Here is a 143,361-nt window from a genome sequence, read left to right as displayed (position 1 = left end):
TCTGACACCCCACCTGGCAAAACAGAGGAAATGGTTTTAGTGTGTGTCCCGAGCACACATGCACATATACATACATACAAAATCGCCCAACACACAGCAAAGGCAATGTAATATGCACCTTGGGCTTCAGTGCTTAAATCAGCTGACCTGATCAGACAGACCAGAACTGAGGCTGAAGATCTGGAGTGAGACATCATTGAACACTAATCTAATACTAATGTTTTTTTTCTATATAAAAACAGTACGTTAGCAAATGGATTGACTAATATACTTTGCAAAAAATATTTTGATTTTCTGAGCAAAATCATGTCCTGATGTTCACGTATTCCATCCAGCCGTAATTTTTTATACTGTGATCTCCAGAATTGCTGGCATGTCCACAATAGTAGTCCTCAGACTCCTCTCAGGACACTCCAGTAGTTTGTGCAGGCCTTCTGTGGGCAGTTGGGGCCTGAATTTCATTAGCAAGTTGTGGTTCAGCGGTAATGCGTATATGGAGAGGGACCAGAGCATAAACATGGAGCTGCTCCAGGACCAGGACCAGGGCCCGGGCCAGTGTGTATTTACTGGCCAGACACCATGGGTCATAGAGGTAAACATCACCAGCAGCTCCCGGCAAAGCCACATAACAGAGAGAGGGTGATGTGGGGAGGAGGGAGTGAGGGCGGTACAGAGAGAGAGAGTGAAGAGTGTTTGTGGAAACATGTGAATGATGCTCCGTCTCAGTTTTACTGCGGAGAGAGGGAGCTGTTTGCCAATGTGTTTATAGTAGAAAAATGCTCTGTTGCAGCATCATGCATCATGGCAGCAGAGTAGCTTCTGCAAGTTGTTAGGGATTTGGTTGGAGTGACTTAAGCTCCTTAATTATCTTTAAGCTGACATACCACATTTATACCACACCTAAGATGTTGCTGGATTGTTGCTGAAGCCAGAAGACTTCTTTTTTTTAATCTAGATGATTTAATACTTTCAGTTGTCTCTGTTTTGTTTTGGCTCCATGAACCCTACGCTTGAAACCTCTCCCATGTCAGCTTCAAGACCCAACCTACTCATCAGAGACCCACTGAATTCTCAACTACAGCATATCTGTGTTTAACCATTAGGCCACATACCTCAGTTCCAGGGCCATTATCTCTTCTTCGCAGTTCCATTAACATCTTGGAAGAAACTCAAACCACTTTGGTCATATCTGCATATGAGCTTTAGCCAGATTTCAAACTTACTGGCCAAACGTCCCATTCCTGGTGTTATCTAATGTCTTCCCATGCATCTGCTGCCAAGTGTTTGGTCTTGTATCAAACCTTGCACTTTGTGCATCACATGGCTGTGTTTATTGCCTGTGGTTTAACATCGATAGAAAAAAATGGCCTCCTGTGAGCCAAACACGTGGCCACCTGGCTCCAGTGAGCCTGCCCGCAACATGGATGCAGACACATATGCGCTCACACACACTGACAGAAGCCTGTCCTATTAGACAGACTTAATTGCAGTGGTGACAGCAGCAGGGTAGGACAGGAGACAGCTAGGGCTCAGATTGGGGACGATCAGCTGAGATGAGTCTGGGATCCTGGCCAGCAGCTCTGCAGGAGAGTTATAGCTGGAGAGAAGGTGGGAAAGACTTTAAAGAAAATGGTGATTAAGAGTTATTTACTTAATATCCCTAATAAACATACCCCAGTGAGAATCTCTTTTAGATCTGTGAATGATTAAGAGTGAATTTTGGGGAGCTGGGATTTCAGAGCAAACAGAATACAGACAGGACAGCAAACTAGGAAATGCTGACAACAGATCAGACTCGAGTCTCCCTGCTCTGCTATTCTGGATGATTGTCCCATAACTCATCTTGAGCCTGGACGGGGAAAAGCAGAGGGCTGGAGGAAGTGGAATACGGTAGGAAAGAGAGGGATGGGAAAAAAGTACGCAGAGAAGACGGGAAGAGGAAGATTTACTGGTGTGTTAAAGAGATGCGAGAATAAAAACAGGGGAGGTGGGGATTTTTCTGAAGCCTTTTAAAGGCTCCCTGTGTCACAAAACAAATCCTGCGCCTTTCAGAATGAGCTATGGCATGATTCATGAGGGAGGACAACACACACCTGCATTGAGAGAGGGGGGGGGGGGGCTATAAAGACGTGACAAGAAAAACAAGAAAAGGTGACAATGAAGAGCTGAATGGAAAGTGGAATATCAAAAAGCAGAGGGAGAGTTTGGGTTTTTATCCATCAAGTAATCTTAAATCAAGATCCACTAACTAGCCTTTTTCGGAGCTTTCAATCACATCTCACTGTCTTTATTGACGGGTGGAGTTTGAAAAATGAGTTCACTTGGATACTCAGGGATCCAATAACCAAAACCCAAAATACCAACAATCTGCTGACACAAAGTAAACTCCACTGGCTGATGAAGACGTGTGGTTCCACAAAAAAAGTTCATAATTGCACCCTGAGTCAAGATTATGGATGGTATGAAGGAAGCTTCATGCTCACTGAAAACTGATTTCATCATGGTTTAAAGAGAAACGTGTCAGTCAGTAGCCTCATAAAAAGAATTATTTCCTTGACCACTTTTTACTTTCTGTGTCCATGTAAGATAAATGCACAGCTTTGACCATCCAAACATTCATTTTCGGAGAAAATCTATTGCACTTACTGCATAGGAAATAGATTTTAATACTATCTTTAGGAAATACCTCCTGGCATCATACATCATACCTGATTGGTTGAGGGCAAGGGAGGAGGCAGGTCGAGGTAGAATTTCACAGGGCACAGACAAAGGAGATGTTTCTATATTCTAACATTAAAGGGGAAAAAAATCAAAGCAGACAAAAGCAGTGTGTGTGAGTGTGTGTGTTAGAGAGAGAGTAAAGCCTGAATAATACATCAGAAGTCTCTGAATTATTCACGAGGTGGAGGGTGTTAGTGCAGGCGGTAGAGGGTTAAGAGAAACGAGGCAAAGAGACAGCACAGAAAATTGACAGAGAGCAGAAAAAGGACGGAAGGAAACAGGAATGACTCGAATACCCAGTGGAAAACAGCGAGTGATGAATGTTTTCATCCTCCTCAGAGCGCCATCTGAAAGGGCCAGTCTGCTCAGGGCTCCCCTCGTGCCCTTCCTCTCCATCCTGTAAGCATTCAGCGGGTTCCCCCCAGGGTGTGGGGCTACCAGGAGGGGTCTGCTTTCACCTCAAACCCCTCATACAAAGACACAAAACTGTGAAAGAAAAATAAGAGTAGGAAGAGAAAACGAGCAATGGCGAAAGGTTGTGTGTATTCGGGGGCGCAGCGGTATTCAAATCCTTTCTGCTGTGACAAGGTCTGCCAGAGTTCACGCTCTGAGTGCCACAGCCAAACACAACACACACACACTAAAAATGGAAGTCAGAGATCAGTCATCTGATGGGCAGGTGGGGGGGGAGTGAAAGCTATCTGATGGACTGCGAACTGGGAATAAAGACCAGGAAAGGAGCTTTACTGTGGTTTGTCTAAATTGTCCTTGAATCGAAATGACTCGTCCAACGTTTAGTTAATCTCTCAAGGATGATATAGAGCACAGGCGCAGACACTTTTATGAGCTCTGTGACAACAGCGAGACATGACAGCGGAGGTTATGTCTGTCTCTGTTGTGCTGCTGTGTCTGCGCTAATCACAGCGTGTGCTTGTTTCACCTCTGCGACTTTCGTTAGTTAGCCTGGGACATTTACTGGCCAGCTGTCACGTCCTTAAGCTGTACATGATCACACGGACACTGACAGACACACATGCCTGCTGACCAGACCTCAAAGGTCCACTGCCTTGTTTTTAGCTCCTGCCTTTAATCACTGCAGCAGATCACTATAACAGAACATATTGTTCACACACTCACGCACACACACTCTCTCCCCTGGTGTGTATGAAATTTCCAGGAGGGATTTTTAACTTTGTCCATCCCCACGTTTAGTACCCCCTCCCCACCTTCCCACCATCCATATGTCTGGGCACCAGAGCTCCAAACGTGCACGCTGACCACGCCGCGCACTCATACGCACGTCCTGGGAAAAGGTACACGTGCCTGCCTCACATTTGGGTCATGCGAGTCAGACATGTGAAGCCCCGCTGGTACCGCAGCAGAGAGGAGAATACGCAGCCTGGTCATGAACACACACACACACACACACACACACACACTCCTGGAGGTAGACACTGGAGGAAATCTCCAAGACGAAAAGGAAACCGATGTGTGTGGACAGGGAAGAGAATCTGCTCCAAACTTCTCATGCCTTCATATTTTGTTGAAGAGCACAATGATTCATCCGCTATCTGCTTTCACTTTTACACCTGAAAAGTGAGGGTTTGGACTCTGAATGTCACCACAACTGAAGCAAATGTTTGTAATTATACATTTGCCTTTGCAATCTGGAGTAAAAAAGAGGTCAAAGAGGTCTTCTTCTGTACCAACGTCTTTCCCCACATGTAAGCTGTGGACACGGGTAATTACCAAACAGCCCACTTTTTGACAAGCTATTCATTATAATTATGCATCTTGCCATACATCAAAGCGGCCTTCGAAAGAAACAGACTTCACTTCCATGGGTGAAAGACAGACAGCAGGCAGAGAAATCTGTACGGAAAAAGGCATGAGAAACGAAAAGCTGTAATCGAAACTTCTGCAAAAATATAGTATTTGGAGAAATGTAGTGACACAGGGCGATGCAACAGCGGCAGTTAGAATGGGCAGAAGGTCCGGGTGCTGGCAATCGTGTGCATCTTTCACTCCACTTTCCACTACGGTGCAAAAAAATCAGTCTGATTTATCCTTTTATCGCAGGTGCCTGGGGTCAATTAATAATTGAGTAATTCAATACACACATGATCAAACATGATTTGTTCAGTCGACAATAATTAATATTAAAAGCAGAGTCAGTGCTCGGTCAAGAAGTCACACGGACACACACACACACACACACACACACACACACACACAAACATCCATCCTCCTTGCTGCCGTGAGGGGGGAGGAGAGCGGCTGGGAAAGAAACAGAGGGGCCTGTGTTTACACTGGCAGGGTGAGCAGCCCGTGAGCCCCGTGGAAATGGCCAGCTCACATCTAACGGAGAGAAAGCTCCACCATGACTGACAGGACCTGCTTGTCTTTGAGGTCCTTCACAATCAGCGCGGTCCGTTTCCCAGCGTGCTTCGCTCCCCTGGGCGGCCTCACCAAACGAAACAAATAAGGGAGTTTAAAAAGGAAAATGGTTGCCATACCAGGAGGAGGCAGGCGGGAGAGCGTTCACTGGGGGTGAAGGGGTGCACAGAGAAGCCGGACACTTAATGAGTCGTCCGCTGACTTGCTGCACCCTGTAATTCCAGCACTAATGGAGGGGCTGAAATGCCAAAGACGTCCCTACAGTGTAATTTCTGGGACTTGTCTTCATTGACAATGTACAGTATTTCATCCCCAGAGAGGAAAACGAATCTACAAATAATTGGCGTACATTTCCTTCCATGTTGTGCTGATATGTTTCCACCATGTGTTCCAAGCCATTTTCTCCATCTAATTGCATTCAAAAGGAAAGTAACAACCAGCGCAGGGCCCCAGCGGCCTCAGAGTGGACCACAAATACTGAACTGATCTTCTTTTAAGATGTGCATAAATTTTCAAAGAGGGACTTTTCATCATAAAGCCGAGCATTAACATTCATTTCACAATACCATCTGTCTTCTGGGAAGAGAATGGATTTTTTTTTTTTTTTTTTTGTATTGGCATTTGGATCTCCATCAACAGGCCCAGACTCTATTGATTCACATAACTGCATTAGATGGCTTTAGTCCTTTTCACAGCAGCTTTGCGGTTATAGATGGGTTCACGGACACGGGACATGTCAAAGCAGAGACGTCCAGCTGGAGAGAAAAAAGGTTCAGGCAGGGCAGATGAGAAATTAACGAGTGAATGGATAGATGGATCAACCGGCTAAAGCAACGCCTGTCCCATCCATCACTGTCACAGCAGGGGGACACACATACACACAGCTAATAAATTGCATGTTATTATGTTATCCAGTTGCTGTCCGTGCACCCCCATGCCTATTCCTCCACCTGTTATTCCTCACAAATCAGCTTTGTTGAAATTAAGAGAAAGCTTATACAGATGACTTCCACAAAGACCGTCGTGTTGTGCACAGTACCCACGGCCAAGCAAACCTGGTTCTTCTCAGCTCTGAAAACCAGAGCCTTTCATTTCATGTGCATGGACATTTGGACATTTACAATGAGGATCCTTAGGAAGACGTACAAAGTTGTACATTAGCTTCACCAAAAGCCCATGAACGCCATCTAGTGGAGGAGAAAGAAACGACCTCTGACAGGTACTGACACATGTATTAACATTCAATAGACGGCATTGACAAGAAGCACTGCATGACTGTTTTATACCAAAAGAGTTGTTTTTATTACAGCGAAATTGGATGTAATAAATCATAGAAAAGTGAAAGGTTAAGAACATTTCTGAGGAAAACAGCTGAGGTCTTTATGTTTGACCAATTTACCATTACAAACGACTTTGTTATTTGCAAGGGGATTTATCAACATACAGCAATAGTTTTATTTTTAATATATGAGGTACAGACCCAACAATCACACCTTCCCTCAATGAAACCCGCCGTAATTCTTACAAAGTTAGGTGATATTAAGGTTACACTTAATAGCATACCCATTAACTAACTGACCAAAGTCTAAAATGCTAGGGGGTTGATTTTGGTAATAAGTGTGTGAAGCTGGGGTTCTAAAATTGTCAGCAACACAAGACAACCTGCTTGCTAAGATTAGACAAAACCACCACCAGAGGGCACTACTGACATTTAGTTTCTGCAGCTCTGCCTTGAATTAAAACAGGATTACTTGCAACATGTTTGCTTTCTTCATATCAAGCCGTGTACAAACTGCGTACTCACGTAAGAAGATGTTGCACGGCCCACATGGAACAGTGTTGGAGAACTACTGGTGTTACTGAATCTAAGAGTGTGTGGTCATTTAGAGGACTGCTGTGGCTGCAGTGGCTGTTTGCATTTCCTCAAGTGTTCTTCAGAACTTTCTGATCAAGGCTTCACTGCCAGATGTTTTCAGTCCTCCTCCCCACTTATGAAGTCCATTGAGTCCATAGTACAGTCTCAGTCCACTGTAACACCTTCAGGCAGCTCCACCACCACAGGCGCGCAGTCGTCCAAGTCTGCATCAAAATCCCAGGAGAACTTCTTGGTCAGGTGAGCTTTGAACCTCTCCGCTCTCTTGCGCAGCATGCCGTCGACACCCGGGCCGCTGGCAAACTGGAAAAAGTCCTGTGAGAAAATGCGTCAAAACAATGTAATGATTTGTAACTGAATATGTGAACATCCATGACAACGATAATAGTTCGATCCCCAGAGAAGCAGCGCCCGCCCGTCCCTCATCCTTCACCACCTCCCTGAAACTGTGTTTGTTCCAGGTGTGAAAATGAGAACCGTCTCAGCAAAGCTTCCCTGATTGGTTGTGGCTAACCGAGAAGCACAAAGTGGCCACCAACAGCAGAGAGAGGCGCAACAGTAGAGACTACAGTACCCATAATGCAATGTGAGTAATTTCCAGGTAACCATATCATTTGCTACCTCCTGGGAACTCCCAACTGGTTCCAGGTCTCTCAAATCCTGGTGAAAATAAGATTACCTTCCTAGGTAAAGAAAGCTAATCCCAAAAAGTCGCTTGATAAATAAGAGCCCCAATCTGTAAAATACTAGGTTGAGGTATGACAGTAAGTGCTAGAACATTATAAACTATCTAAAAAATGCTGTCCTATGCTTCCACTGACAGACACTACACAGCTTTTTTTTCCCTTTCATTCGTATGTACTTTGAGATCCCAGCATTGAAATGTATCTGAGGTCGTGCATCTACCTGCAGCGTGGAGGTGAGGAAGTTGTCCTGAGACACGATGTCGACAAAGAAGTCAGGCGGGATTTCTCCGAGCTGGTGGTACAGCACACCGATGAGCCCCAGGTAGAGCTCCTTACGTTTTCGCATCGTCTCCTCTGATCGACACAGCAGAGTTAGGAGACACTTCCAGTGCTCAAAGCCCTCATATACGTTTCCAATGAGGAAGCACACAAAGGCAAACTGCAGCTCACCTGAGAGGGGGGAGACGAAACTTAGGTAGTTGTTTCATACATATACGTAACTGTGTGCTATTTAAATGATCTAATGTAAGTATATCTGACACATACCTAGCAGGTTGAGAGGCTGCAGCTCGTGGTGCTTCTCCAGCACAGTCTCCAGGGCATAGCTCAGGTCCAGGCTGCACTGGGTGATCTCGGCCGGTGTAGCCCCGGGAGGGTAGGTCTTCTTGGGGATTACAGAGAAGCGCAACTCTGTCCCCTCCCTCAGCTTCATCTTGGGGAGCCTGTCGAGCCCCTCTTTCATGCTGTTACAGGCCGTGTCATTCCTCGGCTGATCTGCTCTGTCTTTGGTGTGTCTGAACTGAGTCTCGGGGATGACATCGCTGAAGGCACATATTCGACCCGAAAGAGGCTGCAAGTTAAAGGCCACCTCCTCGCTCAGGCGGTCTGTGAGGGACACCCATTTCCTCATCACCTCGTACGGATAGGGCCCCAGGAAGGGATCCAGGTCTTGCAAGTTTGCCCTGATCCGGCTGATCTCCTCTTCATTCTGGGAGGCTGAGAAGTCTAGATCTTCTATTTTGGGATCCCAATTGGCCAACAGGATCTCTCTGGGTTTGAGATTGAGGAAGAGGCCTGTCTTTGGGCCAATTTCTCCTCCACAGCTTGACGGGTTGGCTGAGCAGTAGTGGAGGAAGTGCAGGCCTGGGGGGATCATCTTCACACCCTTGAAGCGGGGACCAACCGTCCAGCTCTTGCAGTCGATGCCTAGCTCTGTGCCCCGAGGAACACCCAGCAGCACCAGGAAAGCCCCCTCCTCAAACAGCCTCCGAGCGACATCTGGATCCATGTCTACTGCACTTCTGCTGCTGGCCATGTCAGCTCTGTCAAGGGCTACTTGACTTGAACTTAGCGCTTCAAACACACCAGGCAACACGACAACTAAACTCCGCTTTCAGCTGTTAAAATGAGAGTTTTTCATGTTCAGAACATTCAGTGTGATTTACGCAGCACGGTAAACGTGGCCTCCGACAGTTAACACGGTGATATTGCTTTTTTCAACGTTTCGGATCGATACAATTAATTTGTTTCAGAAAAACGTGAGCGACAAAATATAACGGAAATAAAACACTGAAATAAGACGGTTTAAAACGTACATTTGTGCAAAGGTGCCAGTAATGACACGAATTTACCACAACGATACCTTGTGTAGCTGGTTGTTGATGTTTCCTAGCGTTAGGAAATCGTTTGGTCGACGCTGTGCAGCATATCATCTGCTCCGTATGGAAACAGTGCCGCTTTAGAAGTGTTCCGCTGCCACAGAAAGAAGGGCTTTACCGAGGACGTCCACCGAGAGCACAGAGCTGTTGTTTACTTTGAGTGCGGCTGGCATGTCGCTCCGAAGGATTAACTTAATTATTATACTGGATAAATGCAATATATCGTTGTCAAATTATCTTATTTCTTGAAAGCAGCAATCAGTAAAAAAAAAAAAAAAAAAAAAAAAAAAAGGTGAAGTGTGACATAATGTTCTATTAATTTGAACCAGTTCTTTGTCTTTTATTATTATTTTACTCTTTCTTTTCGATGTGCATTATGTTAATAAAGATACTTTTAAAGGGTCTATTGTAGTTGATACTACACCTATACCACCATCATCACCATCAATACTAATGATAATAATAGTAATAGTAATAATAATCACAGTACCAAGACTTCATGCAAGAAGAAATCATACATTTTAAAAAGGTTGTTTGATTATATTGCATACACTCCAAAACACAACTGACAGGAGGACATTTCATGTGTACGATGACATATGGTTTATGAAGACAAACATAGTTGTTGGAGAGACCTTGGAAAATGTACTTGAATGCATTGTGGATATTTTAGCTTATCTGTGGTTACCATAAAACTATTCCATAAAACAAGGAGCAATGCTGACATGTGAAGTCTGGTGCGGTTCCAGGACACAAAACACTGAGAACTTGACAGCAGTAAACATTCATGACAGTGCATTTGAAAAACAGTCTAAATATAGTCGGTCATTAGCCATGCAGCATCCTCTGTTTGATACAGTGAACTGTCTGGAAATTCACCTAATGTCTGTCTGAGAAAGTACAGGCTTACATGAACCAGGAAGACAAAACATTTTCTACTTTGAGAGCACATAGACACTCTGAAGTTTCTGCCAACAAGTGATCAGTGCCTTGATAACTTTGATTAACCTGATCCTCTTTCTCTTCTTTCCTCGCACTTTCTGGACAGCTGAACAAGAGCCTTTCCTCCCCTGAAAGCATACAACCACAAGTATTGTTATGCAGCAAAATGTTGGTTTTTATCTACTGATCTGCTTTAATGCTGTTCTTGTCAGGGTCTCATCATTAAGGATGTTTATTTATCCTTTGTATAGATCAGACTATCTGAAAACCATTTCCCCAACCCAACCTTTATTTGTTTCTTATTTTATGTATGAGATTTTGTTAGAGGTGGTGGAGCAATTTTGTGTTGCTGTTGGAAAATCACTAGATATATTCACTCAAAAATGGCAGAGCATAGCTCTCCGCAGTCCTTGTCCTCACCAGATAATCAGGGCTGCAGTTGTGAACAATGAGCTGCTCCATGCTCTCCAGTGGCTTTTCCAGGTCAGACTGCTGCTTGCCACTCCTCTGACACCGCACCTGGTGTGCCATACCATAGATGGAAACCAGGATGCGACGTGCCTGCCATGGGACAGGAGTGCAAAATGCGAAGAAAATGAATGTTGATGGCACTATACAACAAATTTAGGTACACTTCACGATTCCCTCAGGGGGATTCTTCCTTTGCATTTCCCGAATCTTTAATATAAGGCAGCCACACGGGCAGATTACATGACAGATTCTTGTGAAAATATAACAATATCAGGACAAATGAGGACAAACTGTCAGGAGTCAATATTACCCTGTCCATGGTGCTGAAAGTGCACATACTGTAGTGCCATTTACCTTTCCTGAGGGACAGGGGTCTCTCTCTTTGGGTGTATTAAATGGACCAGTCAAATTCTGCAAAACAATAACCAAATGTGAATTTATTAAAGGGAATTAAAATCGTCTAACGTTCAAAAGAGGAAAATAACCATGTGCTTTACTGGCGCAGTGTGTCAAACACTGGAGAACTGCAGCCTGTCACAGGACACTGAAGCTTTGCTCCCATATGTTTAATTAGAGCTGCAACTGGCTCGAATGAACGACGTTACATCGCGCCGGTTAATTGAGAGGATAAATCAATAAAAAGGAACGTGTCTCTATGATAAAGTCACACATAATCAATCAGGAACATCTTCAAAACGTTCTCATACCAGATTCTGCAGCTCGACGAAGATGACCTCTCTGTAGGAGCCCAGGATTTCCTTATAGTTGCATCTACGTTTACCACAGGAGCTGGCCAACAAGAGAACCACAAGGACACTACGGAGTAGAGCTCCGGGCAGACACTATGAAAGTCAGAGGATATGTGAAGAGCGCACTCCAAATCAACACCGACCGTGATCGTTGTTCAGTTGGTGCGGACGCACAGTGCGTTAAAGCATTAGTTAGTTTCCAGCTGTTCGCGCCACATGCCGTCATGACTAATGCGAGAACAGTTCTATTTAACACAGCCGCATGCACACACTTCAACTTTCACTCACTTTCTTTATCAGCTCATCTCTTGCGTAAATACGCACCAGATGCGAAAACCACACGTACCATTTATCATGTTCTGCTGCAGGATCCTCAGACGAGCAAAGCCATCTGTATCAGTGGCAGGGAGATCCACGGACCGACGTTCATCGCCTCCAAATGCTTTCCCCCCCCAGTACTGTCACACTTCCTCTGGCGGATAAGTTAACGCGATGGCGGGGAGACTTCCGATTTGGTGCTCCGTGGTTTCCAACATCAGCAAAGGCACTGCTGCTCCAGTTTCCTTCCCCGTCATGGATTGCTGACGATGATCTTAGGATTCCACCGAACTCTAGTCCGATCAAGTCGAGGAAAACTTCTGCAATCAATCACTCGCATTCATCCTTTCGGTTTTGTTGGGAAGACGAGACACGAAGGAGTGGTGTGAAGAGCGGGTGTCATTTGGTGAATGTTTATATTTCAAAGCGCCGTTTAGGTTTACATTTTCAGAGTGGGTGCCTTCAGTGGGGATGAAATGAGCAACAGAGACCCAGTGAATTAATGAAACGGTAGTTAATGGTTCTGATGTTGGGAAAATGTGCATAACACTGTAATCTAAACGGATTTGAGCAAAAGAAAACGGTACAAGGTTACATAGAAATCCCCTACAGAACAACCAATACGTTAAGCGTGCATGGGATCTGCATGGGAGGATTAGTGTGGATACAACTGTTGGACTGAACTGTCTGGGAAAACACATCTCATACAGAAACTGGCTCATGATTAGATCTGACATTCAATCCTCAACAAACCGTTTCATTACACGACGTGTTTACCAGGAAACTGCGAATGGTGCAATTTCATGTGTTCTTTGTTTATTGGATGCCTGCAAAGAATTTAAACACATTTTGAGCAAAACTAAGTAAAAAAGCGGCTCATTACTACAACATGAGAAATCATGTCATTGTTCCTGACAAGGAGTTTATATACACTGCTAAACAGACATAGTCGAATCTGGACCTCTTTCAAGATAGACAAAGAAAATTTCCCAAAAATAAGATGAAGATGTTTTGATTTTTCCTTTTTTACAATGATGATAATAACTGATCACACAACAGAGAGAGATCTGCCCAAACACGCTATGAAGGTGGACTCAGCATGTGTTTTGTACATTTCTTGGTTTCAGTGCTTGTTTTTAGTCGTCATTTTGCTTTTTTTAATATGACACACTGACATCATTACTACTGCAGCCAATTATAAGAATTCACATTATCTGTCAAATGGATACACAGAAGCACAAGCTGCTTACAGTGCTTATGCCTGAGTAGACAGCTTGTGCAGCAGTTTAACAAAACACTATGTGGGCCAACAGCAGAAACCTGTTAACACATGTATTCAACGTGGGTCATTATGGCTGGGTTTAAATAACAGAAGATGTCTGCCAATTTACAGATTCGTGATCTGAATTAAGCCAGCACTTAACTAGGATAGTTGTGTTTTGCTCTAGTTCTTCAGACTCAAACAGCTGTTGCCCAGTTGAGTCACCAGGTGCAGCTTCATGGCAGTGTTGCAAGGAGGGAAAAGTAGAAAGAAAAAAAAAAAAAAAAAAAAGCCTTCATCTAATGTCTGAGCGAGTGTTTGTCAGAGGGGAGACCAAAACACAGTGGAGGAAGGAAGGAAAATACAGTGAAATCCCAGAGGACAAACTGCAACAGAGTGCAAGCACACCTGGGAGAAAGTGTACCTCCCAGCAAGACAAAGACTTCAAAAATAAAGCCACAGCTACGCAGCAGGAATGGCTTAAAGACAACAATACAAATGTCCTGGAGTGGCCGAGTCGAAGTCCAGACCTCATTTAACAACTGCAGTCCACAGACATTCCCATTGCTACCTCACTGACATATGCACAAAAATCTCCTTCTGTTGCTACTACTTATTCACTTTAAGAGTGAAATCAGTGATTTTGAGTTTTGTATTGGTACTTATTGAAAATATCCTTGTGGAGATCTGTTTTTGCTTTGACATCAATGCATCATTTTCTGTTGATAAGAACTGTCACACACTCTCGTTCAATTTTGTAAAACATGACATTGTAGAGTATGAAAAAGGGTACGTGTGAACACTTTGTATCTGCCACAGATGAGCAAGTCCTGGTAGAGGACACGAGTTGAGCACGTCCACAGCTGTTTCCTGCAGTCTTCCAGGTGTATTCAGTCCAAATTTCCCCCCACCTCAGAATGTGTTCTTGATCTTCCTGGCTACCTCTGCTAGGATCTCTCCTGTCTTCTTCTGCCAGTTCAGGACGTGTTTGGACTCGGCACACCACAGCTCTCCATGGCGGGGCTCGGCGTTTTCACAACGCTTTCTCACCTCTTCCTGCTGTTCCTGATGGATGCAGAACAGTGAGGTGATACCCATAACACAATGCGTGCACTGAAGAAGACAGACTGGATAGAAAATTTGTTGCTTAAGGCTTATTTTTAGATGTACTCCTCTGCCTAAACGGCTTTGTCTTTTGTCCACAACGGCCCTTAATAATGTACCATTTGTTTAATGGTAAATGATACAATGAGAGCATTAGCTGTCCCCTACAGTCATTATACTTGACAGGACTTAGTCATCCCAATAAACCCCATTATAACCAGATAAGGACAGATAACACAATAAGATCCTTACCTCTGTGCCGTGCTGCTGCTCAAACTTGTAGAAGAGAGCCCAAGCATCTCCCAGGTCTGGCTCAATCTTTACTGTCCTTAAGAACCACTCTCTGGCTTTAGTGATCTTGCGCTCACTCCAGAACAACCTAAAATGTGTTGACAACATTGTATTTGAAATGAATAATAATTCAACTATCACTCCTAAAGGCAAAACTTCAGAGACAGAGAAAATTGCATTCAGTATGATTAAGGTTTGCATTGAGAGCAGAGCTTATAACTGAGATGGAGAGTAGAAAACAGTGGGAAAAAAATGCTGCCATACTTGGCTACAGCCAGCAAGACATGGGGATCATGTTCGCACTTCTTCAAAGCATCAACACTTTTAGTCTTCCTCTGGGGCCTGGCCTCCAAAAACACCGCCTCAGCCCACAGGATACCTTGTAGGAAGGAAATGTGAACAGGGTAAGACAGCAGTTGAGATTACAGACCCAACAATTTCCCCCAACAGCAGGAATACAGTATATTCTCACCTGAATTGGGGCACTCTTGCAGGGCTTTGGCCATCAGTGTGTTGGAGATGTTCTTCAGTCCAGCCCGGAACTCCAGCCTGACCGACTCCAACCTGGTTAATGTGATGGCAAACACACAAACACATAATTTTAAAAGGGACACGTTTCCATTTTTTTAATTAATGTGGTAAAACCACATTTAGGACTTGACTAGTTTTTAATGCAATGTCTATACAGATGACACACGGTCATTTAAAGCTCTTCCTCAGACAGCGTCTAATCACATTTTCTCTGATTATTGTTGTGCATTTTCTCACCATAGCTCAGGGCTCTGGGGGTTCTTGAGCCGCGCCTTCTCCAGGATTGCTCTGGCTCTGGTCAGCTGGCCCACTCTTTCTTCAAGGCGAGACATCAGCAACCACAGGGCCACGGAGTGGGGACACTTTTTCAACTACAGCAACAAACAAGTCATTGGCCACTTTTTAGAGTTACCAGGGAAACACACATTTTCATCAAAAACACATATGGCCAAGAAATGCAACTCCATTGGTCCCCTTGCCGCTGTGGTTAACGTCACACCCAAACAAAGCCTCACCCCTTGGCTGTAGGCTTCTCTGGCTTTATCCATGTTTTCACACTGCTCCTCTATCTGGCCTTTCATCATCCAGAGTTTTGGGAAGTCCTCGTAGTGTTTCAGGGCCTCTGTGCACAACTCCTGGGCAGCTTTTATGTTCCCCAGCACCCACTCTAACTTCACTGACTTCATAAATACCTGCAGAGATTACAAAAACACACACATTCACACTTTCAGCCAAAATATCTGTATGAACAGGAACCATGAACTCAAATTCCCCTGGGCTTGCCATATACTTGGCATATATTACTACTGTTGAAAAACAATTTGAAATACGTGTCTTTTACAGCACGCTTTACCTGCTTTCAAATATCTCAAATATCATGTTCCTAGGGCATAGCCTGAATGCTACACTGCTTCTTTAACGCCATATAGTTGTCTTATCTGACAGAACAATCAGCCAACATCTAAGCAGGCTATCTTACTCATATCTTCAGCAAATACAATACAGACAACTAAAGGGAGGGTAGCCAGATCACTTGATAGAGTGATAGATTAAGAGCACTCCTGACAGCATCTGTCAACCTACGTACTGCTGACTGTTTTGAGGTGTAGAAACCTGGCAAGCCTGAACCTGAGAAAGACAGAATTTTTGTAGAAGACACCTCAAGTACAATGCACTATTAACACACTATTAAAAACTAGCTTGAAATTGGACAAGAAAAAAAAGCAGATGATCAAGCCGCCCCTAAACCACAGGTCAGAGCTCTGTTTATACCAACATTTAACAATGACAAACAAGCTGTCTGTGCTGGTACACAGGGTCATGGAACGGCAGTTAGAAAGTAAAAGGACAGGACAGTTCAAATACTGAAGCGATCTTCAACTGCACAAATGAATAGCCAAAAAATGTGGGAAATGTGTGTTTATTCCATCAATCTTTGTGGTTAACATCTCTTTTCTGTCTCTACCAAAATCCACACAAACACACACGCACATGCATACACACTCACCCTGGCTGTAGGGGCACTGCTGCGGGCCTTGGCCAGCAGTCGACGGGCTCTTTCATATTCATTATTCTCAGACTCCAGCTTAACAGCAGCCAGCCAGATTTCTTCACTGTTTGGATTAGCCTAGAGAGGAAAATGAAAATGAAGAGGAACACGGATAGAGTGTAAGAGACAGGACAGGGGAGAACAGAGTTAGACACGGGGATACTACACGAACAAGTCAAAGTTTGCATAACCTCATCATCACCTGGAAGGCCAGAGCGAGGATACTTCTGGCTGCAGGCACATCCTCAGCCAGCCACTTGGACTTGGCCCCCATCAGCCAAAGGACCTCTGCCTTGGGACAGTGAGCCACAGCCCTTTGAAGCAGGGCCTCTAAAGACTCCCTGAGAGATGCAATGAGGCGTGGAAGAGCAGTGGAGGGGCAGAGCACAATGGCAGTTGATTAAGCAGGTGAGAGGTAAAGGAGAGAAAAACAGAATGTTTATGACAGCATTGACAAATAAAGACCTGAAGAGCTAAAGTCAGCATTTGACTACTGTTTAGAAACCAAATCTGGTCACCTGGTGCCATTATTTTTCTCAAAGTATGCAGCTCTAAGCCAGACGCTTTTTTTACTGGGGAACACCTGCAGAGCATGGGCATAGATGGCCCTGGCACACTCCAGCGCTCCGTGGGCCACACACTGAAACATAACAAGCAAACATCTCAATTAAATTAAACGCTGACAGCAAATAAGTATGTGAAAGACCTCTGTCAGGTTCTGGAGGAAAAAAAATAAATAACTACACACATGCATACATATATAGTACTCACACTATCTGCATCCTCCATCCAGGTGTGTTTGCGGTCCTCCTCCTCGATGCCGATCCCTATGACAGCCCTTATCACGGCCTGGCAGGTAGCCACACTGCCTGCTTTGTCACACTCCTCTGCATCCTACAGGGCAAGAACAAACATTTAAGGAGGAAAGAGATCGTGGGTGGTACACTGAAGGGGAATGCAAGAGAGTTAAGGCATGAACTACTGACCCCAATAGTATGGCAGTCAGTAAGTTCATTGGAATGATGGAGCGATTTAAACGGAAATGAACACACACCTGGAACATAATATCTTCTACCACTGAGACCACAAACCCCTAAAAGAAACTAGATTACTGATAGATGTCGAGTTTACACATAATTAGTAGTTTCTAAAAGGTCATGACAGATGATTTTTGTGGGCAGAACAAAAAGGATTCTGCCAAGTCCATCATTTTAAAGTTCATCTGTTGTCAGTGTTAGGTTGAGTACTGGCAAATGGCCTGGACAAACCTACCACAAGAACCACATACTCTGCCAGAGGTAGAAAAAGCTAGGCAGGGAAAAAAAAGGCGGATTGCAGCGACGGCTTATGATTGCAAAACAACTATGAACTGCACTAAACAAAATGTCAGTCACAGTGCTGGCTTGTATTCTGTTGCACCCAGATGAAATAGCAGAGACCAGCTTTGCCAAAGTATGCTGGCGTGATATCAAAGCTGCCAACCCCATGACGCAGTCTCTATTCCCTCAACACCAAGGTTTAAAGGCACAATTATTCCTTGTTGGACCTTATAAATTAAAGTTTTATTCAGATGTGTGGTGTTTATGATCTCGATGAGAGATTAGAAACACCTCTTAATATAATGCAATCTAATCAAAACATGTTGTTACCCATTAAACATATGGCCTCTGCTGTTTAAAATAATGTTTCTGTCCCCTTTTACCTTGAAGATTTCCTCCATATAATATCCTGAAATTATATTAATGGCTTACCACCTAAGGTAATACAATTATATATTCTGCAGAGGTAGTTTCCCTCTGCCATAACCAGCTACAGGAAATGCCGCTCCCTCTCTCACAAAGCTGCAGGAACACACCTGTATCCACTGCTCTCTGTTGATCTCCACACCGTTGGCGCGCAGAGAAGTAATGGCTCTGTCAATGATCTTATCCACCATCTGAGTGTTACCATTGGCCTCCTCCAGCTTGGCAGCGGTGATCCAGATGTGGCGATCGGTGGGAATGTTCTCTCGAGCTTTGTTCAGGACACGACGGGCATTCTCGTAAGTCTCTAACCGTGCTAATGCCAGCCACAGCTAGAGAACAGACAGAGATAGTAAGATATAGAGGAAATTTCAAAGGTTCATATGTTGTGGTGCAGTGTGTGACATCCCGTTCGTCCAAAATGAATGAAATGACCTAAGCATACCTCCACACTAGTGGGGCAACACTCCACAGCTCTGCTAAGCATGATCCTGGCATCCTCTGGCTCCTCCAGCTCAACGGCCGTCTTCCATAGCCGAACTGACTTGGACACATTCTCCAGGGCTACAGAAGGTAACAATTACAAGTGTTAAGACATTATATTGACAGCTTTCTTCTGTGTTGCTCAAGGCAAATAACTGTCAAAAAAAAAGGAAAATCCTTGGACCTTGCTGTTAATCAACTGACAATTCTGGCACAACAGAAAAAGCACAATACTGAAAATCCACCTAATTATATTTACACTGGCAACACATCATGTGCAGTGTCAAAAAAGGAAATGGAGACACTAGAGGTTTCGGTAAACGCACAATCAATAAAAACAAACACCCGACAGCATATCCTGCAATACCAGTGAAGTTCAACAGTGTGTGTATGGGAAGGCAGAGTGTTGTGTATGCAATTTAGAAAAGTAGAGCAGAGGCAACTGAACATGTAGAGGCAAAGAAAGCTCTTCCACAGAGGAAGCTCCCCATCCATCTCTGTCAATTGCGTATGTTGCTGGGAAATATTGGTGTGCGTGTATGTCTGTGTGTGTGTGTGTTAGGGCATTGACATGATGGTTCAAATAGGCCTTGACGAGAAGCCAGAACCACAGCTGCCAAATGTAACCCTCATGAAACCTTTTATGCAATCTTATGTGTGCAGGGAGTGAGCAGTTCTGTGCGGCTGCTTCTTTGAGACAATGGACAGATGGAGACTGGCTTTGAATTTCTGCCCAGTAGAAATTAGTGTCTTCCTTTTGGCAGGGAAATCGTGACGCACGTATGCACTGCTGAGAAGTCACATAAAACTCTCCTCATAACAACATAACAGCAACGTGTCTCAAGCTGCAACGACTAATGGATTAAATAGACCAATACAGTTTATGAAAATAGCTGTCAATAAATTTCATCATCGATTAGTTGGGTCTAGGTTATGACGCGTGGCAACTGTGCAGAATGCACAGCACTGTGAGAATATCTCCTAAGTTGGGGGGCATTATGCCAGTTAGTGCTGAGTATTGTGTAGCTCAGATGATGAATTATGGGAAATGACACCATCTCCTTTGTCAGGTTTTAATACATAAACATAACGGACAGAAATGCCTTCTGTCTGCTTTCTCTGTTTCGTGGTGGATCAATCTGACCGGGCCCCTACTAAAGCTATTTTAAAGTAAACACTTGCTCAAACTAATGCTCCTTATAAAGCTTGATCCATCACAAACAGGAGAGAGGAGGATATTTCTGTCAGTTAGTTTTGTTCACACAACACAAATCTGTTGGAGAGAACAGATTTACTGAGCACTAAGAGAGACGGTGAGAGAGACACTGGAGTATATTGTAAGTTTTTTGAATATTTCATGTTATATCAGAGATGGTCTAAAGTGAATAATTTCTTTCTTCACAATGGAAACTTGAGCAGTGCCTCATCAAATAGATATAAGTTACATTTCCTTTTTACTCTCAGTGCATGGCTGGATGCCAAATTTTCACTTATTCAATTTAATGTTTTTATGGCAGTGGCCTGGTCTGTACTTGCCTTGCAAAGTTGTTTGAAAAAGTTTCTCAAATAAACAACAAAATGTAGCTGTTTTCTTTTTTTTATCAAATTAATAATCAAGGTAATAATCATTGATCAATGACTGAAATAGCTGTTGCGTCATTCAATGCGGCTTGTCGAAGCATCAACTTTAGGTTTCAACCATACGATATGTTTACGCACGCAGGAAAACAAGATGAAAGCATTACGTCAAGATAAAGTTGTCGTTCTTTCCATTTAGTGTTACAGCTGATATTATCTGGGAGCCTTACCTTTCCTGAGGACTCGTTTCTTGGCCCTGACGTCTGTCTCCAGCTCAGCGGCTCGGATGTAGATGCGGACGGACTGTGGCAGGTGGCGGACAGCCTGGGCTACCACGGCTTTGGCTGTGTCACCGGGCTGGAGCCTGGCTGCCTCTAGCCACACATCCTCACTCTGTAAAGAGACATGCTTCTGTCAACTGAAGGGCAAACACCATTTTCCCCATTTCAATTTACGTAGACGACATCAACCAACAACAAATCAACAAACTTTACTCAAGCCGATAGTCTGGTTGAGCGAATAACACATCCTTGTGTCCCTCATCCTTTACCTTAACGCACATCTCGGTGCCTTTCATGATCAGGTTCCTGGCAACCTGCAGTTTGCCGGTCACCTCCTCCAGCCTGGCAGAGGCAATCCAGGCAGGTGGGTGATGAGGATTGGTCTCCCTCACTGATTTCAGTAGCAGACGAGCCTTTTTGATGTCACTGGACATGCAAAACCAAAGATGTATAAGACACCCTCATACAAGAAGATATTTAACATAAATAGCCAACAGGTACTAGTGTCTCTACCTGATATCTCCTCCATGTGTGGGGATCATGGAGTTAAGATCTGTCAGGTAACCCTTTGGATCCACAACTGTCTGTCCACTCACTGAGTCAGACACCTGAAGATAAACAGAACATCGACACAGGTAAGAGAAAACAATTAATCCTGTGTATCAGAACGAACACAGTGGAGTAAGAATGATAGAACAGGGTAAAGGATGATCATTACTTACCTGGCTGAGCCTCATATCCATGAGTGTGTTCCTGGCCTGACCGATTTTCCTCATGTCCAGCTCTCCTGTTCCTGGTGTCATCAGGCCAGGGGTCATGCTTCCTGGGTAAGGAGTATTCAGACCTCCCAGCTAAAAAGAAGCATTTGCAAACCGCATTAACTGTACAGTTGCTCTTTTCCAGTGAGATATCCTGACTCCTGCTGGTGCAGGCTGAAACTACATCATGTGTTTTTGGTGATGTATGTTTTGCTGTGGATGTCTGAGGTATGTGAATGTGTTTGTGTATATACCGACCCCTTGCAGAGGGTCAACAGTAGTGTGGTTCTCTCCAGTCTGCAGGTGTTTGGAAAAGAAGCTGTCGGGGACAGGGGTGAGTTTCTCATAGCGGGGATTTCTCTGGCGCTTGTTCCTGGCATCGCCCACTTCTGGGATGCTGAGCCACTCCTCCTCTGACACCTCTGCCAACTTCCTCTGTGAAGAGATGGAAAAGAGAGAATAAATAAGCATGCAAGAAAATTGTGAATCAACTTGGGGAGGCAGCACAAACTCATTTAAGTGCTAAGATGCCAAGATGTGTTGAAAGTGTAAATAAAACAGTGTTACTGTTGTCAGAGAGCAGCTTTCCCCTCCCTTTTTTGATTCAGCAAAGAGATCTGTGGTTTCTTTGTAACAGACTAATGGCAGCATACCGTTGTTGTCTTGTGAAAACCTCTAAAAACCAGTTACATTAAGTTGGGGAAATGTGGTTTTTCCACCAAATAGTGCCAAATATTTTATGTACAGGTGTAAGAAGAGGACAGTAGAAGATAAATCAATGTGATCACAGGTGGAAAAGAAAGGCAACAGTTTGGCACATCATGTGCAATTTTCTACCTTTAGATCTGAGAACTGCTGCTGGATTTTGGGCCGCTCCATACGGTATTTCTCGATTTCTTCCTTTTCTCTCAGCTCCCTGAAAATACCCAGGAGAGCATGCAAAATTACACTCACATGCAGTATCAAGTGCACAGGGTGTCAAACATGAATACACTGTGTAAAACTTCGGAGGATGTGCTTGTTCTGTAAAACTGAGGTGGAAAAAGAGACTTATTTTTACTAACCTTCTTTCTTTGCGTCTTTCATCCATCCTCTTATCCAATGCTGCATATATAGCATCTGCTTCTTCATCATCCTTCTCATAGGGCCCACTGGAGAATAAGCTACCGGCGTATCCATTAAACTACAAGAAAAAAAGCAGCATACGTGTTTAGAATAACCCAAGACATCTTATATCTTATAGGCAACGTTATCATGTCTGAACTTTAAATTTTGAATGGATGAATTAAGTTCTTGCAAACAAATAACCATCAAACAACAGCCAGACGCAGTCTAATCCTAGGTACCTCGTCATAGTTTGTGTCGTTCAGATCTTCATCATCATCATCTTGGTTCTTTTTCATTTGGTCCCCAACCGTCCTCTTCCCTGGGGGTGCATGTCGGTCATCTACTGGATCGTTGGCATCACGAGCAGGACCGATATCAGATCGGGTGGTAAAACCAGTTGCACTAAAGAGGAGCAAGTCATTCAAATGTCACACAATTAAACATATGTAGACTTGTGATGAGCATGAACTGGGATGCTCGATGTATAACCAGCAGATGATGGTGAGTTGACAAGCGAGTTTTGATCATTCTTGTTCTGTTGACTAACTAGTGGTAGTTCATGTTGCCTTGTCGGGCACTTAAACCAGTTTGCGAGCAAAACTGATTAGTAAGTTAGTTAAGTGACCACCTGAGGTTTTCACATAAAGCTCTATTTGTAGAAAATTGTCAGCATGCTCTAATAAGTCCGTTTGAGAGGTCAGAAATAAGTACAGTTAACAACTGGTATCCCTGCCACTCTTTTAGCTTAGCTTATTTGACATTATAGACTATACCGAGCTAATCTTTGTTCGCTTAACTAGCTAGTTAATACAGGGTGTTATGATGTCTTTTCTCTTGGGCTCACGGTATTACAGGTATTTGCTAAATCAACAACTCCCTCCACAAGGCATAGCTATCGTGCTAGCTAGAGAGCTAACGTTACTGGTAGTTAGCATGATAGCTCGGCGTGCTAGCTTACCCTCTGCCCAAACCAGGAACGTAGCCCAGCGGAGCGGGCATCCCCAGAAACGGCTTCTTCTTTTTCCCCATCAGCGGAGAGGCGAGGGGCATTATCGGGGGCCCACCGCCAGCCCCCGCCGCCCCAGTGCCTCCCGCATTTTGTTTAGAGACAATTTTCGGCGCTTGCTTTCCTCCACCGCTAGCCATCGTTGCAACGACGAGCAGACTCGCTACCGGATAAACAACAGTCGTATTTCCGTTACTAGCAAACAGCGACCCGGTCCACTGCGAGCCGTCGTTGGTGTTTGTAGCAGCGCCCCTAGAGGACAGGCGGATTTATGTTTTTTTTTTTAACTTCTCTTGAAATATGTTTAGTTCTAAAATGTTGATGTGAATCATATAACGTGGTCATGTTCCATCTCTGGCTCTGTGACTGTGTTGTTGGGGTGATTTCTTTACAATATTTGTCATGTTTCATATTGATGTATTATATTCATAGAAGCCACAGGAGGGCGCCACATCCTGAACAATAATAGGCCCATTGAAACGTTGCAATTAATCACATTTAAAGTAGGCCTGTAGGCTTTATAGATTACTATTCCTAAAAGGACTTAGTACTTTGCAGTGAGTTCATGTAATTCATATTTTTGAAGTGTAATGACTGAACTTCATCATATTTTTCACGATATGGGAGTAGCTTATTCCTAAAGAGTTCTCAAGTTGATCTTCATTATGTTTGTGGATTTCTTTCTGTAATATTTATGCATTATTCTATTCGACTGTAATGTTCCCTATCTTAAGGACATTAATGCAAACTTCAAAGGCATATAAATAGGCCTGGTGATTAAAATTTTGCATTTTATTTCATTGCCTTGAGTGTCATAAATGCTCCTGGTGACCCAAATCATGGCACGTATGACATAGCTGACATTTGTGTGAATAAACAATCGGACCCTGAAGGTAGCCCTATTCAAATTAATTCGTTCCCATTCTTCATAATCTCAGGGCTTAACAGGGCTCCTGCATTTATAAAGATCAGCAGATGCTTCACAGTAAAGTCACTTTTATGAGATCCAAACTGAAGAAAATTCTGGCGCTTGGTAAAAGCAGTTAATAAAATACTGTAAGTAGAATTCAGGGCATTTTCCTACACAGAATATTTAGATTCATAGAGCTGATTAAGCCATTCATTTCAAGTGATTTTAGAGTAATTCTGACAGACATGTTAATGTGTTACAAAGCGATAACTTATCTTAGGAGCAAAAAATATTCATGTTGGGGAGTCTATATTTGAACATGAGAAAGGAGGCTGCAATAAAGGTAATTACATGGTAACGTGACATTTCTGGGTTTCATCCCTTGAGATGAAGTGAAGCCATACATCAATTAGTTTCAATCAAGTTTAACTTAACCCACAGTCTGATCCTCGGCCCAGGCCTTTACATTTTTCTTCATTTACATCGCCTGGAGGGCAGACATTATTTCACCCCTGGGAGGAGAATATTATGATGAAAATGGACTGTCAGACACATTAGAAAATATATAGCTCTCACAGCTGAGGGCCAATTTAAACATGAAGCACAACGCAAGCCTTGATTTCATCTCTAACACACAGCCTCTTTTACTTTTACTCTGATTATTTCCATTATCGTTTCATTTTGGTTGAATGATTTTCGTGTTCATGTATAGAAACTGGCATAATGTGCAGCTTGAATTCACATCATACGCTTTGTTCAATAAGGGAAAGACAGTTAACATCGCCACAATCTGCATATCTGTGTGCTGATCATAGCACTGACCCATGGCTGAGTGATCCGAGTCAGTCTCATTACAGATAAATAAATCATTAGTAACACTGGCCGGTAGTAACAATGAGAGAATCCCTCAGAGCCTGGTCCAACCACACATGGGGCCCCCTGTTTAATTTGCACAGGAATGGGTCCATTTATCTCTGCTGTTACTAAAACATGAGCAGCAACTACAATCTAAAACAGGGCTCCACTTTTCAGTATATTGTATTTCAGTAGCAAACGTGTGTTTTGATAAGTATGGACACGTTCAGTGGGAATCCTCCACCACACAGATGCACACACATTAAAATGTATCACTGTGGCGGCAGGGGCAGCAGGAGATAGATGATGTCTGCTTGACGGTCGTGAAGTCTGACAGAGAAGCCTACTGTAACTGTGGTCTTGCCAGAGTTCGTACTATTATCATTTCCTTTGATGTGCTGCCATAAAACGTTTGGCAATGCTTCCTGTAAATGCAGCTGTGAGCTGGAAAGACAGTGTAGAATGATAGAATGATACTGTATGAAAACATTTCTCCTTGTTTACCTGCATTACAGACAATTTAGTACCGTGACATAGAGGACTGAAAGGGACTGTTGTCAATGTCGATGAGTTATGATGCGTCTGATTTCCACTGAAATTACACTTTTTAGATATTTTTTTTCAAAATAAATGCAGGAGATCTTATTTTCTATTATGCTAAAGTCAAAAATATCCAAAAAAAAAAAAAAATTCTTGGTGTTAGAGTAAGCCTTGAGTGCGGGTTGTCTGCGAGCACAGCTGAAAGACAATTATTTAACGGCTAAGCCTATTTCTTTTTTAACAAAGACTAATCACTTCATTTGGAGAATTACACTTTGGATTAGGGAGATTCACAAAATAATATGCCTCATTTTTATGAATAATACTTTAATTTGTGATGTGGTGATAAACTGATGTGTGGGAAAATGTGTAATTGGTGAATTTGAATGTTCTATAAACAAGGCAAATTACAGCTGGGTTACTGTGAGTGTGATAGTGTGTGTATTTCCATGCGAGCAAAGAGTGATCTGCATGTTTCTGCATGTTTATCCATTCATGTGTGTTCCAGTTTGCATGGATGCATGACTCCATGTAATCTGTTTATTCAGTGCATATGACATGAGATAGAGGACAGGACCACTGGACTATCTGTCCTATGTGTCACAGCAGATGTCCATAGTGTGATAATAAATGCAGACTGTGGTGAAGCTGTACGGATGCAGCAGAATATAGTAAGATACAGGAATTTAAAGCTGGAATATGGCAGCAAAGGTCCCATTTATGGCCCACTGAGCGAAAGCTGCTGTTTGCAAAAAAGAACCACAGGAGGGGATGCGTCAAGATGACAGGTTAATTGATATACTTTCATGCATCACACACCTACACACACAAAGAAACACAGACACATCATTCATATTGCCTGAGATGCATTTTGAGTTAATTTTAGCTAATTATATTCAACAATGCAATGTGGGCAAAGAAAAAAAAAAAAGCAAAATAGGACAGGGACATCATCATTTTTCACTATTACACACACATGCTAAACTCAATTACTCTGAGTTGAAAGCAGTCTACGTGCACAAAGCCTGACTTCCTACGTAGAAGAAAGTACTGAAAGGATTAATTTAATTTATTTAGAGCTGATTACTAACTGTGTGTTATTCTAAAACAAAAGGAAGTGTCCTTGGGAAAGGACAACAGTAAATTGCTATTAGGGCCTTCCTTTAGGAGTGGCCGACCAGAGTAGTTCTGGGCAACAGATGCTCAAATGGAATTTCATTGATCCGCTGAGCTTAGTCCGAAAACAATGCTTTGAATGAGGACAGTCCGGTAATAAGTCTTAGGCAGGATCTGAGACACTGTACAAAGGAGAAAAAGGGGACAATCCTGGCACAAGTGCACTGTGGGTCAATTGTATTGGAGATGATTCATCAGGATAATAGTCTTCAGATGCAGAGGGTTTAACTTGAGTCCGACGGAGAAGACTTGTACGGCAGAGACTTACAGACACACGTAACGACAACATTAAATGCACAGTGATGAGGAATGGTTGATGTGCTCTGCAGCTCCATAGCATGTACTTTACTTTTCACTCGATGTCACAGCATCCCCCTGCTGCCATGTTACATTTCCCCTTACAAGGTGTGAGAGAAGACAGGAGAGCAAGTGGATGGTTTAGTCAGAGGTTTTCATATTTTTCACATTAGCAGTCTGACAGCTAGACGTGATCCAAAGTGGAGCTGATTTGTTTCCCCGATGGCTGAGCAGATAAATGAGATTATTGACTGCAGCTGTTCTCCTGACCTGCTGTTTGAGTGAGCCTGGTATTTAGGTGGGTTATTTAGACACAGTGGATCAGACCAAGATGCATTCCCTGTTGTCTCTTTCCAGAGAGGAGAGTAGACTCTTACACTGCTCGAGTATGGGTAGGCATGGATGGCAAAACACAGATTCATAAAGAGACAGAGACAAGAGACGGATATAAAACAAAGTACTCAGAAGTGTGAAGCTGACATAAACCTGGATTCTCTCCAAACCGAATCTTCCCTGGAGACCCAACGCAAAGAGGTCTTTTATTTATTTATATGCAGATGAAGTGAATGTGGTAGTGCCTTCTTGTCTGCTGTTTAATGCCAGATAATCTGTCTTTGTGTTGTCTTGATTCAGCCAAGGCGCTCCGTATTGAGAGAATCTTTTTTTTGATGAACTGTTCTGAAATCAGCCATCATCAATGGCTGTAGATAACAGCTGAGATGTATTAAAACAAAAAGCTATGTTCCACCTCTGTTTTCTTTTTGTATATTTATTTTCTAAGCAGTAGTAGTAGTAGTAGTAGTAGTTGTGTTACATAAATGGATGATATTTCTGTTGCACTTAGTGTTTCAAAATTTTCTAACAAGATTTATTAAAATGATTACTTTTACTTTGAAAAAATGTAGTTTTACTGATTATTCTTGCGTTCTTAGTGTTTCAATCTGCTCCGTTAAAGGGATCAAAAAGGGTTCATTTGATATTATTGCAACAAAAGAAGAAACTGGGTGGCCAAGAAAAGAGTCCCATCTACATAAACCCAAACCTTATAAAGAGAATCCTTGGAAAGAGAAAGATAAATCACTCATAGTGAAGCAATCATGCTCAAAAGAAACCATCTCCAGCAAAAGACAAGAGTAACCACCAGAGTGAGTGGCACTGACTTTCAAAGATGAGACTCAAGATGAGAGTGGATGATGAGTGATGGTGCAAATCTTGCCTTTTTTCTCTTGACTTGCGGGGTTTGCTATTTCCATTAGCTTGTGATTTTTGCACAGTGTCTATATCTTTAGGCTGGACCAGCACTTATTCCAAGCAAGCAATGAGTGCTTCACCAAAGGGGCTGATGAATACAAAAATCAGTTTGACCACTTTACCTTTTTTCTCAGTCAGCGTGGAAAGAAGTTATTTGATTTAAAAGCCTGATCTGTTCATCCAGTCCAGCTTTGAGCTACATCCAAATGCAGAGATAGAGATGGGTTAAAATTACAGCAATCTTTAATAAAGGAATGGATTTTCATGTCTCTTGAAGTCTACTGGAGCAATGAAATGACATTTTTAGAGAAGATATTCCCTCATTTGGTGTTTTGATGATGATGGTGGAGAGCGATGGTCCAAAATCTCCCATAGCTGCTCAACTGTGATGAGTTGTAAAGAGTGCAAAGCCCACGGCACACGATTCACATGATTTTTATACTTATCAGTTTTCATGCTGTGGATGGGGGCATTGTCTTCCTGAAAGAGATCATTCTCATCAGCAGAGAAATGTTTCATCAGAGAATAAAGATAATCACTTAGAATAAATTTGTGTTGATTTGCAGTGACCTTTCGCTCTGTGGAGTGGACCCAATCCATGCCGTGTCATTTTGAACCAAAATCAAAATCAACTGGGGGTGCAGATCATGTTTGTCTGAGCCACAGACCGTGACTGGATGTGAATGCCTTATTTCTATCATTCAGTACGCCGGTGTGGAAGCATCTTTGTCATGTTTCTCTGTTAATTTATTCAGATTTTTACTTTGATTTCTCTCTACTTCGCATCTCTGTCACTCTTGCTCTCTGTCTGTGCGACGCATGCACACATAAACACACGTCTGGAGCATTTGGGTTTGTACCACAGTATAAAAGGAATCAATGGCTTTCAGCCACAGGCTCAGGATGACATTCTTCCTTGTTCAGTCAAGATGTTGTTTTACAGGGGAGGAAACAGGCAGGACATGAGGAAAATCAATAGATAGATAGATAGACAGATATGCTTGAACCAACTTGCATAGTGTGAGTGTGTGTATGTGTGTGTGCTTGTGTGTGCGAGACAGAGAGAGAATTGTGTTTGTACCACAGTTGAGCTTCAGACACTGTCACACTGTGTGCATTTGCATAACAGTGAGGTCACCATCGGAGAGTGAGTGGAATGAGAATCACCTTCCTTTCCCATCCCTTCCTCCCTGCACATATGTGCATACATACACATGCACACCCATAGAAAAAGCACAAATGCAATGCAGACATGTACACACAAAAGCACACACACACACACACACACAGGGTGCAGAGCAGGAGACAAGACCTGATGATCAGGGAGTGGCAAAGGGAATATATCTCTCAAATAGGGTCTGTCATCTTTTGCTCCACGCCCTGAATAAGTCCAGAGAGGGGACACTGCCTTTTCAAAGGAAACCTCTCTACAATATGTGCAGAGAATTACAGAAAACTCCCCCAGGTCTCTGATTCGGAAAACAGCTCAGGGCCACAACTTAACACTATAAAGTGGAATCCTCTCTATCATCTGCGCTCATCTCAGTGGAGCAAATAGCTTCCTGTGGGAATTCATTAGATTGCTTTCACTTTCACCTGAAAGAGCCCTCTCTTTCACATCAGATTAAGTACAGGCAGAAGAGAACGCTTATGTTCTATTGAAATCCAGCCTCTTTGAATCTTTTCTGTTTCTAAGCATTTAGATGCACCCAAGGTTGGGAGAGCAGTTGAGGAAAGACTCTGGTCTTTCCTCAACTGCTCTTTTCTTTCCATGTTTCTGTCCTATTTGGCACCATTATTTCTAACTGCCAGCTCAGGGACAGCCATTCACCATGACACCAGCTTTGGCAAGGCTGATGCCACACTCCAGTATCAATAGCTTCTCTATGTCTCTTGGGGAAGTGCTTGAGAGAGAGACAGAGAGGGAGACAGAGAGCTCTTACACAAGCCCAAGACACTGCTTTTTATTGTATTATCAGCCACAATCTGACTGTTTGCAGTGCAAACATACTGTTTTTTTTTCTGTCTTCCAAAATATATAACCGTTTAAGTGGCGTGTGTTTGCGTGTGTTCATGCATTTTTCTATGCATGTGTCACAGCGACAGAACAAAGGTCTCTTGGCACGAGGAGGACAGGCCATATGTGGTATTAACATTGACAATAAAAGTTTAATGGCGTCATCTGTTACTTCCAGGTTCGAATGTATAGGCCGTATGGAGAGACTATTACTCTTCCGCAGCTGCTTATCACCAAGACACTTTAACCGAACTCTCAGTGGAAACACCTGACTACGGGGTAAAAAATGAATACAAGCAGGGTAAAGAATGAATATAAACAGGGACATTTTTCCATTCCCTTGAGCTCCTTTTCAGTCGTGTTTATCTGTACTGTGCCACTGTACAAACATTTCTTACCGCAGGAGCTGCTTATGTTTTAGATGCTGCGTCTCTGCCACCTGACAACCAAAGAACCGGTGCACAGCAAGTCTTACCCCTTGATCTCTGCAGGTCCCGCTTTATTCATTATTCACTGCGCTGACCATCCTCTGAATTAAAGATACAAGCTTTAACTCAGTTTTTTTTTACAAGACAAAATGTCCTTACAGGCACACAGTAGCACACTTCTAAATTAAGCTGGGTCTCTGAGAGTATAAGGGAGCACGTACGAGTGTGAGCGTGTCCCTGTGTGTGTGTGTGCGTGTGTGCGTGTCCATGTCCATGGGTGTCTATTTCAGTAGGAGTAAGACAGCAGGCAAAAACATCAGGTAAAAATCTGTGTCAGTGCAAATGTGTCTTGTGTATGAAAGCTTGAGTGTGTTTGCTTTCACTCCCAGTCAGCATGTGTTCTAGTGAAGCCCCAATGGACCAGCTAGTCCTTTGTTCCTCATCGTACACCCTTTGATGATCCAGTGCCTGGCTTTGGGGAGGGCCCTCATCTTCCTACACAGACTGATGGACTGTCTTGAAGTCTTTTAGGGACATATCTTTCCTGTGTTCAAAAAAGCACCAGCGCCGAGCAGTGCGTATGCATCTGAATGCCAGCAGAATCAATTAGCTGGGTATGTTGTGAGATTACATTGACAAAGACGTGCTCACAACTTGCTCCCAAATTCTCTGCTTTGAAGTGAAGCTCGGCTGTTTGACGGGCAAATAGCAGCTGACGTGGGTGTCTACCAGGGGGACGGCTGTTTTCAGGCTTTTCGGCAAGCATCCAGTAGATCTCTTCCTTGTTTCTGTTTCTTGGTGCGTGCAAAGACTGTGTGTTTGCATAGATGGCAGCCCACACATGCTCTTGACTTTCCTACTGATTCAATGAAGCCCAACACCTTAAAAAATAAGTTTAACTGCACGACTTTTGATTCCAGATGGGACACAAACACCAAGAGTCCTGTGTTTGTGTGATCATCCATCCACCCCACATCCTCCATATGTGGACTTTCTTGCTCTTTATGCTATGCCGCCTGACCTTTTTTCCCCTGTGACATTTTCACCAATGATGGCATGCGAGAGCATAATGTTGATGCTGTGATATCACATGAAAAGCAACAGGCAAAATGATTTAAGACACTGGCATGTTGGGCCATTTGGTGAGACCAGGTTGCTCATGGGGGAGTTTCTCCTCCTCTTCTCTTTCTCCTGAGTATCTCAGGTCAAGCTTGAGACTTCAGATTAATGACAGAAAACATTATGTACTGAGGGTTTGGAGTTTGACAGATAAGGTTAATAACAATTACCACCAGGAAGGGAAGGTCTAATGAAAGACATTTAGTTATGTTTTGGAAATTATACAATAAATCCTTCGAATTGAACGAGCTCTCTGAGATCTCTAAGATGACACTTTTTCTGATCTGATGCTGATGCCCCCATATCATTTTATCTGTGTTTCATGATGTGATACAAGGTTTGGTTGTGTTTGGGCTCAAAAACGATGTGGTTAGGTTTAAGGAAAGATCGTGCTTGGGGTTAAAATGACTCCTTCGATTTCCTCCTTTGCTCTGGTCATAATTATGACCCCCAGATGGCTTTATCACTTGATTGTAAATATATGTTACTTTGGGCCACTTGCTGAAACGACTGATGCTGTTGTTTGTCTTGAGACGATCGTTTCAAATTATAGGATGCAGAGTTTTTGAAGCTTGTCTCTCTTTTTTTTGTTTTCTTTGTCTCTCTCTTGTGAGACCCCCAACTTTATGGTGGTGCAATACAAAATTTGAGTACAGAAATTAGAAACTTTTGGGTCAAGTAGTACAAGCTTAAAAAAAAAATCAGCAGAACTAATCTAACACTGAGTCTGACTGAAAGTAAACACAAAGAGCTGCAGAGCATAGTTGATCCATATAGTCAGCTTGCCGGCTGACTTATTTGCTGTATTCATGAATGTGCGCAGGTTTGTTTATGTTAGTTTGAGATGGGGGCTCACTTTTGATTTAGCTTGTTTGCATAGAGAAGTCGTGGTGAATGCAAGACGATGGTTTTTGTTGTCAAGTTTGCAACCTACAAAAATAAAATGACATAGTATACACAGAGCATTTTTCACTGCTGCCACTATACAATAAAGGGAGACCGCATGGAGGGTCCCCAGGGGACTACTTTGTGTGTTTTGCTGTCAGTCAGGCTCAAAGGCAGGTATTTCAGAAGATCTCTGTTACACTGACATTTCCTGGAAAACTTGGAGGCTTGTGCTCTTTGCCCTGATCAACATTGTTCTCGCCACAGCCTGCAAACATAGGAGGATTACACCCAGTTTGACAAATGCAATAATTTAGTTTTGATCTTATATTTAGATTAGAATTCCCTTTTTGATGATATTACTCTGATTTCAAATACTGATTGCCTTTCCAGTGATTTTTGAATAAATCTTTACAATTCTCGACTTTTAATATTTCCTTGATTGTGTGATTTGATTCTGTGCACGATGTTGTCTTACAGAGCATGTATTTCATTGTGTCTGGCTTGGAAATGTGCAGCATTTCTGTTTGTAGCCACACCCACAGGATGGACTTGACAATGTATTCAATGACACACACCTGAGTTAGCTTGATGACCCAATGAACAGCTGAACTGGGCTCATTGTGCTCTTAAATGTAATAAAGAAAACTTGTTGTTTGAAAGGGAGTCTTTATTATGCAGCCATATTTTTTGACTCCGCATCTGCATGGAATAAATGTGTGTGTATGTGTGTGTGTGCGTGTGTGTGTCCATGTATTACTCACGTTGTGGGGACAAAAATCTGTTTACACAGTCACATGTAGGGACACACGGTCACATGTGGGGACAAAATACAGGTCCCCACAATTTAAATTATTAGGGTAAAGGCTGAGGATGTCAGTCGTAGGGTTAAGAATAGGCAGATAGTGGTTATGTTTAGGTTAAGTCTCCAGGAAATGAATGTAAGTCTATCTAATGTCCCCACGAGTGATGAAAACCCCTGTGTGTGTGTGTGTGTGTGTGTGTGTGGGAAGGACATAGTGTAAGGTATGACAGCAGCTTTAATGCGAGGTGATGGTTATTTGTGGTATTTTGTCAGGTCTGTGTCACTTCTCTAAATTTGTAATAAAAATGTTTACTTTTCTGGAATAATAATAAGAAAAAAAAAAAGATTGCAGGTACAGCCTATATGGCTATAATGATAAAAACGGGGTGTGAGCGTGTGCCTGTTTGTGTGTGTGTGTGTGTGTGTGTGTGTGTGTGTGTGTGTGTGTGTGTGAGAGAGAGAGAGAGAGAGAGAGAGAGAGAGAGAGCAGTATGTCGTATGTATCCAGTTAACAGCTGGTGTCGGGGCGTTATGACCTTTTGTCTCCCGGCCGCCGGTCAGGTACGGAGAGGGGGGCGGAGATTCACAAGGAGCCGCTTCATATCGGGCTGGTCCCGGCGTGCGGGACAACAAATGGCCGTGAACCGACAGAGAGGGAGAGTGTGATCCAGGTTTCTTCTTTCCCTCAGAGCGACTACCAGTGAGAGCTGTCTCCATGCTCACATAGCAGGTTGGAGAGGGCAAGAGGCGCTCTTTATCCTCACCATCAGTCCATTTTATCCATCTGGCAGCAGAAGAATGGGAGAGTCCTGTTGACACCACGGAGAGATACACGCTGAGACCGACTATGGCTGTGGACGGTAAGAGCGCTCACTATTCCCATCAGTCTAATAAGCTCCACATATTCATAATGAGTTCACAGTGACCTGGCGGTACTTTGAGATTTTATGTCTCACATTAGACCTCAGCAGTATTCACACAATCGTACCATAGGGACATGTGCTTATTCTGAAATGTAATAATAAGGCTTATGTCAAAAATAAATAACTAAATAAAAAAATCGCATTACAAGAGTAATTGTGGTTCAGCTAAAGCGTTACTCTAAGCTCTAGTAAGTGTAGCTGTATGGACACTATATTTGTAATTTGCTTGATTTTGGATTGACCTGCTGGATCTTCATGATCCTGACCAAGATAAACTATCAAAGTTGTTTCTGACAGGATTACAGACTGCTGCTGTTAGGACACAGTTTATTTTCTGTCAGGGTGACTTCAATTTGGCATAATTCACTCTGAAACTTATGAATGCAGTCACAAAGCAGAGCCGAAAAGCTTTTACAGATAAGCGATCCAATGATGCAATGTTGGGGAATATTTTAAAATTCATTGTGGTTAAGGAGCCCACAGATTCTTTGGTGTACTGGAAAAAGAAGTTAAGTGTTTGTCATGGTCTGTTTGCGCTTGATATCATACTTGTGGGCCAGCACCTGCCTCACCTGGATAAATTACCAGCTCAGGAACACAGCAATGAGGCAGCGGTCTTTGTTCCTCACTCTTTTGTTTGACTTATAATGGAGACAAAATGCTGTTGAAGGATGAACCTCAGGACTTCACCAAGGAGGGTTTTTGTTTGTTTTTCTTACAGTAATGTAAGAAAAACCATAACTTGACCATCATATAACCTTCAAACCTAAAGATGCTCAACTGAAAACTGAGAAAATGGAACTATTCCCATGTAAATGCAAGTTGACTATGACAAAAAGTGGAAAATCTAGTTTCCATTTTAGTGTCTTTGTGTTCGGGCTGCAAGTACTGATTATTTACAGATTAATATGATCACTACTTTCCCAACTATCTGATTCATGTTTGGTCTATTAAATGTCAGAAAAAAGTAAAAACTGCGGATCAAAATCCCGATCACATCTTCAAATTGCTTACTTTGTCTGGTCAACAATCCAAATCCCAAAGATTTTCATTTCATTATGATACAAAACAGCTGAAAGCAGCAAATCGTCACCTACTAGAAGCTGGAAACAGACACATTTGGTGGTGTTTTGTTTGGAAAAATAACTGAAACTATTGAGAATATCAACATAGTTAAGAGAGAAATGTTAAAAATTTAAAAAATCTTTATTAGCTGAGGTCACATTCATGCAGCCTCATCTTAAGAGAAATATTACCCAGTTCTCCAGCTTCAGGGACAAAAGCTTGCAGTATTTTTGGATTGTTTGTGCTGCTGCTGTTGTTGTTTTTGTTTTTGTTGTTGTTGTTGTTGTGCAGCTCTCTCTTTCCTCTGCTCGCCTGGCTGGTGTTTGCTCCAGACTAACAAACTTAAGTGAAGCCTAATCAGAGTGTCTCTGAGCTTAAGGGCAGTGTGCGTGTGAAAGCATGTGTGTAATGCCAAGTGTGTTTTCCATCTGTCCCCTGTCTACTGAAGCAGGTTAGCTCTTCATTAGCATGGCTGCAGGTAGGACACTCAGATATGCATATATGCCGAGTGACACATTGGGCTATCTATAATTAATCCATAGTTTACTTTAGCATCATTAATTTACTCATGGCCGGAGGCAGTGACGCCACCCTGACAGTGTGGTGTACCACTTACACTTTAAAGAGAGAGACTGTAGCGCTCTTTAAAGATAATATACAAAGGCTTAACAATCCTCATCCGTAGATGCATGTGAGGGCACAGATTTATTGGAATTTATCTTGTCAGACATTTCAAACATTTCCAAATGTTTTACAGAACTGGATAAATGTTGACTGCTGCTGGGAAAGTAATTAAAAAAAAAAAGAAAAAGAGACACACACAAATCCTTCCTTCTATCATCAAAACGGAGAGGCAGGAACATCAAACCTCTCCACACCGCACTGGGACATCCTGGACCCCAGTTTGTTAACTGTGGATGTTATATGTGGGGTATGCACAGAATAATAGCTGAGCTGACCGGAGATGCTCGCGTAGATTCTCATTCGTCAGGAGGTTGCAGTTTCATTGTTAGGGGGGCCTGCCATCTACAGGCCTGTAACACTATCAATTACAAGGGGTGATCTGCATTTTAAATGGTATAATAGACATTTTTTGTCTCATCTTCATGTAAATTGCTGAGAAAATTACATTTTCCGTCTTGCTGCCTGCCGCACAGTGAGTCACGCTATATAATTATGTTTCCTCCATGTTTGGCTATTCAGAGTGGATAAAATTCATCAGACGCTTGCTTAAATCGCCCAGGACATCTGGCTGTATTGTCATATCTGAGATAAGCAGCCATACAAATGATGTTACTGGGCCACTCTATTGTCCAGTGCACAACATCCAGGAGGGTTTTTTTTTTTCAGAGCAGGAAGAGAGAGAGCAGCATGGTCCAGCCCTGTTCACATCAAGAACAGGCACGAGGGCATTCGAGTGTGCGTGTGAGTCCACTCCAAGAGGCAGGCCTGGCCAAGCTCAGCATGAGGATATCCAAAGATTTGGGCTGGTGCAGAGAATTCCAGGGCGGCTTCCATCCATCCGTGTACTGCTAGACATATGTGCTCACCATCAACCTGACAGGCAAACAGGAGACAAGCACACAGCTGGATCTGAATCCAAAAACAAGCTATTTATTTATCTCACCCCCATGTCTCTCTGAGCATGTGGGTGGATAGCCCGCTGCAGGAGTGTCGATGGTGTCTACATGATGGACATGTGAGTAGGCAGGGGGGCAAACAGGGGGAGAAATGTGTAAGATCATGTCTCCCAGTAAAAGACGATTCAATGGGATTTTGTTTCTTTTAAGAGTATGATGAAATGACACAAAAATAAGAATCACTGATGCCTCCTCTAAGAAAAGTATTAATGGATAAGAATATATGATGAACTTCTCGCATGTAGTCTTCTACAAGATATTCTGTCTGCCTATTTAGTAATAATTACATCCTCAGTGTCAACCTAAGGATCTTTTTTGCTGTTAAGCCAAGAAAGTGCCAACCCGCTAGACTGTTGACCCTTTCCTCAAAACCCCCACAGCACACAAACGCACCCTTTCTTCAGATCAGGCCACACAGTCACGTGCTCAGTCAACTGTGAAATAATTGCCCCTCTCCAGTGGGGTGCTCCTGCTATGCCACAAGATTCCAGTCTGTGCGCATGTGCATATGTTTTGGTCCGCGTGTGTGTTTATGTTTGTGTGTGTGAACATGCAGATGAAGAAGAAGAAGGGGAGCCAGCGGCTCAGTGGGTGGGACGATGGGGGAGGCGGGGGTGTGGGTTGTTAGCTTTACACACACAAATACACCCTTTGTTGTGTTTCTGGCATGTGTTACGTCGCCGGCTGGAGACCGCGTCCATTTGGTGCCATTGGTGTTGGAGCCAAATGTGTTTCTGGCCTCTGTCGTAAAGTAATGCGGTGATAGTGTGTTAACCCTCTTGGTTGCAGTGGCACAGTGGGATTATGCGGGGATCTTATGTGTGTATTTGCATGTGAGAGAGCATGCAAGCTGTTAACCTCTTTCCTCTGTCCATCATCATCCCCTACCTCCTCACAGCAGGAAGTGTGTCACTCAATATAATGCATGGAGAATCCTCTTGAGCACACACGGACACACATCATCCTGTCATCCATCATCAGCTCTCTGATCCAGCACAGCTCTGCAGCTGCACCTGGCCTGAGCTGGATTTTAGACTCGCAGAAAGAGGAGTAAAGACAAAACGGACTGAGGGAAAGGGGAGACAGACAGGGATGTGTTAGTATAATCTGGCGTCTGAAATTCTTTAGATGTCTTGACAAGAGCCTTGACTGGAAAAGTGCTCATAAATAGTTCCCTCAGTTGAGTGACATCTTGAAGGATTTGATTTTTATTACAACTTGCAAAGGAAAATTATGGGCCAGCAAGACTGCACAAAGTTCAGTAGGTCAAAGCTGACAAAGGAAATCAGTCTGCAAACTATGATGGATAAAAATGTCACAATTTGTCTTAGTTTTCTTTTCTAAATATCTGGCTAAACTGAGAGTTTTTTGCACCTTTTTATTCAGATACAATGCAGATAGTAGCCATACTACTGATAATGATGCGTAAAATGTGCAATGCAAATGTGCAAATGGAAAGTAAATAACAGTAATTTAAGTAAAGATAAAAATGCACAATATAGTTTAAAAAAAAAAAAAGCACTGAACACCTATAACATTATCTCCCTCGCAATGCATGGTGGTTGAAAACAAATGATATTGCCTTCTTTCATTCCTCTCATTCTTGTCAAAGGAAAGCACGAGCATTCTGCACAATGCAACTCTACCGCCAACAGTTTGCCTGGACATTCATGTGTGCTGTGCTAGTAGCGGCTAATGTAGATTTGAGCCTCTAGCCACAGTCAGAGATCAGAAATGGGCTACAGAGTGCTGGTAAACTTATGTCTGTCTGACTCCACATCCGCAGATTTTTTCTTCTTCAAATTTATAGTCTTCTGCCCCAACGACACTGCCTCAAGTGACATCACTTGAGGGAAATGCAGCAGTACTCCCCAAGACCTGCAAACAGCCTTTGATGTGTAAAATTGGTGCAGTTCCCCTTTAAGGTTCTTGCCTTTTCTGATGCGTTTCCCAGATCTCATCAATTAAATTGCAGAGCACATGGTTATTACTTTGGCCAAATGGAAATAATGAAAATAAGACCACAATTATAATAAACAGTAATTATCCTTAACTGAACCCATGTGGTTATGTGGTATCTCAGGATGAGGGCACTTGAGAGTGCTCACAAGTAATACAATAATCAATTTCATTCAAAGTCAAATATCCATTCCAGAGCTGGTGCTGATGGAGGACAATTTCACTAAGTTATTGATCTCATGGATTTGTCGCTGCGTCCTCTCAGACTGCCAACTGTTTTGACCTCTAAACCAGCGTGTATGGACAGAGGATGATTCAGTGGATAAACATTTACGCTCTGGTCCTACAGGCCTTTCAGAGATTGATGAAGTGGTAAAAGAGGAGCATCCACTTCGGTATAAATCAGCAGTGGATTAACAGCACCAGAGTGTGGTAGATTTTGGATTCTGTTCTGAGGCGTCGCACTTCAACTGTCTCATCCAGTCTGCCCTCACTGCTAACCTTGCCATCCCTTTAATACCTCCAGAAATGACAAGGCTTCACCGTTCTGATCCGCTGCCCTTGTCCCAGGTCCGACTTCTCCCCCTCCTTCCTCTCCCCGAATTAGAGTGCGCACAGGCCCATATCCAATTTCTCTCCTTTAATTAGCCTTCTGTGCAGGGAGAGGGATCAAGGGAGAAGGGCTGAAAGGGTGCAGGGACGGATGAAAAAGAGAGATGTAATTTTTCTGAAGGATTGCACTAATTAGGTATAATTTCATACAGGGGTTGTATCCCTCATGTACCACACTGTTGTTACTTACTGACTTAATACACATTAACTCTTACTCCCTCTCTCTCTCGTTATGTTTCTCCCTCCTGCACATGCTCGATCAACTTAATCAGTGTGTTTGTGACTTTTAGATAAATTATTTGTGTACTGTTATTTTAGGCAATAATTGTGTTAGTGGAATCATAATCACTCAATTCGCCATTCATGAATATTGTCTATTGTCGCTCCCCATCATTATCATCTGTCCTGGGAAAATGAGATGGTGCCAAACATGATAAGGCCGTGTTCCACTAATATCCTCACGTCCTCCGTCTCGTCCTTGGCCAGATGTCTTTCAGCCTGCAGTTTCAAGGAGAGCAGTCAACCTTTTCCCCTGCTCGCCATCCTTCCCATTAGAGTCTGCTGAACAAACAGTCTAATTAAGTGTGGCCTCGTGTGATAGGGTAAGCTTGGAGCTTTTCACTCGTTGTTAATAGGTTGGCCTGCTCCTCCTACCGAGTGCCGGGGGTCAGTGGAGCCTGTGGTTCGGATTGCCCATTAAACCAAATGGCTAATGGCTGCAGCTAAGACGTAACAAGGCAGACATCCTTGCGCACTCAGGAGCACAAGTCACGTTCATCCACTGCAAAAGCAATTACATTGCCACTTGCAATCTAGAAGCATGATCTGTGGATTTAGCTTATATGCATATACAAAACTGTTTGTGTGTGTGACTTTGAAATTGAACATGTTTTAGACTCATTCCACCATCGGTCATACCTCTTCCAAAAATAGAAATCAATTTTGCTTTCTGTCTTCCGCTCTTATCAGCTTTTTAGCCGTTCCGTTTCTCTCTGCTCCTCCCGCCTATATTTCACACGTCCTTAAAATCATCCTACCTCCATACGGCTCACCTCCTGCTGCATACTTCTTTGTGAACATTCCACTGTCTCCCTCTCTCCCTCCTCTCCTCTCCTGCTGTGTCTCCTGATGTGTGTTGTAATAGTGTCCTGTGAATATACAGCTCTGACAGGGTCTATGGAGGCTGGCTGTCACAGTGCTGCTCAAATGGGCCCTCAATTTACCATGTCAATAGGCAGCCAAGTGTCAGTGTGTCAGCGCCACAGCTGAGTTGGGGAGAGAGAGAGTTGTTTAAATGCAGCGCAACTCTCTCTTTAACCTCTGGAATTAACATTCTCCCGACACTGCTGCTTTTTTCACACATTTCCTGCATTTGTTGTCTATTTTTCTGGTTTCCTCTCAGCTGCACTTCATTCTCACGTCCATCTCATGCTCTTATTTTTTCTGCTCTCTCTCAGCTCTCTCTTGTATAGTATATCTCTATGGATTTACATAAAAAAAAACTCCCCAGTCCCACAATCCTTTGCATGCTCATTAAAAATGTGAGATTTTCACTTCACAGACTTTTCCCTTTCTCCCTCCCAAACTCACTGAGCCCAGGGGAAGCTCTGACTGAGCTATGTATGTAGCAGCCATATGGCGCTATCATGAAATGCCTTACGCCATGGCAAATATATATCGCAGAGATTTAGATCATGCTGAGACTATTTTGATATTTATGAGTAGTTTAATGTGACATGCAGGTTCCTGTTTGCGTGCACATACAATCTGATTCTCTGCCTTTCAGCCACAAATGAGAACTGACTCTGACTCTGATTTTCTTGATGTCACAGCCCAGAAAATGTCCTGGAGGCTGAGCAGAAGAGATCGCTTTTAGCCTAAATGTAACCCACTACCTCATGCTCCCCCCTCCTGACTTCCTATTAAATGATTCATTCTAAGATAGAGATTGGGGCTACGATGCCAGTCAGTCTCTTATACAACATCTACTGATCATATTTTACATATTTCCTGGCTTGGATCTCCAGACCAGTAACTTAAGCTAGAATTCTTCTTGATATCATTGTTTTCCCTTTTCCTTTTCTTTGGATTTGTGGATGCTTTAATCCTTAAATTTGGCCTTTTACTTCCTTTATCAAGTGGTGGGAAGATAGACTGTGACTCTGTGTGCTCTTTGTGTACAATAATGTTCTTTTTAGTGTCTGCACCCTTTTGACCTGATTTTGTTGAAATCCACTGAGACATGTGGCTGTGGTACCTTATCCGTAGATTAGGAGGGATTTGTCCCATATAAGTGGGAGATGGAGGCAGCGGGATGTGATTGCTTAAGTGCTGCATTGGTCACAAAGGCTGTAGGACCGAAAGACCCGAAAAGCTTATAGCGGTACATGTATAGCCACGTATATTTTGACTCATGCACCTGGGGCACAGTAAGACTTTTGCAGATTTTGACAGTTGCTTTAAGGAATAAACAGCCTGTCAGCATCTCAATATATTGCCCTAAAAGCAGCTACTTCTTCTCATTCCACTTCATGTGGTTTTATCTTGTCCTCCAGTCCTGTAAAGATGCTTTTATAGAACTTTGCCTCCGAAATAGTTGTTACATTGAGCTTGGAATGACAGACGTTAAAGTGGTAGCAAGACCAAACTATTGTCGCGGGAGGCAGCCGAGGTTACAGGCCTGTCAGTCAGAGTTAGTGGGGGTGGGCTCTAAGCTGTCATCCCAGCGTTTTGGTCTCGCCCTACATATCAGGTCAGTGGTGCTCTGCAGGCTTTGGGTCCTGGCAGGAGCAAACACACACACATACTTCTGCACACATAACTCAAGCTACATACATACATGCAGTCTATGCGCTCATTGTACACGCGCACGCACATTGGCACTTGCGGGTTGAGTCACTAACTGTGACACAGAGAGAGATTTTCAGCTAGCTGGGAATAAAAACTGACACCGCTCACGTATTGAGTATGCAAGAATCTCCAAGTCAAGAATGGATGGAATGAAAAGCTTTTCAAAACAGATCCGCAGAGATGAGACAGATCTTTCGAAACTTTTTGAACTGGTTTAGAGGCCTCCATAATTGGTGACAGCAAAGTGCAGTTACTGTACAGCGGGATATGAGGAAGGATGGGCTTGAGGTTCACCTAATTTGGCTGAAAGTGAAATAATTAAGGGTTGGATAATAAAGCCCTTCTCTCTTGTCTTCTCTCATCAAAAGTGAAAATGACCCACAATCAGCCAGTGCATTAATATGAGCAGATGTAATGGCACAGACGTGTGTGTGTGTGTGTGTGTGTGTGTGTGTGTGTGTGTGTGTGTGTGTGTGTGTGTGTGTGTGTGTGTGTGTGTGTGTGCGTGTGCAAGACATAGAAAGAGAAAGACGGGGTTGCTCACGCATGTGCTATTAATGTCTCATTGTTAACATGATGTGTCTTTGGGATAATTGGAGTGTGTTTAAGTGTGTGTGTGTGTGTGAGAGAGAGTCCGTACATGTGTGCAATTGTCTGTGACATCTGAGTAGCTGGGTGATAATAAGGACATGGTTCAGTGGAGTGGAAGAGAAAGTAGGAATGAGAGCTGGTTTGGCACCGCCGTGTTGGAACAGAACTGCTGAAATTGCCGTGGCACACGCCATGAGAAGTGGCAGTGTCAGCGTTAACAAGCAAGTGCACGCACAGGTTGACGTGGACGCACACACACTGAGGTTGATGAATTGATTGGTCCGTAAGAAGAGCCCAGAGCAGCCTCTGCTTCACAGTGTTGTCTATGGAACATCTGGCGTCATTAGAAGTCAACATTAGGGGAGTTATCAAAAGGGAGCTAATAGTGTTTGAAAACCTGACATTGATGGCCGCTGTGATGTATTTGCCGCAGCAAATGGGTAAAGGAAGCCATTTCTAAATCACCTAATTACATTGACTATTACTGTAGCGAGTGTTTTCCAAGAGATTTACTGTTGTAGCTGTGGATGTTTCGGTCACACTAATAAGTTTTAGGGGATGAAATTCACAGAGAAACAGACTCGATATATAGAATACAATATGAATGTTATTTGTGTGCTTTGAATTGAATAATAAATTATTTCCATAATTAATTTATCTGTGACAGCTTTTTTTAATTAGTTGATCAAGCTTTTATTCTAATTGTTAATATAGTACCAAAACAATTTTAATCGGCAGGTATTTTGCTAATCCTGCCAGAGGGTGTTGAAGAAACTTTAGTTTTTCTGAAACTAAAGTTGTGTCTGTTCGCTTGAGTATTAAAGGAATATTTCAACATTTTGGGAATACACTTGTTCACTTTCATACCACTCTCTGAATGAAAAACATAAAGCTCCAGCCAGGGGATGGTTAGTTTAGCTTTGCATTAAGACTAGAAACAGAGGGAAAGCGATAGCCTGGCTCTGTCCAAAGATTAAAATAAAATCCTACAAATTTGCAGGGCAAGTATCTCTAAAGCTCACTAATTAGCACATTATCTTCACCTGCCGGCTCTAAATTCACATTTAGTGCGCAGACATGAGAGTGGTGTCAATTTTCTCATAACTCCCCTCAAAGAAAGAAAGGGATTAACAGTATTTCCCAAAATGTTGAACTGTGCCTTTAAAGGAAAGTAAAGGTAGAGAAAACCATGAGGAAATAAGTAGAGAAGGCGTAAGAATAAGAGGAGATATGAAGACAGTGTGAAAGTGTTTAAAGTAAAGGATTAAGAGGGAAAGAGGATTAGAAAGCTTCCTTTGGGATCTCTCGGCCTGGACAAGAAGCTCCTGGTGGGACTTTATGTGTATTCATGTGTGTTTTTGTCTGCATGTGTGCATAAGGGCTACAAAGAGCTTTGATTTGCTTCCTGTTTGATCCCAAACTGCCCACTTTGTACCAGCTGCTGTCTGCTATGTTACCTGACAGCACAGCCTCAGGAAACCATGTGAGTGAGCAAGAACAAATGTGAGTGCAGAGGAGGGGTAATTGGCATGTCCATCTGACTGAAAGGCCCGAGCGAAGTGGCAGTGCAGGAGTGGAGCTGATAACATGGCAATTAAGCTGGGAGAGACAGACCCCCAATCAGCACAGCGTGCTGCAGAGACCTGCAGAGACCCACAGAGACAGTGAGGGCTGCAGGGAGTGGATACAGACACAGGGAGAATGGGCGAGTGCCCCCAGGTGTGAGCTAATTTGTCTCGCTGTTAGACTGAAAACAAGGAAGCTCCTGAAGGGCTTGTACCAAACATGTCTGACTGTATTGTGCACACATACCATTCCCTCTCCCACTGAAGACACCTGCTGCTGCTGCTGCTGAGAAAATCTTGGTTGTGTTGCATCTCTTTCAAAGTGCGCACTTTAAAAGGAAGAAGAGTGCTGGCAAAGTTTCGGGTTTACATCTTCTGTTGCTTGTTGAATTAAGGCATGGAGGAAATGGAGCAGACTTGTTTTATGTCGGTGTTGCAATGCTCCTCTCACCTGTCTCCGTGGTATTGCCTAAGCCTTTCTGTGTGGCCCCCTGCCACAACCTTTGCATCTTCTACCCACCTTTCTTCTTTCTTACTCTTCTCTCCCTCCCCTCTGGGAAAGATTAGAGGCAGACTCCTGGATCACATCACATGGGAGCACAACAAACTTTAGAAACTTCAAACTGCTGAGAAATTTTTCATTTGGCTGACAGAAGCACCACCACCACCACCACCAACACCTCCACCAGCGCAGCCGCCGCCGCTGAGTTGCTGTTTCTAATCATTCATGCTGCATATGAATCTACAAACTTACTCCCTGTTTGCAATTTTCTCTCCCTCCCTGTCTATCTCAGCTTCCAATTCATTGGCACATTTCCCTTCTCTGTCCCCTGTGCTCTTCTCTCTCTCTCTCTCTCTGTTTACCTCTCAGCTTCTGTGGAGCATTAACTTTTATCTTTTTTTCCACCAGCTCTCCGCCCATTCTGTAAGCCTATTTCCTCCTCTTTTTCATCGCTCTTTATTTTCTTTTATCCCCTCATCCTGGTCTCTTTGTGTGCATGCAAGGATGGTGTAGAGCAGATTATCAACTAACTCTCACAACGGTCATTTATTCTCCTCATTGTTTGCAAACCCCTCGGTGCTCAATAACCTTTGTGTTTGTTTGTGCAAGTGTGTGTGTGTCTGTGTGTGTCACACGCTACATTGCTCAGACATTTCTTCTCTAATATGTCACAGAGGTCTATGAGCAATGATACACAGGCGCAAGCAAAGCAGGGTACTTGTGTGATCGTCATGGTTTAAGGACGCTCAATAAAGTATTGAGTGTTGAAACCCTCCACATCCCATCCTCTCACCAGGCCACAGCGTGAGAGCACCACATCGATTTACAGACCACATGTGACAATCGCAATGAACTGTAGTCCATTCTCATTACGGTAGTTCGAGTGTGTGTGTGTTAAGTTGTGCACAGACTCCACTCGGTGCACTCCGGCAAGTTTAACCCCTGCAAATGGCGGCGATGTGCTTGTAGGCTGAGATTTATATCCATGATCAGCAGACAGAGCGTGGTGGATCCCTGCCGGACGGCCTTGCAGGCTATCACTGAAGGTATTTCTGTTGTGAGCTCAAGGAACTAGCATGACATGTTCTGCTTGTGTAAACTGCGTCTTTAATTCCAGTTCAGAAAAAAAAAGATAATGGCAAAAACCTGTTTGATTGCTTGAATCACTTTAGAGTTCATTAGCAGGCCATCTGGCTTATAGCACTTAGTTTCAAATGATCACCTTAAATTGCACTTGAAATCAAAAGATTAGATTTTGCTATTGAAATGCATGCAGACGTTGTTTTGTGGTAACCTGCTAAATTACTTATTTCCTGCTGTTAATTCAGTGTGCGCCTTTATCGGGGCAGTGGATGGAAGATGGATATGGAGTATTTCAGAGCTTTAATATTTTGTACCCAAACATCCGTTAATCCACTCAGACAGATCATTTTGCCACTCAGGGGAACAGCTGTAAACAAACGCTAAATATTTAAAAAGCCAATCTTGTCTTAGCTGAGAAGTTGTGCGCTTCTGTTCATTTCATTCCCCCCTTCATTTTGGAGTCTTTCCAGGAGAATACAGAGGAGGACGGTCCTCATGACAGACCAACTGTGAAGACATTTTAGATCACAGCGTGTATTGAGATTTGAAAGCTGAGGAAGAATGTGTTATTTTTATGTGACAGCTGAAATGACTGTAATTCAACATACACGCATGAGCATAATGCTGACATTCTCTCAGCTTTACTGCACTGACACATGATGTCTTCAATTGTGAATCTGCAAATCAAAGAGTGAAATTTGGAACAGATGTTGAGTTTGATCCGTTAACTTCTTGCATTTGACCTTTCATGGCATTCAACCAATCAAACCGGATATAATTTAGCCTAACCTGTATAATGCTCGCTTGTGGACGCTAATGTCAGTGGAATTTAAAACTGTTTTAACATGCATAAAGTTGTGCTGACCTTTTAATGTAATTTTCCTATTTTGTGCTCTATCTCATCTGACGCCTCAATCCATTTGGGAGGTCCTACCAGCCTAATTTGGAGGCATTTGTCAAAAGGTTCTCATGAGCTGTGCATGCTAACACATTCATCTTCCTGATTTTCTCACCAGTTAGGCTGACTTGTCAAATGATAATTCAGCATCTCATAAACAAGATAATGCAAATGTACACAGATAGTATGTGCCCTTGAAGATCCCTGGTAGTTGGTAGATCCACTGTGTTGATTATACTACGGATGCATTATGCAAGTGCAGCTGAGCTCGTGTTGCTCTTCTGTATGTGGAGGAAGCACACGGTCAAATTATCTAAATGCAGCAGTGCAGCAGTTTGGAAATATCAAATTCTACCAAAAATGTAGAAGCTTCTCAATATGAACAATGCTTGAGTTTTGGTTACCCCACATGATTTCTGGTTTGAAGTCGGACATGTCACATATATATTTAGTCTTGAATATTTAATGAAGGAGAGACATGTTTTTTTGGCCACTAGGGAGTAGTAGAAACAAGCTGTGAACCCACTGTTGACCTTTTAAGTTGATATGACAAACTTGTTAGCAACCGCTGAGTTAGCTCAACAGTTAAGCATGAACACAGTTTGGTTTATGGCAACCTGAACTCTGTGGCTTTTACCCATAAGCCTCATCATCTGTAATGGGAAGTGAAAGGGCCAATGCAAGGTCAGATGATCCATTTAATTTCATTACATTATTACATCATTTAGAATCTTTTTGTTTGTTTGTTTGTTTGTTTTATCTACTAACTGCAATGTAGCTTGAGTGGAGAATCGTGAACAACCTGGACAAGACGTTTATTTATATGACGGTTTCAACTACCACACTACAAACACTAGACAACTGGGGCACTCGTGCACATGTTGAGGCACTCAGCGATCTTGCCAGTCTCCCACTTTGATCAAGCCCGATAACACCTCGCATCCTATTACTCGACCTCGTCCCTCTTCGCCTTCTCCACACCGCTCCGCCTCCCTTCCACTCTGACATTCACTGAATTATCGATTGTCCCTGAGATCTAATCTGTCTTCCTTGTCATCATATGAGGTCTTGGCTGCGAAGGAGAGAAAACAACAGACAATCACATGATCTCATCTACTCATCATTTCTTTCTCCTCCTTCATTTCCTGAAGCAATTAATATTAATGTTCTGCTCTGAAGCCTAATTTTCCGTCTATTCTCTCCTCTGTGACTTGTCACCTTGCCCATTTTCCGCCTCTCTGTTCCTACATTTAACCCGGGCTTCATTCCATGCCAGACCCTTGTATCCGATCTCGTCGTCTGTGTCATCCTTCCTCTTCCTCCTCTTGTGTGAAACATGTAGTGAGTTCCTTTGAGTAGGAGTGGACATGACAGCCAGCGGCCTCGGGTGGAGGAGTTAGGTGGACTGTGTTTGTGTGCCTGCCTGTCTGTGTGTGTGTGTGTGTGTGTTTTAGCTAAAGTGATCTGTAATTGTATGTTCTCTGACACAGTGATGGATAATCAATAGTTCTGTCTGTCTCTGTGGAAGTGCGGCAGGGGCCAGAGAGGAGAGTTAGAGAATAAAAGTCATCCTGTCCTCAATGTCAGACCTTCCAGTCTTTTTCTTTTCTTCACACCACTTCCTGAAGAGAGGAAGCCAAGGTCAAAGTGGTATTTCTCATGCCAGCCCTTGCGGTTCTCGGCTCTGTGCTTCCAGGGTGCAGATGAACCTCTACGGTTGCTCACAGACTCAGAACAGAAACTCCACCTGCGTTCCGAGCTTCACTTTGCATTGTAAGCCATAATTGCCCTGCATTTTAAATCCAGAATTCAGCCTCCATCCACATGGCTGCGTATACAGACCCTCTGCAGCTTTACTCTGATCCACTGGCAAAGACGAAGGCGGACAGGGATTATACAGATGTGTGGATACGCGAGTCCTCATGCTGGCATCGTGAGTCACATTCACGTATGCATGAGCGTGCCGGCAACGGCTAACGCACACAATCATACGCGCAGATTTAGTTGGCAGTTCCCTCGTTTGTGTCCTGATGAGAGTTGGTGTGTTGTTATCTTCAATCAGTCTGCATTGTGGATGTCCATTGTTTACTCCCATTCCCCTATCTGCGTGTTCCCGTGACGCTGATAGTTTGTGAGAGGTAAACCTCAGCCCCAGCCTCTGCGACAGTGTCTCATGTCAGAGCGGGTAATAGACTGCAATGCATCATGGGAAAAGCCCCTGGGGTTCTGGGTTTTATATTTATTTTTAAAGCTTCAACCTGAATTCTTCTTTCCCCCCCTGCTCTTTCAAAATGGAGTAATTTCATGGCTCATTCCTGGGGTTAAGACCGGGTCTGATGGAGTGGAAGAGTTGTAAATAGCCCTTCGCTTTACACCCAAACTATAGGACCAGCAAATCTGGATCATTGGTAGATGTACTTGACATAGTGGGAGTTGGCAGCATTGGTCTGTTTGATGCTATATTTAGGACTTCAGGTTTAATGTGTTACACAGGCATGAAATCACTGCATGATGAAGTTTCACCCCTTTGCAGATTACAGAGGAATGAGGATGAGTGTGATTTTTTTTTCTCTCTTTCCTCTTTCATATGAAACTTGGACTGTAAATAGAAATTTTATCTTTGAGTTGAATGAGAGGTGCTCGGCAGGGAGGGAGTTGATGCCAACATCATGCTGCTGAAATGCACCATGGCACCCTCTCTGTGACGCCTGAAATAAAGTGGATTAGCCAGACCACTTGCCTCATCCTTCATGTGAGAGGCGAACACACACACGAGTGCCCTGAAGTTGATGCCAAGGTTATGCAAAAATCAAACTTCTACAAAAAAGCCAACACAGCAAAATAGTCCACACGGAGTAATTTAGATGCTCGCTTTTAGAGTCAAATGAGTAATGTCCAGTGATGCCATGTTAATCTACTGGGGGATTTGGCTTGGAACGACCTTCCAGGGTGCCGTACCTAACAGCTTAATTACCTTTTCAAAAGGGAATACCTCTGAGATTTAGCAGCCACTCAGCACAGCAGATATGCTGCTCAGTCAAGAGGAGGTGATATGAGGTTACACTTCACTGGGCTGAGTCGTATTGACCTACCTACCCTCCGCACACACAATGACACACATGCAAACACCTGTCTGACACTTTGCCCTTGATTTTGGCACCTCTACCACCAACAGTTCCCGCTCTTTCCCTCCACCTCTTTTTTTTCTCTCTGTATGAGGCTGAAGTTACAGATTCCTGAGCTGTTAAAATTGCAGTACATCATATCTTCTTATTTCTCTTTCGTTCACTGACTGTAACTCAGAAGACTCATGCTTTTTCGCTTTTCATCCTGCCTCCCTCCATCCACCCTCCATCATCCCCCCGTCTTCTCTCCCCTCCCTTGACTGGAGGTGATAAAAGTCGCCGGCAAGGACGGCGAGAGATAATACAACACCAGAGACAAATAAGATGGAGGAGATTTGGCTGTTGTGCAGGCTGATCAAATGCATGTTGAGACAGGCATGGAAAGGTGACAGATAACCCCTCCTACTAAGCGGTAAGGATAGTAATCATTTCAGAACGCAAAGGTGCATTTAAAGACGTTGAGCTTTAATGCAGCTAAATCCTCCCATTCGGTTTCATTTAGAACGTATTACATTTTCTTGGAGCTTTATGACTCCAAAAGCAACCAGCAGATGCATTTGTTTCAATGTCATTTCAAAAGGGACGTCAGTTGGGAGGTATGGATATTTAATCGCTTTTAGCTGATTCTAAATTCTCAGCCGTATCCAGTGCCAGGAGGTTAAGCCGACCGAGTCCATTGAAGCTTGCGAAATGAGCGCTTTGTCTTCGTTTTATGGCTGCCGGAGGTGGCAAGGTGGCAAAGATTGAGATATCAGTGGAACTTGGAAGTCATGATTCTGCATTTCTTCATCTTCACATAAATGTCTATAAAGTGTAGGGTGGTCTCTGTCTAATAATTGGAAAGCTCTGTCTTTAACAGCTTGTGAAATTAAGCTGTTTCGTGGTCTATTAACATGTCTCCCTGCCTCCTCCCGGAGCTCTTTTACCTCGCTACAGTATGATCAGTTTATTGTCAGTTTGCATGGCTCTAGAGCTAATTTACAGCACCTCTCTCGCTCTCCGTCTTGTCTTTCTTGCTCTCACTTTTGCGCTTTCTCTTGTGTCTCTCCGTGAGATTGGCAGGTCTTTAGGGTTTCAAGGCGCTTAGCTTCCCACGTTCCTTCCTCCTGTCTCCTCCCCCTCAGTCTGACTGGCAGTAATTACATCAGGGCTGGGCTTGGTTTGTCCCGACGACCCCGAAGACCTGACAACCAGAAAGAGACAGAAAGGGAGCGAGAAAGAGAGAGAGAGGGAGGAAGAGATTAAGGGAAACAAGACAGATCCTGCTACATAAGAAGACACAGAAGTAGCAACATATAGAAACAGGGAAAGCGGGGAGGCAGGGAAAGAAGGCGGTATACGATGGGAGAAAGGCAGAAAAGGTTACACATCACTGATTCCTGACAGGCCTTTGTTTCATCTCCACCCTCTTTTTCATTCCTCCATCATAGCTGTGTGAACTCTGTATTCAGCACTGCTCACTTGAACACACGCCTGGGTTGAGAAAAAGTGTTTTTTTTTTTACCCCCTCCCACTCCTCTCAAAGGCAACCAGGTGTTTTTCACACAAGCCGGTGTCTGTGGTCTGTTGTGCTCTTCTAAAACACGAATAGTCTGCCAAGCCTTGTAGGGCTTTTCCATTGGTACTTTTGACTACTCAGAGTCGAACCATGCTGCATTGATTTGTGTTTCCATCACCTGTTTAAACGCACCGAATCAAGCTCAAGATGGACCATCTCTGCATCTATGCGTCATCAGTGAAAGACCTGCAGGCAGGTAGCCCTGTTCTAATGGAGATGTGAGTCCCTGCGTGGTGAAAGGACAGACATGGTTTTGAGTATTTGAACAGCTATTTTTTTTAACAGCACATATCTTATACCGTATCTTCACACCTATTCACCTCTCCTTTTTCAGTAAGAAGCTAAAAGGCCAAAAATCACTTAAAGAAAGCAACATAACAAAGAGACGAGTGGATGAACACACTGGAAAAGACCTTATATAACTTTAGTGCAACATTCAAATGAATCTAATGTCTCTTTTTTGTAATTTTTGGTCACCAAGGAAGAGGGAGGAAAAGAAATTAAGAAGTCATTTGTTGGAGATTAAACAAGACTTTTCTCAAAGAATGGTCTGACATTGTTCTGTTGTAAGGAGACTTTTTTCAGATTTAAAAGTAATGACTGCAACATTTATTATGCCTCGTTCTACTTTTAGCTCTTTCATCAAAAATTCTGTCTCCATCTCAATGACTGGGTTTACATGCACACATGAAACAGGGGATTTTAGGGAGATACGTAGTTCAGGTAGGAAATTGGAGACATTTTTACGTGCACTGCAACCGTGCAGCTTGTTAGTACAAGCAATGATTTCTACCCGAGCATACTTTTAAACCAATGCTGGCAACTTCAGATTATATTAATGGTGTTTGATGCTGCAGCTTACAGAGTGTTTGTGAACCATAAAGGCTCAAAGAGAGACCCTCTGACTTCAGCTGTAACTTATTCATTCTAGGTTTTGGTTGGACGTTAAATTTAATTCTGTTGGCCGCAATGATGCACCATGAGTAATGATGTTTTCTTACATTCCTCCTCCACCAGTCATACTTTGCTATGATGTTCCCTTCCACTGCCTCCTTTCTGCTGGATATGGCTGATGATCCTCTTTTATTATTCACACTGCAGACAAATTAGTACCCAGGTAAGGGGCACAATGGCTGTATTTGTCCCCTTTATAATAAACCACAGCTGACCCGCACAGTAGCCTCTTTAACTTGATGTGAACTACAGAAGAAGCCCTGTGGCTCTCGCAGATCTGCACTCTGACCCTGCATCGACAACTTGTCCTGCTTAGCTGTCTCATAGTTAACACTCAGTCCTGAGAGGAAAGGAGGGAAGGATAGAGAGGGAAGAGAAAGAATCAAATATTCATGATGTAGGATTTAAATAATCTAGGACTAATCTAGCAAGAGAGACACAATTCCAAAAATCATGCGCTGCTTCTGTGAATATGCACTCAGCATAATTGGAGATCACAGTGGAGTAGCACTGCTGCCCACCACCATCACCAAAACAGCCATCTGTTTGTAACTGTATGAGAGTCAGTACACAAAGCATGTAATCTGGAGTGAACGCAGCCTGTTAAGCTCTTAGAGGATTATCAATTATTTATTTCGGAGGAGGGAGGGGGTTGTCTGTTTTTTTTATTTTTATTTTTTGGTGTTCCTGTTGCTCAGTTCATATGCGTATACAAACCCTTTAAACACAGGCAATACAAAGTGCTTATCAGTGTTCGTTCTGCTTGTCTCTTTCTGTTTCTCCTCCACCTCTTCTTCCTTTCTCTATCCTCTCAGCGGCGTCCAGCTTCAGCTTTTGCCGTGCCTCCCTGGAGCACACGGTGTCTGCTGAGGAGCTGAGCTACCAGCTGCCGCGTCGGGCCGGAGGCAGCAACCTGACCTGGCATGATGGCCGCGGCCAGAAGACAGCACACACACGCACCGTCAAACTGCTGCAGCAACCCGGCACGGAAGGCATCCAGGTATAAAGACGTCCACACAAACCGACCAGAGGCAGTGTGGAAGAATGTTTTCACCGCATTTAAATAACTTTCAGAAGTGTTTTCGCTTCCAAAATGAGTCATTCAGGCAAGAAGGGACGGCTCAGAATTGGGCAGGTTGGGCCAGAATGAACATGGTAAGAGAAAGAACGCATCTGAGGGCCAAAACACACTTGGATCCACCACTGCTGAAATGCTTTCCCCATAATCTGTCACTGATTTTGGATTTTTCAAAAGGAATAAATTCCAGCCACTGGGCAATCAAGCCAGCTTAGGAAAAGAAAACATGCCTTATTTTTGTCACAATCTATTTTGAGAGTTTCCACTCTAATCGCATTTTGCAGTAGCTCGGGGTCAGTTCAGCCAATTCCACAATCAGCTAGTGTTTTTAGTGGATTATTTTTGTCATTCTCAGGCATAATTTGCTGGTGGAATGTATATTTTGGGCTATGAGTGAAAGATGGCTCTCAGTATTTTTAGCTGTTAGTATTTTGTCTTTTATGCTACTTGTGATCGGCTTTTCAAGATTTTTCTGTCCAGCACATGATGAAGATGTATGATGATATATATGAAGACATATAACAACTTTCATACCACAAAAAAAGCTGACAAACTTAAGCAAAGTGAAATTTAGTAAAGGCTGTCTGATCATCGAGTTCTAGATGAACTGTTAAAGGCTCCAGTCACATGATGATGAAATAAAACTCTAATTAGTTTTATTCCATTTATTTTATTTCTGCACGCTAAAATATAACAAGACTTTTTCCAGGCATTATAGAGACTTCTCTGGCTCATTATCTCAAGTACAGCATTACTTATTTTATGTTTTAACATAAGTTCTAATTAATAGTACAGTTCACTTCTGTGTTAAATTACATCAGAGTGAAATATTTTCATGAAGTAATTTGAACTTTTTTTGAGTAGCTTAGCTGAGAAAACATTATTTCCCTTGAGGGGAGCTTTGCTGTAATTTAATATCGTCCAGTGTGAATTAACTGGTAGCTCAAAAAAGGGAAGTATTTTCAAAGCAGTCTCTCTAACTCTGTGAGAGAAAGAGCGGCGTGATGAAGCTGTCCTGAATTGGGTGGGGAAAAAGCCAGATCAGGCAGATAATCTGTTGTCATCAGAGAGGCAAGAGGCAGCATTAGTGCACCAGCAGCAGAGCTACATCTGTAGCTGTCGAATCTCTCTGGTAATAGGAAATATAATTGTCTTATCTTGTACATGATGCTGGCTGGTCTCACCTGAGCCTGTGGTAGATAGCACCAGAGAGAAACTGGTTATGCAACAGAGGACCGGTACAAGAACTGTTGCCTCACTACTTGTGATGTAACGGTGCTTGTACAAAGGAGCACATACTGCACAGAAAATAGATGCTCAGAAATGCACAGATAATACTGCCTGTCCTATATGTCTAAAAATCTCATTTATTCTGCACATGTTTGTTTTTCCCCAAAGCTCCGCAACAGATTTAACAGAGCTCACTGGTATGAACACTGGATATTGGTTGGGGAGGAATGGCTGCTTGGTGGCTCAATGTCTCAGCAGCATAATGTAAGCATAGCAGCCAGAGCATCATTTACTTCTACACATCGCTCTTGTGCAAAATGGAATCCCATCTGTGCAGCACCAGAGAGGCAAAACAAAAGAGGAAAATAATCTATTTTAAGGCATTCCGCCTGTGTTTGACCTAAAACAGCCTATGACACAACGGCTTCCTTCCTGGCTCCTATTCCTCACATGAAAGAGAGCAGATAGCCTGGTGGAGGTCATTTGTTTAGTCTCCTCACTGCCTTTAAGAAAGTTGGCTCCTGTGAGTCTGTAAGATGTACATATGCACTGTAAGATTGTTCAATAATTCATAAAAGAGTGCCCCCTCAGCTATAAAAGCTATAAAAGGCTTAATAAAAGACGAGTGGGAAGCTGTTTCCATGTGATTACACAGAGACTGGATAATTAAACCTCCTCTATACCATGAGAAGTACGGCTTATCATTTCCTTGTGGCAACAAGCCTCTTAATGCATTATTCAACAACTGGGAGAGCGGTCCAGCTCTCTCTGATGTGTGTGTGTGTTTGTGCATTCACGAAAATTTTCAATGTCCGTTTGTGTATTTCAAAAACCTGTGTTCTCAGGCCTGTATGTGCGTGTGTGTGTGTGTGTGTGTGCGCGTGCTGTATGGATCGGTGTTTGTGTGTCCAGTTCTCTCAGGAGTGATGATTAGATTATTCTCCATTACTCTGGCTCCCTCATTACAGCTGATGTGTGCACAGCCAGTTAAGTGAAACACAGCTCAGCTTCTGTATATGAGGTGGGACCTGGGGAAAATTCCTTGTATGTTTAACGAAGCTAATATAACACATTATGCTCTCCCATGCAAACTCCTGTGCGTGCATGCACACACACGCACAAACACACACACGCACACAAATATGTTGATTCAGACTAGACGGACAGACAGACAAGAAATACTAACAGCAGGGAAGTCATAAGCCTTAGATATGTATTGGTGTTGCATGCATGCACAAATCATTCCCAGAGATTCCCCCAGCATGTTTTTCAGTAGTGACCAAATGTAGAGCTACATGAATGGACACAGATGTACCTATTCCCACTGTACATGCAAACATATATAATTTTTTGCTCATTCACTATGTAATTTTCAGTGTTTATTGCTTGTTATATTTGAGAGAGGAGAAGAAATACCAAGGTGATTAATTTTTCACTAGTTTTCTGGCCTTGAAAGAGAATCAAAACTGAACAAGGCTGATTTCTACAGCAGAGCCGACAAAATGATTTGTTAAAATATGGGTTATATGCTCATTTGTGTTGTTACATTGCTGCAGGTGGACCTGTATGCAGACCTATCTGCTAATAGGATTTTTCCAAATAATGACTCATTGTGTTGCCGGTGCACCCTCTGTGCCATCCCTGAATTGGCTGTTGTTTGGGTAGCCAGATGGGGTGAGGGGAGGGGTTTGTGGGTGGCTCATTTTGCTGTCTGACACACAGCTTGTGGGTGAACCTTCAGATGAGACTGGGGAATAGGTGGAATAACAGAGACACAATTTAGGAAGTTACAGCCGCCACTGTGCTTTCTCTCCTGACATCAGAACTAAGCCTGTTACAGGAAGTAAGGCCCTTATTCACTAATTTGCCATGCTGGGTGGGTGAATGAGGAAGACTAGCCTGTGATTATTTTTCCCTCCTCATTACAGAACACAGTGGCTGACCTTTTCAGCTGACACCAACACAAAGCAGTGAACTTACAGAGAAAAAACACACAAATATACACAAAGCCTTCAAACTTTGACCACTCCTTAAAAAGAAATGAACAAGATACACTGATTTTTATGGTGGTTTTATCCAGTTAAGCCCATTATTTTAGCCACTGTTTGGTTTAATTTAATGGAATCCTCCATTAGTTACTGCTGTTGTAATTGTCCTGCTTGCCTTGCTTCGGTAATGGAAAGTGCCACTAAACTAATGTCAAGTCAACCAAGTGTGCAGTATTTTGGTGACATCAGTATAGTGTCGGTATGTTGGGTTGCATTTATCATATTCAACAACATGCATATATCATAATATCTTGGAGTATTGCTTATATTGTTATTGTGTTCACAAGTGCTGAACTGTAACAAGTTAAGCTACTCACTGTTTCAGGACCTAATAGATTCTGCACTGTAGTCTACATTTATCTGCAATGTCAGTCCACCATTTTGGTCCAGACTGAAATATCTGAACAGCTATCGGATGGATTGTGAAACTTTGTACAGACACTAATGGTCCCCAGAGGATGAATCATACTGACTATGATGATCCCTGACTCTTCCTCTAGGGCCACCATGAGGTTCACATTTATGATTTTAAGTAAAGTGTTTCAACAACTACTGGATGGACTGAAATGAAATTTGGTTCAGACAGTAATGATCCCCTCAGGATGAATTCTAATCTTTTGATGGTCACCTGACATTTCATGTGTAGTTCATTAAAACTAATAGCACTCACCCTCTGCTGCCTTCTGTGTTTAGTGCTGATTAGAAATTATTAGCATGCTAACACAATAAACTAAGGCAGGTGGTAATCATTATATCTGCATATTAGCATTGTTATTATGATCATGTTAGTATGCTGTCTTTAGCATTAGCTCAAAACACACAGCAAGTATTGCCTCACAAAGTCAGGAGAACAGCTGCACACTCTTAGTCATGTTGTTTGGCCTTTTTATTTAAGATGATCACCCAAGTAGATTACCTTTCATATTATCTTTTTATGTCATTTTTTAATCGATTTCAAATTTAGCAAGTGTGGGCGGTGGAGCAGCTGTCACTGATATCAAAAGAACCATTGAAACGGTCCACACTGGAAAAAACAACAACAGCATTGTTCAAAACCTTAAAGCAACTTGACTGACAAAACCTCTTGTCATGCAGATAACGATTTTCCCCTCTCAAAAGGAAAGGCGGAAGTAGCGTGATGCCACAAAACCTCTTCGGGAGGAGGTCTGGTGGGTGGTCAGGCGTACCAAGTGTCTGACTTTGACACCAGTGATTTGCATCCCAGGAACAGGCAGCACTGGCTTCTTGTTGTTTCCTGTAACCCTGACCATCTGTAACTTTAACCTTAAAGTGCAAGTGTTTTTTGGAAGGCAGTGACAAATTACATTTATTGTTGGAGAGACTTTTTGGAAGCATTACCTTTGTGGCTGCTAGTGTAATGATGAGTGCAGCGGAGAGCAGAGGTTTGAAAGACACAGCAGAGAGAAAAATAAGAGAGCTGCTGGGCAGTGAGGCAGAAATGCTTTACCCTGTATTGTCCTTGTCCTGCCACTCAGTGATGTGTCGCACTGTCCGAGACACATGTTTGACTCATACTAAATAGAGAGATTTGTGAAAATCCCATCTGGCCCTTTGTCCTCCCACTGCGAGCCCGCTCGCATTCGCATGACTGCAAGACATTTACAAACTGAGAGTCCTGAGGACGACCAGAGGCAGAGTGGTGCGAAGCTAACGGAGGCTGACAGTTCGCACACCCACACACACTCTCTTGCACGGGAACAGTCAGCAGGACACTCAGAAAAGTTCACACATAAACATTTTCAGAATCACACTCAGACACACATATGCACAAGGCTAGACCGAGCAGTGGGAGACACAAGGGTGCTAAATGATGCAACAGAAGCTGCCAGGGACAAGGAGGAGGTTTCGGTGTTACTGAGAGGATAAGATGAAATGAGAAGTGGAGGGGAGAGAGGTGCAAAGGAGATTACGAAGGATCATGTGTCAGGATCTGTCAAAGTCTTTGGGATAGGGGTGACAGATTGAAGATCTGATTCTATAATGACAGCAGAGCAAGCGATAGATCGGTACAGTAGATGGGGAGATAGAAAGAGAGAGTTGTTCGGTTAGACAGCAGAGCATGCAGAGAAGACAGAGGAGGGGTGTTTAGTATCCTGTGGAGAAATAAAGTGACAGCAAAAAAAGATGCAGAGCAGAGAGGGGATGGCAGGTGTGAGCTATAGCACATGGTGTGCAGATTAGAAAGACTGGACATAGGCTCACTCACTCAAATAAACACACACACATACACACCTTTTTACTACTAATTGGTGTAGCATCATTGATCAATCTCAGGCAAGGTGTGAATGTGGAAAGACAGAGGCAGGCGTCGGAAGAGAAGTGTTGTCGGTCACAAAGAGTGAATTTTAAAGATTCCCCACGCTCCCCTGACTTCGGCTAATCCCCGAATCAGACATGCTGTGAGACAGGGCACGCACACATGCTCACAAACACACACACATACACACACACACAAACACAGGCACTTAAATGGACAAAAAGTCGCTCAGTGCACAGAAGTTGAGGTAGAGGAAAGATCGAAGGGAGGAAACGAGGAACAGAGGACAGGGAGGGACAAGGGAGTCAGGCAGGCAGAGGATAAAATTTATGAGGAGCAAGTGGGAGAGTGGGGGGAAGAGACATGATAGAACAAGTAAGCAGGGAAGGACAAATAAGCTGTTCGAGGTTACAAACAGAATGATCAATAGTGAAGTGCAGAAAAGATGTATGTGGAGTAGGAAGAAAGAAAGGATCTGAAGATCTGGGAAAGGATCTGAAGACAGGGAATGAGACAGAGCTGGAAGATCGATACCAGTCTCATATCTTCACACCAAATGTGAAGCTACAGCCAGCAGCCAATTAGCTTACAGCTTAGCATAAGGAGCTGGAAACAGTGAATGTGGTTATGGCCACAAGGTACGAAAAATTCCTCTTACTAGCACCTTTAAAGCTCATGGTGTTATATCTTGTTTGTTTAATCTATGCAAAAACAGAAGTGTAAAAATGAGTCGTGGTTTTCCGGGTGCAGTGTTTTCCTGCAGTCTCCACTGCTTTCCTCATAGTAACATCGTTTTTTCGGACAGATCAAACAAACGAGACACTGCAACATGCTAATTAGTGAGCTTTGGAGGTGCTGATAGGCAGATTTTGGCCTCTGACAGAGCCAGGCTAGCTGTTTCCCCCTGTTCCCAGTATTTACGCTAAGCCAAGCTAACTGGCTGCTGGCTTTATATTTAGCACACAGACATGAGTGTTATCAATCCTCTCATCAAACTCTAAGCGAGAGAGCAAATTTAACCCAAAATATAAACTTGAATGAAGCAAACTCAGTTATTTTGATGCTAACCTTATACAAGGATCAGTTAAAGATGCTCGGCTTTGGCTTTCTGACCCAGCCATTTTGGTGCTGACTACAATGTACCACTGCATATCCGTTACCTTCCCCCTCTTTCTCTCCCTCCTCTCTGTCCTCCACCTCTCATTAGACTTCGGCTCTATATACAGCCTCCACTTTGCTTATGCCTCGCCTTTCCCGCAGCTCCATCTTCCCCCTCCTCTCTTGTACGTAATGAATGAGGGAGCTCCTCTCGGTGGACAGAAGTAGGTCTCATGAGGAGTGGGGGAGGTTGGTAAAGGGTGAACGTGGATGGCAGAGAACTGGCCAGAGGAGATACAGTCTGATGGATGGCCGAAAAGCGGTGCAAGAAGAGCGAGAGAGTAAGGATGATGGGGAGCTATCATTCCATTTCCCTTCTGTCTGCCTTCTTGATGATGAAGGCCGTTACTCACTCAAAGAGTATTCCACTCCCCCGCACACAGTCCTCCCTTTGTTTTTGTCATTCTTTGTCTGTCTTTGTAGTTCATTCACTTTTTCATGGCATATACCACAAAGCTGAAAGGCAGTCAACAAATGTGACTTCTAAAATATTCAGCAATGAATCATTACAGCTTACGGTAACACTTTATATTAAGGTGCACTTATTTGCCATGAACTAGCTTCTTATTAGCATGCATATTAGTAGCATATTGCCTTGGGTTAGGGTTAGGTTATTAAGATCATAATTCATGTATAGTAACTTCCTTACGTACTCTATCAATAAGCAGTAATTAGGAGGTGATGGAGGGAAACTACTACTAGACTAGTAGCTATAGAATATGGCCATACAGAATAAAGCTTTAATAAGTGACTAATGACTAAACTGACTAGTAATGAGCCAAAGTGTTACTAATATGCATGTAAATGAGCAAGTAGTTAATAGTGAATGTGTGTACCTTAATATAAATTGTTGCCCACTTATATGTAAAGATCTGAATCTGTTTTACAGATTTGTTGTGGCCAGTAAATGGTGGATTTAAGGTAATTTATATCCTCTGTGATGATGTAATGCCATATATCTTAGGAGCTCTTAAAGATAACTGCACTATTTGTGTTCAGGTTGATTTATGTTTTAACATAACGGAGCCAACAGCTCTTGCTCTCCTCTCCTAAGTGCAACATACATTGGCAGCATCACATGTGTCAGTCGACACCTGCAGCACACACCAAACGCATCATACAGAAGATAGAGGTAGTCACGGTAGCAGTGAGTATTATAAATTGCAGTTTTTCTGGAGAGCTGAAGTGTGTCAGTGTTGAGGAGAAAGGACTGTGGTGTATGTTACTGTTACTACTATATATCTCCTGCTGAACCAGTCACATCATTTTAACAGAATTGTACGGATCTTTCTTTGGTTCTGTTACACAATCCTCTTCAATTCAATGTCAAGCAGTTTCACAGTCCCAGCTTCAGACTTGACCTAATATCTTTTGTATTTAGAATATCGGCATTTCTTGTTAAATGACACAAATGACAAGCACTGACAAGTAAAACCTAAAGTGCCCTCACATTAATCTGCTACAGACCTGTGACCCTTTGAGCACCTCTAGGTCCACCCAAAGGATTTTTTATGTCCTACGGTGCCATATTATAGAGAAATAGCTTAGCATGTGGGGATATATGCTTATTTCTGTATAGTAAATGTGATTCTATGCTAGCAGCCAGTTAGCTTAGCTTGGCATGAAGACTAGAAACAATGGGAAACAGCAAGCCTGGCTCTGTCCACGACCAGCTAGGCCAGCAGTTTCCAGGTCTACCATCATATTTACTGTAAAGACATCATTGTGGTATCAATCTCCTCATGTATCTCCTAGTTAGGGCGGAACAATTAATCAAAATATTAGCAAAAGTGCAATATGGCGATATTGGAATGGCAGTTTTTTTTGCTAAAGGTCAAATGTGTCACAACATACAAATTATATCTGAAGCATTGTGGTGCTACAGCGATGCCCCAGCCTACATATCATATTCTCCAGACCTAAGGGAACATGCTTGTTTGGTAAAGATATTAGCAAGAATCACATTGTGTAACCTGGTGATAGAAAGGCACCAAAACGCCAAAAACTTTTCTGTTTGATCCTGAAAGTACAAGCAGGTCCTATTGCCCTTGACTCGATGTAGACAAAGATCTGTTTGTCTCGATAAAGTTAACATACTTAATGATTGTCCAGGCATTTGCAGCCTCCACTCACTCCAATATTTACTCAACTATGCCAATATGAGGACTGGGGAGACGATACTGACTAAATCAGCAGGACTGCAGATTCACAGCGGGAACACATTACTGCTATCCACAGATGAGGGAACATTTTTATCCTTTCTCGTCCGCACTCAGTCATCCACAAGAGAGAGCATTTCCACACCTCTCCCAACTCAATCACAATTAATGATGGGGTGTGAGCAGTAAATTTGGGGTATTAAAATGCCTTCAGCGCTCCATTGAGTCGGGTTAGAAGTATGTGTGTAATTAGGAAACAAGCAAACATGCTGGAGCCGAGAAATGGAGTTGTTTTCAATTAAGGCCAACAAAGCAGAACGTACTTAGCTGGTGGACCAGCCAAAACTTGATAGGGCTGATTGGTGCTTAAATTGACAGGAGGAGATCTCATTACAGCAACAGGCAAAGACGTAAATAGTCATAAACCTGTGTCTATCACAAATTGAGATGTGAAGGTGTTCTGGGAGCCAGTACTTGTGTCATTAACAAGAAGCGGCAGGGAGAACATTGGATATTAAGCTACAAGATTGTGTGCAAGTTGCATTTGTGTGTATGACATTTCAGCATACATAATCCCATTAAACGCAGTCAGTTATGGAGTGGAACGTTTGGCAGCAGTTCTGTGTTTTTCTGTTGAAAATCAGCCAAAGCCTTTGTTGTGGAGTTGGCTCAGTCAGAGCATGAATGAATGGATTAGATATGAGAGTGAGTCCCATAAGACAGAGAGGGAGCTGAAGGGACAAGGAGTGGTTGTGCTTTTGGCCCATATGAACTGGTGGTGACTTTATTAATGTCTGTATTAATTCCCTGCACATAGCCATGACACACAAAGCAAAGCCTGCTGTCTGACAGCATTCGGGGTCGGAGGAAGGTGCGTGAAGAAGGAGACAGAGAGAGAAATGAAGATGTGTGTGCACATTGTTGAAAGATAAAGATGACAGAATCACACTAATGTGGCGCTGACTGCATAATGAAGGTACTGCTGTCAGAAAAAATTACCTTTGGAAAAAGGCCATACCAGCCACAATACTGCACGACCCATGCTGGTAGAAATAATAAATGGAATGTAATTAGCATATCAAGATATGCTGTTGACAGAAGGGTGAAGTGCCACATGTGTGAGGAAATATGGTGATGCAGTGGAAATAGCAGCTTTACATTCGTCTCTCTAAACGAGGGTTGAAAGGTGAAAAACTGGGTGCTCATTTTAATCAAAAGAACAATGTCTGTTTGCCCTGCGAGCTTTTAAACCTTATGTTCACTGTTAATTTGGGTTACATTTGAGCTCATTATGTGAATTTCGTTTGCTTCACACAAGGGAAGACTGTAACCTTTGTTAGTGGTTAAAAGCAAGGTACATTTTTGATTTGTATACGAGATGAATGAGATAACACCGCAGGCTACACGATACTGTGTACACCGTTAATAAGCTGCTTTACATGGCTTTATTTGCACTCTGCACATTTTCTGTGTACTGCATGATTCACTAGACTACCAGAAGGGATTTTGTTGTGCTGTAGCATCATCCCAGTTAATTTCGCGTTAATGAGAAAATCCAGCATGTTGTATATTCAAGTGAGCTAGAGCAATTACAGGGCCATTATCTGAAAAAATAAATAAATAAACAAAAGCAATAAAAAAAAACAATCTCCGAACTTACATCATATAGTAACTTAGGAATTGAAAACAAAGTTGCACACATACACCCACACTCATTGGCTCCCTCCTGTTATACTGTACCTACACACACACACACACACACACACACACACACACACACGTGCTGCATCAGTTAACAGAGTTTTCTGCTCCTTGTGTGTTTCAGCTGCGTCCTGGAGAAGCCTTCACTGTGTATCACACCAGCCCTACTCTGTCCAGTCTGTCTAAACCTGTGGTGCTGTGGACTCAGCAGGACGTCTGCAAGTGGCTTAAGAAACACTGTCCTCACAACTACCTGACCTATGTAGAGGCCTTCTCCCATCACGCCATCACAGGTACTGTCCACAACACATGATGCATAATTTCTTACTGAATTCATCACTGATTTCATCTTTGCGACTCTTAATGGTGCAGAAATGAACTGCAGATGTAGCTTGATGGTGATACCCTCAAACATTGCTCACTGACCTCTGCTCCTTCTAATAAGGAACGCTGCGGTGCTTCTATAGACTAAGACACTGCAAACCAATACCATAAAAGGCTTACCAAATGTCACAGAAGTTTTATTTTTAGGTTTGTGGTTCCACAGCTTAGCTTTTTCAACTGGAAACAGGTTTACACCCAAATCTCTCCAAAGGAGATTTAAAAGGCATTCATGTGAGGTAACGAAAGGAGTGCAGCCTATTTTTGGAGAAGAAAGGGAAAGCTGCGGAAAAAATGGAAATGGTGGGTTATCGCGCTTCGAGTTCAAACAACACCCCCACCCACACGCACACACGTACACACATATATTTGTTAGCAAGCCCACCCAAATGCATGCAAAAGCATATACACACATAACACCAATAGACACACATGAGCAGGTGCATACAAATGTGTACACAGACACTCGCACAAAAACACACAAATACACATTTATTCACACGCATCCCCAGCCTTGACAGACCAGACGGGTAGAACAGTTTTTTTTTTTCTTTTTTTTTTGCACTGTCTCTCAGAGAACAGATTGCTGTTCCTTGCCGAAGGGTCAGCCACCACTCACTTACATTTGCATGCACACAAACACACACACACACACAAGCACATACATACACACTGGCTTCAGGGTTAACAGCGCTGCCGCCGTCATAGTTACAGCAGCTCTGATCTGATCATTTTTATTTATATATTCTCAAACAGACAGGAGACAAAGATAGGCTTGGATCCAGCTATCCTTGCGTATTCGCTCCCTGATGTCCAGCTGGATTCCATTTCGCCTGGGTTATTAGCTCCTGTGTTTTCTTGTGCAAACGATGGGCGAATATGTCTTTTTGTTGTCAGTGCATATGGTCTGAATCAAAAGAATCGCATCTCTAAATGGCTCTACAATAAAAATTCTCTGAGTTTTCATGCACAGAAAGATGCTGGATCTCGCCAACAGTGGAGAAATGGATTCTGTGTCTGTATCATCTTAGTTCAGTGACCCAAAAGTAATTGCACCTCTCTTGTTCTCTCAGTGAGGGCACCATTATAGCGGATCAGGCTGCCTGGGGAGATCGGTGCAGCTTCTTCTGTGTCTCCTGCTTTCTCACTAAATTCTTGCTATCATCTTTTGTCGTATTCACTTTATCACAGCTGTTGTCATTGTTCTGTCTGGTTGTATTCATGAAGTTGTTAGTAATAGTAGACAATATGACAATTTAGATGGGTGCTGGTCAAAAGCAGGAAATAGAAAGTCAGAATGTGTGCAATGGGATTCTAATTCTGCTTCACCACAGACTAATGTATGTGGAATTTATGATTAATTGAGTCCTCATTATCACAGCTTGTTTCTTCTCCTAATTGACAAGCAAGCCGTATGGAGCATTGTATTAATAGCATCTGGTAGGTGTAGTAGTTTGTAATGGAAAGTGGGTATTTAGCATCATAAGCACTTTGACATAATGTTTTCAATATGAACATTGTGCATCGGTTGCATTTCGATTGAGGGTAGACACCAAAACTACTTGGTTTAAATGAGCATGATAAGGACTTTAGCTATGTACATCACTTACGTACTTTAAGTACATTACATTACTTCACTTATGAAAGAAATAAATCTTTACTGTTGGTTTCACATGGGACCTGAACTCAGATCCCGTGGGTGGAATTGATGCAACCATCTAGCCACCCCTTCCTCCAAATGCAGATTTTCTGTTTCTTTATACCAAATCATTTGACGTGTTGGGAGTGAGAATGGGCTGTCTATAGGGGCACCCAGTGCCTTAAAAAGTGACACCAAGGGATCCTGACCAAGTGTCTAAATGTGACGAGTTGTAAGTGACAGCCGGTTGCAGCACGACCTCCACCGCACCTGTTGAGTAATGGTTCAGATTACACCCAATATTGGCAGATTGAAAAGGTTTGATGCTTGGCTGTGAAAATGGTGTGTATGTGATTTAATGACAGAAGCCGTGTTTTTACCTGGTATCAATAATGTGATCTGTAACTCGATGAGTTCTCAGAATAATGATCACGCATCTTCCATTCACACCGGGTGGTTTTATTCGAGATGCATCTTTTTTTTGTTGTTGTCTACATTCTGCCTGCACGGTGATAAGAAATTGCAAATGCGCTGTAGGGCAGCAGGTTGGAAGACTTCAGCCGTCAGCCAGTCAATAAACTGTCACCTGCTGTCCTTAGCTCGTGTGCGGATAACTTTCTCATCGCTGCAAACTGTATAGATTGCATTTGCAGAGTGAGATCTGATCAAAAAGCAGCAAGCTAGACAACCTTCAGAAGTGGCGGTGCTCACTGGATTGCATTCCAGCTGCTGAGGCATGAATTTACACCTTGCAGTAATAATCTGTTTTCCTTATCAGTGTAATGTATCCTTAAGCAGGTCACAATTTATTCCAGGTGTGAATTGCACATGAGGCAAGATGGAGGCATCGAAAGAACATGAAGAACAGTACATAGACAATATACCGAAAGTGAAATAAAGTTCATAGAAAATGGCTACAGGGCTACATACATACTTACCTCGCTGTTGCTTTATGTACAACATGAAAGAAATATAATACAGTGTCGGCCTTCAGAGACAGCGTGGACTGAACTGGACTGCTATCACAGGTTTAATCTAAAGGTTGTTCTTTCATGAGGAAGTCTTTACCTTCCTCCCTCCTGGATTGCTTTTCAGACAGCTTTAAGTGTCATTATTGTCCTAGCCAAGGCAGAACTGTGTCCCATTTGCCCACAGACATTGTTAATAAGCAATTTATTTTGAAGCCAAATTGAGAAAAGCGATCTCTGTTGAAACAGCTTTTGTTTTTGTGTCTCTTTTCTCCCTTTGACAGCACTGCTTTCCCTATCTGCAGGCAATTATTAGGAGCTGTATTAAGTCTGTCTGAGGGGAATTGATTTGAGCCCCATTCATCTGCTTTGTCTCATTTGTACACACACACACACACACACACACACACACACACATGCACACAGACCAAGGGCAGTGGTTTTTCTAGGACGTACTGGTGCTGCTGTTGGCAAGCACACACGAGAGGGCTGTAGGGGAGATGGAGTGAAGAGGTTGATGAGCGTGTACATGCAGAAGTGTGTGTGTGTGTGTGTGTAAAAAGATTACTGAAACTGTGCACAAAATAAATGGTAAATTATTGTTGTTGTATCCCCAAGACAGTTGCACTCAGACAAAATGGGTTGTTCTACTCTATGTGCTAGAAACAGAGAGCACCTGGACTCAGAGGAAAAGTAAATAATGTGCCTTTAAACCACATGTACACACACATACACATATCCATTAAACCATGATGAAAGCTAACTGGTTTTTCATGGTTTTGTCTCCCAGGGAGTGGAGACTTGCCCACAGTAGAGGTAGCTATTGTCTGTATTGTTCCAGCCCATCTGGTTGTATGGCAAGGTCTGGCTTGTCTAGCTCCAGTGAGAGGTGTATATCATGTTTCAAAGAGTTGGGATGGGGAAAAAAAAATCCAATTAATATATTTCTACATTCTTATAGGATGTTTGATAGTCTGTGTTGCATACAAAGTACCAATCACTTAACTTCAACAAATCTTTGTTTGAGTTTCCTCAATGTTGTGTCCCTGCAGACAAAGGTAAAAGTACATCTGTGCCATCCTGATAACCAAAATTTCACTTCTCCTTCAACACCACTCTCTTTTTTTTTATTTGTTTTGATTGAATTCAGCTGAATTTTCTAAACGTTCAATACCTTTATCAAAAGCTTTTTTTTTCCCAAGCTGAAATCCTATTTCAGTTTACCTCCAGAGTCTACATGCAGCTATGAGCACAGTGGAGGAGGAACATAAAAGACTGAAATGAAGATTGGAGTAGAAAGAGACGCAGATTGATTTGTGAGAGTGCAGATGAGGTCAGCAGATGAGTCTACCGAGTCACACATTTGAAAACGTAAGGGAGGCGCATAAACTGATGGGGGGAAAATGGGTTCCAGAGGTGGAATATGACAGCGTTAAAGGGGCCAGTTTATATCAACAGAAGTGTTTGTCGAATGGTCAAAGAGTTTTACAGATCCCAAACTTTAGGAGAATAATTAGAATAAGGCGGTCCATGTCTGACTGCCTTCCCAGTAATCTGACTTTCACACATACTTCATGCAGCAGTTTTCATGTGTACAACACTGTGGAATGCCTTACAGGAGAGACAGCCGATTCTTTGTGCCGTTATCCCCGTATTTATACGATTATCTTGCTTCTCTCCATGACACCCGGCTTCTCACTCCACCTGCAAGTGTTGTTGTTCAGACAGCTTTAGCCTCCGGATGTGGTCAGATGACATGCGCTGTATTTGTATCAGTTAGGGGATATGGGCAAAGGACTGATGCACTGCTATTACTTTACAGAATACCGGTGTTGCTGAGGTGAAGGTGCTGAGAATACTATGGCTTGAGGCATGTTACATTAGTTTTTACAGATGGTTTTAGAGGCACTTAGCTCAGGCCTGAGTCCACTGAGGATCACAGCAGACCACCGCAGTCGATCTTCTATCTCTGTAAGACACGCAAATCTGTTCTTAGCCCTACGGCCAGTTTTATGAAATATGACCACTGCCTCTCTATTAGGGATATTTATATTTCATGGGCTCAGAAAAGGGACAAAGGACTAATTCTCCTTTCATTTGCTAATTTTCTTGTCTTCTCTTTTGTTCTGCTCTGTTCTCTCCTTTCTTCTTTTCTCGTGCACTCTTCCGACAGACCTGCTTATTAGCTGCTGTGGATAAATAAAGGAACAAGAGACATGGTTTAATGATTGCGTCCCATTATCTACACTTTGAGTCTAAGTGTGTGTGTGTGTGTGTGTGTGTGTGTGTGTGTGTTTGTGTGTGTGTATGCGAGAGTGTGTGTGATAGATAGAGAGGGAGAAAGACCCTGATTACGATGAAGTAAACAGGGTGACGTATGAAGTACGTACATACTGTACATACATTCGGACATAGCTTGGAGGAGTTTTCCTCTGCAGTACATCCTTAATGCATAGATACTGTACAGAAACAGAGCGAAAGATAGAGATACAGCAGAGGTACTGACGTCCACTGAAAGGAAATGGGAATGAATGGAATGAAATGGAGAGTGAGCTGCATGAGTAATGAGTCTAATTATGATTTGGGCATCGTACAGAGCTGCTGCAGGTATGATGGATTCCTCTTCTGTCTGCCTGTGAAGGACATAGCTCCCCTACTCATAGTAATCTGTGTGCGCATGGGTGTGTGTGTTTGGGTGTGTGTGTCTGTAATACCACACAAGCAAGTTTTTGATACGGCCTTTGTGTTTGTGTGAGTGCAACTTGGTTGTAAAAGCTGTTTACTGTGGGTAATGGCATGTTAAATGTGTGTGTCCCCAGGGTTAACTGCCAAACTCTCCAGTAAAACTCAGCCACAGGAAACAGCCAGCCTGAGCAGTCCCTCCCATGCCAGCCTCTTTACTGCTACAGACTGGAAGGGTGCAGTGCGAACAAAGAAATAAACAGTCACAAATTAGATAGTGAATCTACGACATAAATGTGCACATTTGCACCGATAGTGTCGACACTTACACTCGTGCAAAATGGCCATTTAAAGTCTCATATCCCCATGAAATGCATGTGCTTGAAGTATGGGAGGAAATCCACATGCACAAAGGAAGAATGTGCAAACCCCTTTAAGAAGAGGTTGTATTGTGCCTGGAAATTATTTTCTAATAACACCAGGGAGTTTAATCTATCTGGAATGCAACTGTGTCTGTATTTCAGATTGACACCCCAAGGTACTTTTAATCTTGTATTCAGTGTACGGAGCAAATTGAAGGGAGTTTACCTACTGCTGTTTCACAGTTGGCTGTTCATAGAAAAAGTAACTCTTTCACCATCTGGTTGACTGAAAAGACAAGTATACATGGGCTGAATGAAATGAATCAGCTCTATTGGTAAAAATAACTGTGTGGAAAAATGTTCGAAATTCGAAAAGAAACTTAATCCACATGCTCCTCCTCCGGGCAGGACGGGCGTTGCTGCGTTTGAACGGGGAGAAGCTGGAGAGAATGGGAATCGTCCAGGAGACACTGAGGCAGGAGGTCCTCCAACAAGTCCTCCAGCTGCAGGTCAGAGAAGAGGTCCGCAACTTGCAGCTCCTTAGTAGAAGTAAGTAACAAGATGTTGAGTGTGAGCAACCATGTTTCTGTGCATTTCTGTGAGTAACTGTGTTTTTGTGAGAGCGGGAACGATGAAGACACTAACAAACAGGTGGAGAGCAGTTGGGTTTGGCCAAATTGGAAGGAGGAAGTCTGAGGCACGCATGCCTGCTGTGACATACGTGGAGTTGGACATCGAAGTCCAATTGTTTGTGGCTGTGTGTGGCTTTATTGATGGCAGCTCTTGATCTGCTGCCCTGCCTCTGAATGATGGCTTCGGTAAACACTTTTATTATCCAGCCATCAATAAACTGCCTCAGTCTATCACTGCTGACCTGGATTCAGCGGTTTGATGTGGCTTCCTTCTTGCAAGCCTGTTTTGACTGTTGTAGTGATTGTTGTAGGTGGTTGTTGAGTCATCAAAGTGAAATGTCCACACAATTTCCTTTCTCTAGAAGTGGATTTCAAATGTTCCCTGGAGATTGTTTACATCTTCCACTTTGCAATAAAATGTTCCCTGTTGACACCTGGATAAATACTACACGAGTATCAGAAGAAAAGTCCACCAAATGTACTTATTGCAGATACATGCATAAATATTGTTTTAACTCTTCAGTTTTATTACGCCTGAATAAAAGGCATTTCTTTTGTAATCTGAACCAAATGCACTGAGCATCTTCACCAGCCATTTCACTCCTTCATTCTCCTGTGGGCACCATAATCTTCAAGATCATAACCTACTCTCAGCTGCAGCAGCATCCTGGTTGAGCTCATGTCTCGAATGAGTGGGAATCTGCAGCGTTTAAGGGGAACTGCAACATGCTCGTTGCTTTAGTAGTTTCTAATGTGCTGTCTAGTAATTCAGCACTGAAGCAAGGAGCAAAAAATGTCGAGCAGTTTTAACTGTTCCTTTCTGATTCATGTAGCACCCTGAAGAGAGGAACCTCATCTGCAGAAATAAAAAAAAATAATAATAACTGTGTAACCATTTGCTCTAAAAGGTCCAATCTCCCCTGAGATAAGTAGGTCTGACCAAAAAAGACTAATACATTAGCAATGAAGCTGCTTATGCCATCAACTGATCATTATGAGCTGATGGCATAAGGGCTCTTACAATCACCAGCTACATTCAAACAAGTAAGTGAAGCGGTCTTTGCAATCTGACAAGCTCACACTCTCACTTTGTGATCATTCATGCTGCTGATGCTGTTTTTTTTCCCCCTGCATTCTCCTACTCACTACAGTCTGCTTTGAGGTAAGTGCTTGACAGAAATGATATAAATAACTCGAGATTTTATGCCCATTTTAATCTTTCCTTTGACCCACCTTTGGGACCTGAATGTGTTTTTGTAGACATCAACATCAACTGCGTATCTGAGCCAGATTTTGTGAGAGCTCCACACTCCCACAGCAATATGAAAAGTGTTTGCGAGTGAGGGAGACAGAAGGAGGTAGATGTGATCTAAAAGATAAGGAGACTGCAACTCTGGGATCTATAGAGACTAAGCAAGTCATATAAATGGGCTCCTGACTGTGAGATGGCATTTGGCAATATAATCAGTTTATGTGAAGTCATTGAATAGCACGGTATAAAATAGTTTAAACAAAGCATTTTCGAAAACTTCAGGAAAAAACAAACCATAGGCACCATGAACCAAACAAGCCTTTCTCTGAGCCAGTGATGATATAAAAGATCAGCCCTGCTGAGCAAGTAAACTGAATCTCTCTGGTTGGACTGACTCAGTGAAGGCGGCAATGGTGGAGGAAGTACTCAGGTCTTTCAGTTAAATGTGTAAAAATAGGGAGTCAAAAGTAAAAGTCACGCAAAAAGTCTAATTTAAGTGAAAGTACAAAAGTATTAACATCAAAGTAGGTGGGACTTCTACATAGACATTCAAACCCTGGCCATACGAGTTACACAATCCTGGCACAACGGGCGTGATGTGGTTTACATCAACCAGCAATGACTGGTTGGCCACAGCTGCAGATTGGAGCAACCGTATTAACAGAGTAGGCTTCAGCAACTAGGAATGTGGCAAAGCCCCTGGTCCTGACAGTATTTGTGTAATTACTCTCACTGCCAGAAGGGGGAATCAACAGTTCTGCACTGCAGGTTTAAAATGCCAACAGTAAAAGTGCAGAATGGCCCATTTCAGAATAATATATATGATAGTACTGGATTATAATTATTAATGCATTTATCACTTTAATATTGCAGCTGGTAAAGACGAGGTTCGTTTTAATTACTTTATGTACTGCTCGGTAGCGTATATGTTATGTTAATAATCTGCAAAATGACCTAGTAACTGATAAAAGTAATTGAGTATGAAGTACAATATGTGCTTCAAATATACAAGTGCTTCCCACCACCAAGCATATGTGATATGTGACAAAGGTACCTCGCACGTCACAGTTGCTTGTTCCTTTAACCAGTGGATGGCCAGAACACACAAATCCAAATTCTCCTCTCTAATAATTTCAGCTCACTCCTCTTAGACAATTAGTGGAAATAGTTTTTTATGACGTACATGTCAATCAAGACTGTTGAATTGAATTAAAATGAAAGATGGAATGCAATGACTGGTAAGGAGAAAAAATTAAATTGCTGTTGGACACTTCTATTCATAGAGCAATGCAAATGTAATTTGCCAGTTCAGCAGGCTCTGACTCTAAGCAATAAGGGCAAGCTAATTTGGTGGCCTCATAAAACACCTGAGGTTCACAGGGTTGGAGGCTATTCGGAGGTGATAAAGGTAAGACCGGGTGGGAGGCGTCCGAAGGGGTGGTAATGGGGGTTGTTTCAGTGCTGGAAATGAAATGAGAAGTGTGATGAGATGGTGATAAGGTGTAGATGAGGACAGGGGTGATGGAGGTCTGAGTGTTCACGCAGCCAGCAGGCAAACACACGTCTCTGCACCTCAACTTTAATAAATGAGGTGTATCCAAAAATAATGTTAAGTGTTAATGTCTCTCAACAACTCGTGCAGTATGTAGGTGCTTTTAACCAAACTAACAATATCTCTAGTGATGGCAATGTCAGTTCAGTCCACCACTTTGGTCCAGACTGGAATATCTTTATAGCTACCAGGTAGATGACCGCCATGACAGCTTGTGCAGACATTCGTGGTCCCCAGAGATTGAATTGTAATAACTTTAATGATCTCCTGATTTTTCAGCAGCAGGTCAAAATGTTCACTTATCCAGTGAAATATTATAACATGTACTTTATGGATCGACACTTAAATTTTGGATGGATATTCATGGTCCCCAGAGGATGACTCCCACTGTCTTTGGCGATTCCTCTATCACCACCATGTAGTTGGTGGTTTTGAGTGAAATCTCTCAACAATTTGAGGACAATTGTGCTCCTCACAGGCTGAAATGTGACCGTTCACATTTATCTCCACTGCAGCCTCACAGAGCTACTAGCACGGCTGCAGACTCACACACTGATATGGTGAGGAGAGAGATGATGCTGATGTTTCGACTGGCAATTCGTAGGTGATGTATGTGGAGAAGCGTAGTGATGGTGGAATAGAAAGGATGAGGGCTAGAGGTGAGAAATAAAGAGCCGGACTTGTCACAGACTAGCTAATGCACCTGCTGGATTTGCCGTCACGCTCATCGTTAAGAAGCAGAACACAGGCTGTTTTGGTTCACACTGTACTGCACTCAGCCTAACGCACCCGTCCAGCTATTCTCCCTGAGTGATTCTCCTGATACATTTACAATTCTGGTGTGATTTAGTAAAGCCTTGTGTCATACCGCCTGTCAGCTTTGATTTATCTCCAATGGATTTACCAAAAATTAAATATTGATCTCACAATAAATGTTGAAAAGAGGACGAAAATACGAATAAGCTCGAATGTGATGCGAGTTTGTCTCTGATCTGAGCCATGATAGCAGGATTTAACACGACCCTTACAAGGCTCTCACATCAGCAGCTTTGTGAAATGTTCTCTTCTGTGATTCCTTAAACCTTTACAAGCAAGTGTAAGTGCTGTCTCTGTGTCTTCTCCAGCTCCTTTTGAAAATAAAACATGTGATACAAAATTAAGAGGACAAATGATAGCAAAGAGCACCGAAACGCCTGAAGGATTAGGTTTAAAAATGGAGAGCAAAGAAAAGGAAGAAGAGGGAGCGATATAAAAAAAAAAAAAAAAAAGAGGATAGAGCCGTGGAGGTGAAGGTGAGATGTTGAACAGATCACGGAGATAAGGAAATGAGACGGGTAAAGAGGTTAATGAAGGAACATGGACAGTGAAAGAAAGCTTGGTCTGAGAGCTTGTTTTATTCCCTGGCTGTGGGGCCCTACGTTCTGCTCCGTGGTAATCTGTCAGGAGCAGGCTCACTTGCTCAAAGCACTGTAATAGCGTTTCACACTCAACATGGAATCACATTACTTCTGTTGCAAATTATTGTTGAAAATGTTGTTCTCCACACAATAACCAAAGGAAAAAAAATGAGTGTGAAGTAAAAAAAAAAAAAGCATGTCTGTGACTGAATGAGATAGTGATTTTTTGTGTTTGAGTCAACAGAAAATGTATGTAAGTGTATTTGTTGCTGATTTTTCATGTTTTTACTTTTGATTAGGAAATGGGATGATTTCAGGAAAGGGTTTTAACAACAGAATTAAATTTGTATTAAAGGGGCACCTCGACGGTGTTACACATTAAGGTCAGCTTACTCATCATGTCGGGGACTACTCAGCCAGTCAAAACTGTTGTATAATGTCCTCCCTGACTCTGGAGGCAGCTTTCTGAAGTCTGACGAACACAGTGTCCTCAGGGTTTCCTTGAATTAGGCTTGAGATTTAAAATAGTTGACAGAAAACGTGCACTGCACACTGGAAGTGCAGAGATGGAAGGCTGAGTTAAAAGTCCCTCAACTGCAGCAGCTTTGACCATTTTTTTTAACACCTGTCTCTCACAAGACTCCCAAATTTAAGGGCGTGCAAAACTTCATTTCCGCTCCCCTTAAACTTTTGTTCTCTGTAATAGCAGCTAAGTGACATTTTTCTTTGTTTCCTCAGTGAACAGAAATCTTTCTCATACATTTTATCAGATCTCTTCTGAGAACGCTGTCTGCTGAATATTCCTCACTGCCTTCTTCTTTACCGCTGTCATAGAATACGTGAATGGAACCATGAATTTGTGAATGTGGTGTTATTTTCAACACGCAGCACAGCATCTGACACCTTCAGGCGCTTTGTGAGTTTGAAGAATGGGACACAGCAGCCAGCTAAGGAACAGAGTACTGCAAACATGTGTAAGATGAGCACAAATGCTGAATTACAGGCTACTTATAGTAGACTTCATGTTCTTCCACAACTGAAGAAGAGCCTCAAACTGGACACGAATTATCACAAATTGGACATTTTTATATGTCTGTTATATGAAATGCAAAGAGTAAAGTTTTGGCTGAATAAAAACAAATTTGATTAAGAAAAAGCTTTAAGTCATGCTGCTGTCATGCTGCTGTGTGAATGTCATCCCCCTTTCTTGCTCCCTCATTGAGCATAGTGAAGTTTTGATATGCATTATCAGTGCTGGGAGTCATTTTGAAGTTTTTGACTCCATTCAAACTCCAACAAACTATGAACTTTTTCCATCCTTTTCCATCCTACAGAGGGTGTGAACCTCAAAGCGTATATTTTTGTGTTAGGATCACTAGGGCAAAGTTTCAGGTCATGGCTGAATAACAAAACTTATTCAAATTTTAAAGTTGCTGCCAGTTGAAAAATAATGCAGTGTGGAAATTCAAAGCAGAGCATCAAAGCTGAATGCAATTGTACATACGGGCCCATCCTCCACTTCAACCTTCACTGCTGCCGTTTGCATTGCATTATTTCAGTCTGTTGTTCGTGTTTCCTCTTGCACATAACCCTTTCAAGGGAGGGAAAGCTGTTCCCTTTTGTGCATGTATCTTGTGTTTGTATTTTTTTGACGCTGTATTTCATGTTTTCAGGAGGCAAGGCTGTGCTATTTACCAGTCAGTCAGTGAAAAGTAGGGATGATGTCTTCCACAGCCCAGAGCCACAGCTCTCAGGGTAGTGTGAACCATGCAGGGGTTGTGCTAACATCTGCAAAGCTTTGGGGGGGGAGGATTCAGATCAGAGCCCAGAGGGGGATCTGATCTCCTTCTTCTCAGCCTCTGGATATTGGTATATCTTTATAATAAACTGTCAGTCCCTCCTTCCTTCTCAACGCATCAAATTTTCATCAAAGTCGGTCTCCGCCTTTGTGTGTAGCCATCTGCCATGTTTCAGACTCTCAGCGGTAATTAGCTGAAACAGGATGGCATTGAGAATAGCCCCAATGGCAAGCCTTGACCCCCTAGCCCGCCTCAAAAGATATGCGGCCGGCTGCCGTGGGAGGCTGTCTTGCTAACCTTGTTCCTCTGAAACGCTCCTGTGATGTTGCCCGTCCTTGCAGAGCTTTACTCAGAGCTCCATGTGGCGTCTGCCAGCTGAACTGTAGCTCTGAATTAGAATATGAATGAAACTCTGAGCATGACAGACAGAGAAAAAGGAGGAACATGTCAGTTCTCCTCAGCGCAAATTTTGCCCGGCTGCTGTTCAAGCCCCTCTTCCCCTCTGCCTCTCCTCCTCCTCTGCTGCACCTATAGGCTCTGACGACTCCATTGGGAGCTCATTTGAAAGGATTTCTATCAGAGAAGCGGTTGTCTCTGCGTTTGTACAAGCCTCAAGTCAAATCAGTTCCTCTCCATCCTTCTGTCTCTCTCTCTCTTTCTCTCTCCATCGTTTCCTGGTTCAGGTTCACTCCAGTGCCACATTACATCTGTCTGTGTCTAGAGACAGGTGGCGCGTCTTCCTCAGCTATCAGGAGGCGGGGTGGGGGGGGGGCTTAGGGCTGAAATGCCAGCAGTCTGGGAGAGGAAAGTCCACCTTCCCACTGACACCGTGTGTCATTTCAGGACACAACGAGGTGGCTAGTTGTCAGGGAAACCACCTGGTCACATCTGTTGTTTCGAGAGGGAGACAAAGAGGTAATGACATTGAGAAAAAAGGCTTGTTATTTCCTGCTGATTAGCTTAATGACATAATTTTGTCCCTTTAATGTAAAGCTATTTTGAATTTAACTGCAGTGTATATTGAAACAGCACAGTAGAATAATGCTGTAGAAATATGCACACTAGGCTTTGTATATATTATAAATCGAGCTCCACACCTGCATTTGATTATTAAACACCTCTATTTTGAAGATGTTCTTCTTTTCTCTCTCTCTACCTGCATCGGCAACATCGCAGCACCCTTCGTGCACTGCCACGGTTCTCTTACTTATTCAGTCAACCAGTGTTTCATGCTAAATTATTGGTTGTTACAGAGGTTGTTGCTCTGTGATTGAGTGCAGCGTGTTACATGATGAGAGGCCAGCCACGTGGGTAACTTGAAAATTCACTACAGTCTGGGGGAGTAAGGTGTCACATACAGATTCAGGAAGGTTATGAGCCCCATACTTGTGCTTTGAAAAGGCTTTTAGATGAGAGTGATGTGTTTCCAAGGCGAGATCATTTTAGCATGCAGGAGCAAACGCTGCATGGTGCATTAACAGAGACAGACTTACAGGCCTGTTTCCAAAAAAGTTGGGACACTGTGAAAAGCATAAATACAACAGAATGTGAACATTTGCTATTCGTTTTTGATATATGCTCAATTGAAAACTGTACAAGGGCAATGCTTTACCTCATAAGATTGTATGCTTTTTGTAAATACATGCTCAATCTGAATTTGATGCAGCAACACGTTTCAAAGAAGTTGGAACAGGAGCAACAAAAGACTGGGAACGATGTGGAATGCTCCAAAAACACCTGTTTGGATCATTCCACAGGTTCATGGTAACAGGTGACAGAATCATGATTGGGTATGAAAGGGGCATCCTGGAAAGGTTCAGTCGTTCACAAGCGAGGATCGAGCGAGGTTCACCACTTTGTGAACACATGATTGTATAAAGGATATACAAGGATAGGGATCCTAACTTTTTTTGGAATCAGGGTTATATAATGGGACATGATGCGAGAGTACTGTTTCTGCTCTTTAACCTCTGCTTTCTCTATCCATGCAAATCCTAATTATGTACTGCCCCGCCCCCCCCCTTCCCTCCCTCCTCTCTCTCTCTCTCTCTCTCTCTCTCTCTCTCTCTCTCTCACTCTGCAGCCTCCTTTGGAAACTTCTCTTAGCTCATCCCTGGATCCATTTGGCAGCCTTTTCCCTCATCCCCTGTCACAATACATCTCCAGGAGCCATGGAAGAGCTGCTGTCTTCAGATATGTGAGCGGAGAATCAACGAGTGAAAGGGGAGAGGACGAGCCTATAGACTACATGCCAGCCCGTCTGGAGGATTCTCATTCAACACGGCCAATCTGGTTTACAGACACTGAAACAGAGACAAAGCCCAGCTCAAGGCAGGGGAACCCACTGTAACATAGTGATAAGATGTAAGATTCACAACACTAGTGATGATGTAGGCCTCTCACTGGTATATGCTTGATCACAGCAAATCTCCTTTTGATTTCCTGCCTCATTCGGACTGATTGGGCAATTAAGACAGAACTGTGATGAATAACTGCGCTTGGGTTTATTTTTGACATTTGCTTTACATGTGCACAGTATTTTCTCTCATAGTCGTTCCCCTCTGGTGAAGGTCACTACATGAATAACTCTCTGGCACAGATTCATCTCACCTTAAACTCTGAACCCAGTGATTGTGAAAACATGTGGTGTAAACATGGATTTACATGCAGCGCCGCCATTTGACCTGTGGATAGAGGAAGCCTCCAGTTGAGCGTGTTCACAAGGAATTACAACTGGTCCTAAATACATTTCGACTAATACCAATACGATTTTTAATCAATTCCCCGCCCACACTGCATTTTCATCTCTTTAATTTTGGACTTTTGAGTTTGGAGCATCGACAATAACACTTAAAGCCGAATGTCATTCCAACAATCAGTCTCTTTGTATGTGACTGATCTGCAGTATGTCAGCAAGAAGTTAGAAATATATATGTACGGTATGAGCGTTGTAGAATAACTGTAAAATCTGCGTATACTGTAACAGTATTAGTCTTTTATTATTGGAGTGGATCCTGAGGAGTTAATGTGATAATCACTGACCGTCTATGCTTTATAAAGCAATAATTTAAATCATAAAGGGTGGAGAGGAGTAGCACTGTGTGGGAAACATATTAAGAAGTCTTTTTTTAACGAGTTGAGGTGCAAGTGTGAGTATCTGCTGTGGGAAATATACATGTTTGTCACAGTGGCAGCATTTGCCAGCCTCGTAGCTTCAGTGTGTGTGTGTGTGTGTGTGCTACTGTATACTGTACGTCATCTCTCGCGCACAAACACGAAGAAAAAGGACAAGCCTCTGTAGTATTCTACCCACTTACTGTCCCTGGTGTGACACTGTGATGTCAAATACTCGGATATCGAGACAGCATGACAGCTACCCAGATGCAAGATTCCCAGCGTGACTGAAGCGAGCACCTTTGATGCCACTGGAGACAGCAGCAGACAGCCGTGTACGATGGCGACGTTTCAGTCACGTAAATAAATAAATTAGTTCAAACAATCAAAACCATCCTTCCACCTGTACTCTGAGAGGAGGTCTTTGGCTAATGTAAGTAATTGACTGTTAAAAGGGAGAAAACATGCTGTATTATTTTTGGATTACCTGACGTACTGTAAATATTGACACTTTTGGTTTACTTTGTCAGATGATTGATGAAAAATGAAACGTATTTATCTGCTTTACAGATATGAAGACATGTGGTCTGGAAGGTGGTGAAAGTTGTCTTTTTAGAATAAACTAATTGAGATTGTTGGTCCTGATTTTCATATTGTATTTACTATAACATGTTAATTGTTTTGATTCTTGAGTTTTTAATATAGAGTCCAGTCAGCACACACTGAAACACATTTAATACAAAACTTACATCAACTCAACAAAATGTCCTGATTAGAAATAAGCAAAAATTAACAAGGTACATTTAAAAAAGCAACCAAAACAAATTAAGGCAGGTATCAAAAAACAGACGTCAACACTCATTCGTCTGAAGATTTTTTCTATATGGGGCGACATTTCAAGTTGTTAAAACATTTTTTTCCCCCAAATGTATGACAGAAATCACTTCTTTGGAACGAGTTTGCAATTGTTGTTTTCTAGTCTTTGAGAGTCAGTTTGTGCACTGGCAGTTTTCCCATCATCAAAGCTGATTGCACAGGAGAAGGAAGTGATGGAGTGTCCTCCGAGCAGCCACAAAAGCCTCCGTGTGGAAGGACAGTTGGATGACATCCACTGGAAAACATTAGACCAAAATAAATGGAGCATTGGACAGTCACAGGGTTCCGTCTGTCTCAACGCTGACGCTGTAATTAACCTGCGCCGGGTGTTTACAGAACGTGTGAATTTGGAATAATGCAAACTTCCAAACCCTTTTGGCAACAACATCCTTCTTTTCTTTTCCCCATTCTTCGGTGACACACTTGGTGGAGGTGGAATCACTGAAAACACGATTCACAAAAGTAGAAATAAAACGTTTTACTATAATGTGTTCACTGAGCGTGCAGAAACTCCACGAGATCGCCCTTTCCCTGTGTGATGGTTTTTTTACACGTACACACATGCGCACCCACACACAGAAACCCAACTGCTTCCATTTAAGTTGCACAAAAGTGATTCACCTCAGTGGCCCTCTCCTCAAATCCCAAAAGTGTCCCCAGATGTCCTTTTCTAGCCAAAACCAAGAAATGCTGCACAGCATCTGTCTTTCTTTTTCTCTGTCTTGTTCCCTCTTTTGTTCGTCCTTCTTTACTACCTTCCTTCTGTCGTTTGTTCCCTCCTTTCTTATATTCATGATATTAGCTTAAATAGTGCATGTTTAGCTTCCCAGTATGTGAGAATACAGGCAGAAAAAAAAAAACATTAAAAAAAGAAAACACAGCTAATCCAAAATGTCAAAATCTGAATTACGAGGATTGCACACGATATTTGGTAAGTCAAACTGGCACCACAGCTCTGACCTGTCGCTCAGGGTCCACAAGTTACGATTACTCTGAATGCAAAACAGTGCTGGCTGACACACATACTTTGTCTCTGTGTATAGTTCACATACACACAAACACACACACACACACACTGGGATCCAATTACTGAGAGACATGAAGCATCTCACCAGTTGATAACAAGGCACATGTATGATAAACAGATTCAGTGAACAGTGGCCTTCCCAACCCTGAATAAATCGGTGGAGCAGATGGGTGGATGGTGCAGTTAATTGGTTGCTGTTTATTGTTAAGTGTCTTTTTTTTGTGCGTTTTTTTTTTTTTTGAAAGCTTGTCTTTCGTCATTATTCTCTAAAACACCCAAACGCTGAGAGTCTCCATCCAGCTTGTTTATCGTTATCTGCTTGTGGCTTTGATCAGCTGGATCTCAGTCCTCTGACAGCACTGGAATAGAATGAGAAACACACTGTCCTCACTCATCAGCCTCTGCTGAGGAGCCCTTAAGCAGCTGCTCCAGTGGAGCTGCTCAGTGGCGTAAACAGCTGAAGACTAATTTTTCTGGCCAGCGCCCAAGTGCTAATATTCAGTGTACCACTACAAAGCAAGTCAGTGTGGAAAAAGTGCATGCGTGCTCACTCAACTTTCACTTTAAAGGTCAAAAGATAAATAACACAATCAGCTGCTGGATGGACTCGTCAAGAGCCTTTTAGGGCACGGACCACTCCACCTGGCCAGTTTTAAAAACCATTAAGTAGCCTTTTGCTCACTCAGCAGAGGAAGGGTGGGAACATAAATCACCGCCACGGTAAAAGGATTAATCACGGGTCAAACAAGGCCCCGCGTGAACTATTCATCAGCAGCCATTAAAGAGAGCAGGAGGAAGATTTAACTTTATCAATTGGACACACTGTGCATGAGAACGGCAGCTGTCACCCAGCAGAGAGAGAAACACCCCACGGGCTCGGTGTGACGTGAAATCAGCCGGTCATCCCCTCAAGTCCGCTGAGACCAAAGTCGTAGTCCCAGGATGCATCGACACACGTGAGACTGGCATGAAAATCAACAACACGTTTAGAATAGGGACAAGGATGCTGCAGGGGCCCGAGTTTCCTCAAGAGCTGCTCCTACTGACGGGACAACACTGCCCCCTAGTGGAGAATGAATGCAGACAAACGTCGAGTGGGCATTAAAAATGTAGAAATCTTTTGTTAATCGCAGCAATAAAATTAAACATTAACTTTTTAACATATGGTCTAACATTGTTGTTAAACGTGAATCCGTGGGATGATATAATTTTCTTAGACAATAAACCCAAGACAGCATAGCAGTCTGCAAAAAGATGGATTAGTAATTAAAAGGTCTTTCATCTTTCTGTCTTGACTATCAATTTTATCCATATCTGCATGAAAAAAAAATATTTTACACTCTCATCCGTGTAGCTGCTGGTGTCTTTGTAACACTGATTTAACTAACATCCATCCAACAAAAATACATTCTAAGTTATTTAACCACGTGGTAGCGTGGGCCGATGCACGCCTCGGTGGAAACATGGGGCTCTGCTGCCCTCTGCTGGCAGCGCTGCAAACACTTTTTACACACACATTACATCATGGTTTCGGATGATTTCCACTAATAGGAAATATTAGGTCATGATGACAGGCACCAATCAAAGACTAAGAGAGCCCCTCTGTTGTTTTACCGAAACCGAGCGAGATGGCAGTGATACCATGAATGATTCATTTATTGAGCCGTGTTACAAGAAGAAGACGTGGCTTCACACCACATGTTAAACATTCATTATCAGCACACTTTAATGTGGGAAATGCCAGGGGTGTGCATGACGCCCGTAGTCAACTTGCAGCAATTTAAAAAAATCCAATACTATATTGACTGTAGGCTTATGTAGCTGTTATGAACATGAATAGGATTAATAGCTCGTGCCTAAATATTGACCTTGAATTTTGGGATTGCAGGATAGATTAAAACATAAAAGCCTGGTTTTAAATGGACAAAGCTGAGCAAACTCATTAGGACATTCATAGCTGGGAGGATCTTTTCGCTTTAAACTCAGTAGGTTTAGCAAAATTTGGGGCATTTTTGTAATTCCAGTGGTTTTTTGGAGACAGCTACTTGCAGTGGCTGACTAAAGCACCGGCCTACAGTAAGGCAATGACAAAGAATAGCCTGCCTTCACTGGACTATAAGCATTTTCCCTGTCTGATTTGGTAAAGCTGCTATAGGCTGGAGGACGCGCGGGGAGATCATTTAGCAGCAACTACATTAAAATACTTGGCGAAGGCTGATTTAAGGAATTTAAGCCCTGACCCTTTTTTTTTTTCGTCAGGAACGAGCGCCGTTACGTCGGAGGAGCAGCACGAGCCGGTATCGCAGCGAGTTGATGAGACAGAAAGCCCAATATTAATCTGCTCGATAGAGAAAATAATAACGCGAGAGTTTGCAAGTTGCTTCAAGACTGTAGTTGCAACTGTCAAAGGTGGAGTGGATACGCGCATGACCTAACACACATTACTGTAATACTGTACACGGCCGCCGAGATAATATCCGTATAAAAAACCGAAATAATCCCGAGGTAAGGAACCGAGGAGTGTACCGAAACGGACCGAGATTTGGCGTTTCTGCTGATTTTCCTTCGCTTCGGTTTCTTTTACTCTAACCAACTGTCTCGCAGCCGTCGAAATTACTGCACTAAACATATTTTTGTGCCTCCCTTTAGCTCCAGCCAGCGCAAGGATTTTTTTTTTTTACTCCTCCTTCGTAATAAAGTCGCCATTTTGCTTCACTGCCTATATAAACCATCCCGTATTCTAATATTTTTCCTCCAAGGAGTCGGCGACCTACCTATCTTTCCTGGCTATTTCTGCTATTTCTGGAGTGTTTAACGAGAAGACAGAGGTTGAAGAAGTGCCTCGTGGTGTACATATTAATGCAGGAAAGGAGGGGGGGGGGAGGCAAGGCAATTGGAAACAGGGAATAAGGTGAAAGTATCCAGGATTTCTTTTCATGTACAGACGAAATTGTGATTTCTCTTCTCCTGCCCTGCTCTTCTTTTTCTTCCACCTCGTCGTCGTCTGCAGAGTGGGGGGACCGGACGACGGTGACGACTGTCCGCTTTCTTTCAGGCCCCCCAACCCCAGTCTGGCCGGTCCGAGACGCACAGCAGGTGTGATTGCCATGTAACATAACATTGGTGGAAAGACGCCCACTTAGGTGCCTGTCTCCTGACCCCCTCCTCCCTCACGTGGGTGACCCGGGGCCACCCGGCCCCTGGTGCTGGGTGACTGGCCGACAGTTCAGGTAGGTGTGGCCGACCAAGAGGAAGAAAGTGTTGCACTGGTTTTCTTTACCACAGAAATGGACAACTCTGTAACCTTGTTGTTGCTGACACACACACATACACACACATACACATACACGCGCACACAAAGCATGGCAGCGTGCCACGTGCGGAGCTAAAATACTTCTTTCCAGGTTGGTTCGTCAGCAGATTGTGTGAGGAGATGTGAGTGGGTGTCACCAGGTTTTGTTGTGTCTAGCTAAATGTATGGTAATGTAGGGCTGTCGTTTAGTTGTAGAATTAATCTTTACTGGGAAAAAAACAAAACGCCAGCTGCAATGTTTGTTTGTTTTGTGCAAACGGCAGAGCAAAAGTTAAAAAAAAAAAAAAAAAGTGATATCCTAAAGAATGTCATAGCAATGCCCAGATTATAACACAGGAAGTAAAAATGCATGGTGGAGAAAAAGTATAGAGGGCACTATTGAAACTCAAATAGCATGCAGTTTCTCTTAAGGTGATTTACTGATCAGCTGTCTGTCTTACTGTTTCTCCCTCTCTCTCTCTCTCCACATCTGTTTATTGCTAATAGTTAAATGCCCTAGTTGTCTTCACACATCATGCAGGAACAGGAAGGTGTCTCAGGTGCAATATTTCTGCAACTTGCATCGTGCAGCGAGCTCGCCGTGCCTTTTAAAGACAAAATTTGTGAAGAACTTCTAACAGACCTGGAGCGTGCTCTCGCTGTGATGGATGAGCCGTCATCCGCTCAATGTAAAGTGAATAGCATGGCGTGTAAACAGACACCGAGTGACCCCCACTGGGTGACCCTTTGTGTGCTGTTGTAATTCATTAGGAGAGTGACACGAATGTGTGCTAAGAGAAAGCATGTAGGACCGTAATCAGTCCCACTTAGCATAATTAGCGATTGTCAGCCTTCATCCATTAGACTGTCCCATGGTGATGGGCACCGAGGGTTCAGCACACTGAGCCCAAAACTGACATATAGGCTTACTAAAGGATGATGGTGGCATGGCTTTTATAATGGATTGGTGGGCTCTGCTGTGTAATCTATCTAGCAGTCAACAAATAAGGATTAGTCCTCACTGAAAGCAAAAAAATAAAATAAAAAACTTCTGACCATGTGACCTGATGAAGACACGCATCACGACTTTTCATGATAAAGAACGAAGGCAGAGCTGCTCAGGAAAGGAGCTTTGCGTCCCCGCCCTCTCTCGCTTTGACTCACCTTTTGTTTAATGGGCAGAGCATGGAGTTAGTGTGTAAGTGGGAGTATTGATTTTGAAATGAAACATGGAAGGTCACACCCTCATTACCACCGCAGATGATGTGTGTGCCTCCACTCAGATAACCTTCAGTCCAACAGCAGCGATTGGCCGATGCGAAGAAAGTGCACGGTGTAACGAGGGGACGTCGTCATCACAAGCTATTGATGCAGTGGACATTGCTAATAATAATGTTTTGACAAGCAGTGGAACGGGATTAATGAGCGGCAGAAAGCATACGAATGTCGCCTGAAGCTGTCTGTATCTCCTGTGTTTGTACCCCCTCGACTACCATTGCAGGCATGGAGAGCCCAAGTGGCCCCAGGCTTGGGAAGCTGTCCTCGTCAGGGCTGCCAAGGGGCCGGACCCCCAAGCACGGACATCCCCAGGAGCCTGTCAGAACCATACCGGGCCCTGAAAACAACAACAAACACAGTGAGTGACGAGCTGCCACAGTTTGTTAAATGAACGCGGTGTGTGACTTTAGATCTATGCAGCGTTTCTTCACACGCTGTTTAAAATGTGAGAACGGGGAGAGCTCGCGTTTGTGTGATCCAGGTTTGCTCCTGGACTGATTCCAGGGTGAATTCCACGTGACGATGCGGCGTTAAGAGCATTGTTTGCATACAACATGACATGCTAACACATATGTGATGATTAGAGTGGTATGTTTGCGCATTTGTGTCTACATCCAATTGACTCTCCATTGGCTGGACTTCTGTAATTCCATGCTAGCTGTTCGGATCTTCAACGCTGTTTGTTGAGGATTTGATCAACATACCATACATATAACTGCCCCTGCTGCTTTTTGAATGGGTTATATTTTGCTAAGAATCAGTGGTCCCCCAGCCTCGGTGTAATTCTACCGCTCTCACCACAGAAGGGCCTGGAAACTACAACATTTTTCCTCCGACTGCCTTACAGTGAGAAAACCAAACAAACAAGTAGTGCCAAGCATTGACATGAGTGAAACCCCAAGCCATCTGGATGTAGATGGAAGATTTTGGAAAGAGAGAGCCGGACTGGGGAATTATGTTTCAATCCAATAACCAGCAGATCATCATGACTTTGTTAATGGAGTCAGGCAGACTTGGAAAACTGGGGCTGTTCTAATGTGACCCAGTTGTTTTGGTTTCTACAAAATAGCCTCTCATTCCCAGACACACACGGCACCCACACTACACTAGGTGCTTCAATTTGTTTTCTTTCCGAGTTAATATTCAGCCCCGTAGGCTGGATTTGCATGCCCGTGTGGGTGCGTGCATGTGTCCGCGCGTGCGCTCGCTGTGGACTGTGTACAAAGCTTGTTTTGCGAGACAGAACAAAGAATGCAGGAAAGAGTGGGACAGTTTATTCTCACAAATTGGTGAAAGCATTTATTGAATTGTTGTAATTTTCTGTCTTTATCTGGCTGATCTGATGATGATTAGCACTGTAGTCCGGCCTCGGACTCCTCGTCGTACGCAGGCTGCCGCCTTATGTGCTGTTTTTGCTCTTAAAGAATTTATTGCAGCAGAACACAGTGTATTTGAATGGCAGGTTTTTCTCCGCAGCCTCTCAGAGTTTTATGTTTTATCGATTTTTTTTAGACTTTATTACTCAATAAACAAGATGTGTTTATAAATCAATCAGGGCAAAGTTGGGAGGGAGTTTTGAGACTGAAGGCTAGAATTGAGTGAAACTCGTTTGGCTTAGGTTCACTAATGAGTGCCCTCGATGACTGTGGGTGTGAGTGCCTGTGTTCAGATAATGCAATCGCAGGTGGAGGAGGGTTGGTCCTGGTCTTCACGGGACTTTTTGCTGGTAACTTTAGACTCTGCTGATTCTGCTTGCCTTGCTTCATTTTCAACCGTCGATCTGCTTTGACTCTCATTAAAGAAAAGCTTCTCAAAAATACCAGTGCAGTAATTATATCAGTGTTTTTGATAATGCAAGCTTGTGCTAAGGAGATTGTTTTTTGTTAAGTCTGCTCTAAGGACGGCTTCCAGCACAATTTGATTGCATAAGATAAAAATCTACATTCCACTATGTTGTAGCTGAAAAATTGTCCTGTTTGGCTGGAAAGTTGCTCTTATCTGGAACATTACCAGGGGTTTCCCTCGCCATTAGAGTGGCTTAGTTGGTAACATTGCCAGTGGACTGAGTTTTATGTGATTATGGGGTTTGAAGATTCTCTAAGAACATCCAGAAATCTTAAGGGGAAGCACAAGGCTACTGGAAAACATGCAGAACCTAGTGCAACAGTAGGAATTGATTTAGACACAAAGCAGAGTGAAAGAAACGCATGAGGAATTTTAGATTTTCATTTCAAAAAGCACTCGATCAGAGTGGCATTTGTATTCCCCAGCCATCGCGCCGTAACTGGTGTGTGTTATGATTCACTCAGATGTAGTTCTGGCTAAAGCAAGAAGGTATTCATTGGCTGTGATTGGACTTTCTGCAGCTCCTCTCTTTGCATCAGAATCCTTTACCCTTTCAAACAATGCTTACTTCCTTAGCGTACCCGTCAGCGACTGGCTTGAGCTCGCGACGGCTAATGATGAGGAGAAATGCCACAGTGCTAATAATAATGAGCCTGGTGCTAGCTCGTCTGTCCCACGGGGGCGGTGAGCCTCGTTTTGGGGAAACAAAGGCATCAATATCTAAGGCTCCCTGTGGAGTTTTTTTCAGTGCTCAGTCTATGTCCGTTGCACACAGTGTGCTGTCCACATAACCAGATACCACATTATCTGACCTCCTCTCGCTGCTCCCTTTTCATTTTTCGCTCCACGTCCATGGAAAGTTTGGACTGTTACACCTCACTGTATTATCATTTCTCATGTCGGGCGTCCTTGTCGGAAACTTTGCATGATGTAACAATGAAGAAATCCTGTCTGGCTGGCTTGTTTTTTTTACTTGCGGTTTCCTGAAATCCCTCTATGCTTTCATACATGGAAACAAAGACTGCAAATTGGGTTTGTGTGCTTTCCTAGAGTGGTGTGGTTGAGCTGTCACCTTGCCACACCAGACAACTTGCAGGAAAGGATGTGGTCCTTGAGGGTGACTTGCTCTCTCTCTTTGTGTCTCGCTCTCTTTTTTCTTGCTCTCACTTTTTTTTTTTTCATATTAGCATCTTATTAGAGCTCTAGTTTTGTCATTTTTTCTGCAGCAGTGTCTGAGCTGTTAAACAGCGTACAGTGAAAGTATTTGGACAGAACTAATGCCGTTCTGCCAAATGCTTTAGGCAAGCCCTTTTAGCACTAACTAAAGCTATGGTGGGTAATGTATTTAACAAGCATTTTTTGTGATATTAGTTGAAATTCTTTAGCTGTTACAGACCTTTAATAAGCCCATCCAATCATGCCATTCGGCCTGAATGTCATGATTGGATGGCCTACCTGCCTATCTACCTACGTACCTACCTAGCTGCACGCACTCTGTCCGTGCACCCAGTCTTCCACAAGGCTCAGCAGATATATTGCTAAAGCTATAGAGAGCTAGTCGCATTACATGCTATCTTGACAACTGTGAGCACTTTTTACATTTTGATAATGTTTGGTGTTTTTGAGACGGGAGGTTGTTGGATACAGTTACCGTTGACAACAATGAGCTGCACTCCTCTCCCCAGTACTCTCTTGTGGACTTGTCCTTCGTGTTTGTGTGTTTTTGTGGAGGGGCTTTGGAGGGAGGCCTGAAGGGAGGGGGTGGGATTGTTCGGTTGGATACTTTTAAAGTCTAGCTTACTGTTGCTGATCTCTCAGATGTTACCAACTCCACCTTTAACGCAAGCATAAATGAGTGTGTGCGTGTGTGTGTGTGTGTGTGTGTGTGTGTGTGAGAGAGACCATCCTCCGTCACTGAGAGTGGTGCAGTACCCTGTGTGATCCCAGGACACAGTCTTTCCATTGGGCACGCTGTGTGCATGGTGCTGTCCTTATCAGTGTGGAGGAGGTCTGCACAGGTTTATATGATTGTGCTTATGTGTGAATGCGCCAGTTTGTGCTGGTTTTGTTTGTGTTTACATGTCCGTGTGTGCGTGTGTGCCTTCGTGCGGGCAAGCATGTGTGTTCACAAATGACAGTCCACCACTCTGACTGCGGGACCTTCATTTCAGGCCCACAGACACCATCTGCTGACCCTGCACATTTGCCTCAGCAGCAATCTCTCGCTCTTCCTCTCTATCTATTGCTTTCCCACACTTCCTCTTGCTTTGTTGTCCCATTCTCTGCATATAACTATCGCTCCTTTCCATTTCATCCTCAAACCCCTCATCTCTCCCTTGTCTCACTTATTAGGCAGTATTATCAGCAGCAGTGAATCACAAGGCCTCCAGTCTCACTATCACTGCCACCTTCCATTCCATCCCTGCAACCCTCTTCACCGTACTCCCACCCACTATCCCCACTTCCCATCCTCACTCTCCTCATGTCTCATATTTCTTATAATTTGTAGTACTCGCCTGCCGAATCCTTGAGTCTCCCAATACCGAAAGATGAAATCAATAAAGGACTATAGATCGGAGAATGTTTGTTTTGGGATGAAATTGAATTCTGGTGCTTTTCTCAGCCTGATGCTGCATCTCGTTTTGAGGAGAGTCCTTTGTCATCTTTGTCACACCTTTATTTGGCAGACTTGAGGATGGCAGATGAGAACGAGTAGAGGGAAATGGGAGAGGAGAGAGATTGAGTCGGTGAGTCACTGTCCATAAGGAGGGCACTGCAAACAGTCTGGAGCAAGCATTGTCTGTCTGGCTCGCATATACTGTACTGTATACACTGTTGCATAAACACATGCCTTTTTTCATGGCTGCTGCTGTATACACTGTGCGTATACCACAACATGGCTCAGTGCACAAATGGAAAATCCACCGTGACGTATGTATATTTTTCAAATTTTCCGTCCATTTAAATATGTTTTATTTGCTTTGCTTTGAGTTCACCATCCCCCAGGAATTCACTGGCCACATATGTGGACAGTCATCCGAAGCTGTTGTGATTGGATGTCACTAAACACGCTACTGGCCGCGGGCCAAATGGGCATCAGGCAATAGATTAGGTTTCCAATAATATGAAGCATGGAGCTTTTGTGGAAGGCTGTAAAATCAATGCAGGTCTGAGGAGGCTGTTGAGGTACTGTGAGTCACCAGATTATGTAGCAGGAATCTCAAGCCTGAGCTCTCTCCTTTCATTTGGCTGCTTTAAGTGTGGTTTAGTGGTGCTACTAAACTGACAGCCTACCGCAGGTCTGTGTGGTGATTCCCGGCCGCTACGCCAAGTGATTCCCTGTATAGTAGTTCAGACCACTGAGGGCAGTAAAAACTGTTTTCACTCAGGACACTCACTCTTCCGAGAGTGGCCACCAATTACCAGTTATTTAGTAAGAAGATCCCCCTCTCCAAGTGTGTTTATCACTAATTCATAGAGCTGCACAAACCTTGAACTACAGATAAATTAAGACAAATAGATGAGAGCCACTATATGGAGAATTACTATATTTACATTAAAGAGTACATCGTCACAATGCATGCTGGGTTTATTCTTCATATATGTTGCAGTCCTCTGTTGCTCCTCCTGAGGTTTCTTGCATTTTTTCCTGCTAAATGTTGTTTTTGTGGAGTTTTTCCTCATCACAGTGACATGGATGAACACCTTATGTCGATGCAGCCAGTCAAATCTTGCATAAAGCATTCCATCCGTTCCATCCCTAACCCCCTGAACGACAACCCGCATTAGCTTTCCCGCTTAAGTCTCCTTCTAATTACAATCATGAACACATGTCTAGCCCTGCACTTTAGCTTGTTCAACGAGCACCGAACAAACATTCACCGGGTAAAAGTGTGCTGCTAATGTCAGTTTGCTAATTAGCTGCTTAGCTGCAGCACATTAAACAGCATGTGAACATACTCACAAATGTCTGGTTAGGTGCTGGTGTGGTCTTTACTCTTCAATACCACTAACAACACGCTGTTTCCCCGTGACATGTCGGCTGCAGTGCAAGTTTCTTTACTCTGTATCCTGTTCCCTACAGTGTTACACTGCCAGTCAGCCTGCCAGCTGCTCAAACACAGACGCTGACGTACCCCTCCAGCCAGCTGAGACTAAAAGGAGCATCTCTGATATTATTTTGATAATAATAATGATAAAAAACGATGAACAACACGTTAAAAAACACATCAGCATTATATTTGACTACAAAAATGGATGACTAAATGTTATTTTTGTTGGACTTTAAATGAAGAAATAGACCTGTGAAATAGATAACATCTTACTCATTATATCTAGCCCAAAAGTTTAACCCACTGTGTCATTATTATTGTGTCCTTTACACTTCTGCTCCACTGCAATCCACAGGCAAATATTGTACTTTTTACTCCATTACATTTATTTTGCAACTTTAGTTCCTTGTTATTTTGCAGATTTACAGTAGTTTAATAGTATAAAATCAGTATAAAACTTTATTGATCCTCAAGTGGAAAGTAGTGAAACTATCTTTACCAGCTGCAGCATCAAAGTGATGAACACATTAATGCATCAATAACTATAAATCAATAATAATAATAATAATAATAATAATAACAATAATAATAATAATAAATTATTCTGAAATATGTCAATATGCATAATGAATGCTACTTTTACTTAAGTACAAGACCTGAGTACTTCTTTCACCTCTGCTCACAGAAACACTGAACATCATACAAAGTAACATGATGCAAAAAGTTCACATTTTCTTCTTTACAATCATGTTTAAGTTGTTTTTAGTTTTTGTGCATGACTCCCTAAAACAAAGCCTCTTTACTTGGGCCTCCACTGTAACACTGACTGACTTAATTTACTATTAAAGTGAAATAGAAAAAGGCGTATTTTGTACTTTGCAACAGCTTGGTTTAGACATGTTTGTGTGTGTGTCTCAAGAAGTGTATCTGTATAAGAGATTACTATAGATACACAGTTATCCAGGAAGAGAGAGAGAGAGAGAGAGAGGGTGAGAGAGAGAGAGAGAAAGAGGAAAAAACAAAGACAGAGAGTGAGAGCCAGACTCACTGAGAGAGTCTGGTTTTCTTTCAGTTAGTGTCTGGGTAGCAAGAGTGTTCTGGTGCTGCTCCACCTCTCCTCTTCTTACTCACTGTCTGGAATCAGGCCTGACTGGGAGGGAAGTATGGGGACGTCTCCGAAGAGAGGTACGTACATGATGGGAAGATTTGTACTGTGTGTGTGAGCCTGTGTGTGTGTGTGTGTGTGTGTGTGTGTGTGTGTGTGTGCATAGAAAGAGAGAGAGAGAGAGAGAGAGAGAGATGGAGGAAATTAGAGTACAGGATGAAAAATAACATGCAGGAAGAAAGGAAGTAGTAAAAGTGTGTGCGTGTGTGTGTGTGTGTGTGTGTGCGTGCGTGCGTGTGTGGCAAAGTGCTGCTAAACAGCATGCGTGAGAGAGAGAGAGAGAGAGTCGTGAGGAAACTAAAAGTGAAAACACACTGGATGAACTTCAAAGCAAAGATGGCAGTAAGGTCCAGTGGTTGCATTCACTGTAAACCAGCGTAGCTTCCACTGGAAGGAGATGGTTCCGCTCTGTCTGTGTGTTTACCCTGCAGTGTATCCAGGTGCATCACTGTCTCCATCTATTGTCTGTCGAGTTTGAGGAAGTAGCGATACTGAGTCTTATGTCTACGCGGTTGTGTCAGTGGTGTTTGTATCTGTGTGTGTTGTCTTTTCTAAACTACAGTGTGCCTAAACCCCACTGTGCAGACGCAGACAAAGGCTCCTGTGTGAGTGTTTGTCGAGGAAAACAAATGACTGTTCTGTGCGTGCGCCTGTGTGTGTGCGTGTGTGTCTGTGTGTGTGTGTGGGTAATGTGTGCACCCTTGCACTCAGGGGGAGCAGTTGCAGGCGTAGCTAGGAGAACTCAGAGGTTATTTGAGATCATTAGGCAGCTGCCTGCACTCCTGGGTCCTGACTCTTCTCTTCTCCTTTCTCCTCTTGTCTTCTCTTCTCCTCTGTCAGGATTAACCAGCATGGAGCAACAGTTGCAGACAGCTGGGAGCGAGTCATACTCTGACATTAGTTGAACAGCTGTTTTATCCCCGTGGCCTGTGCCTGAGAACCGGGGGTTTAGATTTGACACAATGGGCCTGCTTTGTTTCATACCAAGACAATGGTTGTGATTGCTGGAACATCTGAGCGCGTTACCCGTACTCAAAGCAAGCAAAGCAAAGTAAAAGCCACTGAACACATTGTGTTTGCATATTTCACCCCAGGAAAAACAAGTCTGCCGTTGTGTATTTCATTTTTACAGTATGTTTGCACCTGCGCTGCTTTGGCTTGTGTGTGTGCACAAGCCTATTTGCATTGTAGCCTTCTACATGAGGTCCTGATTGTTCTGCTTGCTGGAAAGAGGCCTCTGATAGTGGTAACTAAGACAAGTGGATCTTATTCCCATAGCAACAAGAACATATCTTTTGCAAGAGCAGAATTCATTAATTATGCCTTTCTTTTACAAGACCTTTATTTTCTAAGACAGGAATTAGAATGCATGCTCAATTTCCTCCTCAGCACAAGAGCTGCACCGCCGACTGCATCACCTCTCCAGCTGCTACCCAAACAGCTAATAGAGAAATGCTCTGTCGCCTGGAGAATATTAATACACTCATATCTATGTGCACACATCGCACTCACACACACACTGGTAATGGTTTTGTGTACTTGTTTGTGTGTATCAGTGTGCGCTTTTATGCATGTGTTTACACCTTGTGTCACGAACTATTCTCAAACACAGCCAGCAGTGCTGTGCTGCTTCTCATTCAATCTTATTCAGCCCCGCCATATTTTCTTCTCTACCTTATTATTGCGAGTCTGAAGTAAAAGATTACATATAATCCGTCAGCCCGTGTTTGTGTCTGTGCTTGAGTGAGAAACAAAAAGGAGACAAATGAGGTAGAAAAGGAAAGTTGATGCTGTGTAATAAAACGCAGAGGGAAATGAGAAGGGGAGGTCATGGTGGGTTCAGCCTGGAGTGCGCTTTCACACACATCAACATCGCTGACACAGAGAGATGTTTTTTGGGTTGAAGGCTATCCTTTTGCTGGCATGACCTGTTTTCCCATGAGCAACGATGGCTGGAAGTCAATTCATTTATTTGATGAAAAATCCTCCAACCATCTCTGTAATCCTCCTCGGCACACGGACTGCTCTGATCCAGTTTGGGACCCGCCACAAATGGGCTGCGCTGGGCATGTGCAATCCTGTCGCCGCCTGTCAATAAGTTTTGCACGAGAAGGAAGCAGTTTGGCAGACGTAATGTCATGTTGCTCAGTGTGGAGAAGTGCGACACATTCAAAAGAAACCCTGTGCAGGACCACTGCTGCATTGCACTTCACAACAAAGGGCTATCATCTCTGCTTCAAGTAGCTTCCCTGTGACACTTTCTAGATCTGATATGACTGAATAGGCTCGAGCGGCGCCCCCGTCTCCTGCTTGCCTCGTTTCTTCCGTCGCTATCCGGCCTCGCCAGATCAATGCAGGGGAGAGCACATGTAAAGATATATCATTGTGAGGAGCTGAGCACAGCCTCAGCTCCCACCTGCAGCACTGCCATTCAGTATTCTGCTTGGTCAGAGGAAGAAGTCATCTGCCTCTGCAATTCTCTCCTCTCTCCCTCAGCATCCTCTGCCCTCCTCTCCTCTCTGTGTCAACCCCCCCCCCCTCCACATCCATACACTCATCCTCAGCTCTCCCCATCTTCCCACCCTCTCTCAAGTAGCACCGTATGGAGGAAATAGAGTGCAGGGCTGATAGTGCAGAGGTCTAATTGTAGCGGAGAAGTGAGCAGTAATGAGCCAGCACAGTGCCTGAAGTTCACACGGAGAAAGATGGGGAAGGGTGTGGGGAGGGAAAAGGGAGGGAAAGTGAGAGAGCTACACACAGGGTGAGAAAAGAGGCAAGCAGCGGTATGAGAGATGGAGGGTGGGAGCAATAGAGAGCAGAGGGAGAGAGCTGAGGCAGTCGGTCTGCTGTGTGCTGTGTCAGAGGTTCACACAGGCGCTAGCAATTTATAGCTGATCTGTTTGGCTCAACAGAAGGCCTTCACTGCCCTCTCTCTCTCACACACACACACACACACACACACACACACACACAGAGTCAGGTTTCCTGCACTTCAGAGGACATTACATTGACTTACATTCATTTCCTGGAGACCTAACCGTAACCATAACCACTACTCCTAACCCATAACCCAGCCTAACCTTAAACCTTGAGTCTTGACTCTAAAATTTTAAGATTTATGTTAGGGGGACTTCATTTTGTCACTAAAAGGAAGGCAAGTCAGCAGATTTACATCCCCACAACATGAGTAATACACATCTACTCTCACTTCCTCTGTCTCTCACAGCTAGCATCTTAACACTTCTCACAAGCTGCATATTTTTGTTTTGGTCTTATGTGTTCACGTCCATATTTAGTTTGAATATGCGAGCGGGTTCAGGCCTTTTGGAGGTTTGAAAAAGTATTTAACTGAAGTTTAATGCTTGTGAAGCTTTGTGAAATATCAAGAACATATGTGGTTTAAGTGCTAAGTCAAAGGCCAACTTGTCCTGCTTTAGATCAAGAACATAGCTTCTAGTTTTCTGCATCGTAACGTTACCCCTTGTAATTAAAATGTTCTGTTCTGTGAATGTGAAGCACTGGCAGTGCTCTGCGCTAACTCAGAAATGGGTTTTCTCTCTCATTTTACCAGGTCCGGTGTGTGATGAGCCAGCAGAGGGGAAGAGGAAAGGTCGTCCGAAAGCAGAAGTGCAGGAACTGAGAAGCATCCCTGTGAGTATCTCTCTTTGAACTGAGTGGGTGTTTGAAGTGGGCTTCATTTTTTTCCCTGCACAGAGTAGGCAGCTCCCCATGAATATGCACAGTATACAGTACAGTATAGCGATAATCCTTGCTTGTATTGAACTCTCTCTTCCTCACCCCCGAGCAGGCCCATATGATAGTACAATGGAAGGAAGAGTTTAAGCGCCGCTCCAGGGTTAAGTGTCCGTGTTCAGGCTGCTGGTTAGAGTTTCCCAGCATCTATGGCGTCAAGTACCACTATCAGCGCTGCCAGGGGGTGAGTCACTAACCTCTGTTTTTTCCTGCTGTGCGGCTATTTTACCGCATGCTTCAGATTAGATGTTAACAGTTAAGACATTGGCCAAGACGAATGACCGTAGCAATGAGTGATCAATTACCAGTAAAGTTTAAACTTTGAGAGAATTTCAAATCCTCACCCCAAATATTTCGTGATTATTACATGAGCTGTTGGGCTGTTTCAAGAACCTGTGATTAGCCAACTGATGGCTTCCAGTTAAGGCTACCTACTGTCATTTTGTTTTGCGTCGAGAGGGAGCTCACTCTAAATCCCCTCTCCTCATGTCTGTGTTTGTATCAGGCCACCGTAGCTGAGAAGCTGAGTCACAGCTGTCCCTACTGTGAGGCAGTGTTTGCCACAAAGGTGCGCCTGCAGAAGCACAAGCTGTGGAACCACCCAGACAGGGTTAGTGTGGAGCCCAAGGATGAGCAGCCCAAGCTTCAAAAGACCCCTGTCAAGTTCAACAGCAAGAAAAGGTGACTGGGATTTAGAGCTCACATTTCCACATAATGGTGTTCGTAACGTCATAATGCTGACCGCCCAAACGGGTCCTTCCTCGGTCTATGAATTCAGGCCCATGGAGAACAGTCCCCCCTCTCCGGTGTTCTTCAAAGTGAAAAAGACCCACGAGATGTCCACACCTTCTCAGAACGGGGAGCTGGCCCACCAGAAGAGCGAGAGGAAACCGCACAGCCACAGCCAGCATTCACAGCAGATCCACCAGTCGCAGCCGGTCCAGCCTCAGTTCCAGCAGTCGCAGTCCCAAAGCACGTCGTCCGATGCGGGCGGCAGTGAGAGTGAGGGGGGCAGCCTTCCCCCTCCTTTCCCTGATGAAGACCCAGAGCGAATGAGGCACAGTAAGATTACAGCGTATCTTTTGGAGTGGACCACGTATTGTCATTATATGCTGGCGCTGTATATGTTTGACCGTTACTTGCTCTGTGTTTTTCTCTTGAGCCAGGACGGAAGCAGAAAACGCCTAAGAAATTCACCGGAGAGCAGCCGTCAATATCTGGAACATTTGGATTGAAAGGTAAATACGAAAGACGACGTTCTCTCACCTCTTCCTGTTATGGAGAGCAAACCACATTTTCTAATGAACTGTCGCCCATAACAATCAAACACTGGTGTGGAGTCATGTCCTGTGGCTGCCATCTTAATGAGTGAATAAATGAAGTTGTGCAGAAGAGATTGTTACTATGTGCTGGCTGATTCATCCTTGATTACTGGCAATACAGCAGCCCAGAGGTTCCCTGTGATTCACCAAATAATGGAAACTACAGGAGGACATACACTCTCCAGTCACTTTATTAGGAACACCTGTTCAACTGCTCGTTAATGCAAATATCTATTCAACCAATCACAATGCAGCAACTCAGTGCACCAAGGTACGCAGAAGAGCATCTCTGAACACAAAGCATGGCGGACCTTGAAGCAGACAGCAGCAGAGGACCGGACGACCTGCCTGCCAGCTAAGAACAGGAAACTGAGGCTACAGTTAGCATAGAAGATTGGAAAAATGTTGCCTGGTCTCATGAGTCTCGATTTCAGCAGAAATATTTTGGCGTTAACAACATGAAAGCATGGATCCATCCTGCCTTGTATCAACGGTTCAGGCAGGTGGCGGTGGTGTAATGGTCAGGGGGATATTTTCTTGGAACTTTATGTCTGGTACTGCACTATTATTGTATTTTTATGTGGCAACTTTTATGTCCAAAACAAATTTCCCAAGGAGCAAATGAAGTAATCTTGAAACGGCCCCCACAGTCACCAGATCTCAATCCAAGAGAGCACCTCTGGGATGTGGTGGAACGGGAGATTGGCATCATGGAAGTGCAGCCAACAAATCTGCAGCAACTGGATGATGCGTTCATGTTAATATGGACCCAAATCTGAGGAGTGTTTCCAGCACCTTGTTGAATTTACATCACAAAAAATTGAGGCGGTTCTGAAAGCAAAAGGGGGTCCAACCCAGCACTGGCCTGGTGTGTCTAATAAAGTGGCCACAGGGTGTCTGTACCGCAGCTTGAAGCGAGGAATGAGGCTTGTGGGTTGCACGCTCATTCAAAGAACTCTTCTTCATCGTGTGATCGGCTGCGTGAGTGATTGTGAACGCTACCTACCGCTGCGGATCAGTGGTGCTGGTCTTTTAATAGTGATAATGTGGCGGCTGTTGAGGTGTTTCATATGCGACTAAATGCATCAGTGACTCACACACCAAGCACACATCACACACAGCTTTTCCAGTCTCCCTCTCGTTCTGTCTCATTCATATGCTCAGTGACTCATACAGCATACACAGGGCTGTAAACTACTTACCGTCACTTATCAAACAATTCATCCACAGATTGCAGGACTCGCTGCTCTCTCTCTCTCTCTCTCTCTCTCTCTCTCTCTTGCTCTCTTTCAGTCAGCCTGTCACTGATTCAGAATAACTCTATAACGTCCTTTTCTCGTTTCTCTTTCTCTCTCTCCAACGGTTTTCTTTTTTCACATCCAGTATCAGCTTTCCTTTTTTTAGTGTTTCTCTTGTTCAGCAATGTCCTCCATCTGTCCCGCTTTGCTTGTATCTCTCACTTTACCTTGAATATCTTCAATGGGTGTATTAATTACTTCCATGACTGTGTGTGTGTGTGTGTGTGTGTGTGTGTGTGTGTGTGTGTGTGTTGTAGGTATGACTAAGGTGGAGGAGAAGCTGAAGGCGGGCCGTGCGAAGAGACAAGAGGGGAGTGGGTTCAGCGAGGAGCCCCAGAGAAGATCCACTGCAAGTCAGTCCTCAAGGAAAGACCCAGCCACGACCAGCTCCGGTGAACACATAGATCAGTCTTTAAAATGAGTCTGAATGATCTGAATGATGCTCAGAAAATAGGTTAATTGACTAATTGTTGCAGCACTACTATGATAGCCGTCAGGGATTATTTTACAGCAGTGACTCACTCAGTACACATCATCAACTGTAAGACAAAGAAATGGGAACACTTAGTACACAAATGTAAATGTTGAACCCATAACGACACCATGCCAGTCGTATTTGATAACTGACAGAGTGACACTGCTTCCACATGTTTCTCAGGGGCTGTTCCTGACACCCAATGGCAGCGAGCGATCTCAGAGCGAGGTGAAGTGGTGTGTCCCACCTGCTCCATCGTCACCAGGAAAACAATCCACGGCCTCAAGAAACACATGGAGATTTGCCAGAAGGTCAGTGGGTGGCACGGCTGTCCGTCAGACTAATGTCTCAGTACAAGCTTGCTTTCACTGCCTCTGGAGGAGGCTGCCTGCCCCCAATCTTAAACTACCGTGTAATGCCAGTTTACATATTGACAAAACTTTTGTGAACCGCAAATATTATCCAACTTTTTTTTCCCCATCTGAGTATGAAATAAAGATCTCTCAACCCAGAGCTGCAATTTCCACATTTGATTATAACTCTCAGTGCAACGTTATTAGATACGTCTCCCTGAGGACTCCATTGTGTGGAGTCTAGGGAGCCTTTACAGTAATGTTATTGATCAGGCAGTATCTCAGTACAGTAATCTCAACCAGTTTTCTCATGTAATATCCTTTACTCATCTGCTTTGATATGAAAGCTAATATCAGTTGAAATGAATCAAGGGGGTGGACACTGCACACGTCTGTGGTTTGTTTGCATTGCACTCAATTGTGGTCTGTAGTAAGAAGATAGGGGTGAAGAACAGAAGATGTAAATCCAACTGTACTATATAGAGCTTTATCCTAAGAACAAAGCGGCTGGAGTGGTGCAGCAGCCTCTAGGCCCTCAGAGAGCGTCTTCCTACAGCCATTTTAATGTCTCTTTGGCCCAATGGCCCGTGTGACTCTATTAAAGTGACAGTCTGCCGTTAAGCAATGACTGAATCACCACATTACCGCTGGGTCACTCACCATCAAAACACCTCTGTCCCTGAATCAATACTGAAGCGAGGAGAGAAACCTATGAAAAGGAACACCGTGTGTTAAATTGGCTTTTCTGGTTGATATGTCCAGTTGCTTGATATGTCCTTTGTCCTTTATGTTGACCAAAATTGCACACTAATAACAAACTCTATTAGGTTACAGATGAAAGGTTGCTATATCGATAGAGCCAATAAAGTGTATAGCCAGCAATAGTGGATTAGTTGTCAGTTTTCTTTCATAGAAATGTTATTTGATCCTCTGTTTGGCCTTCGACCCCTGCAGCTCCAGGACGCCCTGAAGTGCCAGCAGTGCCACAAACAGTTCAGGTCCAAGGCCGGCCTCAACTACCACACCATGGCTGAACACACCACCAAGGTACATCACACACACGTACACATGTGAGCTAGTAATTCCCAAAGTTTGCTTTTAAACAGTGGCTCTCTGGCTTACTTATTGATCAATCTTTGCCCCCTAATCCATCACCCAGTAGTCCAGATGAGATGCTGGGGGGACTCAGAGCGCTTATGTTTCACCACTGTCACACTGACCCACTGAACAGGGTAGTTAGTTACTGGACACCACACCAAAGCCCTGCACCCATTCAGGAGCAGGTCAGACTTGTGAGCCTATGTATGGACATCCACCGTATGCTGCTGCTGGCGTCAGCTGTCTCTGCGTTTGATGAGGGGTGTCCTGCATGTACATATCAGCGCATGTAGGTATGCATACAGAGTCGAGAAACATTTCTCTTGAGCCATGCTACGTTTCATCTTTTGCATAATCATTGTCAGCTGCAATGCCCTTCTCTAAAAAATGTGATCTTGATGTTTGTAAACGATCATACACTTGAACTGCCGACTGGTATTCTTGTCCTTGAAGTGCTCACATTTCTGTCTGCAGCTGTCTTAACTCTGGCAGCAGAGAGCTTCATTAAGATATTATCATGACACTCCTGCATTAGAGCAATGGTACTGCTATGAAGTTTGCTGAATAATTCAACACTGCCTGTTTCAAAAAGTATCATGAAAGATTAATGAACGTACGTGCATCAAACCTCGCAGCGTGTTGTGTGCATGTTTTTTCTTTCCGGGAGCACACTTTGCACTAGTGTATGATGTATGTGCACATGCATGTATATATGTGCGAGGGCCCTTGTCAGTTTAATAGTGATGATAGATGACTGTGCCATCTGTGGCAGCCGAGTTAAACTGTTTGATACTGTCATTTGTCTTCAGTCTGGACCTGTTGTGCCCTGACCTATTGGCAGCATTCCAGTCCAGCAGAGCAAAAGACAGCAGCTATGTGTGTGTGTGTGTGTGTGTGTGTGTGTTAACATTTAGATGCTCAAGTGTTTCATCTGCAACATTTCTTTCAGATGAGACGATTAAAACTTTTGTGACAGGAGGCTGAAATCATTGTCTTAATTCTGTGTTAGTTTGTTGCCGTCTGTGATTGCGCTCCAGACTCAAGTAGCTGCTGATCAAAGACGGCGTTTGTCATTTGCAGGTGTTGTGCTCATTTTTCTCTTTTCCATCAACACCAGAAGGATGTAGCACATTACTCAAAAATCCACAGACATACCCATGGCCCCTTAGCAGTGTGCTTTTCCACTATTATGCCTGTATATTCAGTAAAGTTCGTCTTAATCATGTCATGTATTGCCGTTGATGATATGTGTTGTTGAAGTGTGTTTGGGGTCATGTTTTTGAGCAAATGCATTGACATTTTATATGTATCATTGTTAATTCAGTGTCATTCAAAGGTATGAAGACAGTTTTTGTGTCTTTGACAGGACAAAAGAGTTCTTTCTTGGTACAGAGGCTCATGCTCGGTGTCTTTTTGTGGCCACAGTGCACAGCAAGTGCTGACCAGCTCGGTCATCTGAGGACATTCTCACAGAGATGCTGTTTCTGTAAATGCACTGAGATATTGTGTTTTCCATTGTTCCAGTCACTTGGTAGTACAGTAACTTTATATGGGCATGGAAAATGTGTTCATATACTGGAAACTGCAACAATTATTTCACTGATTCATTTAGCTCACTTAGCTCTGTCCATGTTTCTGGCTGTTTTACCATTTGCGTTGAATCTCTTATTCATTTTTCATGAATCACTTCTACTCAAAGCATTTTGTTCTTCTTGTCTTGTGAGCGGAGCTGTGAAATTGTGATTTGATTTTTTTTTTTTACGTGATTTGACACGCAAAAAAAAGGAAACCACGGGACTAGCGTGTTGTCAGTGCAGTCACGTGTCACAGCCCCAGTGCAGCGTGGGGAAAACAGGGCTGACAGAAGGACAGGGGTCACACACTGAGTTTGACCTTGATGTTGCTGTTGCTACTGTGATAGTGCCGCCTATTCTCTCACTCTCTTTCTCTTGTGCTTGCTCTTTTGCTCCCCTTCTGTCTCTGATAGAGACGTTAAGAAATCATGCCGATGTTGTTTCATGGCCCCCCCCCAGTGTAAATCAGTGGCTGAGCCGGTGTCTGTTCTCTTGCCTGGAGGCTTGAGCATGATTTACTTGAAGCAGTGAAGTGTCTCATTTCCTACATACAGCACCTTCACAGAAAGCTACGGTCGTGTCTCAGTCATCTCGCTTCTTTCTTGTGTGTTAACACATAAGAAAACTCATGAAGTTCGCTCCACTGGGATCCCTCATTGAGTCCAGACTCTCTCCGGTCCCTTGCGCGCCTCCTTTTTCTCCTCCCTGGCAGCCCTGCCATCTGTTGTTCTGGTCTTGGCTGGGGTTTGGCACCAGCCCACAGTTGAGTGAAAACACGGGTTTGACAGTTGTCATAAACATGCCTTGAGTAACAGCCTCACCATGAAACCATTTAATGATCCTGGCACAGTGTGAACACCCGAGATGGAAAACACATTTTCATCACCATTTTTTTTTTTTAAAGTCACGGGGGAGAGGGAAGTGTCGTGGTGGCGCACGCTTACGGGACGTTTTGTTTGTTCCCCCTCAGCCCTCGGGGAGCGAAGGCCAGACGGGCGACAAGCACAAGGAGAGAGAAAGGCTGCGCCGAGTGCTCAAACAGATGGGACGAATCAAATGTCCTAGTGAGGTATGCACTCCCTCTTTCTTCCCGTGTCCCTTTCTCTTTTCCTTCTGTTATTCTTTACTACCCTTGCTTTCTCGTGTCCTTCATTTCCATTTGTCTGACTTTTCTGTCTTCCATGTCACATTTTCCTCTCTCCTCATCTGCCAGTTTCGATTTTGTTTCTCCCTCTTCCTCAGGCTCCTCTTTTTGTGTCTGCCTCCTTTTACCTCTCTCCCTCCTTTTTTCCTTTATGCCTTGTTCTTGACATGTTGCCCAAAACCACATCAACACTCTGCTTCCCATTACTCACACTAGAGTGCAGAAGGCAGAGAGAGGAAGAGAGAGAGCTGCAAAAAATAGACTCTCTACTGTGACATGTCCTCACACTGAAAAATGAGCAGTTTCCTCCTGTTTCCTCTGTCTTTTTAACATTAGCCGCAAACTATTAACCAATTGCAGTAATATTGTTCCATTAAACCTACACTTCGTTCCACTTACTCAATTTCCTGCTTAATGTGTTTTCATTCTGTCTCATTTCTGTCACATGCGTCTGTCTGTCTCACACGATCACACAAACATTATGTGTGCAAATACACCCACATATATAGGGCTGTACAGCCCACTTTTCCAGCCTGATGGGCTACCAGTACCACCAGAAACGTTGTGGAAGAGAGTTCTCTGACGATGAGAGGCCTGTGTTTCTGTGTCAGCACTGTGGAAAAACTTACCGCTCCAAGGCTGGCAGAGACTACCATGTGCGTACCGAACACCCCTCGATTATCACCACCACCATGACAGCCACCACCAACAACAGCAAGGATAATGTCACTGACACAAACAACAACACCGGCAAAGAGAGGGTAAGATCATCTTGGAGGACAGTAGTTATGATAGCAGACAGACCTTTCTATGTTTCCCTTTGTTTAAGTAGATACTACTGTAATAAGTAGCCAAAGTTTACCCACATTTTCCACTGAAAGAAGTGTCTCCACCAGGTGGTCTCTGAGGAATCTCCATCAGTAGGCAAGAAGGAGCAAAGTCAGCCTGAGAAGAAAGATTGGCAGGAGAAAGCACCATCCGGGCAACCTAAGGAGAAGGAAAGAGAAGCCAGGGACAAGGACCGGGAAAAGGAGAGGGAGCGAGACAAAGACAAAACAGCACAGAAAGAAAGCCAAGGGGATGACTTTGAACGGACCCCCAGCGGCAGAGTGAGGCGCCGGTCAGCTCAGGTTGCAGTGTTCCACCTGCAGGAGATAGCAGAGGATGAGCTGGCCAAAGACTGGGGCACCAAGCGCCGCATCAAGGATGACCTGGTGCCTGATAGCAAGAGGGTGAGCACAGAGCCCGGATACACACAGGATTCCTTGAAGACATGTAGACATAACAGACGTAAACGCAGTCATAATCACCTCACACACAGGCACGGGCATGGACATAAGTAGACACTACTTAGTACCAGCACACACTCACATACAGCAGCACAAACAGGATTACACGCTGACATGCATCAAAACCAACATTTACAGGAAGAAGCTCCACACAAACACCAAGTGCAAGTGGTAAAAAGTGATAAATATGCCCCCCAGTCGCTCTTTTTTTTACACACATACTTTAAAATTGTAACAGGAGTACTGATATACATGTTCTCTCTTGTATAGTTAAACTACACCCGTCCTGGCCTCCCCAATTTCAGCCCAGAGCTACTAGAGACTTGGAAGAACCAAGTGAAGGAGAAGGGCTTCATCTGCTGCACCAATGAAGTAAAGAACACTCGTTTAATGTCTCACCATATATAGAAATGACTCCTCATATTTGAACTCAGCCAAACATTGATTCAGGGATTTGTCTCAATATGGAGCTCTTGGTTTATAATAATAAGGTTACTGATTTCAAAGGAATCTTTATCTCTCTCTTGTCTCAGAACTGTGAAGCTGTCTATTCCAGCGTGTCGGGCCTAAAAGCCCACCTCGCCAACTGCAGCCAGGTAGGAACGCTCACCTGCAGCGCAGCCAGCGACCTGATTACTTTTGTCTCTGTAGACGCTGTAGTGACACACACACATGGAATTCCCACAGAATTTTAACCCAGATTCGTACTTCAGTTCACAGTCGGGTCAGGATTGCTCTTATCATGACCTCTGTTTCTATTTCTGTTGTGTGTGCGCTTTGCGTCTGTAACCTGCTTGTATCACTGAAAGAGAAAACAATGGAGTACAAAATACAGCGATAAACATGAACAGCAACCTGATTTGACAAAAATCATAAAGTTGAGAAATAACTTACATGTGACAGCAAAGCAACCTGAAAGGTTTGAGAAAATGAATGCACATTTTAATTTCTAACTTAACTTAATCTGGTTAATAAGAGGTGACCTGTGGTGTTCATGGAAACGGCTGCAGCATCACCAGGCAGGCATTGCTGTCGAGACTGTTTTGAGCCGAATAACATGTGTATATACACTGTGTGTATGTGTGCGTGTGTTGCAGAGTGGTGGAGAACTGGGCAAGTACACTTGTCTGATCTGTCAGAAGGAGTTTAGCTCAGAGAGCGGTGTGAAGTACCACATCAGCAAGACACACTCACAGGTGGGTCAGTTTGACTTAAATTACACTTTAGTAGGCAGAATTTCCATTTCTGTTACATACAGTAAGAACCAGTTGCAGAAGGAGGTACACTGATCTTGCGATAACACGGTGTCAACTTGTGGGGAAACCTGATGCCTGTGTTGTGCAAACAAGTGCTTAACTTGTGGGAACAATTGAAGCACAGTAAAGAAGAAAAATAACAACTTTGCCCCACAACAGAACAGCTTGCTCCCACAAGGTTAAACATCTTAAATAATCACCATCTTCTCGGACTTTGCGGGCTCCATACAACAGTATTCATATATGCCTGTTTGCCCTGATAACGCTGTTCCTTCTTCAGAGACTGAGCCGATCACTAACAGTATGTTTCATTGCCTCAGAACTGGTTTCGTGCAGCAGCCAGTCAAGTGGTTTCCAGTAGCAAGAGTAAAGTGCCAGAGAACAATGGGATCAAAGCCGAGGTGAGGAACGGTGCCACCACTGGTAAGAAGAGGGGCCGCAAGCCCAAAGAGCGCCCACCTGTCGTTGCACACCTCCAAACAAAAACTGAAGCACCTGCCACCACTCAAAACTCAACCCCTGCCGTGAGCCCTTCCTCGGGCCCGCAGTCCCCCACCCTGATCCCCGACCCAACGGACAGTGCTAATTCAGGCCTAAACAGACAGCCCGCAGCCTCGGCCGCCAGACGAAGCAAACCCAAGAGGCTGTCACTGTCAGAGTAGCTCTGCTTTTGTCGACCCAGGAGCCAGAGAGGATGATTACTGTAAATGTTATGCCAGGAAGCTAAAAGACCTTTCTAACTACACAAGGACTTGGCACTGAGAAGAAAGTCAAATCAACCATTAGGAAATAACACATTTAGTACAGACTTCAAATCTTGGTTTTGAAACCCCAGAGTTCCTGTGTCTACTGTTATAAACAATACTCATGTGACAGTAGTGTTTTATTTATCCATTCCACTTTTGTCTCCTTTTTAAGGCACACATTTCAGTTTCTGTACTCACAGCAGGGGTGTCAGTAGAAATCCAAGAGAAAATCTTGACTTCTACATGGATAGCGTTTTCTAAACAGAGGTAGTATTCCAAACAAACGCAGAGAAATTCTCTCGACAAGATTCATGTTGTGTTGGAGAGGTTTTAAAAAGGATATTCTATTAGCATGGTGAAGTCATTTAATGATAGCTAGTGTTTTCACATTTTTTCACAGATATACTGTACTGTGTACATAAACAATATCTATATCTATATATCTATATACTCAAAGCAATGATGCCATCTGTCATTTTCAAGCCTGACACGTCCAATTGGATCATGAGCAATCAGAATTTTTGCAGTGTGTGCTGTAGTGCAATGTCGTTTTGAACTTGATTTTTTAATTTCTTTCTTTTTGTTTGTTTGTTTTTTTTTTTTTACTTTTCATGTTTCCAGTAAGCAAATGTTGTATAAGCTAAAATGTTGGTCAGTCGTTAATCATATTCCACTCTGTTTTTCCGACAGCTTTGTGGCTCATCATTTCAGTGACATTTCTTTTTATTTTATCTGAATCACATGAGGATGAAAGGTGTCTGCTTTTACGACCGCAATTAAGTGTCAAAAGATTATTTCCACAGTTCTTTTACACTGAAGTTAATAAGCAGAACACCCCAGAAAAGAGTGATCGTTTGAGATTTCCATCTGTAAGGTATAAGTTAGTTATGATAACACTTGATATGGCATTGTTTAATTGATTTTAAACAAAAGGAAACTTGAAGCATTCTGTCTAAAATAGGACTGGTAAAGCTAAATGACGGACAGAAGGGTGAATTTTGTGTGAAGCTTGTTGCACCATTGCAGCACAATCAAATGATGTGACACCATTTTAAAGGAGGCCATATTTTGGCTACTGCTTTAGCTTGAATCAAAGAGCTGAGGAGAGAATTAAAAAAAAACTATCTTTTATAGAGAGGTTGAGGAAAATAATCTTTTATTAAACAGAAAAATTGCAAATGAAGATTCACATGTAATGATGTATATGAATTAATTCCTGGATGCTCAAAGTTATTGCCTTGCACTTTAACCCTTAACCCTTCTCGCTCCCCTCTTGTATTTTTGCACTCCAGGGGTGTTCAACCTAACCTAGTGGCTGTCAGACAGCAGCAGCTGGAATATTTTATTCTGAAAGGAAAAATGAAACTAGAGAAAAACTAAATTTGTCTTTACATGGGTAATGAGCAGCATGGTTAACTCTTTCTAGATAGAATCTGCAATCCAACACGACCGTATAATTATGACTCACCACATAAAGCCATAACTGGTCCTGTTGAATTTTAAGGCTGCTCTAATGTTAGTTTAGCTTCAGATGAAATAATAATAATAATAATAATCCAATATTATTAAATGACTTTTCAAATCTAAAATGTGTGCAATCAGAGAATATTTTCACTTTAAAGTGTTTAAAGTAGATACTTGAATCCACAGTTATATTAACGATTTGAGCAAATGAAAACTCCATAAATATTTGATTTATATTTGCAGTCTATGTCCATAAAATAATGACTAGCTTGCTTAAAAAAGACAGATCATAAATCTATTTTATATTCTCTTGTGTGTGTTACCTAGATAGCAATGTGATAGCTTTGGATAAAGTTGTGATGTGAGGATATTCTGGTGAGATCATAAGGGTGCTTTACTTGCCACTCTACCTTAAGGACCTGACACATCAGTAAGTCCACTAATCCATCCTGCCATTTCCTCCTAACTGGCAAGACCTCCGAATTTTGCACCAACAAAAGTCAATGTCATCGTTTAAATCGAGCACTGATGTCAGCAGAACATTTCCAAGAAGCGTTGAATTTGAAGTTTATGTGTCCCAGGTGGTGTCGTCTCTACGCCGTGACCTTTTATATTGTAAAGCAAAGATTTGAGCTGAATTCCTCCATCGTTAATCAGCTGATGGAGTCCATTCAGGTGGGGATGATTATGCAAGCGTCCGTCTCTGTTAGCGAGACGGACCTTTATCTTCTATCCAGGATAAACTGACACAGAGGAGAAGTTAGACAAGCACTGATTGGCCCTCGGACCCTTTCGATGGGAGTTGTCCGGGCCTTGTGTGTGTGTGTGTACAAAACAGTTAGCACCTTTGTAATGACTGGATGTCAGAAATGGTAACACTTTTCGTTGAGTGTTATGCTGTGGCACAGAATCAGTTCATCAGCTGCTTGTTACTCGTTTCATTAACGTCACATTGACTGTGTTTACCTGACAAGCTTTGGTGTTGCAATATGATAGTTAGGCACTGCTTTTAACAGTGGGTATTTTATATTTTATCACACCCTTTACTATCTGTCTTCCTATGATGTGGAAAACACATATCTATCCCGCAGTGTGAGCTAACTGCAACATGTTTAGAGAGTACAGCAATACACCATATTTAGCTGGTTTTGTTGGCTTGCTGATATTTTGATATTGACGTGTCTTCTCAAAATTGTATGGCTTTTTTCACTCCCCTACTTTTCTTTGTTTGCTTTGAAAGTGCTTTTTACATATTACGAAATCTAAAAAAAAAAAAAAAAAAAAAAAAAAAAGTGAAAAAAAAATGGTTGAAAAAATTTGTAGACCACAAAGAACATTGTAGGCCAATGTGTCGGCATACACTGTTATTTTATCCATTTTGATGATGCACATAAATTGAGCTTTTTCAGTACACAATGACAAACACATTGAAAGAGTCCTTTATTATTACCTATTCAATATGGGACAACAAGGCATATGTATGTGTGTTTGTTTCTGTATTTAGTGCACTTAATATACCATGAAATAGGCTTGAAATAGGAGTGTTGTTGGAGCTTTCTAGTTACCCTGACTGTGTGTGGTGTGACTTTTGTACCTGGGGAAACAGCAGGCTCAAGTGTCTTCCCTTTGTCAGCAATGTTATTTCCAAAACCAAGGTTAATCCTTAGAAATCCCCTTAGACAGCCTGAAAATTTTACCCTTTTATTTGGACAACAGTGGTTCGTTTTGTATGCTACCTACTTCAAAAGCAGGAAATGGTATCCGCCTCTGTTGTCGGGGCCATGGTGATGAAACTGTCGAGAGTTTTAAGAGATGATGTTGTAGCTCATAACTGGTTATGATATATAGGAAACAGGTGAAATGAGACTAATGATGTATTAAAGATTTCCCTATCTGAAATGAAGCTGTATAGAACCTAACATAGGAGGCATCAACACCTCCTTTGAGTCTGAACTGTTACAATTTTTCTCCCAAACTTGTTGTATTACCTGTGCATTAGTATCCCTCAACTAATTAATAAAAGTTTGTTGACTAAATTGTGTTAACTGTGTCAACTTTTAAGTAAGTTTTGATAGCTGTGTTGCTAGAATAAGTATGCAAGTTTTGACTTGTCAAACACAGGTGTAGCTAATATATTTAACAGATTAGTAATGGCAGAATTACTTTGTGCCAGGTTTAGGGGTTGTGGTTTTGTACATGCTGACTCACACATCTAAATGGAAGAGAGCCATCGTTAATTAAACACCACCTGTGATCGTCTTGCTATGACAATCCAAAAGTCAAATGTGAAAGATGCTTATTGCTAAAATGTAATCATAAAAATAATAATTTGGCTTTCATAGCTACAGCAGACTCTCTCCCAGTGTTAACAGTGTGAGGTAAGTTACTATAGCTGCAACTGAATGTTCATTAAGTGTACTGTATCATAAAGTCAGAAATTGTCTTTTAATTATGCTAAATGTTTGTAATTTTGACATATAACCAAATCACATAAAATGTTACAAAATCATATGTGTATGTACGTAATAGGATAACATATATACATTATATAAATCAGCGTTCAGAAATAAAATCTCACACGTGGCCTGTTGCACCTCTCCCACTGCCAGCTTTAGGAAAGGCCCTGTATGATCATGATACTGTCCACGCTGTTGAACGTTGATAGTGAGAACGGAACAGAAGCATTCTGGGGCTTGAAGTCCAGCTCGGGACGATACAGGCTTAGCGTTACGCTGGTGAAGTACGATACGCCTACGAGTCCCATGATGCCTCAGCGATGAGTGCGCTCGCCCAAGAACTGATTGTCAATAGAATAGCAATGTCTGCCGTTAGCAGGGAAGAAAGGCTCGCAAAGATGGAGAACGACGAGAAAACTTCCTCTGTACCGAACAGGTAAATTTTTGGGTGCTATTCGGAAGTCATTGGAATCTCAAAACGATTTTTTGGGCGACTTTCGAAATATTTTCGCTGACAGTTGGGCTCAGCATCTTAACGCAAACACGACCTGTCACACTGTATGCCTTATGGGTACAGTCGTTGTACCTTATACATAAGTGAGATGTCGCTGTAATGGCAACCAGGAAGTCACGGTGTAATTGTTAGTTTATAACAGATGCCATTCAAACTCGGCCTACTTTTAGCCCGTCGGTTTATCCTCTGTTTCACTTGCTTATAGCAGTGGACAAATTACACGAGGTGCCCCCTCTAACACAACTTCATTGTCATTTACTCCAACCATGAAAACACAACGAGAATAACTGAAAACATTTAACGTCACCACACATGTGCTAACGCAGCGTGTATCGGGTGTAGCTAGAAAAAACAGAGTAGCCTGAATAAAGGAGGAAGACAGCTCACAGAGGAGAAGCATGGCGTTTTCTGCTGGCACGGCGACATGAGTAAACGGCTCATTTCTGAACACATTCCCTCCTCTCAGGGGGAAATAGTTTGTCAGACATGTCGCTTAAGTTAGCTAATAGTACAAGTGGATATACATACAGATGTCATGCTGTCACATTGACCCAGTTTGTCAGGTTCCCGAAACCACCCACATTAATACCAGCCTACAACTTGGTACCCTGTTGAGCCACAAGAGGGCGGTACTGCATTGGTCTATCCACTGAGGGTTCGTTCCTGTTTAGTAGACTCTCTAAACCGGAACCACAAGCATTAAAGTCATACTCACATGGTTACATTTAACATGGTAAAACCGTGTTTACAGTAATATAGCTGGGGAAAAAAAACTCAAAGAGGTATTTAGTGAGGAGCTGCGAGTAAACGCACAAGTTTGGAAGTGATGTGAAATTGGCACAAATTTGTGAGCACAACTTTCAGGTGAATAAAATGTCATCTGACACAAAACCAACACAAACTATAGCCTCAAAAATCACCAGGTGAATCAACACCTTCCTGATAAAAAAATTAGACAGAAATTAGACAGCATAAGCTTTGCAGAGATTATATTTCGCTGCACTTTTAAGGTAATCATTTACAGCATATTGGACAAGTGATTTTGTCCACCCTATGTATAGATAGCTGCTTACATAACTCTGTCCTATTTTCTAAAATAGATAAGCATTTTGAGTTTGGGTCATGTGACTTCCATTTTTCGTTTAAGACATTCAGTCGCTTTAATGATTAAATTATTAAAGTTTAAATGGGTCATAAGAGACAAATGGACTTGTTCCACATTATATGCTGTGCCTGACAATTAGTCAACATTGCTCTCTCTGCACTTGCAGTATTAGTAAGTTTTACTACAGCGGGGACTGTGACCCTTCTGTGCGTCTCTGTAGCCGTAGTGAGATAGCTGAATGTTTGGCATAGCAACCAGTTCAGGCATCTTGTTTCGATGTGGCTTTCTTGCTTTGCAGCTGTCTTCAGACTGCAGTTTAAAGCAACAGCAGCAGTCCCAAAACTACGTTGAAGATCAGAGAAAAACACTGTATTCCCTTGTGTCTCTCCCCTGTGGCTTTAACAAGGAAGTAAACAGAAATGAGGTCTTGTCAAATCTAAACTCCAAATATTTGGAAATGCTTTAAATGTTGGTTTAAATCCTATCTAGTAGCTTCTCTAAGCAGTGTGGTTCAGATGCTGTGGCCTGGAAAACAATTAGTCTGTCTCCTCTGATCTCTGAGAATAATGATCTGTTTGTCTGCACAACAAGACAGACACGGCCTGGGAAGACTGTCGGTGTGTGTGTGTGTGTGTGTGTACATGTGTGTGTTTATGTGTAGTATGTGTTCATTGCCAAGGGCTATTCCTCAGACTGTCAGCTGACAGAGCAGTAGAGGTAGTGTTGGGTTTCATCATGCTGTTTATTCCCCACTCTTTACTGCGAGGGGGCGTTGCTGTGTGTGTGTGTGTGTGTGTGTGTGTGTGTGTGTGTGTGTGTGTGTGTGTGTGTGTGTGTGTGTGTGTGTTTGTTTGCTGCCTTGCTGACGTCTCCAGACTCCGGTGTAAGGCACACAGAGACATGGCGAGTCCCTGCAGGGGAAAAAGCACATTGCCTCCCCTCTGCCCTTAGCCTCTCTTGTATTCTCTCTCTCTCCCCTCTCCATTTCTCCCACTCTTCACCTCCCCAACAGAGCCTGGAGCGTCTCTGTTATACATTCGCTCAACTGTGTCAACATCAGAGGAGAATAATGGCTCACTGTTTTCTATTCCTTCTCTCTCTCTTTTTTTTTTTTTTCCTGCCCCCCCGTTTTGTGTCTTGGTGTCTCTGTCGCTCTCTTCTGGTCCCTTTTTCACCTCCAGCCACATATTGCGACACTGACTGTCAAAGACAGATGACCCAAGCTTGGCATGTGTGTGTTTGTGAATTTGTGTGTGTGTGCCAGGAGTGGGAAGGTCTGGCTCTAACCTGATGCTATTAATATCACCTAATGAACATAATCTGGAGGGTAGGTTATCCTCTTACATTTGTTGGCCGGAGCAGTGAGGGGAGGAGTGGAGAGCGAGTGAAAGAGGAGGGAAAAGCTGTGCTGTAGTTTCACACTGAGTGCGCTCTCTCTACCAAGCTGCAGTGCCTTCTCTCTCCCTCTGTTGAATGGACGAAACAGAAAGCTAAAAAGATGCTTTAAGTTTCGTTTCTCATCTAAGCTGATACCCCTTGATATTTCCCAATCTCTCTCTCTTTCTGTTTCCCTCTCTGGATGGGTTGTACCAGAGGGCAGGGCTGCTAAGTGCTTCATTGTGTTTCAGTGTATATGTATACCTAGTATACCTGTTGACAGTAATATAGGTCTAAAACACAACTAGTGGAGTACACACAGTGGAAAACTCCCTTGTATTTTTCTCCAGTTATGAACTCGCTACCGGCTTACTCAGGAGCTAGAATATCTGGCTGTTGGACTCTAAGATCTGATGGCAGGTAAGTGCATTATATTTATTTATATACTTTTTTTTCATCTTTTCATTCTAGTATTCTCACGTGTACTAAATAATTTAGTGTTTTCCCATCAACCCTGTAAGAGAAAAAGTGCGTAAAGTGTTCTCTCTTGCAAATGTGGACAGACGGGATAGACCGCTATAGGACGCCTATAGGTGTCTTGGCGTATAGTGGTTAGGTTTTTGTTAACATGGTTGCATCTGTCACTTCGTAACATGAATTTGGCGTGAGTGACTGTAATAGTGCTTTTGTGCAATAGTCTGTTACACAAATTAATGACTCAACTGGAACTGTAATGGAGTTTTAAAGAGCTGGTTAAGTTTTGTTTTAGGTGTCTGAGGAGTTTTGTCAGATGCAATAACAGTAGAATACTGTTTATTTGGATGCACAGTTCTATTGCTTTTCATTTTTCAGAAATATGTCATCATATATATCTGTATATATATGTTGATTTTAGCTGTATGCTGCACTCCTAACACAAACTGAACTGAGAAGTTGTCGTCATGCTCTGTACTGTTTTATTTAAGATTGGCTTTTGTTAAATTAATACCATTGTGGATTTGTGTTGTCTTTGATTCATATTTATAAAGAGCTCCCACAAAGTCAAGAGTCTTGGGTTTACTAAGGAGGGCAAAAGAAAGAACATATAGTGTCAGCTATGACCCTTTGACTTATTTACTGCTTAGATGGTCCCCCATGTCTGCTCAGGCGATCTGGTCTCAGGTACCGTGCACTGTTACCTCTTGACAAGCGTTTTCTTTTCACAAAGTTGTCATTCATAGATGAGTGCGTGTAATGTTTAGCAGCAGTGTAACTGTAACCACTGAACAAGGGTATGATTCAGCACAGTCAACTGGGCTAATCTTTTATGGCACCCTGGTTTGGTTTTAACTGATAACCCAGGCGGAGTGTGCTATGCCTCATGCATGGTCTATGTGTTTCTCTCAGTTTTTAGCCCACTCCCTGCCTCCATCCAGGCTCAGGTGCCCTTGGCGCGATAAGATAAATCTTTGCTCACTCTTGTTTGCCTCCCCTTCTGACCTCTTGACACTCCACCTGGATGGGTGTATGGCCTATATAAAGATGTGGGAGCTGAGAGTTGACTGAATAACAGAGAAATAGACAGAAGAACATCTAGGACTGCTCTCTTATATGGCCTACTATAGTTATGGCATATGGATTTTTACAGTCCTCGCTGTATGAGGTGTGGATGTCTCGGATACTGCAGTAAGTGTTGTTAGCAACTGTTACCTGGTTAGACTTAAGACTTTAGACTTCAGACTCCAAGAAACGTGTGTTTGTAAATCAGCTAATGCTGCATTTCTTTTGTTGCTACTTGGTGATACGTCTTGTGCTATTTATTATTTGACATCAGGGAACTGAAAGTGGCTGCTTCACTGACTATGCACAAGTAGTTTTTCTTGAGCCTATGATATTTTATAGATAATGCACCACAGATGACTTTTTTATACTAAATTGTAATGAGAGCTATGGAGCCAGTTTTTCAGGGGAAGTAGAGTTACTGAGCAATGGGTTAGAGCAGTTCTTTGTACCGTTGTTCTCTGCTCTGAATCTTAATTAGTCACAACCATTAACTGAATGTTAATGCTCATTCTTCTTCACATTCCTCTTGTCATGTCAGAAAATTAAACTCCTCTTCTCTGAGTGAAGCAGTTAGTGTCTATATTCCCACATGCTATGGCAAAAGTTGCAAAGTCATTGCAAAAGTCTGTAGATGCAATTTTTTGAGTGTTGAAATACAGGACGCTCGCTCTATGTAACATAAATTTTGTCATCAGCGTTGTTATTGTGTTGCGCAGAAGAAGAGGTTGACCAACGTGTTTTGCTTGTTTGAATAGTTCATGCAAATTCACCAGCTCCCACAAGAGTCTCAAACCTGTTTGGAATGAGTTTCTTTGTTTTCTTTGTTTGTCTTTGTTTATGAGGACCTTCTCATGTTGTTATCTGTGGTAACACATTAGTCCTGTGCCCTTAGTTATTGGTTACTCCCTCGGCAGTCGACATGTAGTTGAGACAGCATTTTCCCATCCAGTTAATATACTGTGTAATGAACTTTGACACCAGCAGCATACTTTCGACTGGACAAAGCTCACCTGTTGAAGAGGTGTAATGTAAACACATTTTACCTCAAAAATTGCAGCTTAAGCGATTTGGAAATTGTCATGTTGTAATTGGTGTGTTTTCCTCTCAGTTATCTGTGTCACTGTTATTTTAAGTCCATCCCACTGTTACACACTCAAGCTGACGTTTGTCCGTGTGTGTCTGTTTGTTGCTGTGTGTGTTGCAATCATGCATCACACACTGGGGAGACAATGAAGGAGCTTTATTTTAATTAAAGACAATGCTGTAGATTACATTTGTGTCTTATTGTCATGAATATCTTGTTCTCGCCATGCCTTATTGCCTGTTTAACACCAGCTGTCACCACTGTCCAGATACAACTCTTGACACAAGCGCACTAATGAGCAGTGATACTATGGTGTTGTGCTGTCTTTCACTGTGCAGTTTATTAAGTTAAATGAAAACCACTGAGACCAAAAGCTGTTTAATTACATATCACTTGATAAGATGTACTTGTTCATAATGATGGTGCTTTTACTTATGCCTGGGAAAAAAAAGAAAACCAACAAACAAGAAATTGCTCCTTTTTAAAGGTGTACAGGTTTTTGTGCGAGACCAGTAATTTGTCCAGAAAAAGTAAAATGATTTGCAAACTCGACACTGTGTTTGTTGCTTTCCAGTGGAGGTGGTGAGGGATCACTGGACCGGCTTCTCCCCGCAGTAAGCACAGGCCTTTCACCCAGAAAAAGGACCACCAGCCAGTGCAAGTCTGAGCCTCCTCTCCTACGCACCTCCAAACGAACCATCTACACTGCTGGCCGCCCACCCTGGTACAACGAGCATGGAACACAGTCCAAAGAGGCCTTCGTCATTGGTACGACACTCACAGAGATGCATTTCACGGTGGAGCAACACTGATGTTTTCGTTCCTTCTATGTCTTTGTTTCATTCAGAGTAAATTCTCCTAAAACTTTGCGCTCTCATATATCAGAACACTTTCTATACAGTCTTTTAATACAGTCTTTTTAAGAGTGAGTTCTTGATGCTGAAGGATAAATCAGCTCTAAACTAAATCAAGAACTGGATCTTAAGTCTAACTCTGAAGAATTGACCACCTTACTATTCCAGTTTTGAGCTTGTAGGTCTTTCGGACACATTTATTGTCTGTTGGACACAAAGTTAACAGATACCCTGTACAAGCAGATGAGAAGTGTGTTCTGCAGAAAGAGGCAGTCACCGTATTTATTGCTAATGGGTATTGACAGGCTCATTCAGTGTTGCTATTGACATTTTAAATGAGTTAGATGTGGCTCTGCTGTGTTGCTGAGAGGTATTATACATACAGCAGGACAGTGTTTTGAGAAAAGGAATTGAATTTCTGAAAATACCTTCAGATGTTAATGGGGATTTTTACCTTAAAGGGACAGTTCACCCCAAAATCCCAAACATTTTTTTTCTTTTACCTATAGTGTTTTCTGTCAGCCTAACTATCTCCGCCAGCTGCATGACTGTGAAGTGTACATCTACTCATGGACAATAGACTTGTGTAGATGCACACTTCCTCCTGTGCAGTGATAGTATGACAGGGATTGTTCAATAGGAAGAAAATAGTCCCTACATGAAACTGCTCATGAAAATGTACTGTATAGGTGCTTTGAGCAACACAAGCCATGTAATTCCATTATACTCCAGAGAAGGCAGATATCTCTACTGCCAATATCTCCAGACCTCAGCCACACACACCAAAACAATCTAGATGGATAAATAACATTACAGGTCAGAGGAAACAAAATGTGGTTTTGATTTTGGGGTGAATTGTTCCTTTAAAGAACCTTACCAACCCTTAGAGAAAGCCCTGCTCTTTGTTTCTGCCTGCCTCTGACATGCAAATGATAGCCTGAAGCAACCTCAACATGCTGTGTGTCCTGTCAAGCTAGCACTAGTATTTTACACTCCCAGTAAGCAAAGGAATTTTAAAATTACGCTTGTGCCATTGAACATGTATGCAAGCGTTATGCAATGTCGTCCTGGTCTGTTACAGGCTTGTGTGGCGGCAGCGCTTCAGGAAAGACAACTGTGGCCAGGAAGATAATTGAAGCTCTAGATGTGCCGTGGGTTGTGCTGCTGTCTATGGACTCTTTTTACAAGGTGGGCATGTGTGTGAAGTATGTTTGCTATGTACTGATGGTGTGTGTGTCCAATTGCGTGCAAACATGCACATGTTTACAAATATTGTAATGTCAAGATACTGGATGCCCATTACTTAAAATATAGGTTTACCTGAATTTTGACCCCCTTTATACCTTGCAGTAGAATGCGTCTAATATTCAGATTGTATCTGAGATCCATTCACTCTGTCCAGTTTCTTCTTCTTCTTCTTGAGTGCATTTACATCTGTAAATCCAATCACCCAAAATACATTTTAATGCAAGGTGTAAAGGGGGTCTTAGACATGTTTGTGCATGTCCTTACATCAAACCAAATGTTTCTAGATAAAATCTTAACATCACATGAGTTCAAGAAATCACTTCCTCACTTCATTGTTACTTCATTTATGTCTTGTATGGCTGCTAACACCCGAGTGGCCTGAAGGAAGGGTTGGAAAGAGTGAGACTGAGTACAGAAGACAGAGTGAAAGAGAGAAAATAGGATTGCCTTTGGAACCAAGAGGGAAAATTAGGATAAGGGGAGTGACGCGAGAGAAAGGAAACGGAAAGGATAAAATATTAGGAGGCGGATGAGTCAAAGGAGAAGCACAGTGGTGAGCGAATTGGGGAGGGAAAATGAGTGGTGGAGAGCAATCAAGCAAGAGCCATCATTCTTGCCCCTCTATACCTCCACCCACTCTCTGGTTATGTAATCCAGTCACAATCTGACAACAGCGGTTCAGACTGTGCAGAGTGGGAGGGATTTACCACTGGACAGTGGGACTGTAGCCCTCGCCACACTGCAGTACCAGAGGTCGGCATCCAGAACATTTCGTTGACTGTTTATATCTTTTAATTTATATCTCCTGTTCTTCTGTTGGGGTCTCCTCATGTTTGCACACAGCCCCCAGAGAGCCTGTAGCACTGGTTTATCATATTAAGTGTATAATCAGTTCATTTGAGAAGGGGGTGTTGCTGTTCTGAAACTGCCAAATACCAGATCTGGGGTTTTAATGCTCAACCACCCTAAGGGCACACACACACACACACGCACACACCTCCTGGTACAGACGTCACAGTGGCGCATGATGTTCTCCTAAATTTAGGTCCCCTAACTTCAACTGCTCTTGAACAGCAATTTGTGTCCGAGTGTTTTTGCACAAGCTTAAATGTGCAAACCAATATTTCAGCACATGTGCTTGTTTTATTACAAGGCATTTATGTAAAATTGTTTTATCAGTCTTTATTCTCAATAAGCAAATGTGTGTGTGTGAGCCAGAAACTGAGACATACGCGTGTTTTGCTCGGGAAATCATTTTTTGTTGTGCTTGGAAAGCATCGTTATGGTGGCAAGTTTACTGTAAAGTCATTCCAACATTGTTGTGATTCTCAGGTCCTGTCCTCAGAACAACAGACTCTGGCAGCCAGTAATGACTATAACTTTGACCACCCCGATGCCTTTGACTTTGATTTGCTGACACACACCCTGCGCAAGCTCAAACAGGGCAAGAGCGTGAAAATCCCTGTGTATGACTTTACAACTCATGGGAGACAGAAGGAGTGGGTGAGGATGAACACACACACACACACACACACACACACACACACACACGGAAATGCACTTTGTAAGTTAATGAGTGGCATGTCAGAGTTGCTGAATATAATCTCAGTTTCTCGATTACCTAAGAGGCTTTTAATCTCCCTCACTAGAGGTTTAGAGTCACATTGCAAATCTGCTACTCCAGATGGTCACTGACAAACCATTACTGTGATTTCTGTTTTCTTGTTTTTATACTTTAATGTCCATTAACTACAGTTACACATTCTCTCATCAGCGGCCACATTCTCATCATGGTGATTGTTGCAATATGCATATTCTTGTACTTTCTCTATGTCCATGTACTGAGTATGTACATTGTCCTGTAACGATACATGCACGTGTGTCCACCACAGAAAACCGTATATGGAGCGAGTGTTATCATCTTCGAGGGAATCATGGCCTTCGCAGATAAAAAGCTCTTGCAGGTAGGGCAAGGTTATTGTCCTCTAACATGTTCAGCTGGTCTGTGGAAGGTGCTGGAGTCAGCCTAATATTTATCAGTGCATGTGGTCAAACATGTTTTTCTATGCGTATGTGGGAGGGGGCTTTTTTCCCCCCAATTTTATACACTTGCGCCAGCCTGTGTTGTGTATGCAAAATGTTATCAAGCATTCTAAATGTACAATTTTCCATTAAAATGTAAGCAAATTCAAAATTCAGACCCCTGGATTGGAACCGATAAATCGGCCGATATCACAGATATACTGATATCTGCATACATGTTGCCAAATGCCAAAGATACTGTATGTTTGAAGTGATTTAGAAACTGTCTGCATCACATACTTTAACAGCGCACACTGACAGGTTTTCAGCTGTAAAATGCCACTTATTTAATGGTTGTATCCCCTGTCATTACTCCTGTCTATTACTGGGAAATTGATTGGCAGATATTTTAATACACACACACTGATACAGAAAGGTTAATGTTTCCAATTGCTGTTAAAGGTCTGTTGATATGAGAGATAATTATAAGCACTGGAGAAAATATTTTCAATAATTATCAGTTGAAAATGCTTATTTTTCATTTCCCAGCTGTTCAATATAAATATGAATATGTCTGCAACTTCTATGATTAAAAAAAAACAAAAAAAAAACATTGGCCCTTTAAACTTGCTTTCAGGACAGAAGTAGGTCAAGCACGTACTTGTTGTAATGAGTTGCCAGCTGACAGAAATAAACAGAATAAATTATAAAGGTTAATTAGGAGCCACCACACACTTGCAGCCCCATTGTGATCTTTCATTTTAAAAGAAAACAGCGTTTCAACAGCTAAATTGTCCTTGTCAGGGTAAATTTTTGCATTAATTCAAATCAAACTCATTTCAAGACACATTGTGCAGAAAAAGGGATTTTGCAAGCTCAGCAAACTTCAACTTAAAAATGTCTTGACATAAATTATATGTCATAACACAACTGTAAGCAAAACTGTGCTCCCAGAGTTTGACTGTAAAACACTACGAAGAAGCTAGAAATAGAATCCAGAAGGTATATTTAGCTCAGCCTTTTCTTTGTGGGAATGCGTGCTATAAAACTCAGCTTAACATTTTCTCTCTGATTCATGTTCTCCTGTCAGTTGCTGGACATGAAGATTTTTGTGGACACGGACTCTGACATCCGGCTGGTGCGTCGGCTGCGGAGGGATATTACAGAGAGGGGCAGAGACATTGAAGGTGTCATCAAACAGTACAACAAGTTTGTCAAGCCAGCGTTTGAGCAGTACATTGAACCCACCATGCGCCTGGCAGATATTGTGGTTCCTCGTGGTGCGTATACAGGTTCAGTTATTACATAAGGGTTACTGTGATAGTAGTAATATAAAAGGGAGTAAACTCAATGAACAGTGCAACTAAGGAAGTAATATACTCAAGTGTGTTTCCTTTGGAATTTAGTCAAATGTTCATTTTATCGCTGAATGAGTTTTATGTTTGCAAACTCCTTTTGATTCCATGACTCTTTGTTTTGTGTTTGTCGTGCTGTCAGGTGGTGGCAACATGGTGGCCATCGATTTGATCGTGCAGCATGTCCACAGTCAGCTGGAGGAGGTAAGAGAGGTCACACTTAAAGGCCTACATACATACTTACACGCACGCACTGGCACACAGCATGTGTCATGCAGGTTTATATCACGAGTGCATGTTAATGCACAGAGGGGAGTTATGACCCTGCATTCATCCTCCCTGGTGGTATTATTTTATGGCTTGGTTTCTGATTAAAAACATCTTGCTGTGAGTTTACTCTGTGGGTGATTTGCTGGGTGTAGTTGAAAGCAGTCCTAGTTTGTCAGTAATTACAAGTTCTGTCACTCCCTCTAGTGGATAGAAAAGACATTGCACATATTTTCAGGGAGGCTGAATGTGCTCAATGGCTCCAGGCTTGTTCAGGAAGTTCGAACAGAAAAGTGAGACTGAAATATATTATTTTGCTAAGTATTGTGAAAAGCAGTCATTAACCGTAGTCCAGAATAATCCTCAGATGTAATTGTGTTTGGTTTAGGAAAAACTATTGCAATTTTGAACAGAATAATAATGTTTTTCTTTTTACTTATTTGGTGTAAAGTAACAACTCTTAAGCCTTCACTCTTACTGTCTGTGTGTAATTGTGGTTTGAAATTTACAAATTAGTATTTAATTACTCCTGATCACAGTTACAGCCTAATGATAAGAACACAGAATAAATACTTGACAGTCATCATCTGATAAGAGTCTGAATCTGAAGCCAAATATTGTATTTTCACTTTTAGGACAAAGAAAGATATTTGCCAAATATGTAGTTGTTTTTGTTTAGTAAGCAATTAAATATTCTAAAATTTGCTAAGAATGTGAGTATAGCCCTTTAAACACACACTCAGGACAGAAATAGGTGAATGGTATACATGTTGTGATGACGAGCTGGCTGAAAAAAAAATCAACAGGAAAAAAGATGAAACAGGAGTCTGCAGACATTTGTAGCTCCACTTTGATCGTTTATTTTGGAGTAAAAGTGTTTTAAAAGTTTTCCGGTGAATTGATCACATAACATTCATTATTGTGTAACACTTAAATCCTGATACATAATCATGTGCCATTAATTGCACGGCCGTAGTGGAAATCCTGTCTCCATGGTTCATTCTGCTTGCTCTTCACAAGAAGCCTTGCAGCAGTGAACCGAGTGTTGTTGCTGTGTTGACTTTTGGATCTGTTGTGCAACATGCACTGATTGTCACCAGAGGCACATTTTTGCTCAGGGGGAGCACTTTGTGCCACAATGCAGTTTGCCTTGTTCCCTCCCTGCTACACACACACACACACACATTTACACACATGCTGCTGATGGACTGCTCTCTCACTCTCTCTCCACCACCACCACCCCAAATCCCTCCATGGCTCACAGCGCGAGCTCAGCGTCAGGTAGAGTGGCCTTTATCCTGTCTATCTTTCTCTCCTCACCATCTGTCCAGTTCCCCAACTGCTCCAGCTCCTTACTGGGAGAGAGAGGAACATAAGCCAGCAAAACCAACCTCTACCTTCCACTGATCTGCTGGCTGCATGGCACATCACCAGGCGGCACTGTTGTACCTGTAGAGCAGATATACCTAATTAGTCATCAGTAACAAGCCTGTGCCAAAATATTGTAAAGACTTAGTCCACACCAGCGTTGAATGAATATAAAAACTGCATGAAAGCTGCTGACGCCATCGGGCAGTCGTACTAAGATCAGAAGTTTGGATTTGGTGTGGTGCAGCCAGCATTTAATGCAAAGATGTTGGTTTTCCTTCTCTCTACGTACTAGAGAAATGACAACTCACACTCTTCCTGCCTTCTGTGTCTAAATATACACCAATGAGTCAAGTCACTGACCCCTCCTTTCAGCGACAACATGAAGAAGAGAGAGAGTGACTATAACAGAAAGCGAGAGAGAGGAAGCTCTTGCTACAGCTATTGTTGACTATCATATACCTCAGCCACAGAGAAAGTTTCCAATACCCTACTACAAAGCGCTGAGTTTTTCCATTGAATGTCGGCCACAGCATCTGAGACAGAGAGAGAGGAAGTGAGCTTGGTGTCTGTCTTTAGACACAGGATGTGCTGGGGCCTGTGAGCTGAAATACCAACCTTTACTGTTCTACACGGTGAAAGAGTGACAGCCGCACGATAGCTTGCGCACCTCCCACGCGAACACACAGTGGATGCATGTGCATAGACATCAGAATCTGTTTAAAAACTGTTGTCTGTTTTGCCCAAGCATCTGCAGAGATCTTTGAAAGCACGGCCCGTTACTGCATTTCTCCTCTAAATCATGATGCACATACAAATTGAGAACATGTGGACTATTATTTGACTTAAAACATCAGCATACCTCGGTGAGCGTTATTTCCGAGACATTTGACATTTTCAAGCCTCCGCTGTCACACTTGTCACTGTGTGCGATCGTCCCTTCATCCCTTCATCCACCTGATGTTGTGTCTCTTCTCATTTTTTCCTCCTCTTGTCTGTTTTTTTTTTCTTTTTTTTGTCTTTCTGTGTCCCCTTCTGTTGTCATTGGTGTTGTTGTTTCGTCAAAAAAACTCTCCCCATAGAGGAAACTTCGCTGGGATATGTGAGCAGATTTGCTATGATTTCTCTTTTCTTTGCATCTGGCTAATGTGTTTCTCAGTGACATCGTGGATACTGTAGTGTCAACATGACTGCATCACTGAGTAACAGTGTGTCTGTTCCTCTATAGAGCCCAGGGTAGACCTAGGCTAACTAGATATTCAAACCTAATATCTATGTGTGGAGTCCCAGGGAATTATTACACGTAGTAGAGACCTATCATGGAAAATAATCATCATGCATTTATTTCTATTACACAGTGATTTTTTTCTTTTATTTCAAATCCATATGTAGTATGTGAGTAATTTTTAAACGGATCAGTTGACCTGTCTAACTTCTTTTCCATCATCATGGTCTCTGTGCTGTTGTAATTTTCCACTAAAACACTCAACACTGGCACTGTGTGCTTTGCAATTCTGTGCATCTGCCTTTTCCCAAGTAATCCTACTACAGTGGTTACACACCACCAATATCAACTTTCCTCTAACTACTATTGAAAAATGATTTCTGGTATATCTTGATTTTTGCATGTGCTTACACGTCCGTGTGTGTGTGTGTGTGTGTGTGTGTTTGTTCTCTGGATGTGCACACATTACATATTGTACAAATGCGTGCAAAATGTCTATGTGTGTCGAGTTCATGTGTCCATCTTCCCTCTGTCCACTTCTCTCACCTTGCACCAATCCCCATTCTTCTATTTGTTTCCGTGGTTACAGGGCAGCCCTGGCTTCTGCACACCAGGCCCAACCCCTCCCCCAGACCCTCAGTGTTCTGGAGAGCACGCCCCAGGTCAGGGGCATGCACACCATCATCAGGTAAACGCTGAGAAACAGGAATTGTTACATGAGCAGCTACATGTGATTCCATTAAAAAAAGAAGTGTCCGGTGCAGAGCGGCTAACGCCGTTATAAATCTTGTATGGTTCCTAATCACCCACATGTAGAAACAAGGAAACCAGCCGCGACGAGTTCATCTTCTACTCCAAGAGGTTGATGCGTCTGCTGATCGAGCGAGCGCTCTCCTTCCTCCCCTCACAGGTGCCAAACACTGACAGACACTGTTAATTAATTCATAGCACTGCATGAAGGCTCTGTAATCCTTTGTATTAAGTAGGACTCTGAACCATTAGATACCTGGGCGTAGATGGAGACATGTGTAGGAGAAATGAAGTGTTAGATAACTGATGGATAGGCAGAAGCTGACAAGACACAGCAACAGAGTGAGACACAGTACATTATGTGGCCCTGAAATGTGGGAAGAGTATTAAAACATGAAGATTAATGGAAAAAGAAAAAGAGCCTGTATTTGCGATAAAGAGAATCAGATAGACGTATGCACGAGCATGGAAACTTGTTAAGTCACCACAGTGGAAAGTTTCCATACCTTAACTGTAACATACACAAACATGCACGTGACTGAGAGTTTGAAATTCACCGTAGCCGGTCACAAACTATTTTTCATGACTTCTAAAGCTCACTATAGCAATCAGCACTGTGCTCATACTGTTCCGATTTTTAATGTTATCTCAGGTCCACACAGTCCAGACCCCCCAGGGAGAGGATTATGAAGGCAGAACTTTCCACGGGAAGAGGGTGAGTGAACTCCATTTACATCCTGCCGTCTTCTCAACTTTCTTATTTTATTTTATTTTTTATCTTAAAGAGCATTCGGAAGAGTTTTGTCTCGACCCAAACTGATGCAGCTAACCTCTGTTTAATTCATTTATTTATTTTGTTTGTTTGTTTTTTTTCTTCAGATCACGGGCGTGTCTATCCTTCGAGCCGGGGAGACCATGGAGCCGGCGCTGAGGGCCGTCTGCAAAGACGTCCGCATCGGAAAGATCCTCATCCAGACCAACCAGGACACAGGAGAGCCAGAGGTGCACATTTAAATCCTGATTTATGGGCTGTAGAATTTTTGTATTGCTAGAATTGTCCTACAAACACCTTTAATGTCCTAAATTTGGCAACTTCCAAACAAGTACATCCATATTCACATATCAACATATTCTTTGATATCTCACAGTGAGTTTCTTGTAGTTTGGCACTTCTTGCTCATCTACATGTCCTTTCCAGGAAATTCTCAGTTCTCAATTTCTGCACACTGTCACCCATGATACAGGAAACTACAGGATGGTACTGGTCATGTGTGCTAGGTGTTGGCAATAACCCACATCCTGTCTCTAAACATTTTCAGCTTCATTACCTGCGTCTGCCAAAAGACATCAGTGAAGATCACGTGATTCTGATGGACTGCACTGTGTCGACGGGAGCTGCGGCCATGATGGCTGTCCGAGTCCTGCTGGTGGGTGTGCCTAATTCTTCACAAGTCCAGGTTGCCTGCCATGGAGTGCTTTCTTCATGTAACCTATTTTCTTGGCTTTTTCAGGACCACGATGTTCAGGAGGACAAGATCCTGCTGGTGTCTTTGCTCATGGCTGAAATGGGAGTCCACTCAGTGGCCTACGCTTTCCCACAGGTCAAGATCATCACCACAGCTGTCGACAAGAAGGTCAACGATCTGTTCCACATCATACCTGGCATAGGTGAGTGACAGGAAAAAGGGAGTCAGATGGATTATTTTTCCCTGTATTTACTCTTCGTACACATGACGTGCTTCATCTAAACATGATGTTTTAACCAACCTGTCTTTTGTCGTCGTAGGAAACTTCGGGGATCGATACTTTGGAACAGACGCGCCGCCTGACTGGAGCGACGAAGAGATGGATGAGCCCAGCTACTGATGACATGATTGTTCTTGGATTATATAATTCAATGGAGTGCACTGATCAGTTGGGCTGTGCCCCTTGGAGGACAATGTGAGGACATGCTTTGCCTCTGTTTGGGTGTAACGCGCATCCTTCAAGGGCCAAACAAGGTGTCCTGAAGAATAAACTGAGAGCAGGGCAAGACATTTTTAATGTACAGTCACCTTGTTGAAACTTTAAATTATTATTTTGTCTCATGTAAATGCTGTTGTGGAAAGATATGTTATAAAGTCTGAAGTATTTTTATATATACAGTAGGTGACTACTGTAAGTCCAAATGTTTTATTTTAGTGTTTAAATTATGTAAATCTCTCTATTGAAATTTGCAGGCATGTTGTTTTGAAAGGACATATCTCGCCTTAAAGCCGTGAGCTGTGGACGACACAACTGAATGTTGAATTAGCACGTGCGGTGAAAAAAAAAAAAAAACATTTTTAAGGTTATTTTTGACTACATACCTTCCTCTCAACTTTCACAAAAGTTAAATCAGAACATGAACTCGTGCTGCTCAACTTCTATCGCCGTGAGCACTTTCTGAAGGACCATTCAATCGGAAAATGTGTAGGTGTATCTGTCTTTTTTTTTTTTTTTTTTTTTTTTTTAGCTCTCTGGTTCACCCTTCTCCTTCTCTGTGGATGCTGACCTAACCAGTTGAAACAGGCGTTGAAAACCGTTTCATTATACAGCTAAAAGTATGCACTTGTTGTGTATATTTATGCAGCATGTCCTTCATTTACATATTTGGATATGGATGGACCTGACCAGTCAGCAGGCAAGTCATATATCTTTTTGCTGCTGTGAAAATGGGTCATCTGCATTTAACAAACACAGATTAAGTGTTTGTTTCAGTCTCACACGTCCTGATTTATGCTTCTGTTTTTCATGCAGGGATTGTTTTTTTTTGTTTGTTTTTTTTTAAGGGCTGTTGAGGATTCAGAAAAACTGTGTTGTTCACAAAGTCACGCCAGTGCCTGATCTTTCTACTTTGTATCAGTACTGAAGTGAAATGTTTGTAGTTGGTGCCTATTTAATATTGCCTTGTTTTTTGAAGGAACATGTCGACAGTTTGCCAGATGTTTGGGTCACACTCCATAATATCCACCCATATGGTTGTTTGAATGGAGACAAGGAAGGAGTGTTGAATGCAAAGTTCATTTTTATATCATTATGTCCTCTGTTCACATTAGTATGATGTTCTCTTCTGCAAGTTCACGTTGCCGTGACACAGATTTCAGTGGATAATTAGTAAAAAATGCTTTTATTGTGCTTTACATTCAACAGCGTTATGGGATGTAATGAGACATGTTGAAAATGTAAGCGTGCAAACTAGTCACATTTGCTACAAGTACTGTTACTACTGTTGACTCACTATTACTTTTCCATTCAGTCACCTGCAACTGTACAGTGTGTGTATTACTGCTGAATACAACTGTCAGTGAGTCATTCTGTTCTGAAAATCCATCGATTGTGTTTGCAGCCTCAGTGTTTGACTGTTTACCACTTCTGCTGCATGTTTTTTTTTATATATATAATTTAATAAAAGTGCAATAGAGCTTTTACATTGCTTCCAGTGCATTATTTCATATATGTCAAATGTGACTTTTGGAACCATTAAAACACATGACGGACAAAAAGTAACATTTAAATCATCTGCATGTTCTTTTTTAATCAAACATTTCGAGACAGAAACATTACCTCTTTGAACATGAACAGGAAGGATATTGTGGTTGTCCTCATCTCATGGAAAGGAACCTTGATATCTTCCATCACTTTCCATAATTATCACTCTGACAGCTGTCAAGACGCCAGCCACGGCAAAGTATGATTGACACAAATTTGATGAGGCTGATGGACAATTACAAACGGGCAGCCTATTAGGCAGATATTGACCCACAAGAGGCATCTTTTTTTCTGAGCGAGGAGGTGTGAGAAGGACAGGCAAAAGACACGCAAGAGCTGAAGATATTAGGAAGGTCAGAAGCAGCATTTTCATTCCTGTGCTGTGCTGGTTCGTCCGCTGTTAAATATGCAGCTGTCATAGATCTTTCTTGAACATTTTTTAACAATTTAATTTGTTAAATCGGCTGCTTGTTTTTCTGCTATTCAAGTCACAGCATTTTTTACACGCACACAATTTAGTGGTATCTTCCCCTGAATGATGACATTTACCTCAAAGGTGTACTTAAACTCAGCTCAGATGTTTTTTTTTTTTTTTTTTCATGACATACTGGTCCCTTGAATGGAGATGTCAGTGGAAAGTTTACCACCAGCTCTGACAAACAGGAAGGTAGTGCGTCTGTGTGTGAGAGTTGCATCCCCATTGGTAGTACAGAGCACGATGAGGTCACAGCTTATAAGACGGCAGGAGTGGCCTTTTCTAACTCAGCGACCTGTGTTTCTTTTTCATCCTCATGTCACAGGCTTTGCTCCAGGTTGCTCTGCTCTCTTCCTGTCTGCTTTCTTTTGGGCCTCGACTTCAACGCGATGAAGACTTGCTTCCCCCGTCAGTCTGGACTGGGTCTGAGGAGTCAGAGGGTCTGCCATGTGGGTAAGAAGTACGCAGAGGAGACTTTGACAAACTTGCCACAATCCTCCACCGTTGTGATGATTGTTGTGACATGAAAGGGGAGGAAGCATGGACAGAAAAAAAGTGCATTTATGGTTATTTGTCGGGTTAATGTGCTATCTGGCAGAGATTGTGTCCGGATTGTAAATGTGAAGAGATGGTGTGAGTAGGCCAACACAATACAGTGGCTTAATGCAGATAGTTGAGGATGAATTATTCTGACAGTGAAGTATTTCTGAATCATGTGAAGAGGGTTTGGATTAGTCGGTTGAAGAGGGCAAAGCATTGTCTTTCCCTTTCCCTCCCTCCTTCTCCTTTCATGCTCTCTTTCTGCTCCCCAGTGCTCTCCATCTGCACAGTTTATCATGAGGGGAACATCTCTGAGAGACTGGACTGTCCTCATAAAGTCGGGCCGGGGTGATTTAGATGTTTTTAGTATGAGATGCAGTTTGTGCATTAGGCTCCGTCGGCTGAGTGTTTAATTGCTCTCTGAGTGGTTTCAGTGCAGGTTAGCTAACAACAGAGAGCCAGCCACGGTGTTAACCTTCTTGTCTCGCGCACAGAGTTTTCTGAATGAGAACATTTGCACAAACAAGAGCCAGATGTGTTGTTGAAATGCATTTAATTGTGGCTATTGGAGTATGTCATTAGATTAAAACCTCCATTTTAGTGAAATGAGATATTACATTTTTACAATGGGAGCAGCATCTGCACCTCCATAGAGACTCACTGAGACTTTTTTTTTTTTACATGAGAAAGTGAAATTATACAGCCAGACTGAATGGAAATGACTTTAATCCTTTAAAGTACTTTGTTTATCTAATTTTTTAAGTATACTTTTTCAGTGTAATTCAAATATTGTTTCTGGCGCCAAATTCCTAACAAATGTGAAGACGCATGTGACACACAATCTAAATTATTATACACCGTGGATGCTATGCTAATTATTTTAATTCACACTTTTATTTGTTTGACAGTAAAAACAAAATTGTACCTTTTTGGTCACAAATACCAAAAACCTGCAGCACAGCTCATCTGACCAGCGGCTGATTTTAGAGATACAGCCTTCGGATGATGTGATGAACAAAGCTGGTGACCAACATAGGGTGACCAGCAGTATTATCGTATTATAAATATCTGTTCTGTATGGCTTTAATGTGGATTTTTGTGCATCTGAAATTTTTACTTAGCAAAGAAACACCCACAGCCACCAGCAAATCACTCAGAGACGCATATTTCCAGACGTGCAAATGCATCTGGACCATAATTACTGTAAATTAGACCTATTTTATATGTATTTTATCAGGTGATTTTGCTTTTGTCGAAGTAGGGGTCATGCTCAGCATGGACACTGTGCACTGCGGCTCATGGAGCAGCCTGAACAGCACGCCAAGCTCTGTCGTAACTTTTGAGTGGTTCTTTCTAGGACTGTCCAACCTGAGAATGGTGGTTTCAGGCTCAATCTCAGGTTCGTCAGCCCATGAAACGCTAACTCACCTCAGCCGATCGCGAGGACGAACACCAAAAAGCTGTAAAACCTGTGTGGACTGTGCTGGAATATGCTTTAATATTCAGAAAGAAAGGTTTTGAATTATGTGCCTATCAGATACATAACTAGTATCATTTTCCTCCCCATATTTCATCAGTTGTAAATTATGAATATTTCCTTTTATGGCTGAAACTCCCCTGACTTTATTGCCAAAACATACACATCTGGCCATATCTGACTCCTCTCTAATATATTGAATCAAGTTGAACGTTGTACATCAACATTATGGGGGAAAAAAATCCTTTATTCCATTTATTATAAATGGCAGTGCTCAAAATAAGTGACCTGTGACGGCGTCTCTCCTCCTCACACATAAGTCTGCTGTTTTAATGATGTGACAGAAAGAGCAACAGTTGCTTCCAACATAAAACTGCCTATTTACCAGTAGAGGGAGCAATGCACACACTTACCAGAGTGCACAGGGTGCCGCTGCCTGTGTAAATTACTTTGATAATGTTAATTTAAACCTCAAAGCTAAATCGGCTGAATCACCCATTCAATGATTCCGTCTCAGCGTCTTCAAGAACGGCACCTTCATTCCTAAAAACGGTAGAGAATAGACTTGCTGAAGGTTGCTTCACATGCTGCTTTCTCCTTGTAACAATCGGAAAACACCTGGCAACGCTGAAAATGTGATTTTATTTCAAAACACTGAGACAAAGTGTTATTTTTGGTAGTGATGGATGAACCAAAGCTAAGACTGTTGTTTGATCTCATGCAAGTATAAAGCTGTTAACCAGCGCTGGTGTTCTTATGTGACGTCTGCAGACAGCATTTCTCTGAATAATCACATTGCTTCAGACTAGAAATGATGCTGCATGTCCAAGAAATTACGAGGTGTAGGAGAAGATACTGCGTTCATACACTCTGGATTCTAAATTAGGTATATTCATATTTGCATACTGTGTGCACAATCCAGGCTATATCATACTGCTTTTCTTATTTCTTTTCCAACAATCTGAACAAAATTTGTGGAACTTTTAAGAGAAATTACAGAAATAGTATTTTGATTGTGCGCCTACAGTGCGCGCCTTTATGTGATCTGGTTTCAAGAAACACATTTTACTGTAGATTACATAGTAACACTTACAAATTTATTTTAAACCGATCAAATTTTATTTTTTTTGACAGTTGGTCCCGATTCACTGATTTTACTGATTCGTTTTGCATGAAACAGAACTTAGTAGTAATGGTATAAAAGCAGCGAAATGTGAAAATATAACACAATTTATAATAAAATAAAACAAGACGAAATAAAAGAATTATTTGCACATGTGGATACTCGTATGGAAAGAACTGTTTAAGAGATAAACCTTATTCTTTCTCTTAAAATGGCCCAGAGATTATACTTTTCAGAAGCAGCATAGATTTTTGCAGCATCTCTAATCTTGTACAGATGTAACAGTCAGTCAGTTTTCTGAAAGACTTCTCTGGTCGCTCAGCTTGTCTGTCTTTTCTGAAGTATCTTAAGTTCTCTGAAAATAACTTTTAAACGGAAATTGAATATAATTGGGGAGTTTGTGGGCATTCAACCCCAGGAAGGGGTTTAAAAAATTGCTTGAAAAAAAGTTATTTCTGGTGAGATCTGTACGGCGGCATGTGCAAACCCATTCAGGGGACAGGATGTGATTTCTTTTTACATTCTGACCTCTCACTGAGAGTAATTCAATCTGAAAATCACAGGTATAAAATGACTTGCCAAATGAAATGGAAGAAGCTTGAAATATCCAATCAGATTTTCCCGAAGTTTTTTTAAATTTTGCATTTTCCATTTCTATTTTCCTCTAACTATCCCTGCAAATGTTTCCATACAAAACACAAAAGGTGCTGTTTCCTCAGTAATGTAAGTATATTCAGACATAAGCAAATCATGCAGTTAATGATGCAAAAAAGGCGAGTAGAATAGATGGAACCGCTCGATACGCTTTGGCATCTGTGACATTATTTTTTTGTTTCTGTTTTGTTTCAAAGAAGTTGGGACAGGAGCAACTAAAGACGGGGAAAGTCGTTGAAAGCTTGAAAAACACCTGTTTGGAACTTTCCACAGGTAATCAGGCTCATTGGTAACAGGTGATAGCATCATGACTGGGTCTGAAAGGGGCATCCTGGAAAGGCTCAGTCGCTCACAAGCGAGGACGCAGCGAGGTTCACCACTTATAAATGATACTACCACATGAGCTCAGGAAGGCTTCCTAAAATCACTGCCGGTAAACACAGCCTGTTTGTAAATGATTGCATTCTGTTTTTATTTGCACAGCGTCCCAGCTTTTTCGGAATCGGGGATGTCCAAATGAGGCATGTCGTGATTTTTTAGAGAGGGTGTAAATATTGATGTGGTCTTAAAACCTGACTGGATGTAAACTGATGCAGAGTTGTTCAGCATGTGCTTGTGGTTTTATTGTGTGCTATAAATGTCCTTTATTGGTTATGTTGATCTACATTGGTTTTCAGGCATTGTATGATCTTGTAGGTGATTGTTAGCACCTCTCCTTTATAAAGTCTGACTCTGAAAAGGGTCTAGAGAGGCAGCAGGTGCGCCCTGTCACAACCCTGCCAATACTAAAACATTCAGACAATGGAGTGTTGCAATCTTTGTTATTTTTGTTTCTCTACGCTCACAACCTCACTGTGTCTTTAGTGTTATTTGAGGTAATCGAATCAGGACAGCTTTGTTACTATTAAACATATTCACATCAGCTTCCTGTTGCCCATGAAAAGCCATTTTACAAACACCCTTTCAGAGGAAAATGGTCGTGACGAAAATGGTCCAGAGGAGTGTGTGACCCCGGTGACCTTTCTTTCATCAGGGTTAAAGGTCAGATCGGGATCCAACTCTCAATGGAGAGATTAAACCCTGTCACCACGGAAACATTATTTGCAACCAGGATGACCAGGGTCACATGGGTGAACACTGGCTATTATAAAATATTACACACTGACTTTTATCTTATGGGTGGAGAGGGGAGCATGTTTGTCATCTGACTTCATGTTTTAGTATTTATCTCTATTCATAATAAAAGCTTGAATTATTGCAATGATTAAAACAGTAGGAGTGTATGTATGTGTGTGTGTGTGTGTGACTTTTCACGCTCACTCTCCTGGCTTTAACCTTTATTGCCCCACAGCGCTGTGTTTGTGAGTCAGCCGAGCAGGGTTGAAGCGTTTGAGGCACGTCGCCTGGGGTCAGCTGGCCGGGAATGAATGAGCTGAATGAACATGTGCGTGGACTGAAAAGCCAGGTCATGGTGGCCAAGTGTGAGCCAAGGCGGCTGGCACACAGCGCAGTCTGAGGCTCGGTGAGGAAGTTCAGGTCAGCGTGGGTCACGAAATTAAGGGAAAGGTGCTTGAATTCGTGTGTACGTGTGGAGGCTTAAACTTCAGTCTATTTCTGTCAAATTACTGCCTGTTTAGGAGTAAAACACATGATAACATAAACTGCTGTTGCTTTAAGAGCTGCTATTGTAACACGCTAATTTTGGGAAAATGTAATCTTTTAAAGAAATATCTCCATGGTTTTGTACATCTCAACCAATTCCTGCAAAGTTTACACATTTGAATTTTGCTTTTGAATTTATTTCTATTTGAATTTTATTTGATTGGATGATGCAATTCAACATATGCAGCTAGCTTAGCTATTGTTATTTTTCAACTATTGGCCCTAGGTGTGGTTTTACATGTAAACTGAAATATATATATATAAATGTATATATATTTCAGCATCATAATCCCCACAATACACTACAGCTATGGAAATACAGCAAAATGCACATACCATGATACGCCAATATACATGCATCCTATGACCAATAGTAATTGAGGGTACAATTAGCTCCAAAGCTCTGGTTTGCTTTTAGCCAGCACTTAACCTTTATCGTAAAAGATTTTATATCTGGAATTAACTTGATTTGAGTTGCTAATGTGTTCCAGAGTTGACGGCCCTTGATGCAGAGAGACTATCGTCCAAATTTAGATCTAAGAAGAAATATTTTACAGTTGCCATTCACATTTTGAAACACTTTTTTTTTTACCCTGCAGGCACCGTTGCTTTTGCCACAACATGAAAATCAATAACTAGAAACATGAAAACTCCCTGAGAAAAATAAAAAACATTTCATCACCTTTAATTCTATGTCATTGTTATGTTACTGTTGTGTGCAGGGTGGTGAGGGACCTCTGCTTTGGTAATGGCTGTGCATGTGAGCAAGTGACCATGCATGATCGTGTGTGTGTGTGTGTGTGAGAGAGAGAGAGAGAGGGTTTAAAGGTGTGGTGGGAGCTGTGAGCTGAGGTCAGTTAGTTCCAGCCCCGAGGAGAGCGCCGCCACGGCCTTGGAACTGTGTGGGGGTGGTTCACTTCCCCTTTCCCTGCCTCACGGCTTCCTGTGAGCGCTTTAACCGTTAACCACACCCTCCTCCCCTGGCCTACACCCCCTCACACCACCGCACACCAAGCCCTAGAAAACAATCTGCTCATACACCAACTCTCCCCTCTTTCTCCTTTATTCCCTGGCCAACCAACACACGCATACACTCCAACAATAGTCCTCTTCCTTCGTGCTGTAGTAGTTACACCTCACTCTGCACTGACAGCCATCTTGCTGTTTCTCTCTGCTGCTCCACGCCTGACCCCCCTGCAAGCTAATTATGAAGACAAGTTAAAATCAGTGTACGAAGGCATGTTTGTGCTTGAACTGTGACTTCGCAGGTGAGTTTGCACTTCATGACAATCCTCTGCGCCAGTTTCATCATATCATCAACCACGTGCATCTCATCGAAAGGCATCCTAAAGATCCCGTCTCTGCTTAGCAACAGCTGAGTCACCACCGAAAGATGTTGGTGAGCAGATTTCCCAACATTCTCGGTTATCAGAAGAGATGAAATGATCTTTTTCATGTGTGTGATTGAATAAGGAGAATAAAACAACGAAAACAAAGCACTGAAAGGGCCACGTCTGACTGTCCCATCTATCACGCCTACAGCACCAGCATGCTATACTCTGATCAGACATTATGCTGCAGAAGAGGAGAATTCTGAACGAGATCTTCTGTGTCAGTGTGTATGCGAGTGGGCGTATATAAGCCTGTGGTCTGTGGAGGGACAGTGGAGTTGTGCTGAAGAGTCTGTGTGGGGAGGTATGTGTGTACATCGTGAGTGTGTGTGTGTGTGTGTGTGTGTGTGTGTCTGTCTGTGTGTGTGTGTGTGTACGCATAGTGGTAGTGGTGTTTTGGGGGTGGGGGGGGGGTGGAGGTCCTCTCCTCCAAAGGGAGTGCTGTTCCCGTAGGGGAGAGGAGGAGTGGGGTGGAGTGCATGGAGTGAGTGTATGTGGGGGAGTGAGTGTGGGGGCAGCTAGGCCATCTGGACTGTGAGGAGGCTGAAGAAAGGGAGTGTGTATGTGTGTGTGTGTGTGTGTGAGACAGAGAGAGAGAGAGAGAGAAGAGATGGAACGAGGGAGGGAGAGTCAAAATTGAGGGTGTGGGAGAAAAGGATGGAGGTACGTGGAGAGGCAGGAATGTTGTTTGTGGTCATTACGCTAAACATTTCTACACTAATGCTCAACATCCTGCAAAACGTATTGATTCGACTTGATGGAGACACGAGTGAGGACCAGCTAAAGAAAAGACGTTCAGTCCGTCTTCTCGACTTCTATTGTGTAGCCTCAGTCCTCCAAAGCCGTCCGTTTGCTCTCATTGTGACGGCACTAACACACAGAATGTAACACGTGTACTACATCGTGTCCACAGACTCACAAGAGCCGAGTAAAAATTGAGAATAACTGAAATGATCTTAATTCATTATTCATAAGCACAGACAGGAGAGTCTTGGTTATGTTGCATACTTGCCTGAAGGTGTTAGGACATGACTGTGTGGTTTAGTCATTTTATTTGCGTTTTGACAGAACTGTATCGCACATTGAATAATGTCTAATGTTTCTATCTGACCGTGTAAGGTTATGTATATGTATTGTGATTTTTAAGTCAATAAACTAACCAATAAATTAACTTGTGCACGAATTATTTCTTATACAGACTTTATATTCTGTGCAATAGATGATGACAGCTGTCTTCGCTTCTTAAAGATAAACACAAAAGCTCCAGTGATTTTATTACATCAGGATTTCTACATTTTTTTTGACAAGAGACACATCATGAAGACTCAGATGCCTCGGTCAGATGGAGGTGCCGTAATTCACATTCCACAAAACCACAAAGGTCCACAATGACGGATTTTTTTTTTTTTTGCTACTTTGCACAAAGTACAAAACAGTAATATGACATCTTTTTGTGTCAGCACCAAATTTGCTACTCAGCCTTCGGGAACTGAGTTAGATAGTTCTGCTAGAAATGAGCAAGACTGGTCAAAAAACATAGGCGCCATCAATCAAACAACTTCGCCAAGGGTGGGGCCTGGCAGGAAGTCGGACATAACTCATTGACCATTTACTGAATCAACATAAATCTTGATGTCCTCAGTGCACGTTTGGGAATAGGTCTACCAATGCATTTTGAGTCTGACCCACAAATGGGGATCCCAAATCCCAGTAGACAGAATTTCACCAATTTGGTGAACAGACTGTGGAAGCGAGTGTACAGCAAAATCTGAAGTTCTATATTGATTGGTGCTTTTCGGTGTGGTCTACTCATTGGGATCTGCCATTTAATGGGTGTGCCTAGAAATTAGAAATGATGGACAAAAGTACACAAAAATATGATCCCAATCAGCCTTATGGCTATAATTAACAGCCAAAAACCAGAACTTGAAATTTGAAAGCCTGTGACTTCGCTCACCTTTGTGAACCCACAAATCGACGCTTGCAGCTATATTTCATTTAGCCATTACAGCCAAGTTTATAGTTAGGGGCCTGAGCTAAACGCCTGGTATGATGTAGTACAAGATCATTTTATCAACAGGGAAAAAAGAATATAAGTATATAAGTCATAGTATTTATATAAATATAGTATATATAAGTAGGCCTATCTAAGTACGTTCATTTTATCTCCAATATACTGTATGTATGTCACGGCCATGAACAGCTCCTAGTCTTTGGTGTGCATCACTTTGACATCAAAATGAATCCTTCCTACGCCTGATCTGAACCTTGTTCTTGTCCCAGATCCACACCAACAATGGATTTCTTTTTAACATTGTGAGGTATTGTTGGGTCTTTTCGAACATTTGTCTCTTTTCTGATGCATGTGCCAGATGCAGATTAAAAAGTTAAAAAGTTAATTTAAGTTTGTTTTGTTTTTTCTTTTTTTTTTCCTCTTTTTGTGGCAGCAGCCTTCTTCCCTGGTTGGTCTCTGCCTCTGTGTTTCACATTGAAAAAACATGGCAGATGTTCTGAAGACAAACGTACTCAAACCTCTCCACCAAAAGTTCTTTCTAGATTTGATGCAAGGAAATTTTTTAATTTGCCATTTCAGCTTACAGTGTATAGACAGGAAGTGAGTGAGAGAGAGGAACATGACCTATAGGCAGGTCCCTATAGGCAGAATCAAATAGATTATGTTACACAAAGATGGTGTGTAACCACCAGACCTGCAGGAAGGACCCATTTAATGCTTGTTAGCAAGGTTCAACACTGACTAGTTGGTACAGCACATACTGACTATATGTAGTCTTGCGGTGTGAGATTAATGCAGTGTGTCATTTGGCGAAATAAAAACAATATCACACACTGCTATAGGATGGTTACACCTGTCCCGTACCACAAATAACCATTTCTCTGCCAGTAAAAGCACAGCAGGCCTTTTTCACAGCCGACATTTTGACTTATCATAAGGAAAAGTGCAGGTGTTACTAATAACATTAACACTGACTCTGGTCTGTTTAACATGAGCCATGACAATGTGACAGTGAGCCGGCGTGCACAATACAAGGACCCCGAAAGTGAGGCAGCTAAATGGAATTCAGCCATCATTAATTCTATTATTTACACCTGTGCTTTTCCTACTGTGGCATCTAAATTTTTTTTTTTTTAATATAAAAAGGCTTACAGTGGGTGCAGCTATCAACCCTCTGTTCTTCCCACTCTCTGTGCAATGTGCAAAGCTTTTCAATGCTGGAATACAACCTGGCCCCAGATTTGCTGTGTGTGCCAAATGGGCACCGGTACCCTCTTCAAGACAGGCCCTTGTGATTACATATTAAAGCATAAAAAAATGAACTCTCCAGTTGACACAGCAAGCCTGGAGCTTTCAGGGCCTTTTATGGGGCCCCTGGGGCAGTTGCCCGCTTTGTCTAGTTGGTAATCCAGCCTAATCAGTGGATGATGATTGTTGGCACTTGATTAACGACGACTAATCTTCTAATTACTCACTACATATTATGTTGCATTGTGAGATGATTTAAGTCTCTCTAGACAATCAGACATGACTAAAGAAAGGCAGACACTTTAAATAGCGTTCTATACAGTTAACAGTGAATAATTTATCTTCAAAATGCAGTTTGCTGTAAAGTGCTCTGTGGAAAACGGCGACAACTGCAACTTATCCAGCCAAATGTGTGATGTGCACAAGATGCTGCATGACAGGCAGTTATCAGAATGGTTTGTGTAAACAGATAAACAGGAGAATGAGACAGATGTGAGTATCAAGCTGTATTTACAACAATAAACCACATGTTGTCAGTTTTAGTTGCGAGGAGAACAGAAAAAGCCCTCCGTACTGTCCTTGGATGGTTGGCTCACCCCCAGCCCCCTGACCCTCACCCTCTTCAACTCATCGCATCCCCCTCTGCCCCCTTCCACACATCAATATCGCCTCCTCCCTTTCCAAACCCTTCCAGGACCTTCCCTCCTCCACTCCTTTTCCCCTGAGCTCCATGGGCCCTCCTGGCTGAGGGGTCAGCAGGGGTCAGGAGCTCATGACCCCCTCGTTCTGTCCCTCCTGACCCCGTTTTTCTTGTATCACGGCGTCGTCCATCTTTCTCCCCATCTCGCTGTCCTCCATGCAAACCTTCATCCTTTCGTCTCATTATTTGACCCACTTTCTCTCTCTCCGTCTCTCTTTCTGTCTTCCTCTTTCAGTTTCTCTGCCTCACTGGCTCAAGCTGTTCTTGGATGGCGTATTGATTGGGGTTTCTATTCACCTTCACTCACATCGCTCTCTCTGAGTCTCTCTCTCTCTATTCCTTTTGTTCCCCAGTGTACTGTAATGCTCAAACCTCTTTGATCTGTGTGTTTGTGTCTGTCTATCTACTGCTCTCCTAAATGTCTCCATTTACTGTAAGCTCTACCACCATGCTGCGCTCAATTTCTATCTCTCCCTCCAGCACACACACACACACAAACACACAAACACACACACTTCCAGGTTGATGTTTGAAAAAATAAAAATAAAAAAATCTGCCGGACTCAGATGTAAAACAAAATAGGGCTGTAGTCTGACTTGTGGCTCACATTTAACGCACTTGTCTGCTCTGCTAGTCTTGTTTTCATTGTGTGTGTGTGTGTGTGTGTGCGTGTGTGTGTGTGTGTGTGTTTCGGTGTGTGTACACATGACATAAACCCACATGTTTCTCTGCATGTTAACCATGAGTCGCATGTGTGATGCTGGTTTTCCCGAAGGCAAACGGTGTTAAATCATCATTTTGAAGAAGGGCCGCACAGCTGAAAAACTGAGTACTTTAGGGGATTTACATACAAGAGGGTGTGTACACACACACAGTGCAAATACACACACACACATACTCACAGAGCAAACACAAACACAGCCAAGGGGAGGGGCCGTACTTTACCCCCACATAGCTGAAGGGAGAGGAGATGAGGTACAGAAAAAAAAATTAGAAACCAAATTAGAGGAACTGGTCAGGCGAGGAGGAGAGGCAGAGAGGAGTTGGAGGGGGGGGTTGAAGGAAAGGAGGGCTAGGACAAACAGAGCCAGTGACCTGAGGAGGGAGTGTCTGAGAACCTACCCAGCATGCATCAACAAGGAGGCTGCTGAGAGGACAGAAATACGGGTTAAAACAGCGAGAGCAGTTCACAGGGAAAGCCGGCGAGCACGCACAATGTCGAACGTGTGTGTTGGCGTGAGTCGTCTTTGTCCAGCCACCACCCTCTGACCCCTCCCTTGTATATGAGTGTCTATTCTTACATAGTAGCCCTAAATGATTCCAACAAAAGCCTTTATCATGTCCACCCTTATTACACCCTGCCCCCCTGCTAACCCCCCCCCCCCCCGACATGCGTCATCATCACCCCCTCACACCTCGGCAGAGGCAAACACAGGCCTGAACACACACACACACTTGACAGCAAGATAGGATTTTTGAACACACCGCAACCCCCCCCCCCCAGATGAGACCATCTCCTGACTGGTGCATCCCACGCCTTCCCAGTCAG

At 42.8% G+C, this 143,361-nt stretch overlaps 6 protein-coding genes across 14 annotated transcripts; 3 read left to right on the top strand and 3 right to left on the bottom strand.

Annotated features, from left to right (window-relative positions):
* Positions 1-6,391: 6,391 nt before the first annotated feature.
* On the bottom strand, positions 6,392-9,404 carry aar2 (AAR2 splicing factor). Its single transcript, XM_076739977.1, has 4 exons — positions 9,320-9,404; positions 8,224-9,074; positions 7,898-8,127; positions 6,392-7,306 (listed from the first exon to the last, which is right to left on the bottom strand). Exons 2-4 carry the CDS (start codon positions 8,990-8,992, stop codon positions 7,139-7,141), a joined length of 1,167 nt encoding a protein of 388 aa, XP_076596092.1. The 5' UTR covers positions 8,993-9,074; positions 9,320-9,404; the 3' UTR covers positions 6,392-7,138.
* Positions 9,405-9,833: 429 nt separating this feature from the next.
* LOC143327506 (uncharacterized) lies at positions 9,834-11,968 on the bottom strand. The gene is made up of 5 exons (XM_076741877.1): positions 11,844-11,968; positions 11,456-11,590; positions 11,103-11,159; positions 10,698-10,838; positions 9,834-10,405 (listed from the first exon to the last, which is right to left on the bottom strand). Exons 1-5 carry the CDS (start codon positions 11,844-11,846, stop codon positions 10,271-10,273), a joined length of 471 nt encoding a protein of 156 aa, XP_076597992.1. The 5' UTR covers positions 11,847-11,968; the 3' UTR covers positions 9,834-10,270.
* A 609-nt stretch (positions 11,969-12,577) lies between these two features.
* On the bottom strand, positions 12,578-23,679 carry prpf6 (PRP6 pre-mRNA processing factor 6 homolog (S. cerevisiae)). The gene is made up of 21 exons (XM_076741562.1): positions 23,459-23,679; positions 22,740-22,902; positions 22,458-22,576; positions 22,231-22,309; positions 21,652-21,828; positions 21,358-21,486; positions 21,149-21,243; positions 20,905-21,061; positions 20,585-20,747; positions 18,739-18,857; positions 18,407-18,625; positions 17,323-17,445; positions 17,070-17,191; positions 16,754-16,892; positions 16,510-16,629; positions 15,518-15,694; positions 15,240-15,373; positions 14,944-15,035; positions 14,736-14,850; positions 14,433-14,559; positions 12,578-14,141 (listed from the first exon to the last, which is right to left on the bottom strand). Exons 1-21 carry the CDS (start codon positions 23,644-23,646, stop codon positions 13,989-13,991), a joined length of 2,910 nt encoding a protein of 969 aa, XP_076597677.1. The 5' UTR covers positions 23,647-23,679; the 3' UTR covers positions 12,578-13,988.
* A 10,576-nt stretch (positions 23,680-34,255) lies between these two features.
* LOC143327701 (sterile alpha motif domain-containing protein 10-like) lies at positions 34,256-81,181 on the top strand. Its single transcript, XM_076742190.1, has 5 exons — positions 34,256-34,649; positions 53,930-54,114; positions 64,891-65,059; positions 71,207-71,347; positions 79,514-81,181. The coding sequence occupies exons 1-5, from the start codon at positions 34,637-34,639 to the stop codon at positions 79,534-79,536; spliced, it is 531 nt and encodes a 176-aa protein (XP_076598305.1). The 5' UTR covers positions 34,256-34,636; the 3' UTR covers positions 79,537-81,181.
* Positions 81,182-84,581: 3,400 nt separating this feature from the next.
* znf512b (zinc finger protein 512B) lies at positions 84,582-111,887 on the top strand. Of its 6 annotated transcripts, none has more exons than XM_076740211.1 (18): positions 84,715-84,856; positions 85,458-85,677; positions 87,241-87,375; positions 97,651-97,730; positions 97,888-98,016; positions 98,338-98,513; positions 98,611-98,894; positions 98,999-99,070; positions 100,710-100,844; positions 101,111-101,238; positions 102,235-102,327; positions 104,923-105,021; positions 105,708-105,857; positions 105,993-106,328; positions 106,656-106,757; positions 106,919-106,981; positions 107,483-107,581; positions 107,962-111,887. In XM_076740211.1, exons 3-18 carry the CDS (start codon positions 87,243-87,245, stop codon positions 108,301-108,303), a joined length of 2,421 nt encoding a protein of 806 aa, XP_076596326.1. In that variant the 5' UTR covers positions 84,715-84,856; positions 85,458-85,677; positions 87,241-87,242; the 3' UTR covers positions 108,304-111,887. The 6 variants fall into 6 exon arrangements, with proteins under 6 accessions (XP_076596324.1, XP_076596326.1, XP_076596325.1 ...); XM_076740210.1 differs by having other exon boundaries at positions 84,853-84,952; XM_076740208.1 differs by lacking the exon at positions 84,715-84,856 and adding an exon at positions 84,878-84,952 and having other exon boundaries at positions 105,606-105,857.
* Positions 111,888-112,628: 741 nt separating this feature from the next.
* On the top strand, positions 112,629-130,467 carry uckl1b (uridine-cytidine kinase 1-like 1b). Of its 4 annotated transcripts, XM_076740128.1 has the most exons (16): positions 112,701-112,743; positions 115,654-115,723; positions 118,504-118,697; positions 119,865-119,971; positions 121,364-121,534; positions 121,924-121,995; positions 123,144-123,333; positions 123,551-123,612; positions 126,126-126,145; positions 126,858-126,956; positions 127,085-127,178; positions 127,671-127,733; positions 127,898-128,020; positions 128,338-128,445; positions 128,530-128,686; positions 128,805-130,467. In XM_076740128.1, the coding sequence occupies exons 2-16, from the start codon at positions 115,656-115,658 to the stop codon at positions 128,882-128,884; spliced, it is 1,608 nt and encodes a 535-aa protein (XP_076596243.1). In that variant the 5' UTR covers positions 112,701-112,743; positions 115,654-115,655; the 3' UTR covers positions 128,885-130,467. The 4 variants fall into 4 exon arrangements, with proteins under 4 accessions (XP_076596241.1, XP_076596242.1, XP_076596243.1 ...); XM_076740126.1 differs by lacking the exon at positions 115,654-115,723 and having other exon boundaries at positions 112,629-112,743; XM_076740127.1 differs by lacking the exons at positions 115,654-115,723; positions 126,126-126,145 and adding an exon at positions 124,940-124,956 and having other exon boundaries at positions 112,629-112,743.
* Positions 130,468-143,361: the final 12,894 nt, after the last annotated feature.

The sequence above is a fragment of the Chaetodon auriga genome, chromosome 10 (assembly GCF_051107435.1).
Source record: "Chaetodon auriga isolate fChaAug3 chromosome 10, fChaAug3.hap1, whole genome shotgun sequence".
In the NCBI taxonomy this organism is placed as follows: domain Eukaryota; kingdom Metazoa; phylum Chordata; class Actinopteri; order Chaetodontiformes; family Chaetodontidae; genus Chaetodon; species Chaetodon auriga.
This window is presented reverse-complemented; position numbering and strand designations above follow the sequence as displayed.

Coding starts and splice junctions, on each gene's coding strand:
- aar2 (XM_076739977.1), bottom strand. CDS start 8,992: ATGGCCAGCAGCAGAAGTGCAGTAGACATGGATCCAGATGTCGCTCGG. Junction 8,128..8,223: donor GCAGCCTCTCAACCTGCTAG/GTATGTGTCAGA, acceptor CCCCCCTCTCAG/GTGAGCTGCAGTTTGCCTTT. Junction 7,307..7,897: donor TCCTCACCTCCACGCTGCAG/GTAGATGCACGA, acceptor ATTTTCTCACAG/GACTTTTTCCAGTTTGCCAG.
- LOC143327506 (XM_076741877.1), bottom strand. Junction 10,839..11,102: donor ACCCCTGTCCCTCAGGAAAG/GTAAATGGCACT, acceptor GTCCCATGGCAG/GCACGTCGCATCCTGGTTTC. Junction 10,406..10,697: donor ACTGCAGCCCTGATTATCTG/GTGAGGACAAGG, acceptor GTATGCTTTCAG/GGGAGGAAAGGCTCTTGTTC.
- prpf6 (XM_076741562.1), bottom strand. CDS start 23,646: ATGGCTAGCGGTGGAGGAAAGCAAGCGCCGAAAATTGTCTCTAAACAA. Junction 22,903..23,458: donor GTTCCTGGTTTGGGCAGAGG/GTAAGCTAGCAC, acceptor GCTCCTCTTTAG/TGCAACTGGTTTTACCACCC. Junction 15,695..16,509: donor GCAGTGCCCCTACAGCCAGG/GTGAGTGTGTAT, acceptor TAATCTCTGCAG/GTATTTATGAAGTCAGTGAA.
- LOC143327701 (XM_076742190.1), top strand. Junction 54,115..64,890: donor CCGGCACGGAAGGCATCCAG/GTATAAAGACGT, acceptor TGTGTGTTTCAG/CTGCGTCCTGGAGAAGCCTT. Junction 71,348..79,513: donor CTTGCAGCTCCTTAGTAGAA/GTAAGTAACAAG, acceptor CTCACTCTGCAG/CCTCCTTTGGAAACTTCTCT.
- znf512b (XM_076740208.1), top strand. CDS start 87,243: ATGGAGAGCCCAAGTGGCCCCAGGCTTGGGAAGCTGTCCTCGTCAGGG. Junction 101,239..102,234: donor ACATGGAGATTTGCCAGAAG/GTCAGTGGGTGG, acceptor CGACCCCTGCAG/CTCCAGGACGCCCTGAAGTG. Junction 106,982..107,482: donor ACCTCGCCAACTGCAGCCAG/GTAGGAACGCTC, acceptor CGTGTGTTGCAG/AGTGGTGGAGAACTGGGCAA.
- uckl1b (XM_076740126.1), top strand. CDS start 112,670: ATGTCTGCCGTTAGCAGGGAAGAAAGGCTCGCAAAGATGGAGAACGAC. Junction 112,744..118,503: donor ACTTCCTCTGTACCGAACAG/GTAAATTTTTGG, acceptor GTTGCTTTCCAG/TGGAGGTGGTGAGGGATCAC. Junction 128,021..128,337: donor AGGACACAGGAGAGCCAGAG/GTGCACATTTAA, acceptor AAACATTTTCAG/CTTCATTACCTGCGTCTGCC.